At 36.9% G+C, this 116026-nt stretch overlaps 1 protein-coding gene across 22 annotated transcripts; it reads right to left on the reverse strand.

Annotated features, from left to right (window-relative positions):
* Positions 1–7109: 7109 nt before the first annotated feature.
* LOC120310095 (sarcolemma associated protein) lies at positions 7110–92678 on the reverse strand. 22 transcript variants are annotated; one of them, XM_039348101.1, is made up of 25 exons: positions 92521–92678; positions 91026–92354; positions 54768–54915; positions 51490–51562; positions 50243–50279; positions 46480–46542; positions 44663–44758; positions 44402–44473; positions 41726–41866; positions 39571–39708; positions 36631–36799; positions 36493–36543; positions 35995–36045; positions 31002–31064; positions 25893–25949; positions 21932–22012; positions 21678–21737; positions 20857–20979; positions 20220–20294; positions 17496–17816; positions 15653–15770; positions 14791–14962; positions 13750–13884; positions 10317–10406; positions 7110–8942 (listed from the first exon to the last, which is right to left on the reverse strand). In XM_039348101.1, exons 2-24 carry the CDS (start codon positions 91221–91223, stop codon positions 10323–10325), a joined length of 2526 nt encoding a protein of 841 aa, XP_039204035.1. In that variant the 5' UTR covers positions 91224–92354; positions 92521–92678; the 3' UTR covers positions 7110–8942; positions 10317–10322. The 22 variants fall into 22 exon arrangements, with proteins under 22 accessions (XP_039204035.1, XP_039204034.1, XP_039204032.1 ...); XM_039348100.1 differs by having other exon boundaries at positions 25893–25952; XM_039348098.1 differs by having other exon boundaries at positions 20857–20982; positions 25893–25952.
* Positions 92679–116026: the final 23348 nt, after the last annotated feature.

Here is a 116026-nt window from a genome sequence, read left to right on the forward strand (position 1 = left end):
AAAGTTCTTTTTAAAAAGCCTTTAAAAAAATCTAAAAGGAGGGCCAAAAACAGGGGATGGGCATAAATTAAATGTATTAACCCAGTGTGAACGATGTGAGTTCAGCTTATTTCAGTGATCCCAGTTCACTCCTGTCTGTGCCTTGGAAGTGGAGTGAGGAATATTTACAGTAACAATAATTTGGACTCTGAATGGATGATTTTGCTTTAGCAAAATGTGTTCCCTGTTGCATGGAACTCTTTCTTTGTTTCCCTGTAGGGAAAAAGCCTTCTTGGAAAACCTCTCTTTCCCTTTTGGGTTTTTCAAAACAAATAAATAAAACCCTTGGCCTTTCCCTTCATTTTCATAACTGCATCTGACAGTTTGAAAAGTAAAAACAAGGGGAGGGGGGAAGGAGGGAGCAAGAAACACAAAGCACCCTGAGAAGTAACTTTAAAAAAAAATGTTTTGTGAACTTAAAGTATAACTGAACTGCCATAAGTGTTGCTGTAGAAATGTGAACAATTGTGAACCTTACTAACAAGATCTGCACAGAATTAACGTTCTTCTACAGAGCATCATGAGTGTTATGACAAAGATAGATTGTTTCACATAAACTTTGCAAAACTACTACTTCCAAAATTAGAATGAATAAATTTATAATGCACTGAAATCATATAAGATTGCATTTTGCACATGAACCCGAGAGATTCCATGGAAAAATGGCAATACTTTATAAGATCTTCCATGAGAAAGAAGATGCTAGTTGGGTAAGGCAGGGAAAAAATATTAAAGCAATGCATTTCTTCCTGATCATGAGATTAGAAACTTGTTTTGAAATAAGCAAATAATATTGAGATTTCAGAATCTTGAGCAATTCTCACATTTCATAATAAGATTACAGATGATGACAGAAATGTAGGAAACGAACCTTCATAATTATTTAGGTCCCCAGTGTTTTATAATAAGGGTAACTGTCAGCTATTTTTTTAAAACCAAACTTAATTGTATGAATATTTGACCACATTCTTTCTCATGGAATTCTGAATTCTTCTGCATAGCAAGAACTAAGAAAAATTGAGTCAAGAGCTTTAAAAAGGGGATTTTTCAGTAAAGTTTTTCCACAAAACCATAATAGCACGTAGGTCTAAACAGGAGACATCTTTGAGCTGCTTGGGAGTCATCACAGTCTAAAGATCTGTGGATTATTCTTAATATCTTTTTGATGGATGAAAACTGATAAGGTTAAAGCTAATAGAAATAATGGTCTCTCATTTGTGTGGTCATTTTTCAAAAACCACAACTGACTCTGATAAACCCAAGAGAAAATAATTCCCCCAAAGTCATGACTTATGACTGTAAACTCTGTTGTTTTCTTTGCTTCTCATTCATCATAATTGAATTCCCCTTTGTTAATTAAAATAATTCCATGAATAATCCATTAGGAATGTTTTAAGCATTGAAAGTGAAAAGTTGTTGCTAGAAATTTGCCAGAAAGACTAAAATAAGAGATTTTGCTATCATAAACTGTGGTATTTGCTTTAGAGCATGGGGGAGGGTGGGCATTTAATTCCAATCTATTTTGTTTATCTATCTTTAACATACACAAAAAGGCATACTCATTCCTTCAGATGCCAGTAAAGCCAAAAATGAATTGGTGCTGTGTAAATGTGGATTGAAACAAAAATGAGTGGCTGGTATGAAGTATCTTGAGGTGACTTGGTCATAAGGAAAGAATGAGAGCTGCATGGGCTCTCCTGCCTCAGCCTCTGTGCACACACAGGCAGGTTCAGCATGTTGTCGGTTTGCCTCGCCTGGCTGCTCCATGTGGTGAGAATGCGCCGCTGCCTGCCGAAACAAGGCTGCGGTCTGGAAGGGAAGGAGGGACAATGGAAGGGAGGAAGGGACAAAGGGGGAGGAAGGAAGGGACAATGGGAAGGAGGGAAGGAAGGGACAAAGAGGGAGGGAAAGAAGGAAGGGCATTGGGAGGGAGGGAGGAAAGGCGCCCACGCCAGTCCCATCCCCCTCCACCCACATCCCCGCCCGCACCTCCCACAGGCACCCCACAACCTGAGTGATGAGCTGGCTACGCCCCCCCGGCCACTGACTTCACTTGTCAAAAAATTGCAAAAGGTGATCACATGACCCTGGGACACTGTGACCGTCATAAGTATGAATTAGTTGCCAAGCATCCGAATGTAAATCACATGACCCTGGGGATGTTGCAACAGTCATAAGTGTGAAAAATGGTCATAAGTCACTTTTTTCAGTGCTGTTGTAACTTTGAACAGTCACTAAGTGAATTGTTGTGAGTCGAGGACTACCTGTACTTTATATTTTTTTTTCCTCTTTTTTGGGGGGGGGGGTTACCTTGCTGGGCAACTGGTGGAACTCGGATATTGCCTTATCTTAAAAGTGGTACAATGGGTGAAAAGCCCTGTTTTAAAGTACAAGGAATTGTATATTAGAAGAAAATCCCATTTTCTTTCAAATTATATCTGATGCAGAGTTAATGGGATGTTGACCTCAGACTTAGCAAAAAGGTTTGGGTGGGACAGAGATACAGAAATTCAAGAACTATAGCCTTTGGAGACACTATTTTCTTCATGTGATTTTGACTGAGCAGAGGGAAAAAAGCAACATCTACTGGTTCTGTTCCCTGCCCATCTCCAGCGTATGCTTATAAATGGAGGGATTTCTGATCTCAGACTGAGACAATGATAGGAAAATCTCACAACCCATAGGAATTTCCATATTACATTTATAGCTGAGAGCATCTGAGTTATGATTGTGTTAACACTTCATGTTAAGCCACAAGAAGGTTGGTTTGGTTTTAGCTGTATTCTGTATTCAGTCACCTAACTACAAATTGATATACAAATGCTTTATACTCCAGCAATAAAGTGCCTTTGCTTTCAGTTCACTTTTCAAAAGTGGGCGTAATAGATGGCTTTTCTCTTCTATATCACTCTAATGGAGTGTTCACAGAGGTATGAGTGGGATACCTAGGTTAGCCCCTCTAGTTTTCTCAAGCAAGGTTTCCTAAGACCCTCCTACCACCATCCCTTCTGCATTACCTCCACATTCTTGAGAAGACCCTCTTCTGCATGCAGCCAGTCTCTTTTCTGTTGCTGAATTCCTTGGAGGAAATTCCGCCCTGCTTTCCTCCTTTCCTGTAGCTTAGCAGACAAGGAAGATGTTTGTACTAAAGTTTACATCCTTTTTGCGTGAGTGTCCCAATTCAATAACAATTCAAGTCTGTCTCTCTACCTATCTGCCTATTGGAACTACTTTTCCAACAGGCAGATAGATAGAGAGAGGCAGACTTGAATTGTTATCTGGGGCTAATAAAATCCAAAAAGAGAAATAACTATAGTGACATCTGCAGGGTTTATCTGCAGCTATTCCTCACCCACAAAAAGGGGAAAGACAATAATTAGAGCAAATAATAAATAAGTCCGAAGTTCAAACTATTTTCCATAAGAAAAAAATCAAAAAGTGATATGTTCAAAGTAATATCAGATAAGATTTTAGTTTAACTCTTTTGTGTCTGAATTTTAGGAATGAAATATTTCCATTTCCCATCAAAATTATTTGCCTGCATGAATAAATTATTTATATTTAGTTCACTGTACTGTGAACTATAGGCAAGACTTGATATAACTGAACAGAGGTTCTGTTCAGAGACCAGTAAAAAGGGGGATATACCTTATTTCCATGAAGACATCTGAGTACCAATTAAATGTCTTGGGAATGTCTGAGAGGGAATAGAGGGCCATTCATAGATAACTATTCAGAAAACTAATTACATTATGCATAAGAAACCTTTTTTTCATTAGGGTCAATCTAAATCACATGCATGGTGACTTGCAACCTATACTTAAATAAAATAATGTAGGGAGGTAATATAGCAAAGAAGAAAGTACTGTTCATCCAAATTAGCCCTAGTATACACTTAGTAGAGACCTATAAAAACTAGTTGAAATACCATTGTCAGCATTCCTTGTGGGATTGTTTTCAACATGACATGGCCACTATTGATACTGTGTTGTTCTTGTTAATGATGTCACTTGAGCCAAGTTTAATCTACCCAGAGCTTCTTAAACCTGGTTTGAAAAATGATACCATCATGACACTCTTGAAGAGTGTGTTCCCATAGTGGAGAGAAGCCAAAAGGAAGAGTTGCAGCAGACTTATTTTTAAAACTTTGTCAGGGAGAACAAAAGTCCATTAGTATTATTTTCCTTAACCCATAAGATACAATGAATGCTTGACCAAAATGGGCATTTTTTTGCCATATTTAATGTATGTTTAACATATTTTCAAGTCTTAAATTAACAAGTAAGTGAAGAAAGAAAAAATAAATAAATGAAAGATTTAATCTTGAGATACAAAACATTCTCAGAGATGCTACCATAGCAGAGATCAGTATCAACTAAGGTAAATAACTCTATGGCTTAGGAAAATGAATAATGTGTCTGCCAAAATCTACCAGCCTCTAGAACATTTTAACTCCTGTTGCCCCAAACCTCTATGTGATGCAGACCATAGTGAGTAGTGGCTACTGCTGGAGAAGTATGTTCTTTGTATATATACAGTATACAAGGAACTGTATTCACATCAATATATGGTTCACATTTTTCTAAACTTGAGTATAGAATAGGAATTCTTAACCTTTTCCGGCTGTGACCCTGAATATGTTCAGTCTCATAATCCCCGATTCATTTTTGAATCAATTTTCTCCTATTAGTTCTTTTACTGTTTTGTACAAAAGTATTACTATTACTATAATACTAAATTATAACTAATGATTAAGAAGTTAGATACTTATATAATGAGATTTTTTTATTATTATATACAAATATTTAAAGCACTTTTACTTTGTACAAGCTTAAAAAGTGTTTCAAAATGTGACTGTATTTGAAAGACTTTATTTGAATACACATATAGTGTATATTGAGGCTTACTAGGCAATGAGAAATGTGAAGCTTACATCTAAAAGTCTTCTCTAAACTTTGTATTGATATTTTGCTACATTTTGAGGGTATAAACATCCAAATTAGTAACAAAAGAAAAAAATATCCTAATGAGTTTGTTTACTACTTATACAGCTCACTCTTTTTATATCATTTTCACATACTCTGCCAGATTTTCTGCATGTCGCAGTCATAAGACAGGGAGGCAAGTCTGTTTATATTGAAATGCTGACTTTTCCCAAGCAAGGCCACTGCAAATCAGACAGGAATGAAAGGAAATCTTAAGAAAAATTAAAAATAAAAGAATAAAAATAATTTAAAAACAATTTAAAAAAAGCTCAAAGGGCAGACTCAATAGGCCACTAAATCTTTTTCTGCCATCAGTTTTCTATGTGTCTATGAAATTGTGAATTGGAGGTGAGCATTAGAGATGGCTCTCAAAGGTGTTGAAAGTCACCTATTTATTCAGTCAAACTAACACCTTCATGAAAATATATTCTCTGTCAAATTAACTCACTTCATTAAACCCCCCTGGCTTCAGCATGCTGTGCAGAAGAAAATGTTAATTATCAGCAGGACTATGGCAGCCCATAATAAAAAGGCATGGTGACCCATTTTAGGTAATGAACCACGGGAGGGCAAGAGACTTACTGCAAGGTTGCCCTGTTTTTTGTCAAGTGACACATATATCATGCTTTTTTTCTTAAAATAACCAACATAATGGTTAAGATATTAAGATGCCAAATGTTAACAAAACATCTGGCATCTTTCTTAATATCTGGACTTAACATATTACTTATATTGCCAAGAAAATGCTCTTGTGATGTCAGTTAATGCAGTGGTTTGTTTTGTGCCAGTAAAGTCTTATATTTCATTTTATTCACTATTCATCAGCCAATAAAGATAATGGATTTGATATTTTCTGGCAGGGACTTGGGGAAATCCTCAAAACTTTGGAAGCAGTTCTTTGATTTCTTAGTGGCCCATTGACAACAGGGGCTTGACATAATTGCTCCAGAGTGGGGTTTTCCATTGCACTGAACTGGCTTACTGAGCTCTGCAAAATGAAGTAGAAATAATCCCTGAAGTCCCAACAGAGGAAGAGGATTTGCTTGAGCATGGCTTTAAGTTCAGTTTAAAATCTGTATCATATTGATAAAGAAAGCTAAGTGTCATTACTTCTGAACTGGATCAAGGGGCCCAATTGGCCAAAGGTTTTGTGTGGGTAATTCCCGTCTTACTAGAGGGCAACAGGCAGCTGTCCTACTTGTGACAGTTTGCACAGCACTTTATTGATAAAGTCACTCACATTTACTATCTTCATCATGCCATTGGCTTTGATAAAGTAATAGGATGCCCTAAACATGGCTATATTTGATATTTGAAGACTTCTTCAAAGTTTCAATTGGTTCAGTATGTAGTAATTCAGGTATTGGTTAATGCTTCTCACCACAAACCCATTACCTGCTGCATCAGATCCTATACTGGCTACATGTTGCTTCTAGGAGCAGTTCTGTCCAAGTAATGTCTCCTGAAAGAAACTGTTAGGGGTCCTCCGTTTCTGTGAATTGAGAGGGGATGAAATTCACAGGAACTTCTTTTTCAATAACTGTACCTATGTTAAGAAATAGCCTTCCTCTGGAAATCAGACTTGCCCCCACATTGTTGATCTTTTAAATTGATTAAGAACTAAACTATTTGGGAGCATCTATGGAGGCTGTGATGACACCATTGAGGGGTTTATGATCCTCTTTTATTATCTTATGTATCTTGTTAAATATACATTTCAATGGATGATGTATTTATACACTTGATTATGTTACTTGTATTTTATTATTAACTATTGAGGTCTGGTAAAAATGAAATCAGATTTCATTTTCCTGCTCAGAGTCGCTTCAGACTGCGAGATGGATGGCAAATACATTTGATAATAATGATAAAAATTAATGAAGAATCGCCTATACTAAATCTCATAATCAGTAATAAACCAATATGGCAAATAAACACATAAGCAGATGTAATACAAACACTGTGATAACTTTGATTATCATACTCTGGTGTACAAAATAAAATATGTGGTGATAACTTTGATTATCATACTCTGGTGTACAAAATAAAATATGTGGTTGTCAAAGAAGATTCAAATGAGATTCATAGGGAGAGTAAAGTTATTTTATTAAATCATGCACATCACATGTGTTAGTGCAAATAGTTCAATCTGTACTCCAGAAATTCTATTGTTTTTTATATCTTTACAAAATAGATTTAAAACAATTATTTACTTTTAAAAATGTAATTCTGAAGTTAAGCATTTTCAGAATAATATTTGCAATAACCTATATACAAGAGGTACTGTATACCACTGGCATGTGTGTGTTGTGGGTGAGTTACAGTTTCCTGCAACTGAAAATAATGAAATGAACAAAAATGACATTTTCTACATTTGTGAAATAACACTCCCTTAAATCTAAATGATCCTCCCATTAACAAATTCCAAATAGCTTAAGACAGAACCTTTAAAATAAAAATGACCCTCAAAGGCAAATAATCTAAAAACTCTATTTAAATATTCAACTATATTTTGATTGCCATTAAATCCTTGAAACCAACTCAATTTTAGTTGAGAAAAATCTTCCTATGAATTTTCTATCAGTTGAATCATTTCATCTTTTAATTCTTTTTATATTATTACAGATCTTAATAAACTGAGCTAATATGTACTGAAACCGGCACAGTCAAGTGTAAGTTATGATTGCTCGTATTCATAACTCAACTAGAAACATTCATATTAAGGTCAAAAAAACTGTGATATAAAGCTTCTAATTATGGACACCACATTCTTTCAGCATAAATTGTTGCACAGAGGACCAATTAAGATATTACACCCTTCCTGAAAGCTGGCCCAATTTGATTTTCTTCCTCCTTTCCCTAATACTAAAAGCACCCAAGAACCTCACATCATGATGTTATGCCAACACAAGTACAATTAAAGAAACAAATATTTCCCCAGGTTGGTTCTGCAAATAAGTGACTGAAAAAAAATCATTTTTCTAATGTGATATGTGAGAAAATACATTGGGTTTTCATAGTGTCTATATACATGAAATTTAATAAATTACATTCAAACTAAAAATTGGATTACTGCACTATGTTCATCAGAAAATCAAGATTTTGCTCCCAGAAAAACCTTAATTCACTCAGGCACACACATGCACACAAAAACAGTCTAGACTTATGCTTTTCACTCATTTTTTTTCTAGAGCTCTTTAAGGCTGACAATGAATTATACAAGCTCCAAATCATCAATAAAATAGGGCTTTTACTGAACAAAAATATTTGTTTTTATCAGAAAATATGGAAAAAAAGAAAATTGTTCCCAATAGCTCAGTGACTCACAGCAAGTAAAAATAATGATATGTTAATGTACAAATAACATCTAACTGAAAGGCACTGAGCACACTGCATCAACTTCCAAGTATTTTTAAAGGATATTTGGCATGGATATCCAAATAAGGGAAAATGCATTGCTTTCCACTGGGCAATCAATTTTTAAAGTAAAATACCCACACACCTAACCATCATAAATAATTTGGTACCAAGAAGCCTACTTGAGGCCACCATAACAGTATTTAGGACTCCGACATATAATCTTAAGAATTACATATATGTGTAAGCAATAATATTGCTTACCATAGAATGAAATAATTATTTTATTCCCTCTTTATAACAGATACATTTTGTACAGTGTAAAGCAACGACCCTGCTGCTGCCAAACTCTGAAGGACTAAGATAAAAAAAAAAAAAAGGGTTAGGAAGAGGATGATTCTCTGATTCCCTCAATGTGTGAATGATGCCAGCTTCTAGATGGAGGATGGGGTAGGGATTCAACAACAGTTCTCATGGAGAAGCTCTGGTGAGGCCTGGGTACAGCACCATGGCTGTCACAGCTACCAAAGCTGCCATCACAGGCATCCAAGGCCATTGGCTCTGTGTAGGAAAAAAAAAGAAAAAGAAAAAAGAAAAGAATCAATCTCTCATTTGTTTTAGTTGATGTTACTTCTTTAACTTTCTTGGCAAGCCTAGAATGTTTTCCATCAGATTTAGGTTTTGGAGAAATGTTGGCTGCATTTCAATTAATTAAATATAATTTCATTTAAAAGATATTCCAGTGGGACGCAAATGTCCATGATCTAACTTTTTTTTAATTTTATTTTCATGCTTTCTGAGTTAGTGTTGATTCTTGGACCAGTGTCTTCAGTTTCCTTGGCAAGATTTTTAGAAAGAAGTTTGCCACTGCCTTCTTTCTAGGAGAGTGACTGGCCCAAGGTAACTTCACTGGCTTCATGCCTATGGAACTAGAACTCACAGTCTCCCAATTTCTAGCCTGGTACTTAACCACTAGACCAAACTGGCTGTCTCTTAACCGCATTAGCTTTATAATTTCACTATGTAACATGACTACAATTCCTTTTATTATAAATTATGCTGCCCAGGATTAATGTAAGGTATTTGAAGTATGCATACTGCCTTTTCTTATTTTAAAGTGTTTCCTATTAGTTCTTTGAGAATTTAATTCATTAACAGCATTTATGCTTTGTCCCAAATAAACCTTAGATAAGTCCCATGCCAAATTATGAATTCTTCTAAAACATCTTCAGATGTCTTGAAATAATGCATATTTAACTTTTCCTGCCTAGATTTAAAATGAGTCAGAATATTAATATGCAGTGTTAATATTACACGTATAATTGTTCATGTCCGCTCTTTACAACATTAACTATTATGATTATTTTATATAAATGGTTATGGTCTTACAGAATTCATTTTGGAAAGTAACAAAAATCACTGCAAGTTTAGAATTGGAAATGCAAATCCTCTACCTATTGCCCTCATCTTGTCCTTCCCCTCCATTTTTGTCACAGTAGTGAGAATTTTTTTAAAAAAAAAAACATTCAAATTCAGAGAGAAATGTTGGAATTAGTTGACGGTAAAAAAAAAGAATTCAAGAACCAAATTGAAGCAAGCAAACATCTGATTTGCTAAGAGTGAAATAAATAGTTAGGTTTCCTTCCAGGCCCTAACTACAGCACCTTATGTAAGACAAATGTGTATTGGAAAAGGAACAGAAAAATACGTTTACAATAGGATACTGTTAGCATTAGCACAGGGAAAACAGACAAATGTTAAATGATTAGTTTGTTTGGTTTGCCAATATTATAAATAATGGCTTATTAAATGAAGAATTGATTTGAGTTAGGTAAATAAGTACTCGCTTTTCATCATGCATTTTTTTTTTTACAAAAATGGCACAAACAGGTGATAAGGGACGAACATACATGGACTGAATAGTGCTTGTAGTACCTTTCTCTACCACAATGGGCTGTAACACCAAAACAGGAAAGCCAGGATAAGGCCGATGAATACGGCTGGGACGGGTGGAAATATGGAAGGCTAAAGGGAAGGGAAGGGATATTAAGATCATTTTGTGCTATAAAAATCAATAAGGTAAAGATGATTTAGATAGGGGGATAGTTTAAAGATCAATTCTTGTTTCAACTGAAACATAAAGACATCCAACAAGACACAACTACTTTGGCATACAAAGTTAGTATACCATTGTACAGAGTAAACATGAATAATGAAAAATGAAACATTATTTTCTTGTCACATGGAATGTGCTTCAACTGGATGGATGACTATCTCCCTTCAGATAGTCTCTACCCAGCAAGTCCAATATATTTGGAGGGGGCTAGGTAGGCAGGCTTCACTAGATGATAGTGTGTAGTACATTTTACATGTACAACATATGCCAGGGTTTCACCCATACTTAATTCAGAACTTCAAATACTGATCCAGAACTCTGTCCACAAAGTACTCTTCCTCAAACATATCTTTCTCTTCACCAATTTATCACTGTAATAAAATACAAACTCTGTAGCCGAATTATTGGTGGAGGTCACTTATACAATTTTTTCTTACATACATATCATTTCTATGAAATAAAGAGTATCTCTGAAGGAAAACAATATCCATTGTAAAGAACACGCAAACATATCTGATTTTGTATAACTATATGTATTCTTCAAAATGATGCCTCATTGTGTAACTATAATTTTTATAATACTTTTTTGTGGGCTAAACATTAAGTTATGCACAACAGGGAAAGGAATAACAAGCATATTCACAAACAATATTATTCCACTGTGTATAGTACTATCTGAATCTAAAGTGCTGCTAACATCTAAATCTGATTTTAAAATAGCAATTAATTACTCATAATAAAGGGGTTGCAGCAATGGGTGAAACAACTGGACCCCAAGATTTGCTTCTGATTCAGCAACTCTTATCATGAATCTCATTGATATAGTTTCTCATTATGTTCTCTTAAAAAAAAAAAAGCAAAGACTTTCTAAGTCAAATTCAGTTGTTGGCTGACTATAGAGACATATCCATGTATTTTTTCCTATAAATAATACAGAAGTAGTTTGCCATTGCCACCTTCTGGGATTTCTTTCTTTCTTTCTTTCTTTCTTTCTTTCTTTCTTTCTTTCTTTCTTTCTTTCTTTCTTTCTTTCCTTCCTTCCTTCCTTCCTTCCTTCCTTCCTTCCTTCCTTCCTTCCTTCCTTTCTTGTTTTCAATTTAGCCCAAATTCTGAAGGGCACCTAATACTAACTAGTACCTTACTGGTTAGATTCTTAGATTTTTTTAAGGTCAACTAAGATGATTAAAAAGTATAATGGGATATTTTGCTTTACATGAAGACAATGGGAAAAATATAGCATTCAGGCAGTGAAAAATAATCTATACTACAGTACACACAGCATTATTGTGTCGGTAATGAATAGTATATGGTCCTAAATAGAATGAGAAAAATCAGATTATGTGCACCCCAATCAAAGGTACAAAAAACGACTGTATATTTTATTTCTATGCTGTCTTTGTTTAATATGTTTAATATCAGAGGTCCAAATTCTAATCCCACATTTAGAGACTCTTATGACCTAATAACCAAATCTTGTTAAGGCATGTTAATCTATTAGTAATAGTTTCCTAAAAATGACCCATTTACATAATTGCATCCATTGCATATCAGAACAATAGGTAGGTAAATGGAAATTACGGATGATAAAATTAAAACTGTAAGACCTGTATCAGGCAGTAGATCAATTAAGAAAAAAAATACTGCCAGCAACTTAATTAGTGAAAATATTTTGGCAATAAGATATGCTTCGCACAAAAATATTTACTGAGTGAAATAAAATACACTTATGATTAGGTGTATGCAATGTTTTGGAATGGGTGCAGGCATGCACACAGCATCAATTTGGTCTCCTTAAAAATAACTGCAATTTTTTTCTGAGCTCACTGGATAGCCACTCAATCTCAGAAAAATACATATTTGAGTTAAGAAACATACCCTGTCTTTCAAACATCTACCTGCATCTTAGCTTATATAGGCATTTTGCTGTTCTTGTGAAGCTACCTTACAAGTCCAGGAAAAGATGCAACATCATGCGCAATCCAATGGAATCCCACAATACTGTTGTTTATGTTGTCTATATTTACTTAAACATGAGGCTGAAGTAATCAAACATTCTGTAAGCACAGCTGTCAAATGCTCTCAAAATTCCAACTTTCCCTCTTGCCGGAAAAAAACACTTGGTTTATGATACAATGGGCCATATAATTTTTAAATGTTTAAGTTTCAAACTATTTTGAGACTGTCTCCAATAGGAGTTAACATTTTAGTAAACAGTTATCAGTTTTAAAGAACATACAAACATGTTTGAATTTGTGATCCTTTTATCTGTTCTTTATTCACTGTTGCCTTCTTGTATAATCAGAACTTTGAAAACACTTTTTGTAGAATAAAGCTTCCCAATATATGAAGAATTTTTTCAATACTCAAAAGAGCAAATTGGTTGCTTTACCAAAAGTGCAAGCTTATTAGGGCTATACTATTGATGCTAGTATATACTAGGATCGATAGCAGGCTAGAATATGGATATTTTATTGTACTGATTAAATTATACACTGCTCAGAGCCTTCTGTGAGAGAGATGGATAATTAAGAAGTTTGACTGATAAACAAACACAAATACATAAATAAGTGTATATATTTTTCATAGTGAACTCTTCTAGGCATCACTAGAACTAAAATCTCATATACTTAACTGGGTTAATTTAAAATTATTTTAAAAATACCTTTTTTTGTAAATTCAAGGTCTGTTGCTTTTAATATTAGCAACACAGTTCAGATGCCAATTACAATATTTATACAAATAAGATGTCACCATTGGCCAAACCATTAACATAAAAAAGGACAAAAATCAGAGGCTACTTAAGCCATGATGCCTAAGAAAAAGCATATTTTTTTCAAGCCTCAGAATTAAATGTTTAGAGGGACGATAGTGAGGGTGAATGAGTGAGATCATCCTAATCAGCATCTTTATCTCTTTCTTAGTTTTTGTACCCCCATCTACTTAATTCCATCTTTATTCAACATAAAACTTTTCTTTGCACCTGTAAAATGGTTGCTCTAAGTCAGATTATATTCAGGAAAGGAAAAGTAGTGGGGGAGTAGGAAGAAAAATCAATGTTTGGAACCTTCCAACTGGATCTGAAAAAACATTCAATTTTTGGATAATTCACAAACTGTTTAAAATTACTTTCTTAATGCTCTATCGTCTATATCCAGGAAAATATGAACCAACTGCTTTCATATATATCTTATCCAAATACCTTCACAGTGGAAATTAAATACAATCTGGCATACACAATCTTTATTGACTTACATTATTTCCTTTTTCTTGAAGTAACTTCAAGTTCTCTTTACACTGTTTAAGTTCATCTGTGACTGATTGCTTTTCCTGCTCGGTGATTTCAAACTTTAATCTCAGCTCTGAAAGCATGGCCTGTGTCTTTTCATACTAAAAGAAATAAAAACAACAAAAACAAAAACATATTTAAACTTTAAAAATACATTAAAAACAACTTCTGAATAATTTTTAATTCTTTAATAAATTATTACTCTCTATTATAGGGATTTGGAATAAGAATTTAGATGTTCACATGCTTTATACAGATTTAATTGACTGATGCATCTAATATTGGCAAGAACTACAAATCTTCCTAGGAAATAGTGATCCAACAGAAACTCAGCCTCTGTAGTTTCTCCAGTGATGCCATCTTACGTTCAGAATCAGACTAAGCTACCTCATTACTAAAGCAAAAATTTAGAAAGTTCAGATTTAAATATAAAAGATCAAATAGAGATGAATGATTTTTCTCTTAATAGAACTAAAATTACCAAATTTAGTGCCTAAACCAGTTTCACATAATATCACAGTCTGCCTTAGTTGTTTAATATATTTAATGCAGATACCCATGTTTTATGCCTAACCATTTCATGTAAAATATCATTTTTTAAATGGTGCATAGTTTACTGCACTGAATAACCCAGGCACTAGCTATATTTCTCTGTTTAATGAAATATTGTTTAAAACTGAATATCGATACAAAAGTTTCAAATCTCTTGCTCAAAGAAATACTGGGAGAGAAGAGAGAGAAATCTGAGCTCGATTTCATTGAGCTACTTCGTTCAAATTCATCCAATGTTAGGAGAACAAAATAGTACCCTAATTCTAGGCCTCTTTAAAGAAATGCAAATAACCATGTAATCCAGGGGTGTCAAACTCGCAACGTCACGTGATGTGTCGTGACGTATCGCGACTTTTTTTCCATTGCCGGCAATGGGGTGGGTGCGATTTCAGCATGATGCATCCAGCCCCTGGGAGCCAGTTTGACACCCCTGATGTAATCAGGTTGAAACTTACCTCATTCTGAGCACCCTTAGCTTGATTTTCTGCCTCATTGAGAAGTGTTTTTAGAGTAGTTGCATCACGCTGATGTTCTTCTTTTAAAGAACCCATTTTATTTTCAAGTTCCTTTCGGCTTCCCTCCAGAACACTAAGATCACTGGTAAGTGCTAAACTCTGTTGCTGAGAGCTAAAAAAGGAAGTAAAAATCACAATACTTCATATTTAGAAATAAGTGTTTTAAACCAATGCATTATAAATGTATGTTCTTTGTAATCATAATATTAATTCTACTGCATAATCTTATAATTAAAGTTCTTATATATAGGCTACTGAGTACAAAAGAAGACATAATGTTCCAAACATGTATTGTACAAAAGCATAAGCAAGTATTTCCAATCAGCTCATAACACCAAAAACCAACCAAGCAGATCCCAACGTTTAAAATCTAAAGTTTATGAAATTCAATTGTTGTAACAATAAAGGCTTAAAATGTTAATTATATTGGAAGAAAACAGAAGGAAAATGAGTGAGCCCAAGAGACTTATTTTCATAATGTTAAATGAAGCAAAGCTTATATAAAATAAAATCAGCTGGGATTTGGGAAGAGGAATGATATGGGCACCTTCTATATATTTTCCAGCGTAGAAGACATATTGGTCCCACATAATTATACTTTTTTTTATTAGCTCACTGAGGTGAATAAGTAGAAACAGAATTGTAGCTAAAACAGGTCAATTGAATAAGAGGGAAGATTTAGATGAACTGTAACATTCACAATAAACAGAAACACATCTATAAGTATTAACCCCTAAGTCAGGAGACAATGTTTTGAATTTAACACCTTTGACCTTGTCCTATTTGATTCCATGGCACTTACTTATGCAGCTCTTTCTCCTGTTGCTGAAGTTCACATGCAAGCAAAGAATTCTCCTTCTTTAATGAGAGACATTCAGATTCAAGAACAGCCCACTCTTTTCTTAACTTTTCAAGCTCACCTATAAAGCAAAGAATGCTATAATATTCTTCAAGCTAGCTAAGAAATAACTATTTAAAAAGATTTACTAGCGCCCATTATATCTGAATGTACATGCCTATTTTGGGATTGAAAACTGGTTTTCACTATGACAAATCAGTATTTTGTGGGCTAAGCTTTTTAAAAAACAATTTGAAATTAGTAATACGTTAGGCTCACTGATTTGGGAATGAATGTTCTGGAGAATTCTGGAAATTTCTGTTTTCCCTTTTGGACCAAATATTCCATGGGTAGTTCAGCCCAAAATACGCCTGTTTTGTCCAGAATGCCATGTCCAAAACATATTATATTGCTTCTTTTCCAAAGAATTTGTTTCCAGAAACCAACAAACCATCTCCAGAACAGCATTGGACTAGGATAGTTCTGACATACTCCTAAGGCAGAGGTCCCCAACCTTTTGGACACCAGGGGCCAATTCCATGGAGAAAGGTTTTTCCACGGACCAGAAAGTGCATGGTTTTGCGTGCTGCCTGCATCCCATGGATGGGGCTTTGCTTGTTTGTGCAGACCGGTTGCTGGCATGCTGTGGTCCGGTACCAGTCCATGGATCGGGGGTTGGGGACCCCTGTCCTAAGGGACAATCTGGAAAATTAGTAAATTTTGTACATCCTTATTTGAAACCTTTCACACAGGTTGAAGAAGCATGACTACATTTTTAAAATTAATCACTGCTTGTTCCTCCATAATATCAATCTCAAGCTGAATGATTTTCACTCAAAACAGAAAAGATCCAGATAGGATCTTACAATGTAATAATCTTTAGAATTTCATCAATAATTTGATAGAAAGAATGGACTTTTAGAACATCATCTTAATACAATGAACACATCATTTGAAAACTAGAATTAAAAACTCCTTTTTCTATGGTTCTATAACTTTACAGGAGATAATTAAAATGTGCAGTATAGATATCCATTGCAGTGAGCTTATAGCATGATTGCTGTCAAGACATATATAAGAAATATGGGCCATTTTACTGACTGGCCTTGAGTCACCAAATAAGCTTCCAGGTCTTAAAGATAAACGTACACCTAATTTTCCCCAATTTTATTCCAATTTCTTAACCTCTACATCTTATAAATTAGGTAATGATAAATTGTCTCCAATGTGGCACAGTAAATCTAATACTCATCCATTTTGATTCCAGTAATAGTTCAATCTAACAAGCCACAGCCTGAATCACAGTATTTTATATATAATGCACTTTTAATTTGAGGTTGTTATGACAGGACCTATATAATAATTTACAATTTTGTGTATTTTTATGGGGGCAACTCCTGGAAAATATACTTGAAAAACTTTTCCTTACAAGGCATTTGAGATTTGGTTCAGATACTTTTATGGAATGGCTGTACTCATGAACTACACTGACTACTGGCCCACCAAAGATTTTAATTTTGGACCCAGCTTTCTTTCCAAAACTTGTGATATGCAGCAGTGGACAGTTGAAATCCCTCAAATTACATGTTGCATTACCATGGCAAAGAATTAAAGAAATTGATTCTTTACTATATCAAACTTTAAAGTTCATCAAGCCCACTACTATCTTTACTGCTATGATGTAATTAAAACTCAAATATTTATTCTATCTCAACTTCGGTAATTGTTAACTTAATTTTTGTTAATGAAAAGGCAATGTACCCCCAAAACCCACTTTATACAAATTATTAAGACAGTTGTGCTATACCTTGTAAATGGGTGGCTTCCTCTCTCTGCTTATTCTCATACTGCTGACATCGTAGCTGAAAACTGGCTTGCAGACTGACGATTTCTTTTTCATATTTGGAAGCCTCTTTGTGCCATCGTTCAAGCTCAGCTCTTACTTTTTGAAGCTCTTCTTGTAAAATAGTGACATCCGCGTCCCTTTCTGATGTGGCCTTTTCTGCCACATCTTGCAACAACAGGATCTCATTCTGAGCACTCAACAATTCATTCCGTGTACTGGAGATCTCATTTTCCTTTTCTTCATGAAGACGTTCAATATCTTTTTGTAATCGATGCAACTGAGCTATAAACATTTATTAGAAATTATATATCTTAAAATTGTAACTACAATACATTCATATTATTTAAATATAACTATAAAATATTATTTTGAAGTAATACTACTGTATAAGATAAAAAATGCTTGCATTACATTACAATATTGTAGCATAAATTTTACAAAGCTAAGTCCCTTATTGTTATATTTAAAATATTTAGACAAAATTAGAAAAATATCCATAAAAGAGGCACTTTTTGAGTGGATTTATGAGGTTTACCATCATATTAAGCTTATACATTTATCACAACACTCCTCTAAGTTTATATCTGTTTCTTGGAATCTATCTTCTTATAGATATATACTCTTAGACAAAAAAAAAAGATGTTGAGACTCTAGAAAGAGTACAGAGAAGAGCAACAAAGATGATCAAGGGACTGGTGGCTAAAACATATTAGGAACAGTTGCTGGAATTGGATATGTCTAGTTTAATGAAAAGAAGGGCGAGGGGTGACATGACAGCAGTGTTCCAATATCTCAGGGGCTGCCCCAAAAAAGAGGGAGTCAAACTATTCTCCAAAGTGCCTGAAGGCAGGACAAGAAGCAAAGGATGGAAACTAATCAAAGAGAGAAGCAAGGAGAAATTTCCCGGCAGTTTGAACAATTAATCCCTTCCAACTGTTATTCTGTTCTGTTCTGAGACATGTTAGTTTCTTTTCAAGTATAAGAAGCTGAAAGGTGCTTCAATTATTAAATATAGGAAAAAAGGGAGTTAATCCAGCTTCACAAAATTCTGGTAAATGGCAAGAGATAATCAGAATGTACTGGAAAGAGAGTATGGTTGAAGTCAGCTCAGGTACTGATAGTGTAACCTTGTCCTGCACTTCAAGAAAGCCATAGCAGCTGTTGCAAACCTTCCTTTTTTATAGCTATGTTTATCTATTTAAATAACACTTTTGTTTGCTTCTATAGCAACCAATCTCCTGCAGGTTATCTGTAATTATTAAAATAAATGAGCAGCTGCTACTTAAGGAGAGCAAATGCTTATATTTGTAATTTATTTTATTGTTCTTAAACTAAAATCTATTGAGACTAAACAGTTTCAATAGAGTTAGCTATTTTATTTTTTCTTCTTAAAAATGTATTGATAAAAGTGGGTATATCTGTGAAAGACTAGAGCAGTAATAGTCCCATTTATTTTTTTCTCTAATACCGAGTGGAAAGAAAGGTAATAATGAAACTCTACATCAACTCTTCCCAAAGTTTACTGACCGTGAATAGGAATACCAATACATTATCAAACCTAATTAAAAGAGAAAGTTTAAAGGTTTGCTTCAGCAGGCCTGATTTTTTTATAAGAATTACAACAAGAAAGATGTACACTCAACATTATTATGATGACAGGGCCTTAGAAATTATGAAAATAAAAAAACTTGAACAAGACCAAAAGGACCAGAACAGGCTAAGAATTATTTTTAAAATGAAAACACTGGGTTACTTTTTAATTCAAATTCAAATTCACAGCAAATATTATGAAAACCTAACGATGTTCTTATAGTGCAATATTTTTAAACAATCAGTTTCATATTTACTCTTAAATGTTCTAAAAGTGAAAAGTGCAAAACAAAATAAGCCATCAACCTATGAAGACAAATAGCTTAAATGGACTCTAGTGTCATCTGACAGGTCAATCGGCTATTTATAATGGCTTTCTCCTAGTATGCAATAAAAATTGATATCAAGCTTTGCCTTGGATAATGTCTGGGGAATTTGGGCTAATCTCAAAACAGGATTCCTGACAGTCAGTGTCACTGTGCAGGATGAGCATGATTCTTCCCCTCTGGAATATCCTCTTATCAGATATAAGAACTGTATTCTCTGTGGTAGTACTGTTTTCAGGAAGTGTTTAGAAACACAGCTTTTTAAATGTGCCCTTGAGGACTGAAGCAAAAATGAGAGAGATAACCGAGTTAGGTTGGATCTGGCTGCTTGTTTTGAATTGTTGCAATACACTATACATATTCTTTGTTTTACTGAAAAGCACTTAAGTTACAGGCCTGAACTGCCACAAAAGCATTTGCAATAAATAATCACATAATATGGAACTGTACATGTCGTGTACAGTTAATAATAGCACTGTTAGGCAGATCTCCAATAACAGCATATGCTACGCAATCATTCATTAGAATCACCCTTGAAAAGTATTCTTGTTCATTTAAATAAATGATATTTATTTATTTATATATTTATTTTGCTGCCCATCTCACCACATTTTTATGTCCCGTTACTGATAGTAGTTAATTTTACAAACCATTTTAGTAACAGACATTTCATTCTACTTAAAGAATTTTGTACGGAAAATTATAATTTCTGTTCTTTTCAATGACAACATATGTATTTTTCTATTAAATTTTTAAGATTATTTTTTACCTTGGAGAACTTGGATTTGTTTGGTGGACTCTTCAGCTTGCAATCGATATGCTTTTCTCTCTTCTTCCAACAGAGCTGTAGGTATTATGAAAATATTCAACATACCAATTTATTATGACTGCCATTATCAATTTTAAAGTATATATTAGGTATTAGTTTTTAAACAGATTACTTAGTTTAGTATGTCATTAGATTTTTGTCATAACCAATGGAAGTAAATTACCATATTTACATTATTACTGTGCTATTAGACAGTTAATAAACTGTCTAAAATTGTTTAAAATATCATGCACTTTTTAATGCATTCATGATACCATTCCACTTTGAAGAAAAAACTGACTATGAGGAAAATGACTGAGTCCATTTTAATTGCTTAAACTAAACATTTATTTAAACTTAAACCAAAAGGTACTATTATATATGTCTAGGTTCTATTAAGTTCAATGGGACTTATTCCCAATTAAGTGTGGATAAAATAGCAGTCTTTTCCCCCTTTGCTGAAAGTGTGGTATAATCATATACCATGCATCTAGATTAAAAATAAACCGATCACAGAGTTAAATGCCACCTTCAATCACTGTATTGGGGCATAATAATTTCCTGTGAATTCTACAACTCAAAGGACTCTTCATCTCACCTTGCAATTCAAAGCATTTTTGTTTACTGGTTCTAGCTAGCTCTTGGGCTTCAATCAGTTCGTGGCGCAGATGCTGAATTTCCTGTTTACTTTCAGTTTCTGATTGTGCACCCTGCAATTCATCTGCTAAAAGAACATTTTTCTTTAAAGCATCACTTGTCAGTAGCTTAATTTGTATTACTTTGTGAAATAATAGGAATCAGATAAAATTAGTTAACTATACATTATGAATTAAGGAAAGGTTAGGAGATAAATAAGACAAGTATCTATATACCCAAGCCATGCAAGAAGTTATAAAATATAAATTGGCAGGAACAGATTGTTAATTCTAACCAAAACATAATTAGCAGTGTTAAGATTTTATATACACTTTTATATTAATATATTTAAAAATAATTCTAGTACTACTGATATTTCATTTCAGATTTTTTTATAATTTATTATTCAAGAATGAAATGCTGAGTTATTGTTTTTAAAGGGGAGAAAAAGACTTGCTAATTTCTTGACATAGCTACCTTCATTTATAAGAGGTGAGAGTAACGAAACCTATTCCTCTAAGGACTTAATATATTAAAGAAAAATAATGCTTCACGTGCAAAATTAAAATTAGAGGATAAGGTACATTGAAATTAATTTGTTTTCTGTTTTGGATTATACCCACATTTCATATATAGATAAAGTACCAGTTTGTGCTTTTCATCAAAAGCAAATTACAGACAACAAAATAAAATTTTCAACCCATGTTTCCAACTAATATTAATTCAAATATTTAATTATTTGCTAATTAAAACACATTAAATATTAAGAAAATAATGATTTACCTTTTAAGAGAGCAACTTTAGCAATAGGTTCATTTAATTCATGATCATCCATTTGAGCATCTAAAAAAAAGTGAAATTATTTTAGAATTTGAGGTAATATTTTTAAATCAATTAAAAACTCAGCACAGGGCAAAAAGTATAAAAATTCAACTGAACTAGAAAATTAAGAAGCTGTTTTAAATGATTTTTTTAATTTTGCTTTTTCAAAAAAACCTTGTCACTTAAATCCAGGTTCACTGAAAGATATGCCATACCTGTAGTGTCGTCACTGCTTTTCTCTTTGCTTGGGCTCAAAGTATCTGAAAGCTCAGCTTCTTTAGCTTTTGCCTGATTTTCTGGAAAATATAAACACTAATTCCATTCAAATAAATGTGCAACTGTATGCATGTTTTCAGCATAAATTTTAACAAGTGGATTAAATTCCTGTTTGAATTGGATTAAATGGTTCCAGATCATGCATTTAATATTTTTTTTAAAAAAAAACATGCAGGATGAAATTGGTTCATGCATTGCTTAGCCTTTTGTCTGAAACTTGTTCTTTGGCCAGCTGAAACCTTCTGAGAAATTAGTTGTTTTGTTTACTAATTCTGAGTATAAATCAAGAAAGGGGGATAAAGATAAGGGATTCTAAAACAGTGTATATTTTTAACATTGAAAAGAGTTACAGTATTAGGAATAAATGCTGCTCTGTAGCACTTAAGCGGATAAAGTAACAATAAGTTGACGCATTACCTATAATACCGTAATGTTTCAAACAACACAGCAGTTAAAATGAAAGGCTTTAAAAAGACACTGATAGAAAATCTATTTCTCCATTAGTTTCTTGATGAGCTATTAACTATATCCTCTGATTCATCTACAAGTTTTCATATTTGTATAATGAGCTTTAAGGTTTAAAGAAGCCATTACAATTGACCAAAATATGACCAAAATATCTTTATAGAGAAAGAGAATTTGATTAGGAAAATATTTAATGTTCCATATAATGCTGTTTAGCAAGCTCATTTTTATTATAATTAATTCTATCACAATAACTTCACATTAGTTATATGCCAGGTTCAAACAACAAGACAGAATCAAATAACAGTGAAGTGTCTACTAATGTATTAAACCCAAAGCATTCAAAATCTACCTTCACTTTGCAGAGAATAACTATAATCTGCCATTTACAGAATAATTCTTTTTAGGCATAATGGATAAATTATCAAAGTAGCTCTTCTGCTCCTGTTTTTTCATAGCTACAAATATTTTTCCCTGAAAATCTTTTACTGTGCGAAAAATTCACCAATATATTTATTAGATTTTTATCATGCCTTTTCTATAGAAGCCCAAGGAATTGTACCTGGTACTCCCTCCTCCCATGCCTGAAATGGCTTGGGTTGAGAGGGAGATTCAGAGTGGACCGGTGAGCTTTTGTGGCTGAGACGGGATTAGAACCTAGGTTTTCCTCCTCCAAGTGAGACACCTAGACCAGTGATGGCGAACCTTTTAGAGACTGAGTGCCCAAACTGCAATCCAAAACCCACTTATGCATCGTCAGGTGCCGGGTGGGTGTGGCCCAATGGCAGACTGGGTGGGACTAAAATGTTCCAACGTTGCAAGATCTTTTTTTCCCCTGCGAGAAGTTGAAATTGACTGATTGATTGAACCTTTTTTTTTTTTTTTTTTGCACACGGCGATGGAGGCCTAAAGCGAAAAGGTTTTATAAAACTCAGCTGAAGGCCTAGGACTGGGGCGATGGTGCGCATGCCCACAGAGAGGGCTCTGCATGCCGCCTCTGGCACCCATGCCATTAGTTCGCCACCACTGACCTACATCATATTGCTGCCATCCCCTCCAAAACACATCTTAAAATTTCAAAAATGCATAAACTGATGAATACTGAAGAGAATTCTTTTGACATAGATTTGGGCAAATAAGGTAATTTGCAAATATGAAGACACTTTCCCTGTATGAGTCATATAGTCATACAAAAAGATTTTTTTTATTACAGCTAGAAGATTAATGGCCATGCTCCCAAAACAAACTATTGAAAGCATTTAGCTGTGAATAATGTTAAATACCACTTCTCTAGTATTGGGCATATGAATTCTTTTAAGCAATCCTTAGCTTTTATTTAAAGCCAAGTATTTTCTAATTTCTAACTAGTGCTTTTAAAACTCTGAATAGCTTGTACTCAGTTCTGGAAAATATAAATGGATTTTTCTATCTGCTATCTGCTGTGGGTTCATAAACCCTTCTCTTGGTTCCTTTACTTCTGGAATTAATTGGGACAATTACTACAGAGGATTTTTAATTAAGAAACTATAATTGCTTAAGTTCTTTCTTTGCACTTGCTTGACTACCTTTCAAATATTAATCCAAGTCCCTTTATATTAATGGCTTTTGAGAAGGCCCAGCCCGCAACATTACTGTTTCTCATTCATCTGATGTTTTAAATTGCTTTTACTATTTATTTTGTGTGTTTTTTTTAAATTGTACTTATTTACTTGGTTTGTTTGGGGATTGTAAACAACCTTGGGATTTTTTGCACAATAAATTATAATTAAAATGGGAGGATCTACCACTCTTAAATATCATTATCTTATGAAATTATTTTACTGCAAACAATTCAAAATAACCACAAATGCTACAAGATTCCTTGCTTGCCCATTAATTTAAAAATATTAATTTAAATGTGTTACATGTAGTTGGGTAACTGATACTTCCTTATATGGAAATAAAAGGAACAACTGGGCTCTCAGTATACACTAGTGATGAGTCATTTAATCAAAGGCATGAAAAACAGCGAAATCACACATTTTTCTTCCACATTTTCAATATCTCTTTCCAATCTTAATTTACAGGATTTACAATCCTGATTGCATATTTTTTTCTGAACGACAAAAAAAATGTACTTCAATGAAAGATAAACCTAGAAAGCAATACTGTACACACAACTAATAAATATGCTAAAAAGAGAGAGAATTATACTTGTTTAAATTATCTGAATTCTGCATCGTTAACCTAGTACAGATTTATCTTTCAAAATTTTGAGATTGATTCTAGATGTCAGTTACAACTCACAAAATATTTTATAGGAAGTTGAAGTCTATACAAGCCCAAATAAAGAGTCAAGAATGAACCCCAAAACTTAGTAAATGCTAGTGCATTATACCTTGCTAAGCCATATCAATGTGATACCTATTACTGTGGTATAAGATGATTCAGTCCTCAATTCAATTATCAATATTAAACTTAAAGAGTATAGCAACTTCTCTTACAAGGTCCGTTTGTCCAATGACCAGCACTTTTAACTTCAAGGTTTTGGATAGAGAAATTTCTCACCACTGATAATTTTCTAATTTCTTTTTCAGAAAAGAGATCTGGCATCTAATATATTTATATTTAAAAATAAATTTTGACTACTAAATCTAAAAGCAATTTCTTTTACATTTCATATATTTATTAGTTATATATATATAATAGATATAATTTAATATCTATCAAGATTTATGTTCATAATATACAGTACTTTATTCTGTTTATACTTTATATTATTCTAAGATAGTCTTATAAAATATAGGATACAAAATTTAATAATTTCATGACTGAATTATTTTCAAAGTAGAATACATTACATATTAATGCAAAACAATTCAACATTCTGCAAGCTACTAGCATGCAAGCATTAAATTACACTTGTATTTATTGTCTGCATTCTTTTCCAAATATGGCATGCTCTCTGCACTTTGCAAAAACATGAGAGCAGAAGCAGGCAGGATCTGAACTGTGATTTTCAAGAGATGAAAGGCAATAAATCTGACAATAAAATCAAAAGTTTAAAAAATGGAATATTTAATTCACAACAAGCTAATATTCAACCACAGATATTTACTGAATGGAAAATTTAAATATGAGAATGCTATGTAATTCACTACAATCTGTAATAGGCATGTGTTTTAAACTAGATTAATTCCATATTCCAAACATTTAAAAAAAACAACCCAAAGCAAAAAAAGTCTGCTTCAAACTTTTCTTCACTCAAATCTTCTAAAGCTCACATTTTAAAGTATATTTTATTTGGAAGCCCTTTAACATTACGTGATAAGTAGTTAAATATTTTGTCTATCGTAATTCTTCAAATACGTCTCCCTTACATGAAATAAATGTCCAATGTCTAGGTATGAAGATAAAATACATATTTCAAAATACAAATATTGTAATAAGTCTGACCTTTCAGTATCTTTGTTTCATCTGTTCTGGAAAGATGTCCCTCGTCCATGAGCTTGTCTGCTGAACAAAACAGGGATTACTAACGAAGCTCAAATTCTTTGTACATGTCTCTAATCTACATTCCATGCCCAAATTTAAACAGGGCAGTATTACTTCATACTTCCCTTCACAAGAACCAATGGACTTTTCCAGTTGAATAAAAGAATTGTAAAAAAAGTGTTTTTATCTACTCATAAATAAAGTTTTTATTTACTCATAAATAAAATATTAAAACACTGAATTGAAAGACAAAAATATTGTGTTAGAAGAACACAATAGGCCACCAAATCCTATCCCCAGTTCAGATAATTAAAGAATCTCTAACAGACAGTTGTCAGATTCCTGCAACACATGATAGAAGGATTACTAGCCCAGCATTCTGTTTCCATCATATCACACCACTGTAAAGATCTATGAAAAACCCTTAAGAACAAAGCATAAACGGACCTTTTCATTTGTAGATTTCTGCATCTGGCTTAAAACATACTGTCTGTAATAGTAAAGTTAATTTAGAGCTAGCAGGACTAATAGTCATTGAAAGCATTCCAATCCATGATTCATTTGCTGATATTTTATCAAAAAGAATTAAAGCAAGACAGCTAAACTTTATAATAAATTTCAGAACAGACGAGTTTAAGCCATTGTACAAAATATAATTTATACAGAAAGAAAATTCATGATAATTTTTATTCCACGTTTACTGAGTCCCTCATCCCCATGAAATGTTTATGTATCTACACATTGACTGATTCCAACCATGGAATTTTATTTAAAGATTTTATATGTTAGTACAAAAATATGGAATATTTTTATATCAACATAGTGAATATAGGTCACATTTCTTTATTAGAAGTAGTACTAATGAACTGATAGTCGATTCTTGACACTAAGAATACAGGAATAAAGACAAACAATTTTGAATTCCCACTTACAGCTCCTCCATAGACAGATAACAATTTTTATTAGCTTAGCCCTTTATATGTCACTGATTATATTGTATTCCTATAATGTTGGAATATATAGCATCTCAGCTATTGTCTCATATAACTGAAGGGACAGTATATTTATGTTCTTTTCTAATAATCTGTATTAAATTAATTGCAGAAGATAGTGTAATTTCTTGATTATTTGGAATAATGATTCCTAAAAAGGCTTATAGATGGAACCTTTAAGACAATTAGGGGGAAATGTAGCAGTTTGGTAGCTTTCTTCTTTATTTATAAAGTCGGGAAAGCACTATACAAGAGTCAGATCAAGAGACAAAAAGACAAATCAAGAGACAAATAGGAAGTATCAGTGGAGAGAACAAAGACAGAAAGTATAGTAACTTGGTAAATCAGAAAAGACAAGACATAACCATCTCGAGCATAAGACAAATGGGGCAGACAAATGCACATTTTGCAGTGTGTTGAAGGCACAACAAGCAGAAAAAGAAAATGATAAAGTGCGAGAAGTTATGGAAATAAATCTGAAGATTTACAAATACTAATGTATTTGTATTTAAATATAATTAGACCACCAAAAAACTGAAACATCATAACAAAATGTCCATATTAGTTTGCTCAACATTTATTTGGGTCAAACTCTACTGCAGAGTAATTAAATCATATGATAGATTTGTGAGATGCAAATGCTCATAAGATTTTAAATTTTAGTAGACATTAAGCAGTTCTATGTATAGTTTTGCTGTATAATATTAAGAAAAGTTTACAGCTATAAATGGATGGCCATAAAAGCCAATGCTTTTGCACAAAACTTCTTTTGAACTATTCTGGAGGTTTTTTTGTGTTTGAGAGAGATGCCCTTCTCCTTCCCCTTCTGAAAGGTCCTTGGAACACATGCAGCAGGGCTGAAGAATGAATTCAATGAATACAGATGACCAAAGAGCCATAATTACCAAAAAGATAATTCAAAGTATGACATATGAACAGGAAAAAAAAAATAAAACCATAGAAACCAGTAATTTCAGTCAGATTTACAGAATGGGCTATAAATAATGTGATAGGTGGTATCTATCAACAATTCAGCTCTAGAACTTTTTCAATGAGGGTCTACACAAATGTAGATGTGATGCACAAACTCATATGTGATGCACAAAGACCATGAAAATACTTCCAAAATAAACAAAACTATTTCAAGGTTTTAGGGCAAATAGACTAAGAAAGAACAGGCTATATTTCAATGTACAAGTCTAGTTACTGAAATAAATGCTGGCCAAAGGTGATACTTATGCTCAATTATAAAGAATTTGAATATATTACTTTATGACTCAGGTAAAACAATTCTTCTTCAATCCTAAGGGGTTTTCTTTTAAATTTTGGGAAAATGTATTACCATTTCAAGAATAGACCATCAAGGACCTCCAATATATAGCAGAACCACGAGTAGTGAATATGTAATGTGCCTTTCCTGAATAAATGCAACTGACTGTGATTGAAAAATGTCCCCATGTGCTTCTCAACTGTGTTCTTAGATGTATAAAATTATATCATTTTTACTAACAGCAAAGGTTCATAGTTCCTAGAGATTGGAAACTGGTTTTAATTTTAAATATAAATGTACCATCATACAGAACTAAATTTCTGAGGGGTAACCCCCCAATTACTAGTTTAGCTAGCCTAGTTCATTTTTTCTTCCACAAACTTATTTTTATTATCTTTTTATAATTATTATTTATTTGTAATCAAATTATCCCATTATTATTATCTGGCAACATTTAGAAATTAGAGCTATGCAGAGCATTCTAAAGAGGTGCATTGTAAAGTACATCAGTATAGCCCTGAACTGTGAAATCAGCCGTGTCTTTTGGAAAGCCCAAGCAATTGCTTTGAAGGGGTCCCCATGCTTCTCTTGGGGCTCTTAGCCTTTAAATGGAAACCACACATACTCTAGTCCTTGACCTACAATTCATTTAGTGACCATTCGAAGTTTCGACGTCCCTGAAAAAAAGTGACTTATGATCATTTTTCACACTTACGGCCATTGCAGTATCCCCATGGCAATGTGATCAAAATTTGGATGCTTGGTTTATATTTATGATGGTTGCAATGTCCTGGGGTCATGTGATCCCCTTTTGTGACTTTCTGACAAGTAAAGTCAATGGGGAAGCCAAATTCACTTAACAACCATGTTAACTTAATCCCTGCAGGATCCACTTGACAACTATGGCAAGCAAGGTTGTAAAATGGGGCAAAATTCACTTAACAACTGTCTCAGCAATAGAAATTTTGGGCTCAATTATGGTCCTAAGTCAAGGACTGCCTGTACTGTACACCTGCAAGCAGTTAGCATAGCCTTCAAAGAAGCTAGATCAGGGGTGTCAAACTACCGGCCTGCAGGCCAGCTGCATCATGCAGAGGCTGCGTCCATCCCAGCTCTGGCAATGCAAAAAAAGTTGCGATACGTCACAACACGTCACATGACGCAGCAAGTTTGACACTTGTGAGCTAGATCTTTTGGAAGTCTTATGCGCTGCTATAATATTTTGAAAGGAGATGCTTTCTTGTGCCAATACACTGTGAAGCACCTCTTTTAAATATTTTATCTGACTCCAATGGAATCTTTTCAAGATTCTATAGCTGTACAGTATCTTGCTTCTCTAAATTCTACTAAAATCTACCACTAAAATCTCTTCGCGTGGCTGAAAGTATTCCATAATTTTGCTATTGTACTTGCCTCCACTACTAAGAAATGAACACTGATTTGCTTATTTACAGAAGTTCTTGAACTCCAAGGAAAGTATTATAAATTGTAATCTTCTCTATTTTCTTTCATCTGGTTTTTGCTTAATGTACAGTAACTAAAATATATTAGATGTATATAATTATAATTACATATGTAGGTTAATAGCAGACACTTTTTAAATTCTGTTTTCATTATATTTTGGTTCATGTAATATTAAAACATTTCATCAACATTATCATCAACAATAATTCCTTAATGTAAGACAGGCATGTCAAACTCGCGATGTCATGTGACGTCGCGCGATGTATCGGAGCTTTTTCTCCATTGCCGGCAATGGGGTGGGCGTGGTTTTGGGATGACGCGTCCAGCCAGCAGTTTGACACCCCTGATGTAAGAGGTTTCATTATTGGTAGTCTGGAATCATTTTTTGCTTCTAATTATTTTGATGTTTTTCCATACATATGATGAATCTGGTTTACAACTTTTTTTTTGTTCTCTAATGTTAACTACTGGTTGTGATAGTTTTTCTTATGCCAAGAAATATCAAGGAGTTTAATTCTTCTAAGTTTAGAAAAGTGAACTGTGAATTCAATATATAAATTAGGGCCGTGTATTTCCAAATCAGCTTGTGCTGAAAGTTTTGGTGTATGTAGTACCTATCCTAAATATATGAGTGGTATTAAGATTTGAATTAGTAGAGCTCATAAGCAGATTCAACAGTCAGTTTGATATAGTAGTTATCAGGCTATGAACCTGAAGATCATGAGTTCTAGTCTTGCCTTGAGTACAAAGGCAGAGGGATGACTTTGAGCTACTTTTTCTCAGCTCTTAGAAGAAGTTAAACCATTTCTGAAAAATCTTGCCAAGAAAATTAAAGGGATTCGTTCAGGCAATTTTTGAACAGAAGAAATAAAAAGATTCAATATATATTACATTGTGGGATTTAGTATTATCGAATCTATAATATCGAACCAAAAATTTGCCAGAACAAATCCCTAATCTCTTCAAGATTTGTTTATCAAATAATAATTTATCCTTTCTTTAACCTGTATCAGGATTACTGTGTGAAGGTGGGGAAAAAAGAAAGTTTTCACATGCCTTATTGTCTTTCACTGGTATTCAATAGTTATTAATATTGCATATTTTACTCAGATTGCAGGTTATATTTCCACAGCATTACATAGCTATCATAGTTGCTCATCATTAAACATGTGAAGTAACATATTCTGTTAATTAAAGGGACCTGAGATTTTTAAACTGATGTAATCAATGTTTTTTAAAAAAGTTTGTCATTGCCTGTTTGCTTAACAAAATTATGACTATTCCCATTCTATATACACTGTAGGACAGACTTTTTAGTGAATGTGATGAATGCTGTGTACTCACTCTGACACTCTATGAATTGATGAATAAAAGTGCAGTCCCCTCCACTCTTTGAAAGAAAGTGCTCTAGTAAAGAAAGAAAAACCTTTAGGTTATATCTCCATCTTTGAGGGCTCAAAAGAAAACATACAAGCCTCAGATATGAGGAAAGATATGATGCCTCAAAAAGGCACAAACAAAAATACTTCTGCAATAAGTACAAGTGATATACCATGTATCAAATAAATGAACTGATCTGTAATATGTTTATATGATTAGAACGCATAAGCTCATAATTTAATAAATGAATTTAATAAATGTCTGCACTGGACAACTGTTCAGGGAAATCTATCAACAGGGCATCTATTTCTGAAATAAATGTTATTTACTTTTTTCCTCTTCTTTTGAAGTTTTATTATAAACGTGGTCATTTTACATACTCAAGCTGATAGCACAAATCAGCAAGGATAAAGAAAATAAAAAGAATTTTTTAAAAATCTCAAAAATTAAAAAATCTTTAAAAGGGAACTTTAAAATAGCTCATTTTACCCCTCTGTTCCATTATCCCTAGCCACTAAATCATTACATAATTATTTGTCCTTTTCTTGAAAAGTTGAAGCTGTTGTTTATATTTATTTAAACCAGTGGTTCTCAACCTGTGGGTTGGGACCCCATTTCACGGGGGTCGCCAAACAACGCAGTCCGCCATTTTTTTCCCCTTTTCCTTAGCTGTGCTACTCCCTTTTATTCTATTGGCTTTTGAAAGCCAATAGAATAGACTCTCTTGAATAGAGTCTAATTCTATTGGCTTTCAAAAGCCAATAGGAATTGTCTCTGCCCTGCTGAGCCCGCCAAAAGTCCCAGTCTGCAAACGGTGCTGCACCAGTTGAGTAGTCCTCGACTTACGACCAGTTGGGGGTTGCGGCATTAAAAAGGTTGAGAACCACTGATTTAAACAATTTCATCTATTATTTTTAACTCATCCCCTAACGCCATATTTTTTTCTTAAAATTATATTCCAAATGTCTGGACTTTCTTTGCTATGAGATTTATTTCAGATAACAGAAGTATTCCTGCTTGAATTTAGTTAAACTTTGATTAAGAATATATGCTAGTGCCATTACTGCATAATCTCCAATGTTGATCTCCCATGCTTGTATTGTAAGCAGAGCTTCACTTTTCTAATGTTGTTCCAAACTGGATATTGTTTTGTCAGCATGTACCTTAGTAGATTGCTGTCTGAAATTATACATAATAAAACATCTGTGTCTTCATTTCAAAGAGTGTAGTCTCTTCTAGCACTTCTGGTAGTGTGTTTTTTTTTAAACATAACCACCACAGGTAGTAGAATGCTCCTTCTTTATTGAGGTATGTCCAGCAGTCATTATTGTATGATTTATCCATTTTGTTTATCATCTCAAACTGTGGGTTGGAGTACATTTTGGTTTTTTCCCCATAACTCTTCCCATTGTTCCGCCGTAACTGTATCTTTGAAGTTTTGTATCCATTTAATCATACAGTTTCTAATTTGTTCTGTGGCTGCATCATATTTTAATAACAATTTATAGATGTGTCCCAACAGATGTTCTTGTTTCCATAAAAGCATTTTAAACTCATCTTTCTTAAAGTGCTTCCTTCTTTCTTGAGATCACTTTTTATTCTCCTAATAACTTCTAAATAAATTCTAAACTTCTTTAACCATGGTAAACACCCACTTTTATTAATCAATTCCTTCCATGTCTTTAATCTGTTTTCTGAATTTGGTTATGCATTTTGACATATATGATTATTTTTCTTATTGTAATTATCCTTGAAATAAAAAGCAGTTGACAATGATATTAATAGTGAAATTGCCAGATTTATCCTTATTCTCAGAAGATTCAAAATTTTTAGCAGATTTTCTCACAATAAGTTCCTTCCACTTTTTTGTATTTTGTTTCTTTATACTGTAAACATGTCTGTGAAATTGTTTTCTCCTCCTAAAATTAGTATTGTGCTATTAGGAAATTGTATCCATTCTCTTAACTATGAAAAACAAATGTTCATAGTCAAGGAATGCCTGTAACATTTTTGTTCTTCATTATATTATTGCAATATAATTTCTTGAAGTAACAACATCATTCATTCTCCATTTGAAAGCCAATTTTCTCCTTGAAATATGCATTGAACTTGGTTTCTGATCCTTATAGAAACTTCACTTCCTCAACAGTGCAAAAACCCTGGGTTTGGTATTTGAACTTTTTGTTATCCCTGATTAAGTAATGTCTAAATCACTTTCATATTAGTTGATATTAATTAACCAGAATTCATTTTATAAATGAAATTAGTCGTGGCTGATACTTAAGAAGTTTTCAATACTTCAGATTGATATTTAGTATAACTAATTAATGTCTAACAAAATAAAATGTTTTTATTGCTTATATTTCTATTCCATTGGGGTTTTTTTTTGCAAATTATGAAGTACATTTGGTCAAAAAAAGGGTGACTTGTCAAGTACTAATGAACCACAGGCTAGTTAGTATCTCTTATCCAAATCCAGTATTTGTCATTTTGCTTCAATTGATACCTATGTAATTATATTATACATTTTAACAGGTCTATCCATAATAAATACGATCAGTCACAGATTTTTCATTTACAGAGAGATAAATCTTTACATTTCAGTTTGTCTCACTTTCTCAGGTTTCTAATTTCAACTGTAAATCATCCTATTCTACATATGTTACACTGTTAGTTGCGTTCATTGTATATGTTCATGTCAAGAGTCTGTTTGGTATAGTGGTTAAAGGTCCTAGAAGGTAGCAAGGGGACTGTAAATTCTAATTCTGCCTTAATCTTGGAAACAGTTGAGTGCCTTTGGACAGTCACTTTCTCTCAACTCTAGGAAAAAGGTAATGGTAAACTACTTCTGAAATGTTGCCAAGACTTGTCCATGTACTGACTCCATCAAATTACATTATACATGCTCACGGTTTCCCCTCACATATTGTTTTTTTGCAAATAATTTACTTATAATGTGGAGTCCTAATTCTGGTGCTAAAAGCTGACCTGATAGGGAACAATAGTGCCCTGACATTCTGGTAAAACAAATCGCAGGTGATGATGAGGAAGTGGTAGAACAGAGAATGGAGTGCCTGCAGCAGAATCCAAAGGAAATCCTGTAAGATGGTCCCTTGTTAACATTATATAACAGAACCAAAATACTGGGAGTTCTGAGGCAACAACAGAGCAGAATGTGGCTCACCTCTTTAAAAATAAGGCTAAAAGATTGGCATCTGTAACTTCTACAGAAGAAAATGGGATTGGTAGTTAGGGCAGTGTTCTTAAAATAATTAAGATCCCATTTGTGGTGTTTCTTATAATCTCTAAAAGATATAAAATCCAAGATAATGAAAATGAAAAGAATGTGATAAACATTGAAAGATTTTAATAAGAAAACTGAGTGTATCAGAGCAAGAGAAAAATGTAAAGGCAGAAGATATTTTGATGAGTACCAAAGGGAGAAGGGCAACATGCAAGTCAAGTGTTGAGAAAAGTTATGAACAATGAAAGAACAGCAGACAAAGGGATGCTGATAGTATTTAACTAAAAGAATAAGAGAAACCGCCTAGTAATACTTAACGAGAAAAGATAATAATTTGTTAATAGGTTTTGAATGGAGTAAATGGAGTAAAATAGTCTGATCCTAACCCTAACGTTTTACTTAGTAAAATAAGTAAATGTATCTGCTAATAAACAAGCTAAGGATGTAAAAAGATTTCAATATGAAAGCAAACACTAGATCCTATTAACTTTAAATATATGTTACTTTAGAAATTAAAGTGACTGTCAAACTGCAAATATATGATACGAAAATAGTATTTGTGTGTTGTTATTATTAGTTATCTACATAGCTAATCTTTTACATTTTTGCTTTCTGAACAATCTAGAAACTATGTAAAATAATTACAAAGAAGAAAACTAGTTAATAGAAGCCATTATTAGTTAATTTTTAGTAACATTTATCTCTGCTTTGGCTGGGTCAGGACGTAAAAGGATCCAGATTTCAGACAGTAACTGACAGGTGTACTTTTCCATTTTTATTATTATATAGATTTAGCAGTTTTCATGCAAATTCCAATTATTCTCCCCTAAATAAGCATAATATTATATATTTATAAAGGATTACAAATTCTGGCTAAAATGAATCCAGATGCATCTTTAAACTGAATGCAGATATGCTTTTAATCAAGTCCTTTAAGTAGGTAAAAGGAAGAGTGAAGATTAGTTTGGGCTTAGATTAAAAGTTATACAATACCAAAAAGCTAAAGGAAGCATAAAGAACCTTGATTTTGGCATCTTCGTTCTTTTATTACCATACTATCACCACAGCTGACTATAAATAAGTCTTGCTACATTAGGTATAGAAGATGGCAGTAATATTATGCAGAAAGCCCAGATATCTGAAAGCTTCTATGGAATTTGGTAAGAGTAAAAATGTGTTAGCAGAAATTAAAAAAACAAATGGCAAATAAAACATCTACCCTAATCCAGAAAGACAATATAGATAGAAGTTAAAAAGCTAAAAAAACTCAGAAGATTTTATTAACAATATATGTTCCCCAAATTGTAAATAGCAATACACTATTAACAGCCAAATAAAAGATACCATCTCATACACACCTGCCTTGGAGGAAGTCCAAGTGAATTCAGTGAGGTTGACTTCTAAATAGTACATTGCAACCTCACTACAACACACTCTTTAATATAGATACAAAATTTTGCTTTTCTCTGCTGGCATTTGAAAGATGCAGGATCAGTCCCATAGTAGAATACTTAGACATTGTACATTTGATTTTACTTTAAAGTACCATGCTCATATATTTTAAAGTATTTTATAATAAAATATTCCATGCTTAATATTTTCATCTATAAAATATAGTATTTGCATTTGATTATATTTTTATGGAACAAAAGTGGTTCATAACCTAAAATGCACAGACCACTGTAAGAAAAAATACTATCGAGAATACCCTACCTTTTTCTGTGCTTCCATTAATTTTAGGAACGAAGTCATCAACTTGTATGCCTAGAATTAACAAATTGCATTAATTCTAAATATTCAGAACATATTCACTTGCACGCTTATGCCTTTCTACTTGGATGAATTACGGTGTTGAAAATTTAGCTTTCTTCTGGTGGTTCTTAAACTGTTTGACTCAACTGCAACTTTTCCTGGTCTCAAAAAATATCATTATTCCCACAAAAAACCACAGTTGCAGCCAAGGTTCTTAGCTACATCCAAAAATATTATATTCTTATTTAATATATTTTATGAAGTTTCATGAGCTAACACTATGAAAAATTAAAACCAGAGCCCTCTACTGTTAGCTGTAAAGTTATTTATCAATGCTCCAGAAGTGAAGGTATAAAGAACCAGAATATTTTTAAAATATTCCCACTGGTCAAGAATTATAACAATATGCAATTATTCTATAAAAAATTATTAAGCAAAGTACTTTAAAGTTATACCTACCTAAGCTGTTGTGTTCTTTAAGAGCTTTCTCCTGAAGATGTTCTAACCGGACTGAAAACAGAATTCCAAAATATATATATATTTCACAATTTAAAAGAAAAACGTGTAACATCAATATATTTGGACTACTGGACTCACCTTGTAAAGCAGTTAGCCGTTCATTGGTAAAGTCATTATCTGCTTGCAAAGCCTCTATTTTTGCTTGAAGTTCTTGCTCTCTTTCTTCCATCTCTTCAATTTTATGTTGCAATTCCTTTTTTTCAGCTTGCCCTTTTTGTTGGATTTCTTCTTGTCTACCTTCAGCTACCTATCAAAGCAAGAGAAAGCAATCATCTCTTAATAAAAGCTTTTATGGAACCACCTAATATTGTTTTCATTTTCTACTAGCTGAAAACAAAAATGAAATGGTGGTTCTATAAAGTATATGATGCTATACCATGAAACCATACCCTTCCCACTTTATTTATTTTAATCAAACATCAAATACCCTTCTTTATGTTTCAGGAGATTTCCATATGGCACTGTCAATATTCTCCTAACCACTAAATCAGGGGTCTCCAAAGCACGGTCCATGGATCAGTACTGGGCCACAGCCTGCCAGCAACCGGTCCTCACAAACAAGCAAAGCTCCATTTGCAGGATGCAGGCAGCACACAAAACCACACCCTCCTCCGATCCGTGGAAAAAATTCACTCCACATAACCAGTCCCTGGTGCCAAAAGGTTGTGGACCTCTGCTCTAAATAATTTTGAAGGCAATTGTGCATCCTCATCACTGCAGTGTCAGAACACAGGCAAGTTACACATTAAGTCAATGAGTCCTCTTTCCAGCTGACCAATAGGAAAGTATTAAAAAAAATAATTCATTTAATTCCCTCATCAAAGCTTCTAATTCCAAGAGCAAACACAAACATACAACAAAAGAAAAACAAAAAAGGGTCATCTTATACTATAAAAAGAAAATAATTTGCTAGCCATATTCCCAAAATACATTCTGTGTTATAAAAAAAAAATCTGAGAAACTGATGTAAAAGTTAGCTGCAGAGGTGATATGGTGATATCCATATATGGAAGTATATGGATATACTTCCTCTGTTGCATTTAAATACCCCATCATGCTATCGGTTTTGCAAAGAAACTCCATTGCAACATTGATTTTAACTATAGTTGCAAGTTACATCAGTGGCTGCAGACATGTGAAAGACATAGTGTTAGCAGACAGACTTCAGGAACACAATGCTGAAGTCTGCCCTTGGAGGAAGAGACTATTTAGAAATGACAAGAATCAAAGGAGAAAGAAAAAAAAAATGCAGTGTCCAAGAGGCATTCACTCAAAAGAAACAAAAGTTTTGCATACTGTTGTGTTGTCAAATAAATGAGAAAGCTGAACTCTTTCTCCTTTTATTTGGGTTATTGTGTGCACAATAATAGTTGCAAGGACTTGCAGTCAAAAAGCTCAAATAAGTGCAGCTGCGTTTTAAAGTGGCAGGTGGCATATATTTGTCTGCTTATAGAAAATGGAAATAAGATTCTGAGTTATATCTCTAAAGGTGATCTGTGAAGCTGTCCAGTCATCATTTCCCTTGAAGGATCTGTGAATAAAATGCTATTTCAGCTGAACTCAAAGAACACAATTCACAATCATATCTGGGAGTTTAGTTACTGAAAAATGAAATACCTCCTTTTTTACCATTTCTGACATTTTAGCTGAGCTAGAAATAAATTTATTCAGCTGCTCAGCATACTTCTCTATGTATGATTCTGCCCAAATAACTGCTTTCACTTGAGTTTGGCTCAGAATTATTTTGAATATGCTTTTTGCTAAGAAGTAACCTTAAGTTTACTTTCTGAGTAGGCTGATGGTGTCTATTGATACCTGCCTAAAAATTTCCACTCCTTTGAAACCGCCCAAACTGCCTGGCACAAAGGAATTAATGGTAACAGCATCAATGTCTGGAAGTATATGAAGCACTGGCATTAGAACAAGAAATAGTGATGATGAGGAAAGACTGCTATAGAGGAGATTATATTCCTTTTTTCTCTAAAGCATTTGGGATCTAATTTTAAACTTGACAGATGAGTTGGAGATGGTGATGTTTGGCAGTTTTATCTCTCTTTCCCTGTTTCAGTATCTTGCCTAGAAATGATTTGTGGAGGCTGACACCATTCTTCCACCATTTGTAGAGGCTGCGGCTCAAGCAATTATCTTTACAGCTTTTGCTTTCTGCATACTGCTAATCATTTCTGACAGATAGTATTTTAAATCTCAGCAATAGAGAAGGCTTCTTTTAAAGATCATAACTTTACAATTCAAGTCACTAAACCCAGAAAGAACATCTATATCAATGATGGATAGCCTTCTTTAGCCAATGACCATATTCATATTCTGTGCTGATTGAATGTTATAGAACAGACATGTCAAACATAAGGCCCGGGGGCCGGATGTGGCTCCCGAGGTGGTTTCATGTGACCCGTGAAGCCATCCTGGAAACAGTGAGGGAACAGCCCCCCACTGCCTTGGCCCTGGTCCAGGCCAGCTGGGAGCCAATGTACAATTTTGTGGTGGCCATCTATAATGAAACGCATTCAATCTTAGCTCCACAAGGCCGTCTGGAAACAGTGAGGAACCAGCCCCTGCCACATCGGCCCTGCCCCCTGGGTGCATGCTGGGGAGGTGTCACCCTTTGTGAGGAATGAAGAAATGCACCATCGCCTGGAAGTGGCTAGCAAATGGCCCTCACTACTTCACATATCCAGTTTGATGGGCTCTGGTGGAGGGGTTTCAGCAGGCAGTGAGGCTCCTCCAGTGGACCATGCCTTGGCACTTTCCCTGGTCCCACCCCCTTCTGCCAGAGACCCTCAGATCTGTCCCACTCCTGCCCAGGCCCCCATAGGCACCCTTGACGTGAACGATGTAGAGCTGGCCATGCCCACCCAATAGGCCACACCCATTCCATACCCACCCAGTAGGCCACACACCCTGCCCCCCGAGGACAACCGCAATGCTGATGCGGCCCTCAATGAAATTGAGTTTGACACCCCTGTTATAGAATAATAAAGAAAAAGTGATAATCTCTACCTTTAGTTTGTCAGCGAGATCTTTGATTTCATTTACAGCTCCATTGTATTTGTTAGCTAATTCCCGCAATTCTTCCTGAGTCCGTTCATTCATTTCTTTCAAATGAGTACATTCATCTTCCGTGTTACTTAAACTTCGCTGCAAGGAGAAAGAAACAGTACTTTAAACAGAAAAGGTATTTTGTGATCTAACTTTTGTAATCAAAGCAAGTTATATGAGAATTACAATAATTTTCTGAGAAATGCATTGGGCATCACTTAAAACATTCTTCTGCCAAGGTATACCATCCAAAATTGATGATAACTCATAGTTTTTTATTTTTTTATAGGACACGTGAATAAAATTATATCCTTTGTTTATTAAAGTAGAAACTAGGAATAACTGGTTAAGTACTAATGATGAAAGTCATCATGAACTACAACTTTAAACCAAAAAATAAGTTACATCAGGAACAGAAACATTTAAAGATTAATATCCAAAATTGATATTGCCAGATCAAACTGCAAGCAACAATTTCACCTTGCAAGAGATGTTCAAGAGATAGGCAGAGAAAAGATGGCATTTCCTATTTGCTTTTCTTTTATGGTTTAATTAGCTTCAAGTATAATTTCAAGTTTCATTAATTAGTTGTGCTAAATTTAAATCACTAATGGCCAATCTCAGAGTTAAAGACAGTGGCTACAAGAAGCACATCCTAATTTTATATCTTTGAGGCACATATTAACTGAAGAAGTATACTCTGTCTTGTTATATTGGTATAATTTTAGACTCTCTTCTAAAGCATTAAAAAATCTTCTAAAGCATTAAAAAACAGTTAATATTGTATTTACAAAGAACTCAAACAGTGAATTTAGATAACAACTAGTTAAGAATAACAGAACTTCAAATTATGTGTTTCAATAAATGACTTCAAAATCATTGACGTTTATCTTTTTATTTTTGTTTATATATGTTTATATTCCTTAAAATATCATTTAAGACACTTTCAACCAGCATTTCATCAATGCTACTACTCATATGAAACTTAAGTAAATGACATAGGTTGGATGTTTACATTTAAAAAAAGCTTATTTTACCATGTATTTGCAGTTATTAAATATCCCTGTGACAGAACAAAGAGAAGCAATGTCATACTACTAGTAGAGGATCTTCCAGGCATACAACCATAATCAGAGTTGATTATAAATGATAATCTGACGCTGGGAGGGAAAAGATCTTGCAGAGTCTATTATGGGGGAAAGAGGCTAAAATGAGCTAAGGAGTCGGCAGAAGTGAGCGGTATTACATACAGAGAGTAGGAAGGAAAAAAATGGCTAGCAAACAAAAATTAAATTAGGCAGTCTTGAGTTGCTGAAAAAAATGCAGGTCCAGGCTGATTCAACATCATTGAAAAAAGATTGCAATAGAAATAACTGTGCAAGAAGAGCAAAGCAGCAAAGATATCCACAGGGAGGAAAAGAACTGAAAGCAGAAAATATCAAAGTTAGACTAGCCAGGACAACAGTTAAGTTTCAACTGAAAACTGTGGGATAATTAGGAACATTGGTAGGCAAAGCAAGCAGACAGATAAATAATCTCAGAATAGTATAGCACTTAACGCATAAAGCAATATACATTTGTTATTTGAAGACAACAGGGAGAGGCGAACTGAAACTCTATCTTGTACATAGGGGTTAAGTACGGCTTGCATAATTATCTGACTGAAACAATCTTGCAGACAGGACAATATCTTTCTAACCTTGATGTGCTCCCCCTCCTCCCCTCCCCCCCCCAAAAACAACTTGTTCACTGGAAGGTCTTAGCATGCTGTATTCTGATCTGATCAATCCTAAGAACTAACAGCAATCCCCTGGCTATGAAAGATTAAACACATAAAAATAAATGAAAGATCTGAATGTATTTACCTAAATAGCAAAACAATTAAATCAGAGACCATATAAGCCCAACATATGGACCCAATATTTTCTGGGAACACTAACAATTGAGTGGAAAATTGTATGATAGAAAAATCTGCAAAGCATCCTAGAATTCCCAACACAAGTACAAATCAAACAATCAAAATTGTTATGAAAAGTAAATACACTAAAGATTTACTTGCGTGATCTGAACACTGAATTTATATTTAGAAATCTGGCAAAATGCAATTAGTAAATACCTCTACTTCTGAGAGTTTTCTGACCACTTCAATTTTTTCCTGAAGGACCCGCCTCAGGGATTCTTTGGCAGTTGTCTCATAATTATGCTTGTCTTCTTGTAATGCTATAAGTTCCTTTCGTAAACTATCTTCTGTTTGATTCTGAAATATAACATGGCAGAGATTTTAAGCCCATAGTTCTTATATAACCCCATATATTTCCTTATATTCTCAATGCTATAAAATATATGATCCTTTTTGGAATATCATTTAAAAGCTTTGACCAAGGAATAAAACCTTCGAATTTCCAGTATTTGCCACTTCGTGATTTCAGAACTATTTCTAATCAATCACCCCAATATGTCAGTTCATTTAACTGACTTCACCAACAAATTATTTTTTTCTTATTAAAAAAACTATGAAAACAGTGTCTCAGGCCATATAAGGATGTACACATAATGCTAACTTCTCCTTGATCATGCTTAAATATCAGGAATCAATGTTAAGATTGATTTTATGTTTTTGCTCCTTTCAAGTACATAATTTTAAACCACCTAGAGATGATTACTTACGACGAGATGGACACAGTGTGGAAATTTGACAGAAAAATAAATACTTCTTAAATCTGATTAAGGAAAATATCAACACAGACTTAACTGCTGTTAATGCTAACATTTCAATGAGCTAAAATTTGAACACAGAGTAACATGTTAGTTGTAATTTTGAATCCTAATTATAATTATTAATCCTAGTTAACTTGGATTAATTTGATTTCTAATTAATTTTTTTAATATTAATCATAATTCAAGTGTATTTTCATTTTCCTTAATTTTAAAGTGAAAAGGTTATGGATAATTAACTAGTAAAAAAGAATGAAAAAGAAGTACATATTCCCAATCTCTTAACAATGTTAGATCTGCACTAGACCATAATGTTTTCTGAAACTCAGAATCAAAACAAAGAGATTAATACTAATGTTACAGGACTCTGTGTTATAACTATCTCTCTCTCTCTCTGCACTTCTCTACCATTCTATGAGAGCCTGGAAGTTAATAATCTAATAAACACCAGAAGGCCCACAGATTCCCTGGATATATCTGAACATCAAAATAAGGCCTGATAGATAAATGACCAGTTACACTCAGATATTGTTTCTGTTCCAATTAAATGACTCAACTGATATAAGGGGTGTTTTTAACTGATTTTACTCTGATTTGTTTATAATTTTGGTTCTGATGCATAAGTCTAAATATTACTTCAAATATAGGCTGTAGAAAGGGAAAACTCCATTTAAATTAATGATAAAATCAGCAGTGCATTATTTGGTGATGTTAATTATGGTTTAAAATTTTAAAACTGCTATAATATAAACTAGTCCAGTCTTCTTTACATGCAAATATTAAAATACTATTTTAAACAATCAGAAAGTATTGAACTATGTGCATCTGGTTTCAACTTTCTATTTTATGTAGAAGATTAGTGAAGTGTTTTGAATTTTCAATATTGCTGCATAAATGTGACCTAAAATATGATCAGCTCTCCACCCAAATCCTAAAACTAGACAAAGAGAACTGAATTAAAAAAGAACATTAGACCTGGTCATTTATTAATAAGGTACCGGTAAATGATCCAAAACTACATATTTGTATGTGGGGGGGAAAGTATCTGAATCTTTAGGATTACCAGTTCATTTGAAGGGGAAATTTCTAAAAATTTCCCAAAAGAGAAAAAAGGATGTAAGAAGACTAGGGAGAGGGTAAGAGAGTTGATTGGAATCCTGGATGAGAAGCATTACCTCAGGTAAGATTGGAAATGATTTGGCTACAGCTAGAATTGTGTAAGGATGGGGTGGTTTTAACTATTTTTTTTATCTATGCATTGTGTATGTGGAAACTCAACTTCTTTGGGGATCTTTAATAAAGCTGATTTGTTTCACTCCTGGAAATAACTGGTGACCTTCTAGCACACCACTGTTTAGCTAAACTACTGATTCCCAGTGCTTTATTTGGTTTCTCTCTCTGCCATTTAGCCAGACTTAGGTAGGGCAAGGATTTCTCCTTCAGCCTTCTTCTCGTCCCCAGAAGGTTGGTGGTAATGGGAGAAAGAGGTTTGTAACACAGGGGTGGTGGGAGCGGCAGCAAGGCCTAATCTTTCAGGAGCTATTCATCACCAGGCACAAGTCACCTCAAATTGACTCTGAAGGTTTCTTCAATATTGCAACATAGCTTGAAGTGGATTACAACTAAAACAACAGAGTAAAAACAAAATACTGAAACAGTAACAGGATCCTTAAGCTCAACTTCATATTAATATTTTCGTTAGCATGGCAAGATGGTGGCTGGAAATGAGGATACTCACAGATTTAGATAGATTTAAAACTAACTATTAAATAGTTAATTGTGGAAACATCTATTAGGGAATATTAGGCATTTTTATTGATAAAGCCTCCATATTCAGAGATGTTGTGTTACTCAATAACAGTTGCTAAAGAGAAGACAACATAGTGTGGGAATATTTCATTCCCTGCATGTAAACTTTTCAGAAGCACCTACTTGGTCACTGTGGGAAAAGGGAACAGATAGATCTTTGGACTAAATTAGCAGAGGTCTTCTTGTGTTGGCCACTAAACAAATAATAAATATTTTTATATTAGTAAGTTCCCAAAAGCTAGACGTCTTAACCGAGTACGGAACTTACTTTTGAACAAGCTTGTAACTGGTTTCCCATAACCTCTAACCTTGATAGAAGTCTGTCTTCATCTATCAAAGCCTGTTAAAAAAGAAATCCAAACATGTCCTTAAATCAACACCAGTAATATAATAGAAACAATATTAACAATAGAAATTCACATAGTATCCCCACAAAGTTTAAATTAATCAGCAGAGCTCTGTAATTTTGATAAATAAGCAAGTGTGCTATTAAGTTAATGAAAAGGGAGAAGGGAAGGGGACAGAATACCTGCCAGCTTGTATCTGATGCCTCTTGTGTGACAGCTAGCAACCGCTGTAAAGTGGCCAACTTCTGTTCTAACATTTGTTCCCTATGTAAGGCCTCCTGCATTGAACAACAACAACAACAACAACAACAACTCTTTAGTTTAACAGCAGCAAATAACATTATTTAATATTTAAAATTCTGCATGGATGCTGTTTTAACTTTCCCTTTTACATATCTATGATGTTTATTTTAAGGAAAAAATTAAAAGTAACTGTTTGAAATGGGAATGTTGCCTTTTAGAACTCACTGCTCATGCCTAAAACTAATTTCTGTTGGTTTCAAATACTTCTCACATGAACACTTTTTAATATGATATGATAGTCCCCTTCTTTCCAGTAAGCAGGTAACATCATATATGGTACCTATACAGACATCCATTTTATATAATCAGTCTTATGTGACATGATATTCAGAATGATTTGTTTCCACAAAAATGCTGCAATGAAAAACTCTGCATATATCTAACTTTTTTTCAGTCTCACCATAATTATCCGCATAAGCATTACTGGAAACAGATAAGTTTTGGTAACAGCTTTTCTTTTTCTCTCTCTTTAGTATAATGATCAGAATAACTTCAATACAATAGATGCATTATTTTAATGTGATTCATAACTTCAAGATATCTTATGCATGCTAAAGTTCAAATATAATCATTGTGATTTCTAGTAGTGCAAGATAGCTGCACAGTCCTGGAAACCACCAGAGTTGGCAGTCAATAGATTTAAATTAATAAATAATAACCACCTAGGGGGGGGAAATGGCTTTCTGCAACTGATAATGGAGTTCCAGATTGCTGATATATGAGTGCTGATATATATGTACAACTTATGTTTGTGCCATTTACAAATGTTTCTGTTCCTTTTGCTGTAAACCTTTCATCATAATAATAAATATATCAGGCTATTTCTGCTACAAGGAAAACAAAGCAGTTCAGGTATCAAACACCAGCTACAGAATTCTGAAAATAATACCCATTTCCTATGAAAGGATTACTGGTCTCTTCACAAACAGCCGCTAGATGGCACCCTTCACTCTTTTCTTTTCAACAGGCCATATAGATAATACTTTGAACTTATTCTTAAATTTTTTGGAAAATTAGTAGGGTCAAGGCCAATCTAACCTTGAGGGGATGATGTTCCATGGGGCAGATGCCATGATAGAAAAAGCTCTCCTCCAGGGTCCCGCCAGATGAAATACTCTAGTAGATGGAACCCATATACCTTCTCTGCTGAGTCTGATAGGATGGCTAGATGTATCCATCAAGAAAAAGAGAGGCAGTTCCCCCAAATAAACAGGTCCCATGCTATGTATGACTTTGAATATTATAACCAGCAAGGGGGGAGACTGGAATGTTAACATTTTACCACTATGTTATTTATATTATAGCTATGTGTTTAGATGCATGTCAAACTCGCAATGTCACATGACATTGTGCAACGTATCAGGCCGGTTTTGCCATTGCTGGCAATGGGGTGGGCGCGGCTTCCACATGACGTGTCCGGCCCGTGGGCCGGCAGTTTGACACCCCTGGTTTAGATTAATATAATTAATTTGACAACCATGACTAAAGCTATGATATTATTTAGTTGTGCACCTGGGGTCTTAGATTAGCAATCTTTTACGTTTTACAGCAAGAACATATTAGCAGAACATGATTATCAAGCTTCGGCCTAATTTCTTACATAACTATCATATTAAAGCTCTTGTTTAAATTTTATAATATAGTTTTATAAGTCTGAAGTTCATAGGTTTATATAGAACTGTACATACAATATTACCTGAAGATACTGAGAAAGCTGAAACAGTTCCTGAGAGTAAATACTGGGAGTGTTAGCAGCAACCTGTAAAAATGGGAGATGAAAGCCTCTATTATTCCTCTGGTGTCAGATTTCAACTTCTTTAGGGCCTTATATTAATATTTTCATATTAAATAAATTCTGGGCTACCAGTTCTCAGCTGCAAAATTTCAGACAACCTCCAAGTAACAGCAAAAAGGAATTCAAAACAGCCTCTCTCCTCTTCTATGTGTATTAGGGCCACCCCAGAATGGGCAGCCCTAATAAAATACTACATTAAAAATTATGTTCCTTGTTTTGATTGTGTAGCTTCCTTTCTTTTAACTTTTACAAATAACATCTTCATACTATATCAAGTGGATATCTTATCATTATTGATATTCTCTCAAATTAATATGCAGGAGAAATTATTTGCAAAAAGTGTTTCAGAGCTCACTCAAGATCAAACGTAGATCCTCTGCTTTTTCTTAAAGCATGAGCCTGTATAAAAAGATGCTGCTACTTTAAACAATCCATCATTTTAAAGTAAAGATGACTCTTGAAGTAGAACTTTATTTTCAAGTTGAAAAAAATCAGGTTATTTTAATAAAAAACAAGGTGATGCTCACTTGTGCAAAGCCTGAAGCAATTCTTCAAGATACAAGAAATTGGAAAACAAAAAGATTATATTATAGAGATGTGCTATTGACCACCAAACAAGGCAGATAATCTGTATAAAGTCCTTACTGACCAGACAATGCTTCCCAGAATTTTTATGAAGGCAAAACACATAATAAGGGGAAACTTCAATTACATGGACCTCTATTAGTAGATTGATTTTGCCAAGATGGAAAGGTCCCTAAAATTGTTTTATTTCCAAGAAGAAGATACAAGGGGATTTTTTTTTTCTAGTTCACTGCATAAGCAATAAGGAAAAACATTCAAGAGGTAAAAGCAATGGCAAACTTGGGAGGAAAATGATGCTCTTTTGGGAATCAAGATACTATAGAAAGAGAAATTGAAGCATAGTAATATAGAGTTTTGCATGAGCTGAGAGAATGCATAAAATGTATAATGGCTGTAATCACTACGGAGGTACAGTACGGTATATACTATCAGTTAGGTACATTCTATTAATGGTATCCATTTTTATATTTTGAGCTCTCAGACTTGAAACAAAGTTTTTATCTTACATCATGCATTTTACACTAGAAATTATGTGACCCAAGAGTAACAAAAAAAAAAAAAAAAACTGGGTAACCCCAAATAGTGGGGGGGGGGAGCTCTGGAACAGACTATTAAATTGATTTTCTAACATTTAGGAAAAATGTATTATTTAGTGGAAACCAAAATGGAGATTTATTAAAAACAAGTAATGCCAAATCTATCTATTCTCCTTTAATTACAACATGACCAGTTTAGTTGACAATGGAAATGTGGTAAATAAACTATACTCTGATTTTAACAAAGCATTTGACAAAATCTCCCGTGAGATTGTAGTAAAGAGAATAGGAAACATATGTGAAGGAGACAGGCCATTTCAAAATTAGAAGGATAAAAGATAGATAGGTAGGTAGGTGGGTGGGTGGGTGAGTGGATGGATGGATGGATGGATGGATGGATGGACAGACGATGGATAAAAGCTGAGGAAAAAAAAGAATTAAGTGATACCCCATAGGATCCATTCTAAGCCCCATGCTGTTCAACATTTATGAATTATTTGAGGGGTTAAATATAATTATGAAAATTGCAGATGATACAAACATGGACTTGTAGCAAACAACTTATAGGCCAGTATTAAGTTTTAGGAACATTGTAATAAGCTGGAATGAAGGGCAGATATCAGTAAGATTTTCAATAGGGATAAAACAGAAAGACCCACATTTACGTAAGAAAAATCAAAGGCAAGAATATAGGATGGAAGAATGATACTGACAGAAGTATATTCACAAAGGATCTGAGTGTTTTGGCAGATCAGCCTGATACAGTTGCAAAAAAGAAAAGAAACTTGCCATGCTTCAAAAGAAATATAGTGTAAGATCAAAAAAAAGTCACTGATCCTCTATTTTCTCCATTAGTCAGACAGTCTGACTTAGACCACACCTGGAACATTGGATCCATTTTTGAGTACCATATTGTAGGAAGGGCATTGTCAAATTGTAACATATTCAGAGGAGTGTAATTAAAACAGTAAGGAGCCTAGAAGCAAAAGTTCGTAATGAATGGTTGGAAGTAGTGAGTATGCGTATGGTAAGTTATTTCCAAAGTATCTGAAGGATTGCATTATGTTCCAATAATAGAGGATACAGGTAGCTTAGTGTTGAATTGTTACATTTTTAGTTTTTAGCTTGTTATTTTCCTGTGGATGTTTCATTACCAGACTAAGTAACATCATCAAAGTTATATAAAAATGGGTAGAATTGTTCAGAATAGTACAAATAGGACTAAAGTAAAGTAATGAACATGTGTAATGGTTTTGATTCATTTAATTGAGATCTCTTTATCTAACTGTATGAAGAACAGAACATTTTAGGTCATATTTATGCAAAAATATTCAAAATTCAAAAGGTTTCTCAAAATGCTATGCACCACTGTATACATTTTGACTCAATAAGAAAAAAATCAGAAATGAATTTGAATATGTAAACATTTACAAAAAAAAATGGGGTTAGTATTGTTTGTATTCAGAATAATTTGCATGAGGCAATATAAACACAGGAGAAATCAAATGTAATAACATACGACATTCATAAAAATGAGTTTGAACATGGAATGACTTCTACATCATATACCTATCAAAATCCCTTTTTAATAATACAGAAATACAGTTTTAACAACTTTGTCCAGATATACAGACAATATAAATCTAAGAAAAGCCACACACACAACATAGTATTAAGTCTAATAAAAGAGTACAAAAAATGTAATTCCGCTTTCTCTAGGGCTCAATTTTCTTCCTTATATGGAAGAAGATAATCTAGTAAAATGCTTATTACCTTGGTAGAGTACTTAATATACAATTAGTCATTGTGCTGGAATGTTTAATGTTCAAGAAATTGTTTTTACATGGCCAACTGCAAAAGTACACAAGAATGTACCTGCACTGCAAAAGTCAACTTTCAAATCCACATTGGTATTTAACCTAGCCTCTATTAGTATGAAGATTAGACATCAAAAGAGTATTGATAATTAGATTGCTATAACTCTTGAAACTGTACATACATTCTAAATAATGTAAAACATAAGCAGTATACTATAACAACACCAAAACTTTTAGTTTCTTAGCAGATAACAAAATTCAGGAATAAAATTTAATCTTTTAATTTTAACCAAAATTAAAAAAGATTTAAATTAATCTTTTAATTAACTGATGACATGAGGATTCAAAAATTATAGTAATACAAGTATCTATTTGATATAGTAATTAAAGTCTACCCCATGTAATTTAATGTATTTTGTGCCACAGCAAGTGAAAGTTATTTAAGTGATGCTAATCTGCCTTCATTAAGTAATCTGAAATAATTAAATAAGTTTGACAATAGGCAAAAAGCACAACAAGAAGCACTGATCACCCAATATGTATTTATCTTAAACAGGAATACCACAAAAAGACATCTACATTTATACTACAGTATCATTATAGTTTGTTTAAGTTTAAAGGGTTAAGGAATTATATAAGACAATAAATCATAGCTCTGATCTGTGAGAAATATCCTGTCTCCCTTGCCCTCCTGGGGTGCCAAAGGAGAAATGTTCTAAGGCTTACCTTATCAACAGGACTTGGTAATGGAGCATGGATGACACTATAGGGGGGAAAACAAAATCTATCAATTAAAAAATCTTTCCACCATATTTAGCAAAGAGGAAATCAACCTTGAGTTCAAGTTCTCTCTCTCTCTCTCTCTCTCTCTCTCTCTTCTCTCTCTCTCTCCCCTCTTTCCTTTCTCCCCCTTTCTCTCTCTCTCTCTCTCTCTCTCTCTCTCTCACACACACACACACACACAGCATTCCAAAATCAACAAAATTCTATATGCAATAAAAATATTCTTATCGCTGCCAACACCAATGATGCCAATTATAGAGAAACCAACAAAAGCACAGACATGATGCTCTGTATGTATGTGCCCATGTATATTTGCCAGAGGTTCCCTCCCCCAAATGATAGGATTAAGAGAAAAAAAAATATTAATGAATAACTAAAATATCAGGTTAACTGATTCCTATCTGAACATATCAACCATTATCTTACATACAAATGCAGACCCTAGAAAAATAAAATTACAAAATTGCCTCCTTCCTTTTATCGAGAAACAGCAAAAAGGAAAAAGAAAAAATATAGGAAGGAAATGAAATAAATGAAAGAGGTTGCTGCATGGTTGGCGTAAAACTTTATGAAGATTAAGCAAGATGAAGAAATGACTGGATGAGAAAAGAAAAAAAGAGGCAAATGTTTATATTAATATTTCGTTATGCTAATATTCATGTTAAGACCACGCCTGCATTCATTGGAATCTTTTGCTCAATTCTTTGCTTTTAACATCTTCTTTTATTTTTTATCAAGGAATGTATGAGTACCTTCCCAATTATTAGATAATTATTTTGGGAAGTACAGTATTTGTTATCTTTTAGCATTCTAGAAATTACTATTATACTGTGCTATATTCTATAAAATTTCACAGATGCACGAAATTATGCATTATATTTGAAAAATTCAATAAAACATTTCAGAAATCTTGGTTTGTTATGCAATAATAATACTACATTGTCCAAACTGTTTATATTAAATAGATACATCATATTGAATACTCCAAACTGTTTACAATATATAAAAAATCATTTACCAAAAAAGATATAATATTCCTATTATCTCTCAAAATGGGCTATTCAAGCATGCCAGCCATAGCTCACGTATTAACATTCTTGAATAAAAAAATCAGGCTGTCCTTATATATACGGAAATTCTCTAATATCCGAATATATTGGACACTAAAATAATGTTGAAGTTGCACTTACTCTGACCGTAGCCTAGCTTCCATACCATCAGGGAGAAATAGTTTTATTGTTGAGACAATGCATCCATGAGTGACTGTAAAAAAAAAAAAAGACTTTAAGTTCTAAGTAGCCAGTTACTAAAAATTACATTATTAAAGCAATTTCTTATAATTGTTACCTAGAAGGAACAAAAGCAATACCCAGATGAAAACTGAACACTTCAGGAAAAAGAAAGATCAAATATTCTTTCTTTCCAAAAAATAAAAAGTAGTAAGCCATTTAAAAATATCAGGAAGACCCAAGTCCCATACCACTTCCCACCTTGTTCTATGGATCCAATTCATCTGGGATCAAAAAACACCCAGCAGATCATTTCACAAGCGCAGAACAAAAACAATAAAAATTGATCAATTCCCCAATGTAAAAGACTTAAAAATAGCTAAGAAAAATAGAAAAGAATAAAACTAGGAAATCCACCAGGTATATGAGGCAAACTGTTCAATAAATTTTGGAAAAAAGTGTTTGGTAACAATAATAAACAAGGCCTGGGAAAGGAACCCTATTTATTTTATTTATTACTGAATAATGGTTAGCATTTCTCCCCAGCGATCACATTGGCTATAGCAATTGGAAAATGTATGTCAATACCATTTAAACGGTGGCAGGTTCCTCAGCCTTGCTTTAAGTACCATGAAAGAATTTTAAAATGCCATGCACATTATTCTGTGGCAATACAATTATTTTTCAAATTCTGAGAAGCTCTCTAGAAAACTATCTTCCATTATCAAGTAGAGTTAAGAGTATCAATTCATGAGAATTAGTAATCTGCCTTGAAAAAGTATTGTATGCACTTTTGAATTTGTTTGAATTGAATCTGCTTCAATATGAGACAAAAAGCAAAAACCACTAACAGCAATAGCACTTAGACTTATATGTCGCTTCACAGTGCTTTACAGCCCATTCTAAGCGGTTTATAACATCAACCTATTGCTCCCAGCAATCCAGTCCTCATTTTATTGACCTCGGAAGGATGGAAGGCTGAGTCAACCTTCAGCCGGTCAGGATCGAACGTCTGCAATCGGCAGAGTTAGCCTGCAATACTGCATTCTAACCACTATGCCACTACAGCTATGAAAAAAATCACAAATGCCAGAGATTTTAGATCAGTGGTTCTCAACCTGTGGGTCGGTACCCCATTTGGGGTCAAACAATCATTTCACGGGGGTCGCCAAACAACGCAGTCCACCATTTTTTCCCCTTTTCCTTAGCTGTGCTACTCCCTTTTATTCTATTGGCTTTCAAAAGCCAATAGGAATTGTCCAGGCTGTCTCTGCCCTGCTGAGCCCGCCAAAAGTCCCATTCTGCAAACAGTGCTGTACCAGTTGAGTAGTCCTTGACTTACGACAGGTTTAGTCCTCGACTTACGACTGGTTGGGGGTGGCGGCATTAAAAAGGTTGAGAACCACTGTTTTAAATGAATACAAAGTAACGGAAAGTTGGAAAAAGCATTTTAGAGATACGTATGGGGATGACAGTGATAAAACTGATGTTATAAATGCTACTGCCCAAAAAATATACCGTATATGCCGGCGTATAAGGCGACTTCTGCGAGCGCTAAAATCGGCAGCAAAGACGGGGGTCGTCTTATACGCCGAGTTGTCTTATACGCCGGAAATACTGGTAGTTTCTGGCGTATAAGACCACATTCTAGGAATGCGGCTCGGCGATAAAGACAGGGGTCGTCTTATACGCCGGGTCGCCTTGTACACCGGCATATACGGTAGATGAAAAGGAAGTCATAATGTTGAAAAATGGTAACGCTGTAACTGAGTTGCACTTAGAAACAAGCTGGTAACCACCACAGCTTTGTAGGAGGGATATAATATAAATTTTCATTCACCAATTTTATTACTATTACATTCTAGATCGATGTAATTTTCAAAGACTTTTCAAATGTAACCTGAAAAAGAGTACATACAGTTGCATCCAATTCAGATACAATTGAGGAATATAATTTAAATATATTTATTTAAATAAACAAAAAATACATTTATTTAAATAAGTACACCAAATTTATAAGGCCACTACTTCATATATTTGAGAGGTCAAATAAATTTGATTTATAAATAAAGTTTTAGCCAAATAATTCCATAAAGAATCAGTGTGTTAGCTTAAGATGAATAAAAGTATTTCTTATTCTGTTTTTCAAGCATCCTAATACTGGTAGTCCTCAATGTACGGCCACAACTGAGCCCAAAATTTATGTTGTTAAGTGAGAAATTTGTTAAGTGTGTTTTGCCCCATTTTATGACTTTTCTTGCCACATTTGTTAAGTGAATCGCTGAAATTGTTGCAAAAGGTGATCACATGATGGGACACTGCAACCGTCATAAATATGAACCAATTGTTAAGCATCCAAACGTAAATCACGTGACCGTGGGGGGGGGGCTGCTGCAACGGTCATAAGTATGAAAAATAGTCATAAGTTACTTTTTTCAATACTGAATGAATTGTTGTAACCTATCTATATAAGCTGAATCCAGAGGTTCCTCCCCTAAGATATAAAACTGATTGCTTAAGAGGTATGTTATCTCATCCAAATTACACTGAATTCTTAGTCTAGAGACCATCTGCTTCCTACCCTACTCTGCTTTGTTGACCTATTAAACCCTATCCAGCCCATAACTGCTGCTACATACTCATTCAGAAAATTAACAGCTTCCCTGGTAATGGACAAAAAAGAGAAACATGTTTGCTTATCATGTGTAGCACACCCCAATTTCCCTAGCTTATCCCAATAATTTCATTGTAATATTCTAATCTCCAGAGGGTTGAATCTTCCAGTTTCACCTTCTGTAACTGATTTCAGAAAGAAAGGAATTAATGTAAAATCATGCCTCTCAAACCCATTCTCACCTGGCAGGCTAAAGGTAATACAGTCACAGATTAAAAGGTCTAGTTATAGTGTCCAACTATAAGCATGGCCAAATATAACCTAAGACAACCCTCATGAATTCCAAGAAGTCTATAAAGTTGCTCCAGTCAGGGTGATTTCTAAATCAGCATTGCACCTATCCCAACTAGCTCAGGTAGAATAGCCACTGGATAATGGGGAGAGCATCATCATCTGAGAAAGTGAGGTATACTTGCCTCACTTCTTGAAGAAACTCATTAAAGACAATGCTTTACAATATCAAGCTCAAACACCCATAGTCTGTATTTGTTTAAAGCTTATTTTGTGATAAAATGTACTTGATATTACAAAGGCAGAAGAGAAAAAAAGTAATCCATACTCTTACCTTTTCGTGTGTTCTCTGTTACATCTACACCAAACTGTATAATATCACCAGAGAGAATTTCACATGGTGGACTCTCTTCAGATCCTCTGCTCAATCGCTGACTATTTATAAAGGTACCATTACTGCTCTTAGTGTCTTGAAGATAGAACTGTAAGAAAAACAGAAAAATCTTGTAATTTTATCTTACGTATTGTTTAAAGTTTGACAAATTTAATATTAAAATGGCAGACAATTCACAAATGTGAAAATCAAAAGAGGAGATTTATGATAATTCAAGTACACTCAGATAATGTCTATATTATCATTACAGCAGAGTAGTAAAAGAGTTTATTTCTTACATGTCGAGAATGAAAGAATCCTACAGTTGATCTATTCATTGCATTGCATTCACTCTTATTCTGTTATCTAGAAATTTAGCCATATTAAACTTTAATAAATTATGTACTATCTGAATAATTGTCTGTCTTTCTTTTCAACTTCACTCTAACTCTCCATTACTTCCCTGAGAAACCAGTGCTGTCCCTCAGCAAAGTAGAAGTAGAAGCATTTGGAGAAGTTTGTTTTAAATAACAATATAAATATCCAGAATTCTATTCATGAGTTAGAGAGCTATGGAAAATAGTCATTCTGAATTTTCACTTCATAACAAGTATATTTAAAATTAAGGCAAAAAATGAAAGGGAACAAATTGAGAATAAAGGTGCTCTATGAGAAAGCCTTAATCCATTAATGTCCTCCACACTATTTTCTTCATTTTCATTGACAAAATAAACATTGTGAAGGAAAAGAGATTCTATAAAACATAGAATCAAAGAAAGTAAATTGTTGATTCTTTCATCCAAGAGCACCCAATATCTGTAGCAGAAGTTGGGGGGGAGACAGAACAAACTCCCACTTTCTTCTAACACCGATGATGTTACCTAGTTTGATAATGAAATGTCTGCAAGAAAATCACCAAACTCAGAGAGCACCAAGAAGCCCATACTTACACTGTTTTCAACTGCAATGTGTAATAAAGCATTTAACAGAGCAGTGCTTATACAAATATCCTGTCTGAACCATCAAAGCACTACATGTCCTCACAGTTTTAGTATGGAGCTTTAAGGGCCTCCTCACATCACATAAGCAGGCATAGATATGTGCAGATGATAGCTCCACAAGGAATGCCACTGAAACAAAATGTCAGTTGCTTCATTTTAATATCAGTTCTGGTGGAAATGTCATCTCTATGTGCACACAATGTCCAACAACATGCAGTAGAAGTGCAGCCGCACCCCTGAGAGGATGATTCTCCAATACTTCAAGCAATGAAATCAGAGTTGTAAAATTCTTGCTTAATGAAACATCCCCTTAATGATTCTCATAACTTTAATATTTAATATTTTAGACCCAATTTATTGTATTATAGAACTTCATGTATGACAATATAAAAATGTTTTAAAATGTAAATTTCAATTTAAAATTGTATGTATTTTGTTTTTCAAGCACTAAAGTAGGCTAGCAAATGAAATTATGCTCATCCTGTTTCATTCAGGCTCTCAGAACTACTGTATTTGTCCTTCCAGTTTCAGAGATGTTACACCAACATCATGATATATACCATCAAATCTAAAAAGAGCAATATAGACTGGGTTCTAGAGACAGAAATAGTATTACATGAATAACAGATTAATAGATATAACAAGAAGCAGCTTTTAATACATTTCTTTTGTTAGGTTCTTGATGCTCTTTGAGCTTTGTTAAATGTTTATGTGTTAAAAGTCTGAGGCATGTTCATCTCTAAATACTTAAACAAATACAAACACAATTTCAATTGGTAAACAAAAAATATTTTAGATCAGACTCAAAAAATGTCAGGTAATTCCTAGAAATCTGGCATTCTAACAAATCAGCCCTATCTGCATACCATTTAATTTTAATTTGATGGCATAATAGAAAACATAGAAAATAGAAAACATCCAGTGTGGGACAAATGTATAATAATTTCAGAAATACTGAGCACATTTATTTTTAATAAGTTGAGCATATGAATTGTTAGGGTATTAGAAATGTTCTGTTAAAATTTTGTTTGGGCTGTAACATTCTGCTTATCCAGAAATAAATAATATTGGCATAAACATTTTAATTAATAAATAAAATATTTTGTTAGCTTTAACTGAAGTCCGCATTAAAAACTAGTTTAGTCAAATATTTCAGGGTATAATTGTTTTTATTACTTCTGTTATTTATTAAATTTAAACAAAGCTGAAATTTTCTAAATTGAATATCATTATAATTAATTGTAATTAATGATTTTATCATATTGTAGATCACAAAAAACTGTCAAGTAATAGCATCATCTAGTTTCTATAACAAGCAACATAGATTACATTCCAATAATAAAATTATTAAAATACAATAATAATATAACAAAATATTTCCACAAGACCTGTTTTACTCTTTCTAGAGGCTCATAAGTTAAAAATGTACACACTCCTGCACTTCAAAAATCTAAACAACACAAGTTGGTCTCTGAATTTTGCCTGAATGCCATTGTAGTATACAATAAAATGTTTGTTATACGTGACTTTTATTTTACTTTTTAACTATTGTGGTGGTTTAGACCCAATCTGAGTCAACTGAACTGTTAATTAATTGAAATAGATATTGCTAGAGTGATAGAATGGCTTTTCTCAACTGTACTGCACAAAATATAGCACGAAAAACAGGTAGCTTTAAATATATATACCTCACATGGACTCAGAATTCAGAACTTTCAATGGATTTGACTCAATAAATGGTCAGAGAGATTTCATATCTATTGTCAAGATATCTAACTTGACTGAGATATGAATCCATTGAGTATCTCTTAATGAAAATTCTTTCTAGGTGAGACCCAGAACTTTGTGGTAGATGTAATCCCCTTGGAGGATATCCATACTAGATTCAACATATAGTAATACAGTAAGACATTTGATAAAGTAGACCACAACCTACTCCTTGGTAAGCTAGAAAAAGATGGAATAGACAACATCACCATCAGATGGATCTGTAGCTGGCTGGCAAACCATACTCAACGAGTAGTCCTCAGTGGCACTACATTCACATGGAGAGAAGTAAGCAGTGGGGTACCACAAGGTTCCATCTTAGGCCCAGTATTTTTCAATATCTTCATAAATGACTTAGATGGAATTGAAGGGGAACTCAGCAAATTTGCAGATGACACTAAGCTGGCAGGAGTAGCCAACATCCCAGAAGACAAACTCAGGATCCAAAAAAGATCTTGACAAACTTGAACAATGGGCCCTATCCAACAAAATGAGTTTCAATGTGGAGAAAAGCAAAGTTTTTCATTTAGGCAGGAAAAATCAAAGGTACAAGTACAGATTGGGCAAGACATGGCTCAAAAACAATAACTGTGAGAGGGACCTTGGAATCCTAGTGGACAATCACTTGACTATGAGCAAGCAGTGTGCAGCAGCAGCCAAAAAAGCTAATATAATCCTGGGTTATATAAAATGAGGCATAGAATCAAGATGGTACAGGAATGTCAAGCTCACAACATCACGTGACGTGTCACGATGTATCATGACTTTTTTTCCATTGCCAGCAATAGGGTGGGTGCAGTTTTAGCATGATGCATCCGGCCTGCAGGCCGGCAGTTTGACACCCCTGCCCTAGTAAGACCATACCTGGAATATTGCAGCCAATTCTGGTCACCATATCACAAAAAAGATGTTGAGTGTTTAGAGAAAATTCAGAGAAGAGGAACTAAGATGATTAAAGGCCTGGAGACTAAAACATACAAAGAACGGCTGCAGGACTTGGGTTTGGTTAGTCTAAAGAAAAGAAATAGGGGAGACATGATAGTATTACAGTATTTGAGGGGCTGCCACAAAAAAGAAGAGGTCACGTTATTCACCAAAGCACCAGAGGGCAGGACAAGAAACAATGGTTGGAAACTGATCAAAGAGAGAAGCAACCTGGAATTAAGGAGAAACTTCCTGACAACGAGGAAAAGTAACCAGTGGAACAGCTTGCCTCCAGAAATCACTGGAGATTTTAAAGAAGAGGCTGGACAGTCACTTGTCTGAGATGGTATAGGTCCTCCTGCTTGAGCAGGAGGCTGGACTAGAAGACCTCCAAGGTCCCTTCCATCTTTATTCTATTATGATAGAATCTTGATTTGTAATAAATCTACCTTATTATAGGTTCTAGTGTCTGGGTAAGTTATTAATTCTGCACTGTCTGTGCTATTTTCAAATCACTGCATATTGCATTGACCAGTATGAACAAAGTCTCTGAATGGTGGAAAGATAATTAATATTGACCCATGCCTAAATACTCATTGATCAAAGGCTTCTAGATTTCAGTGTATTTGTATTTATCTGTTTTGTCATCAATAAAGAAAGTATTTAGCGAATTGAGTGAGAGTGTAAAGTATGTGTGACCTAGGCTGATTATAAGTTTGATTATAACCTTGCTATAAATGTATAAATGACACCGAATTTCCCTCCCACCATTCTGTGGGAATTAACTGAACTGATTGCCAACTTAACTCTGTCCCCACAAAGTTAAACTTTTATTTTCTACTCTGTAGTAATAAAATATTTTTCAAAAATAATTTCATTGATATTTAAGAACACTGCACTTAATATTACTTAGCATATTATACATAAAGTAAAAAGTATTTAACTATATTGTTATTATATAAAATGTTATGTAAAAGGAAAAAACCTAACCTATTATATAATAATGTCTTTAAATAGGATTTTAGAAATATACTACATAACATTAAATTACCTAAAATGAAATCAGAAGAAAATGATCCTATAGAATACAGGATTCATAAAGTTTTAGTTATTAATAAGAATATTAAAAAAAGAGTGATTCTTGGGTGTATTCATTTTAAATAGCTAAAAAGCACGAGCACCAGGAAAATTATAAAACTAAAAAAGTTTTAATTCAATAAAACACCAAGCTTTCGTTGGTAGTAACACACACACAGGCAAGAGAAGTAAGGAAAATGCAGTTAATGACACGGAAACTACAACCAAGATGCAGATTGGCCGGAAAGGACCCGTCATGAGATCTAAGAGCCGGGCACAAACGGCATCTCACCTATAAAATGAACTCTCCCATCGACTGGAATGTACCCTGACGATGTTGGCAGCCGCCAACAAAAGTTTGGTGTTTTATTGAATTAAAACTTTTATAGTTTTATAATTTTCCTGGTGCTCGTGCTTTTTAGCTATTTAAAAAGTTTTAGTTATTTAACTTTATTTATTAAAAGAATAAGAATTTTAAAAGAAAACTTTTCTGTAAGTAAATCTGCATATATGTGTGCATCTAGCTAGCTAGCTAGTTATATCTTACTGCAAGACTTGTCTCCATAGCTACAAATTACTACTTAGTATCTCTTCCTTCCTAAAATTTGTCACTCTTCTCCATAAGAATTGACAAGTATCACACCAGATATTCACCACAATTACAATTTAGTTACCTTATATGCAGTTCTTTTTCAGTTTTCAGTTGCGTATCTTCACTTCAAAAAATGCTCCTTTTTTCTTCATTAGCAAATTTAGACCATGAAACTTGTTTTCTTAAATAAAATAGGCATATATCCCACAGGAATGGTGATAACTGTCTACCTTTTAACTGTCTGGATCCAATCTCTTTTCCATCTGTAGGGGCCATTAAAAATGCTTCCTCAATGGAAGGGAAGAGGCAATCTGCATAGATTCTTTACTGTATTTAAAGCCCTAAAAGCCATATTTCCTGCTCTGGAGAAAACGTTGTGTGTGTGTGTGTGAGAGAGAGGGGGGGGGGGGACTGGCTGACTGACTGGGGAACTGTATGGAAAGGAATAATAATTATAGTTTTTCTTTTCATCTACCACTAGTTAGATTTTCCAACTAGCTCAAAACAATTTGTATAGGAAGAAGTTTATCACTCTTGAGATGCTTACATTGAGCCTAAACAGAATTATTTAATAAGTGTAAACATGTGTAAAACTATAAACAATTACTTTGTCAGGATTAAAAAAAACAGGATTGCTCTCATTAACATAACATAACTGCAGGAAAATGATAGAACTCCTTCCAGGGCTTCTCCCACAGACTAGAATTTTGATCAAGAGAGACCACACTAAATTTATCCTCAATATCCTTTCAAGTGAAAGCAAAAACTTGGGTTTGGCTAATCTAAAGAAAAGAAGAAACAGGGGCAACATGATAGCAGTGTTCCAGTATTTGAGGGGCTGCCACAAAGAAGAGGGGGTAACATTATTCTCCATAGCACCAGAGGGCAGGACAAGAAACAATGGTTGGAAACTGATCAAAGAGAGAAGTAAAATCTGGAATTAAGGAGACAATTCCTGACAGTGAGGACAATTAACCAGTGGAACAGCTTGCCTTTAGAAATCGTGGGTGCTCCATCACTGGAGATTTTTAAGAAGAGGCTAGCTAGACAGTCACTTATCTGAGATTATATAGGTTCTCCTGATTGAACAGGGGGCTGGACTAGAAGATCTCCAGGGTCCTTCCAGCTCTATTCTGTTCTATCATCCAATTCACAGCCAGTATTTCTTAAAGAAATACTTAATACTCTATCTTAAAGAAAAGGTACAAAAAATAATTCCTAAGCAATTAAAAAGATGAGCTTTGGTCAAACCTCGAGTCCATGAAGGCTGCATTTATGCCTCAGAGCAGGACGGAACCCATGATACCCAGTTGATCACAAGTGAGTGCAAAAATGACAGTTTCTACTGCCTGCTCACAACAATCAGATGTCTGAAGTACATGTGTGTAATCTTCAGTTTTATCTTTCTTTCAGCAATCTGGATCTCATATCCAGCTGCCTTTTCAGCCAAAATGCCCCTGCAATCTGTACAGAACAGAGAAAACGCAGGTACTAGCTGGCCTCACCTCAATGAATGTCCATCTGGGTTTAAATTTCTTAGATCATATGAAAAGAAGAAATTTAGTTTGTCCTGAATGATAAGCCTGTTTTAATTTACATTTTAAACTTATTTAGTATTATGAAGATACAGCCATATTTTACCAAATGTCTAGGTTTTAATAAACATTATTCTAATATTAAAAATAAAACTGTTTATATAGATAAGTGTTAATTTTTAAGATTTATCTTTTACCTTATCATACTGGTTCAGAATTTATTCTACTTCTAAACTGATCTATTTAAAAATATTCCAAATAACTCATTTCTTTTACTGTCAGCAAGTCAAACCAAGAAACCTTAAAAAGTAATGCTATGTTTACATGAAGATAGGGAAAAGCTATAGATTATTTAATTAGATTTTTTATACTTGTGTGCATTCATAAAATAACCACTATAGTAGGCATCAACTATTATGTAGCTTCCCATCATTCATTCTAGATTCTACAATGTTCTCTCTTAGCTTAATTTTAATATTTTCTAGACCACAGGTCAGCAACCTGAGGCTCTGGAGCCGCATGTGGCTCTGAGCCTTCTCCTGCGGCTCCCAGCCTCCTCTGCCATTTGCAGAGAGAGAGACAGAGAGAGGCACTTGCGCTTCGCTTCTCTCTCTCTCTCTCTCTCTCTCTCTCTCTCTCTCTCTCTCTCTCTCTCTCTCTCTCTCTCTGTGTGTGTGTGTGTGTATGTGTGTGTGTGTAAAAAAAGAGTGGCCTCACCCTATTTTCCGATGAGCTGACAAGCTTATTGGGCGGGGCTCCTGCCTTGGCTGCGTCTCTACAGGAAGCAGGAAGCAGGAAGGGCAGGTGAGAGCCAGCCTGAACAGCTTGAAGCCAGCTTGCCAGGTAAGCAGAAGATCGGAGAGAAGAAGAGAGAGGGAGGGAGAGAGAGGGGGGAGAGGAAAGAGAGAGGGGGGGAAAAAGAGAAAAAGGGAGAGAGAAAAAGAGGAAGAGAGAAAGAGAAGGAGAGAGAGAAAAAGAGAGGAGAGAGGGAGAGGAGAGAAGGGGGAGAAGAAAGAGAAAGGGGGAGAAAGAGAGGGAGAGGAAAGAGAGGGAGAGAGAGAGAGAAAGAGGGGGGAGAGGAAAGAGAGAGGGAGAGAAGAGAGAGGTAGAGGAAAGAGAGGGGGGAAGGAGGGAGAGGGAGAAAGAGAACTCCTGCACAGCAGCCTCTATTTCTTTTTAATTAAACTCTTCAATCAAGCTTCTCCCCCCCCCCCTCGTGTGTGCGTGCATGCACACGCAAGTTTAGCGGCTCCCAGTGTTTTCTTTTCTCTGGGAAACGGGTCCAAGTTGCTCTTTGAGTGTTTAAGGCTGCAGACCCCTGTTCTAGACTGAAAGGTAAATTGCAAAGACTGGGCTTTATTCAATTTAATTTTACCTATCCAAAATTATATAGCCACTCAACCAACTCTGGGTGGCTAATATAAAATTAGCTTAGCGTCACCTTTGTTTTGATTTACTAAGAAATCTTGCATGCTAGAAGCTTATTTTTTAAAAAGTTAGATTTTTGTTTCTTTACAGCATTGCAAGCTTTTTGTTAATCGGTAGAGAGACCTTTTTAAATTATTTTCAAAAGATTTTAAACATCAGAAGTAACAAAACCATATTGGAAACCAAGTATGTGTGTACATAACTGTCCATAAGCAATACGCATTGAATCCCTGCTATGTTTATTAACTTCAAACATACTATAGTATGTCCTATATGTTAAGATTTTAAAAGAGATTTGTTGTTTAACTGATTTATGTAATCACTTTCCATCCTGTCTTTTGCAACTTAAGCATTCCACCAGGAATATGAGTAATTAATTGGAAACAGAGGCAACTAAAGAAGGGTGCGGCCTTTCCAATTATGCAGTTCTTAGAGCAAAAACACAACTTAGAATATCTTGAAAACGATGTGTTTAACTGAAAATTCTCCCTTCTAACCAAAACAAAAATAGCTTAGAAAACAAGAATTTACTCCTTTATTACAAATAATTCTTAAAGAGAAGAACTATAATTCCTTGACATATTTTTGCTACGCCATAAGGAAAAAAATCCCTGAAAAACTGGGTACTATGTTCATGGGCAATATTTTATAAGAACTTTATAAAGAGTTTTGTGGAATAACTACTTTCCCAATTTTTTATGCTGTTCCATAACAAATATATCTATTACCTATTTTCAGCACAAACAAATAGAGTAAAAAATGTTATATAAAAATTGGTCATATGATTCAGAAAAAACAATTATCTGTTAACATTTAAATATTTATATAATACTTAGGAGACTGGCTAATATTTTAGAAGAAAAGATGGAGAAATATAAAATTCTGCAGGTGGGATAATCAGTGAAATGAACAAGTATAGGATGGGGAGTATCAGTACTGCATAACAAATTGAACAAAAGATAGCTGTGTGATGCAGCTGATAATAAGACATATTGATACATAGAAATAGAAGAATGGAAAGTAATTCTCTACTTTGCTGGAACAGGCCCCACTTGGTATATCATTCCCAATTCTGGGCACTGCTATTTAAAAAGGATGTTAACAAATTGTATTTACAGATGTTTACAGCATCCTGTGATCACGTGACCACCCTTTACAACGTTTGCTGGAAACCTGCATTTATTTCCAGTTTCTGGCAAAAACCATAGCCAATACTGCAAAACTGGTTGTAAAATCAGGTGCAATCATATAGTGACCTGTTTAATCACCAGCATGACTTAACAATTGTAATTTTAGCCTCAATTATGATCGTAGGTTAAGGATTAGCTATAAAAAAAAGGAATATACATAAAAGTATCATAGTCAACGAAAAGACCTATTTAAAAAAAGCAAAAAACCCCAAACCTATATGGGTAGTATGGATCAGTGAGGGCAAGAGCTGCAACAGATAAGGATTCTCAAAAAATGACATTGTTAATCAATGGGACCAAAAAGTGATTTTTGATTGTTTTTCACACGACTATTGAAGCATCCCTATAGTCACGTGATCAAAATTCAGATGCTTGGCAAGTGGCTCATATTTATGACGGTTGCAATGTCTCAGGATCATGTGCTCATCTTTTGTGACTTTCTGACAAGCAAGGTAATGGGGAAGCCAGATTCATTTAACCCTGTTACTAACTTAACAACTGCAGCAATTCACCTAACAATTGTGGCAACTGTAAAATGGGCAAAACTCAACTGCCTTGCTTAGCAAAGGAAATTTTGGGCTCAATTATGATCCTAAACCAAGGATTACCTGTACACTAATCCAATAAATAGGTGATCAAGATGTGACTGTGTGAAAGGCCTTTAGAATCAGGAGCAATTGGGATACTAGATGAATTTGTACAAAGGCCCTCTTGACCATAGTTGCCACTTGCTCTTTTGAGCTGGAGCTGTGAGTACAAGAAGTCCCTAAGATTACATAAAAGTCTCAAATGGGGAAGCAAGACCCATTAAATAGCAATGATGGAATATTCCCAGAACGGGATGGTCCAAATAAGCTCAGGCATACAGTCTTGTCAGGATTGCGCCTATTTCTGCTTTTCCCAATTCAGACAAGCACAGCATCCAGATTTTGACCTCACCCAACAGTTTCATGTAGATGTTAAACAAAAAGGGAATAACAGCCAAGTGTGAATGTTTCTCTGCCGATCCACACCAAATGAAACCAGCCACTATCAGTCCTTCAAGGCAGACCATGATAGGAAACCCCCCACCCTTCATGTTTGTGTGAAGTACATGGGAGTTGTCTGGGAAGTTTACTCACTCTTGCCCATACTCAGGCCCTTTGTTCCTTTTGTCTGATTGTTATCTTGGTACTAGCTCTTCCTCCTTCTTCATTCAGGGCCATTCCCTCTTCCCTTTATGGCCACAGGGAAAAGAGAAAAACTACTGCAAAATAAATATTTAAATAAAATAGTTTCTAATTAAAAAATACTGAATTTTAAAGACTTGATTTATCACTAGATACATTAGTATCACAATGGGTAATTTTTTTACCATCTGGAAGTGGGCAGGCAATAGAATCTGTTTTCAGAAGGAAACAAAATGTCGCCCCCGAGTCAGATTACTTAATTTGGGGAGCTTGGCAACTAACACATATTTACAACTATAGGATATTAGTCCAATAACCACTGGAGGTGGCTACTGCACTAATAGCTGACCCCATCCCCACTGCACACCCTGCTCCCTCCCCAACCATCTTTTAATTCATATTGCTGTACTTTCATTATTTAATTTAATTGTTTCATTGTTTTACTAATATATTTACACTTTTTATAAATTTACACTCTACTATTGTAAGCTGCCAGAATAACCCCATGCCAGGATAAATTTAATAATAAATAAATAAAAATAGATTAAAACACAAACAATACCACTAAGAGCCAGTTTGTTGTGTTGGTTCAGAAACTGGGTTGAGGACCCTAAAAATTACATTGTCAACATATTGATAAAACCACAGCCATGCTAGAGTTCCATCAACATACTATCCCAAGTGATTGGGGGGCAAGATCTTCACAGCCTTCTGAAAGCATAATAGTAACAGGGTCGACTGTATCTCAGAGGGGATACTTGTTCTATAATACAGAAGCCATGATAGGGAAGAAATGCTTCTTGAGACCCACAAGATGCTGCTGCTTCACAAATGGGAACTAAAGCACACCCACTCTGACAGATCTAGAAGGATATACTAAAACCAGTGTGGATAAGCAGTCCACAAGTAATCTGGCCCATATAGGGTTTTAGAGATCAACAAACATCTTGAATTGTATACAGAAGCCCCTTGAAAACCAGTTCTGCTCATATAGCAGTAGTGTCATATAAGCATATTGTGGTATATCAAACCACAATACACCACTGTTTTAGACCTGTTTACACTTTTAAACGCTCATCAAGGACATTCCCACGTGATGCATGTTACAACAATTTAATCAAGAGATGACTACAGTGCAGGTGACTATGAAATGTACATCACAATTAAGGAATGAATATAATTGGCATTCAAGATGTAACTATACAAATTAGCCAATACACTTTGTGCTAGGCAAACTGAATGAACAAATTTTGCAAAAAACCTTCCTGAACACAGATACCATCTTCTCCTTGAGCAGAAGCCACAAATCCTATAGAACCCTTAAACTGTGCACCAACTCTGCCTCAGGAAATATATTTGCCCCCCAGATTTTCATAAGTTAGTGATGAAGTCTAGGGATGTTGTTCACAATGCTCTAGGGCAGCGGTTTTCAACTTGTGGGTCATGACCCCTTTGGGGGTCGAATGATTGTTTCACAGGGGTCGCCAGACCAGGGCTTTTTTTCCTCATAGAACGCTCAGAACGGCGTTCCGGCACCGTATTTTGATGGATTTTTTCAACTTTTCTATGAGCTGTGCTACTCCCTCTATTCTATTGGCTTTTGAAAGCCAATAGAATAGACTCTATTGAATAGACTCTTAATCTATTCAATAAATTAAGAGTCTATTCAATAGACTCTATTCTATTGGCTTTCGAAAGCCAATAGGAATTGTCCAGACTTGGTCATTAATGGCTGTCTTTGCACTGCTGAGCACGCCAAAAGACCCAGCCCGCAAACGTTGCACATGCAAGTTGTCTGCAGCAAAGGCAAGTTTGCAGGAACTTTTCACCCCTCCCTGCTGAGCAACTAAGCCATCTCCTACTTGTAAGTAAAAGAGGACCAGGGGTGGGAGGTGGGTAGCAGCACTTAATTCTGCCCTACCGAAAAAGCGGAGTCCATGTGCACTCCTGCCTCCTGCTTACCCGTGTCAGCCAGGCTCTCCATGTCACGCTGCAGCACAGAGAGCCTGGCACTGAAGAACGGAAAACGTGCTCGCCTGCCTCGTGCGCCATTGGTCTGCATTGAGGCTGCTGCTGTGGGAGCCACGGGGCCCACTTGACACAGCAGGGCTGCGTGGGAAAGGCGGTGGTGGAGGTGGTGCTGGTGGGGCAGCAGTGGGCGCTAGGAGCGAAGGTGGCACACGTGGGGTGCGGCAGGTGGCTGACTTTCCTTGGGCTGGGCCAGCTGGTGGCCTAGCCGGTACTGGACCTACGCCGCCGCTGCCTCACCTTGTGTGCCTACATGGCCGCCCTGGAGTGCCTGGCCTGCAACGCCTACTGCCACCTCGGCCTGCCTGCCGTCTGCACCCTCTCGCCACCCCACACTGGTGTCTGGCTCGGCAACTGCAAGCTCTGCGCCATCGGTGTGCATTGCGGCGGCTGCTGTGGGAGCCGCGGGGCCCGCTTGACACAGCAGGGCTGCGCGGGACAGGTGGTGGCGCAAGTGGTGCTGGCAGGGCAGTGGCGGGTGCTGGGTGCAAAGGTGGCACGCGTGGGGCGCGGCGGGTGGCTGACCATCCTTGGGCTGGGCCAGCTGGTGGCCTAGCTGGTGCTGGACCTGTGCCGCCACTGCCTCATCTTGTGTGCCTACATGGCCGCCCTGGAGCACCTGGCCCACGACGCTTGCCACCGCCTCTGCCTGCAGCCTGCGCCCTCCCGTCGGCCTGCACTGGCATCTGGCTCAGCAACCACAAGCTCTGCGCCATCAGTGTGGTGTGCGGCCGGTACTGTGGGAGCTGCGTGGCCCGCTCTACACAGTGGGGCTGCGCGGGGTGAGCGGCAGGGCTGGCAGGGCGGCTGCAGGCGGGGCTGGCAGGGCGGCTACAGGTGAGGGTATAGGGCAGGGGCGGCTGCACCAGTCGCTCCGGCTCTGGGGGGGCAGCCAACCACTGATGCCCCCCATGCCTCACACATCATATTCTTAGGAACCTATCTCGCTTTCAATTCCCCCTAAAATTCTTCATTCAGGCAGACTTCCAGAGTTTGGCTGGCAGGATGCAGGTAACCCCTCCCCCGTCCTGCTGCCTCCCACAGCACCGCACCGCGCCGCTCTGCATCCCGCACTTCAAGCCTCCGTGGCACAGAACCGCTGATGTGGTCTCCAATGGTCACTGACGCGCTCCCCGCCGCCAGCAACCACGCAAGCCCTGGCAATTACTCCAGCCGAAGAAGTTGGTGGCTGGGAGGCTGCCGCGGTGCCGATCTCCTGCGCCCATCAGCTGGCGACCCCCTGAATGTGCGCTTGTCAGCTGGGAAGTCTGCCGACGGAGCCAGCCGGCATGGAGGGTGATGGGAAGGTGACAGCTCAGCGGGCGGGTTCCTGCCTGCCCGCGAATGTCAGGCCCACAGGGCTCGACACAGAGTCGATGGTCCAACATAACTTCCCTCCTCAGATGAGAAAGAAGGAATCTCTCCCACCCATGTCCCTTTCCCCCCCCCTCAAGCGACAACAGGAGGTTGCAGACAACTAAGTCAGCTGGTGCAGGAAGCCCTGGAATGGCCAGTCCAGGGCGCCTGGCTGCAGTGCTGGATGTCTTTTGCTCCTCCTAGAAGCCGGTGGCAAGAGAAAGAAGTCGTTCAAACTTCAAGCTAGCTACTGGACACCTATTCACACTTTTTTTTCCTTTTTGGGGGGGGAATACTTGTCTGCCAACCCACCCCATCTGGAAAAGAAAAAGTCTTCCACCCAAGCATAACTTTTAAGGATTTTAAGGATCTTTGAGAAGAAGAGAGGGATAGAGAAATAGAGAGAGGGAGAGAAATAGGAAAAGAGAAATAGAGAGAGGGAGAGAAAGAGAGAGGAAGAGAGAGAGTGACAGGGAGAGAGAGAAAGAGAAAGGGAGATGGGAGAGAGAAAGAAAGAGAGACAGAGGGAGAGAAAGAGAGGGAGAGAGGGAGAAAGAGAAAGAGAGAGAGAAAGAGGGAGAGAGGGAGGGAGAGAAATAGAGAGGGAGAGAGAGGGAGAGAAAAAGGGAGAAAGGGAGAGAGAAATAAAAAATAAGGAAGAGGGAGGGAGAGAGGGAGAGAGAAAAAGGGAAAAAGGGGGAGAGAGAAAGAAAAATAGGGGGAGAGGAGAGAGAAAGAGAGAGGGATACAGAGAGAGAGGGAGAGAGAAAGAAAGAGGGAGAGAGAGATTAAATTAGTAACATGGTTCTTAAGTGAATCTGGTTTACCCCATTAACATTGCTTGTCAGAAGATTGCAAAAGGCAATCACATGACCCTGGAACAATGTGACCATCATAAATATGAATCAGTTGCAAAGCATCGAAATGTAAATCACATGACCTAGGGATGCTGCAACGGTCATAAGTGTGAAAAATGGTCATAAGTCACTTTTTTCAGTGCCGTTGTAACTTTGAACAGTCACTAAGCAAACTGTTGTAAGTCAAGGACTACCTGTACTTTATCACTTTTTTCCTTTCTTGGGGGGGGGGGTTCATCAAATTTTTGACACCTCGCTAGGTGACTGGTGGTACTCGAATGTTGCCATATTCTAAAAGTGGTACAATCGGTGAAAAGGTTGAAAAGCCCTGCACTAATGGCCCAATTATTTCATAACAGTAGCAAAACTACAGTTATGAAGTAGCAACGGAAATAATTTTATGGTTGGGGGTCACCACAAGATGAGGAACTGTATTAAAGGGTCGTGGCATTAGGAAGGTTGAGAACCACTGCTCTAGGGCCTAGGCATAGGTTATAGCAACAGAAGTCTGGCTGGGTGAGGATTTGATGACAGGTTAGACATGGTGTAGTGGTTAAGGCTAGAAAACTGGAAACTGGGTTCTGGTATCACAGCCAGCTAGGTGACCTTTGGCCAATTACTTTCTCAGCCCTAGAAAGGAGGCAAACAATGCATTTCTGAAAATTCATGCCAAAAAAATTCCAAGACTTGTCCAGACAGTTTCTGAGTTTCAGATTATGACTGAATAGGAGAACTAAAAAGGAAAAGTACATTTTCATACTATTAAATGCACACTTAACTAGCATGTTAATCAGAATGTCATGGAGATTTTTTTTTTCAGATGTTCTGCTGAAACAAAGAAACATTACATTATCTAGAGGTAGTCCTCAATTTATGGCCACAATTGGGAGTAGAATTTTGGTTGCTTACCGATGGGGTCATAAAATGAAATGTCCTGTGACCACATTGCTTAATGACTGCAATAGTGGCACGTCTGGGGGCCTTTGTTTAACTGTGAATCATGGGTTGTCAAGCAGAAGTCCAAGGTAAGAAGGTGGGGTGCCACAGTATTGTGAGAAGAACCCTGGGAGACCTGGTGTACGACATGCATAAATTGGGGGATGTTACAGTACAGCACTAAGGCACAGTTGCCCCTGGAAGCCAGCTCATCTCAGCTCAGTTCCCCTACCCAGCCCAGCAGTGTTTATGCCTGCAAGATGCTGCAATTCTCTCCCAGCTGCATAACTCTGACCCAACCAGTCTTTGCCTTGTTCACCACTCTGCATGGCAACACTCATTGGTAGCAATGCCACAGCTGGGGCTAAAGTAGAGGCCTGGGGCCTTAAGCAGTCTCAGTCAGCTGTCACCATACCCAGGTCTCTGCTTTAGCCCCACTTTGGTACTACTTTGGGCCAGTCACTTTCCTTAGGACCACCACACTGGCTTGTTGATGTGGATAAACAGAAAATAGAAACATTAGGTATACATGTCACTTGAATTTTAGGTGGGCTAAAAAAATCAAGTACTGGTAATAAACTATTTGAAAAATCAACTTCCTTACAGATTGATTGTTTTACAATCTGTTCTAAAATCTTCCCAGATATAAATGTTAGACTGGTTGATCTATAATCTCTGACTATTGTTTCCCCTTTTAAATAAAGTAGTTTTGTCCTCTTCCAGTCACAGAGCTCTTCAGCTAGTAGAAATTTTAGCATATTCACAGAAAAACCAGTATTCCTTTTCTTTTACCTCAAACCACAATCGTTCCCCTTGCTCTTTAAAATGACAGAACACATAAAACTTAACAAAACTATAAGGTGAGCATTTTCTTTTTTATGCATTGCTTGTAAACATTTGGCATTAACTGTAAGCATGTTTCACTGAATAGCAGGTGCACTGATTTTTCTCATCTTTAATATTAATTTTATATCCCACTTTTTGCTTTGATTTTATATTCCACTTTTTGCTTTGTTTTTTGAAAATTTAAATATAGATTATAAGCATTTTGATTAGATGTTTGTCTACTTGTAGACAATTATATATTTTAAAGACATAAGATTGTTCAAATCTTAAGCAAAAACCTTTATATAATTTAAATGTGTGAATTCAGAGAATAAAACTATATGGAATTCTTGGTGCTTTCTGGATTGTTTGCAGGCAGTTGTTGCTAAACAACTGATGATGATGGTAACTGCAATCAAGCAAACTATCAAGCACAGAGAGCACCAAGAACTCTACAATTCAACCCCGAGTTAAAGATATTCTTTTCTATTGGAACTATATGGTAAAATATACAGAAATACGCTCCTTCCCCCTTGCCATTTCAAATGTATCTAACAAATTCATTTCCTAATGTTATAAATATTTTCAATTTTTAAATGTTTCATGGGAGATAAGACAGCGTTCTCTATTTGTGGAGGAAGAAATAGCTATGGGTTGGTCCAGAAGGTCTATGATGCCTCTCCTCAAAAACATTTGATGGCATATCTTTAGGCCCATTCCTCCAACCCACACTCTTTAAATGACTTTAGCCTTATCAGGTTTTTGCAGAAAGCCATGCTTTTTGATAAAATGAAAGCAACTGCATATAAAATCATTATCTACTATGTCCTTTTGCCCTAATGACTTGTTCCAAAAGACATCATTACTTGCAATTTATTTCCTTGTTACTAATCTCATCCATCATGATTTTTGTCTTGGGGAGGGGGGTGTCACATACATATACCTAGACAAAAATGACCCAGAAGAAATATATTACATAACCTGCCTTCACTGTAATTAAAGTTTCATTCAGTTAAGTAGAGTTATTTTATATGCAAAGCATGAAAGTCTAAATAAATACAGAAGCCTTTCCGTTTATCATGTCACCAGCTCAATGAAGCAACCAACATCTAAATTGGTCAATCTAACATTCAGGGAGAAAACATGAAACCTCCAACTTATTTTTTGGATTCACATACAGCAAGAGAGCAATAACTGTAAAAGCAGCTTACTTAGTCCATCATTAGGCCAACATTTATTTATTTAGTGTATGGCAGTTAGGCTGACAAAAAAGCATGGCAAGGATCTCAAACTTGCAACCCTAGATGGGGCAAATCAAGGTAAGCATTTCCTACCACCACTGCAATAGCTCCTCCTGTTATAGAGTTAGAATAGGAAATATAGCATTCAGACAACAGAGGCTAGCCTCACACTGAAATGCCCAAGCCTGTCAACTTGCTACTCACACACGGAGCTGTACAAGAAACAGCTAAGGGGGTTGGAACAGGTCCCAGTCCTATCTGGAGGAATGGCAATGACTCTGGCTGAAGCTGTGAGATGGTCATACTCCTTTGCTCTCTAAGGGTTTTTACAGCAGAGTAGTAGTAAAATTAGTAATCCCAGCACAGGAAAACAAATTGGCGGTGGTTGCAGCAAGAGGAGACGTGAATTCATCTATCTCCACACAAGAGCCTGACCAACACATCCCCAGTCCAATGTCTATAGAAAGCCTAAATCATCACTGTGCAACTATCAATGTCATCGAACATTCTTGGCCATTCTATCACACCAGCCTCTTTATATTTTATTGAATAGCCCAACTTCTAAAGGCACAAATTCTGCCAGTATTATCCCCTCTGCTAGCGTTTGTTGATATTAGCACTGCTATTCTGAAAGCACAACATATTATTAATAAACATTGAAAAAATAAACAGAATAGTGCATTTGCACAAAACTCCAGACCATTCTTTTCTATCCTCATTATAAGTTTAAGTCAGAAATTTAATTTCTGCCATTTAAGCAATTTGTTACATAATGGATTGGTATTTGAATAAGGATTAGAGATTAAAAGTGTCAATAGCTTGGGGAAAGGAGGAGATGGAGGAGAGAAATTATTATGAAAGAAAAAAGTGGGGAGAATTTTTTTTTACAGAAATAGAAAGTGAATTCATGCCTTATATATCATAAATGGTTCCTGTTCCCAAAGAATACAGGAAATCCTTGACATATGACTGTAATTGAGCCTGGCAATTATGATTAAATCATGACAGTCATAAAATGGGTCATCATCTGACTGTCCAACTTTATGACCTTTTTTGCTATGGTTGTTAAGCAAACACCACAGTTGTTAAAGCAAGTAGCAGAGTCGTTAAGCAAATCCATTGTTCATCATGGCCCAATTTTTGCCAGAAACCAGAAGTAAACCCCGTTTTCCCAGCAAAAATATTGTAAATCACAATTACAAAGGCCTGCAGAACATGACCAAACAATTGTAAAGACTGGCCAGTTGCAGAGCATGTAAAATGTAGCCATGTGACCAGGGGGGCCACTGGAACTTTGGAACTGGGTTGTAAGTAGCTTTTGGGAGGTCCATCATAACTTGTATTATATTTGCTAGCATTACTATATGAATCACTGTTATTTATTTGATTTCTATAACTGCCTATCTCAACAAGTGGCTCAGGATAGTGTACATTAGAGCACATGAAACATTTTTAAAAATTAAAACAATAAAAAATAAATATGTATGGCACTAAGCTGTTCCTATGGGTATTAATACAACCAGGAAACGGGGCCTTTAGCACACTCGGGCTCCAGGCCCAGGCACACAACCAAATTTCCAAGACCTTACAAAAGGCCACCAGGGTTGGGGTCACCCTGATATCTGAAGAGAGAATATTCCAAAGGGCAGGGGCTATGGCAGACAAGGCACATCTCTTGGTTCCCCAGCTGACATCCCTTGCAGCATGCCAAATCTTCCTGACTGAATTGGACCCAGAGAAAGAACTGGGAGAAGACTTTTACATAAAATATCTAGCCATGAAAAGCTTTAAAGGTGATAACCAGCATCTTGAATTGCACCTGGAAACAAACTAGCAACCCATGCAGCTCGCAGAGCAGTGGTGTAATATGTGTCAAATACATGACACCCTTTACTACCCAAGCAGTGGCATTCTGCAACAGCTGCTGAATACTCTTAAAGGACAGCCCTATGTAGAGTGCATTGCAGTAATCCAGACAAGAGGTCATGGTGGTATGAATGACTGTGAACAGTACAAAAATTCAAGAGGAAAAAGTTTTACAACAGCATTGCCAAATGATATTTTGAAAAATATTAAAGCCTAGAGAAGATTCAGCAAGAGCAGCTTAATAAAAAAATCATTTTACAGAACCCTTAGTCATACGATAATGTCTTACAAAATCAATTTGTAGTTTTTATATCCTTACAAAGTTTAGAAGGAATAACCTTGTTCTCCAGGACAGCTGCATATACATTTTTATATATATTTGTATAAATAATACAAAGAAAAAGATACCTATGATGTGAATAACCCGCCAGCATTCACAACACTAGTCAACAAGTGTTTGAGACTGAATACATACCTACTCTTAGGCATGGCATTTACCATGTATATATACAAGAGATTTCATTAACTGCTCCCCTTCTTAGGTAACAGAAAAAGTTTTGATCTTTGAAAAGGCAAAACTCTGGAGATTTAAAACAAGAAGTTTTTCTCTCTGAGTTCAGAAAGCAGGAAGAATGCACCCTCTCTCCAACGGATTGATAAATGATTGGACGAGTTATCCCAAATACACAGGGTAAGTCTAGGGACAAAGGACTATATAACAGGTAGCTGCTCTAGTTAGACATTGCATTAATTCTAATTTCTACTGCTGTTTCCTTGGGCAAGTAGAACCCTCTGTTCAATTTCAGACTATTTTCCAAAAGATTTGTCTTCTTTATTAACTTAATTGTGAACTGAAAATCTAGCTTTCTATTTATATTGGACCACCACTGTCTTGTGTGCCAATACGTTAATGGCCTGTCCACTCACAAGGAGGAACTAGGGAGGTTGGAGCCCTGGCTGTAGTAGTGCCTCAATGCATAGCTGCACCTCTCTGAAGTCATAGCAAGGAGATGGAAGCAGCAATGACAGGCAGCGGCTCTTGGGATGGTTTTATGATTTAATTCTCCGAGGGAGGGAGAGGGAGGCGAGGGAGAGAGGGAGGGAGGGAGGGGGAGAGAGACAGAGAGAGAGATTTCTACAATTTTGTTTCCAGAAAAAAATGCCAAGTTACATACACACACACACATATACCTAAGTTTTCTCATTTTTCAAAAATTAACAAATGAATATTGATATCATGGTTGACATGAATAATTGCAAGCAACACTAAGGATGCAGTCATCTCAGGATTAAAATCAAATATTGTTCTGGTTAATTAAAAATGCTGCCAGCTAAATTGCCAAAATGAAATGACTTTCTTTTACAGAAAATGTGACTTCATTTATTAAATGTATGATTAATGGAGTACCTGATATTCATTTTCCTCATTTTTGACTCAGTAAGGATTTTTGTATCAACATATAAAAGGGCTTCGATGTTATTATCTTTATGCTAATGAACCAGTTCTCAAGCATCATGTGTGATATTTTGAGTTTGAAATCCTTAGATTAAAGCATTATTTTTGAACTTGCATCACTTGTTTAATTATGATTCAGAATCAAGGTCTTTCTGAGATGATGATGATGCTGCCGCTGCTGCTGCTGCTGCTGATGATGATGATGATATTCCCTCAAGAGAGATCTAACATAGGAGAAATTTTCTGATAGTTATAGTGAGAACAATTAATCAATGGAATAGCTTGCGTCCCAGAATTGTGGGTGCTCTATCATTGAAGGTTTTCAAAAATAGACTGGACAACTATTTGACCAGGATGGTATAAGGTCTCCTGCCTTGAGCAGGGGGTTGGACTAGAAGTCCTCTGAGGTCCCTTACAGTCCTATGATTGTATGTTCTTTGTTCAGCTTCAAGTGACTAACAGATAGGTTTTTCTCTGTGACTTACTTAGCCAACATTAAAGCAAAGAGTCCGACATTTACTTATCTCCAGAGGTGTCAGATGCAAAGGATCAGGACCATGTGTTAAGTTGTAGTACAGATAATTTATTCAATGTAGTGAACTAATGGTCAGCAGTAAATTGGCATTAGATAAGGATCAACAGAATGGGGGGGGGGGAATGGATTTGGATCGTTTATGGCAACTGTAAAGATGACATATTTAACTTTGCTCATCAGCTCTGCCTGCTCTTCTCCTACAAGAGACACACATTTCTTGAACCTCATCCTGAATCTATCCCAAATTGCTGTATGTTTGTGATCCTAAATGAAGTCTGTATTTCTTCTTGGATTGAGGTACTTTGGACAATTTTCAAATTTCAGTTTTTATATTCAATATGGGCAGATCCTTAATTAAACAATTCCAATGTTCATTTCCAAATCATTCTTCAGACCAGGCAAATCTTGGTTGCACCTGCATCTGAAAGCCATTACTGTATCATGAATATCTAAATATACCATTTTCCAAATAACTTCATAATGACTTAATCAACTATCATTTCTTCATTGCTGACTGATAACAGCCAGATCTGGAAACATCAAAATTTTATAACTGAAGTTGATTACTACACTACCAACTTTTGGTAAACCTTGGCTTACGGTTTACCATTATGTGCAAATAAATCATGACTGAAAGTCATATTTTAATATAATGTATGAAGCTAATCTAAGCTAATCTACAGCAATCTGTTTAATTCTGTTGACTAAAAAATTGGTTGGATTATATGCAAAGCAGCAAATCATGAACCTACTGTTCATAAACTACAATTAGGTTTAGCAGTACAATGTGTGAACCTAAACATATCACAATATAGTCGTGTGTGGTATGTAAACTCAGGGTACCAAATGTTAAATATACCAAGGTACCCTACATCAGTACTTTGATGTCACCTCTGTCCGGAAAACACTGCAGACAGTTAACATTCGAAAAGCAGCAAGCCCAGATAACATGCCTGGACGTGTCCTCAGGGAATGTGCAGAGGAACTGGCTTGTGTTCTCACAGATATTTTCAACCTCTCATTGCAGCAGGCAGTGGTCCCATCGTGTTTTAAGACGGCCATCATCTTGCCAGTGCCAAAAAAGTCCACAATTATAGGCCTCAATGATTACAGTCAGGTTGCACTGACATCCACCAATATGAAATGCTTTGAGAAGCTGATAAAGGACACTATTGTATCTAGCCTCCCGCTAGCATTTGACCCACTTCAGTTTGCCAACCGACCAAATCGCTCTATGGAGGATGCTATTTCTTCCGTTCTCCATCTGAGCTTGAAGCACTTAGAGGAAAGAAATACTCAGGTGCATTTGCTATTTGTCGACTTCAGTGTTTAACACAATCATTCCCCAGCATCTAGTACACAAACTGGTCCTTTTAGGCTTAAACACTCCTTTGTGCAACTGGATTCTTGATTTTCTTACCAATAGGCCCTAATATGTGTGAGTTGGAACAAATACCTCTAATACCATTTTCTTGAGCACAGATTCTCCTCAGGGCTGCATCTTAAATCCGCTGCTGTTCACCCTGTTGACTCATGACTATTGTGCCATCAACCATATTGTGAAGTTCGCAGATGAACTACAGTAGTGGGCCTTATTCAGGATGACAAGGTGGAAGCTTACCTCAAGGAGGTTGGGGGGTTGATGAACTGGTATAAGGAAAACAGCCTAGTTTTAAATACAGGAAAAACCAAAGAGATCATTGTTGATTTCAGAAAAGGCAGGCACAGCCACACTTCTCTGTGCATTAATGACTCACCTGTGGAGATGGCTACCAGCATCAAATTCCTGGGTGTGCAGCTAACGAGTAGGCTGACTTGGTTGCTAAACAGTGAGAAACTGGTGAAGCGGGCAAAGCAGCGCCTGCATTTTCTGCGTCGCATGAGCAAAGCACATCTTCCTTCCCCTGTCCTGACCACTATCTACAGGGGACAATCGAGAGCATCCTGTCATACAGCATCACAGTCTGGTTTGGAAGCATCACTGCTTCAGACAGGAAGGCGGTCCAGAGAGTGGTGAAAATGGCCGAAAAGATCATTGGCAGTTCCCTCCCTCCCATCCAGGACATAGCACAGAAGCGTTGCTTGAGCAGGGTCCGTAAGATTATCTGGGACACTACACATCCTCTTCACGACCTGTTTTCTTTGTTATCTTCTGGGAGGAGGCTTTGTGGTATCCGTAGCAGAATATCCAGATTCAGTCATAGTTTCATTCCATATAGCGTGAACTCTCAACTTCCTCCTTCCATTATATATTCAAGATGGACAGTATTTAATAATTATTTATTATGTATATGTAGGGGTGTGGGTCTATACATATGTTGTTCATAGTATGTTTAGGTGTGCGTCATGTATGTGTTTCACTTTGAGAGCAGATAACTAAATTTCATTTTTGATGTGTGCTGTTGTGCCCAGAGTAAAAAAAATGACAATAAAGGTTATCTTATCTTCCATGGGGCTGGGGGCAGGAGCTGAGAGGAGCAGGGCGCGATGCGATTGGCAGCACGTTAAGAAAAAGAAACAAGTACTCCAAAGACACCAGCTTTCATTAGTTTGCAGCCTGCCATCACAGAAGGTCTCTGTTGTGGGTGTGGGGCTGCAAGAGGTGAGTCACCCCCCATGAACACACACACGCACACACACAAACGTATGCAGGTCTGGGAGAGATGAGCTAAGAGGCACAGAGGCAACAGTGGGGAGGGGTCAAATGGGAAGCCTCTGCCTACCGCTGCCTGCCTGTTGCCACCTCTGCCCGGAACCTCTGGCAGCTTTAAAAAAAAAAAAAGCAGGGAAGGAAGGAAGGAAGGAAGGAAGGAAGGAAGGAAGGAAGGAAGGAAGGAAGGAAGGAAGGAAGGAAGAGTTATAATGAGAGGGAGGGAGGGTCTGAGGGAAGTCTGCCTTACATGGCCACAACCAGTCCTGCTGCCGTTTTGCTATCCCCTTTTCCCCTCCTCCTGACTCTCCTGGTGGTCTCCCATCCTATCGTTGACGATGTTTTGGTTATAAAGCCAGGTCTCCTCGCATGGGGGCCTCCCTCTGACCTACACATTTTGTCCTTTCACACAGACCATGAGCAACCTGGCCAAGCAGCAGCCTCAAGGAAAAGGTAAGCACAGCCAGGCGCCTCTTGGGGAAAGCTAGGCTGAGCTGGGCACTTCCCTCCACTGCACCGCTGGGGGTCCTCCGCGTGGCCTGAGAGCAAAGGAACCACTACCAAAGAAATTAAAACAGGTATTTTTTTCCTTTTTTTTTTACAGTTTGTAACATTTTATTAAATTATGGAATAAAATACAAAAGCAAATAGTAGGACACAGTGGGGAGGAAGAAGGGGGAAAAAAGTGAAGGGGAGAAGGGAAAAAGAAAAGGCACTGACTTCCGACTTCCTCTGTTGCAGTAGAATGAAGCATTAACATCGAACCTCAACTTTTTACTTTTCCATAATAGTATAAACTAGCTATTTCTATAACAACAAATGAATCTAATGAGTAAAACCCAAAATCCCACCCCCTTTTTTTCAGTCATCAAGATTTTGACATCTTGCTAAGCACTGGTGGTACTCGAATACTGTCATGTCCTAAAAGTGATACAATTTGTGAAAAGGCTGAAAAGCCCTACCCTATATCTAACATTAGCCAACATGCCAGTCGGAATAGAAAGGTAATTGTTTTCCTTTACTTTGTAATAAGATAAAAATACTAAAGGTGTACAAAACATTTCAAGAGTCTGAGTTCAGAACAGGCTGTTCCAACCACACGGAAGCTAATCCAGTGGTACTCCAACATTGACATAAGTACTATTTCCATCATAATTATAAGGCAGTTATATCAATCTGACTGATATAATCATACATAATATATCTTTCTTCTCTCCTGTGAATGCTTGTAGTAAAATTTGTAGTAAACTTCTACAAATTATTTTAATTATTACTGTCAGTTACTTTTCCCATTTAAATTTAATATGACCCCAACATTTTGGGTTCCCTCAATATATTCCAATATGTATACAGACATAAGCAGGAATATTTGACAACAATTTAATTACAAATGTATTTTGTTGCTTGCTGAGCTACTGTACTAAGGATGGTAGGGACAATGGTCTGAGAGATGCTCTTAGAACTTGACTGCTTGCACTGCAATTAGCACTGACAGCTTCCATAATAATCTCTTCCTGTTGCATGAGGTTAGACTGGATTAGTACGTGTGGTTCCTGTGCTTCATTTTTCTGTCACTTCCTGTTTGAACTGAGCACAGAATCTTAACGTTAGGTTATGTAAAATGTTGGATGAAATATTTTGTGATAATATTTTTTGTGTTGTTAGTATTGCTAATCAATAGTGATAACATCAATAATGTTATGTATGAATGAGAATTACAAAAACTAATAATACTGAATAGCCATAATATTCAATATTATTACCTTACTGTAATTCTTATTTGTACAAAACAATGTTTTAAATGAACAATGCGATAAGGGCATATTTAGATTTTGTATGTAAATTATACCATACAATATGAAGTAAAACAAGAGTATTAAATTTAAATTGCCTCTTATATAAACTGCTTTGAACAATTTGTGGAAAAATGGTATATAAACAAACATATTACTAACGTGATATGAAAAAAATGACCAATCTCAAAAACAATAAATTATGTATCCCTGAAACATTATCTTTATTCCACATAGCTATCACAGAGCTCATTTTAATAATAAATAATAGTAGTAAAGTTGAAAGGGACCTTGGAGGTCATCTAGTCCAACCCCCTGCTCAGGCAGGAAACCCTACACCATTTCGGACAAATGGCTGTCCAGTCTCTTCTTAAAAACTTCCAGTGTTGGAGCATGTACTGCTTCTGGAGGCAAGCTGTTCCACTGATTAAGTGTTCTCACTGTCAGGAAGTTTCTCCTTAGTTCTAGGTTGCTTCTCTCCTTGATGAGTTTCCACCCGTTGCTTCTTGTCCTGCCTTCAGGTGCTTTGGAAAATAGCTTAATTCCCTCTTCTTTATGGCAGCCCCTGAGATATTGGAACACTGCTATCATGTCCCCCCTTGTCCTTCTCTTCGTTAAACTAGACATACCCAATTCTAGCAACCGTTTCTTATATGTTTTAGCCTCCAGTCCCCTAATCATCTTTGTTGCTCTTCTCTGTGCTCTTTCTAGAGTCTCAACATCTTTTTTACTTAGTGGTGACCAAAACTGGATGCAGTATTCCAAGTGTGGCCTTACCAAGACATTGTAGAGTGGTATTAATACTTCACGTGATCTTGATTCTATCCCTCTGTTAATGCAGCCTAGCACTGTGTTGGCCTTTTTGGCAGCTGCAGCACACTGATGGCTCATATTTAGGTGATTGTCTACTAGGACTCCGAGGTCCCTCTCACAGTTACTACTATTGAGCATGGTGCCACCTATGCTGTACTTGTGCATTTGGTTTTTCTTGCCTAAATGTAGAACCTTGCTTTTTTCACTATTTTAATTCTTTTTACCTAACAGAACCAATTCCTGGTTCCACAACACAATATGCATTTACATTCTATTTCTGCATTGGAAAGTCTCATTGAATGGTCTCAAACAATGTTACAAAACTCAACTCATCATGCTTGACCATGCTGTAGTCTGAAACTAAAACAGTCTCTTCACAGGTTCTGGCATAAACTAGCAAAAGGCAGTCCACAGAATATTATGTAGAGAAAATTTCATACATATCGGTTCATAAGATATTTTTTCTTCTAGTACTAAATGGTGCAGCAGAGCTGGTACGCCCAGGGAAGGCCAGAGCACACACATTGCACATACAGCACAATTGCCCGGGGGACAAGGGGCTATAGATTAAGAAAATAATAAAACTTGAAAGAAATAAGGTTATTTGGGTATCTGCTACAACTAATCAATATCTTTTAATTATATTTTCATACTAATTTTTAATGGCTTTAAGGGACTAAACGTTATCAGTTTTACCTGTCCACCATTCACAAGAACCTTTTAGCCTTGACCAGTTATTTGAGATTATCCACTTTAATACCGCTTTATAAAACCCTAGTAAGACCACACCTGGAATACTGCAACCAATTTTAGTCACCATACTACAAAAAAGAGGTTGAGGTGACATGATAGCAGTATTCCAGTATTTGAGAAGCTGCCACAAAGAAGAGGGGGTCACATTATTCACCAAAGCACTGGAGGGCAGGATAAGAAACAATAGTTTATTTATTTTATTTTATTTTTAAAATTTATAAGCCGCCCCACTCCCAAAGGACTCTGGGCGGCTAACAATAAAAAACACATAAAACATAACAAAACAATACAAAAACAATCATCCAGGGGTAAGGTTTTATAAACCCCAGGCCTGCTGGAAAAGCCAGGTCTTAAGTAGCTTACGGAAGACCAACAGGGTGGGAGCGGTCCTAATCTCCGGGGGGAGCTGATTCCAAAGCGTGGGCGCCATCACAGAGAAGGCCCTCCTCCGCGGCCCCGCCAAATGGCACTGCTTGGCTGAAGGAGGCCCAGCCTGTGGGATCTAACCGGACGTAGGGAACTATGAGGTAGTAGGCGGTCTCGCAAATAGCCTGGCCCTGAGCCATATAGGGCTTTAAAGGTAATGACCAACACTTTGAATTGGACCCGGAGACCAATAGGCAACCAGTGCAGCTCACGGAGGATAGGTGTAACGTGGGTGTATCGAGGAGCACCCACTATCACTCGCACAGCTGCATTCTGGACCAACTGTAGTCTCCGAATACTTTTCAAGGGTAGCCCTATGTAGAGCGCATTGCAGTAGTCCAAACGTGAGGCGACAAGGGCGTGAGTGACTGTAAGGAGAGCCTCCCGGTCCAGGTAGGGTCGCAACTGGTGCAACAGGCGAACTTGTGCAAAGGTCCTCCCAGCCACAACCGTCAATTGATGTTCCAAATTCAGCTGTGGATCAAGGAGGACACCCAAGTTGCGAACCCGCTCCGAAGGGGGTATATTTTCCCCCGCAAGAGTCAACACTGGACAGTCGACATGATCCTTGGGAGGCAACATCCAAAGCCACTCGGTCTTGTCAGGATTGAGACTGAGTCTGTTAACCCCCATCCAGACCCCCTCACGGCTTCGAGGCAACGGCCCATCACATCAGCCGCTTCACTGAGAGAGCTCGGGGAGGAGATATATAACTGGGTATCATCAGCATGCTGATGAAACCTCACCCCGTGCTGTCTGATGATCTCACCCAGCGGCTTCATATAAATGTTAAATAGGAGGGGAAAGAGGACCGACCCCTTGATCAGTTGGAAACTGATCAAGGAGAGAAGCAACCTGGAATTAAGGAGAAACTTCCTAATAGTGAGGACAATTAACCAATGGAACAGCTTGCCTCCAGAAATCGTGGGCGCTCCATCATTGGAGGTTTTTAAGAAGAGACTGGACAGCCACTTGTCTGAGATGGTATAGTTTCTCCTGCTTAAGCAGGGAGGGGGGGCTAGACTAGAACAGGGCTTTTCAACCTTTTCAGAAATTGTACCACTTTTAGGATATGGCAGTCTTCGAGTACCACCAGTCACCTAGCCGGTGGATGTGGCCTGCTCGATGCCAATCACTGGACACAGGTGACTCAAGACAAGAACGGAACAAGTCGCACCAGCTAACTCAATGTGGGGACAACTCAGTGCCCCACAAACTCGCCTCCCCAAACTGCTAGCAGCCAAGCATATGCGGGTGCACACAAACACGCACACACACATTCCAGGTTTGGGGATTTTTATCCAGAGAGGAAGGAGAGGGCCTTCTCCCCAAGCCCAGGCATGATTGGTAATTTTCTAGCTCAGATGTGAACACAAGTCTCCAAGCTTGGAATGTGTGTGTGTGTGTGTGTGTAGTACATTAAAGAGATGTTCTTTTCCCAATCCCAGACATCGTTGGTGTTTCCCTGTCCGGTGCCCCCTCCCGGCAAAGCAGAAGATGGGAGACATTTGCAGGAAGCAGTTTCCTCCAAGTCCAACTTCTATCTTGACAGATCTCTGGAGAGCAAGAGGAGGTGGCAGGGGAGCAGCGCTCCCGGGTCCTGCACAAGGGAGGCTGGCCCTTCTTGAAAGGGAATTCCCATTTCCAATCATGCTTGGTAAGAATGCTGGCTTGTTGGGGCAGCCTTCCTTCACACAGTTCTCCTGCCACCCCCTCTTTTCTCCAGAGATCTGCAGGGGAGACAGTAATCTGGAGGGCAGTGTGCAGCTTCCATATTGGCCACTTCTGCCTCTCCAAGCCCTCCTCAATTAAACATACATTATATATAAATTAAACACAGCAAAAAAGAAAACATAGTTAAATCACTAATTACAGCTCTTCATATATTTTCTGGAAAAACCACCTTTATTGATGTTAGGAAGGAAGAGCAAACCTTATTAAGGAACTCTTAACAGGAAGGGAATTTAAAACCCCAAAAGGTCTCATTCTTTCTAATCTGCCTTCCCTTTGAGCCTTTAGTTCTCATTATTTTATTATTATGTATTTAAGAAGATCAAAGGCCTCCATAGCTCAGGATACTCACCTTAAAATCAGAACCCAGAAAAAATTAATTAATCCACAATACCGCCCTATGAAGAATGAAGATAATCTTTGGACCCTGAGAGCATGCAGGTGTCAAGTCAGAATATTAGTGGCACATCTGTCAGCAACTGGAAGTGCATAAGTCCATGTACTTCCCTTTCCTGTCTCACAACTCAATCGACACATCCTTTAATTTTCAGACACATCTTTTTCTCATAAGCTCCTTAAAAACCAACAAGGTGTACTGTAATTAGCAGGAAAAATGTATTTAGCACTTCTGAATTCTTTCCTCAAGGGGGACAGGAAAGTTCACAGCCTGCAGGTTGCTAGCAAAGTCATCAAAGAACGTAGTTATTGCTGCTAAAGAGAAGAATAAATGATGAATCAATTTTGCAGCTCTCTCCTGTTACTATATCCTCTTACCTCTAAAATGTGGCCTGGGATTGCACAAGGGGCTAGCTAGGCTAAAATCTGGTTGAGTAGTTTGCAGCCAGGTGTTCAGTACAGACCTTGCCAATGTGATTTTAATAGCCCAGAAAGGGATACGAAAACCTGAGGAAAATGTTGCAATCAATAAACCATAATAGACTATGCTTGTTTTGTCCTATTTTGATTCTCCTCCTTAGCAGCAGCCCATGGGTTTTAGAACTGCATGACCACAAAGATAGAGGCCTTCAGCCTCCCAATCCCTGCTTAGAGGCGGATTTGCATTTGGGAGAGAGTGAGGCCATACGCCCCCAATCAAAGGAAAAACCTGAATCCAGCGGGCCAGAAGGCAGCCCAAACACCGCACCCCTCCGGTTCCTTCTCCTCGGTCCCAGGGCACTGATGCAGTTGCAGCTCCTCGCCATAGCTGGGGTGGGATTTGCAAATACCTCTGTCTGCTTCATTCTGCAAAGCAGCACTCCCACCTGCCGCCATGCCGGCAGCCCCGACTAAAGGCCGAGTGCTCCAGCCTCACCCTGCCAAGAAAGGGGGCAGCAGCCGAGACTACAGCAGATTTGCAGCTTGTCAGGGGCGCTCAGAGGCTACTCAACTTCACTCCAGAATTTCGGAATTGGAAAGCGGAGGGGCAACGCTGTGTTTGCAGGCCTGGCGACACCTGCTGCAAAGCCACATGCTTCCCCCCTCCCCCCCGTGCAGCTACTTCCTTTGGAGCCTTCCTGGTCCCGACGGGCCTGCTGGCATACATCCGCCTGCTTCATCCTGTAAAACGTGGCTCACCCGGCACTCTCCATTCTCACACATACGTTCCTCCAATATCCTTCCCATTCACATACACGTCTCTTACCACTTCTCTGACAAAAGCCTTTTCTCTTCTGCCTCTTTCTCCGGAGTCTTTTCTTCTCTCCCTCTCCCACCAAAACTGCCTCCTTTTATAGCCTCTCCTGTCTCCACTCCCCCTCCTTTCTCTTCCGGGTGAGCCGGAAGAGCCAATCCTGGGGCCTTTGTCTCGCCCCAAACAGTCCTGCAGCTCCTGAGAACTCTCTCACAGCAGGTCTTGCACTGCGCCGCTTTGGCTTGTTCCCTCCTCCCACTACACTTGGCTTGGCTGGGCTGGGCAGGGCCACGTACCACCTGCCAGGTGCCAATGTACCACGGGTGGTACGCATACCATCGGTTGAAAAGCCCTGGACTAGAAGATCTCCAAGGTTCCTTCTAGCTCTATCCTATCCTATCCTATCCTATCCTATCCTCCAATGTCTATGTATGCATATGCAAATTAACACATGCATTTTAACAATGATCTCATATTAAAACTGATAGCCTTCTATTGCTTCCACTAATAGTTACTGTAAGTCAACAATTGAATTAACATTAACTAAAAATGCTTAATGCCCATTTTAAGTCAACACTGGAAAGCTAAAAGGTGAACTTTTGAGATATATATAAAATTTCATTAAATTGTCGAGGTTCAAGAAAACTAAAGCTGTGTGAATATACTCCAACAATTACAGTATTAGCTCTGCAGCATTGACTACATTAGTATCTCTGCAGGAAAATCCTGATCAGTAGGCAGTTAACATCTCTCAGCTGTTAATTGCTGATGTCATTTCTTTTCCAAATTCTAAAATAAAATACTGTTAATAATAAAGCTGTTTTAATATAAAAGGAACAATTTTCTCCTCTTGCAACTAATGCTTTCTCTGTAAATTACTGACTAGACACTGCTTCTGAGAACATTCAATATCTGGAAAAAGAAATGCCTTGCAACACTTAGGAACACAGATTAAATCTGACCAAAATATTGTACTTTTTATCCCAAAATAATTAGTCTGATTTTGTATTGATTGAAACTTTGATTGTTTAAGATATTGTACTACATTACGTGTTAGGTTTTCCCATAAATACTCCTAAATCAGACATATTCAACTCTTAAAATATTTAATAGTTACAGATTTTCCATTCATCAGATTTGATATAAATGTGGCAAAAGCCTGAACTCTGGTCTGATGTTAATTTACTGTGTACAAGTGTTCAGATGTAGAATATAGAATATTTAGCAATTGACAAATGATATTCTAGGGTCATTATAGTCTTGATAATGAGCAATTGACTATAAATCACAGATTACAATTGCACAAGGTACATATATATTTTCTCAGACTGCTTTCATTCTTTGACAGAATCTAAATATATAAACATAAGCATAGCAAGGATCACTTTTCTGCCAACATCTCTGCTACACAATAGAGAATACAGGTTAGACAAATCATTCTAGTGCCAGCAGTCACAAGGCCAACGGGATGGTGGGGGCCAAAGCATGCCAGAGACACCAAACAATAACATGAAATCTATCTTTTTACCCTTGTGCAACCTCAAAAATCTCAAGAATGATTCTGCTAGTTAAAACTATGGTAGCACCTAATACTCTTTATCACTATTGTGACTGCCAGATGAATAGAGTTCAAGTGTGACCACATTATCTTTCAAGGCCATCATGAAGAACAGTGATACTGCAGATACCAGTACCAACTATGAAAGCATTAAATAATGAAAGGCCTAATGTTTAAATTCAGATTAAACAGCTCTCAATCTCATTTCAACCATTACAATATTTATGTATTTCAAATTCAACTATTTACTGTACTACTGCTTATGGTGGCTCCGCTGATCTCCATTCCTATTTTCAAGAGTTCATAATATTGAATTATCTTCAAGAGGGCAAAAGTAAGGAGGATACATGTAGCACTGCTCCCTATCCACTGTGAACTAAGACAAATACTTGTGACAACCAGTAGGAAGATAGCTTCAAGTAAGTGCATCCACTTAAGTGTGAAATGAAAAGGGACAACTAAATAAACCAAGATATGCAAAATCTCCTATTTGTTCCAAGATTGTAGTAGCCATATTGAAACTCGAAATTGTACCTCAGCTGAACAATCTACCACTATGCAAAACTGTAGTATAGTTTTAAAATAATGTATAGAATTATGTCAAAGATATAGAAACATACTTGCAGAAAGTATTTCAGCATATTCAGTCTAACTAGAAAGATTGATTTTAGGACTGAAGACAGACTTTAGTGACAAATTAACCAGTACTATTTTAATACTTTGTTCCTTATTTAATGTTAATTTTCACTATTAAAAATAACTCAAAGTGGGACCTTTAAAATATTACAAGAAATGTGAATGGATTTTATATTTTGAACTGTTAATTTGCTACTCTACATTAAAGTCATATGACATTCATGTTACAACTTTTCAGTTTGTTCTGTTTTTTCTATTGCATAATGTACAAGAAAAAAAACATCCTTATCATGTCATGCCATACTGCGCCAGGTGGTAATTTTTGTTAATATATTAATTAGTAGCCTTCACCAAAATAAACCAAAAGAATAAAAGTATTTTCAAAATAAGAAATGCATACTAACACTAAAAACTTATTTTATAGTCACTGAAAAATACTACAAGTATTTTTACTTACAAATTACAACCATTCATTTAGTGACTGGTTGTAATCACTGAATGAATGTTCAAAGTTACAACAGCACTGAAAAAGTGACTTATTTTTTACACTTATGACTATTGCAGCATCTTCACAGTCACTTGATCAAAATTTGGATGCTTGGCAACTGGAATGTATTTATGACAGCTGCAGTGTCCCAGAGTCTGACAAGGAAAATCATCGGGAAGCCAGATTCACTTAACAACCATGTTACTAACTTAACAGTGATTCACTTAACAATGGCGGCAAGAAAGGCCTTAAAATGGGACAAAACTTACTTATCAACTGTCTTGCTTAGCAAGGGAAATGTTGGGCTCAATTGTAGTTATAAATTGAGGATTACCGGTACTTTAAACAAATGTAATTACTGTACAACTTGGATAGCTAAAGCATTGATTTGAACATATTGCAGCATCTGAATATGGTATTTTAGTTTCTAGTTGAGAAAAGTAGGAATTATGGCATGCTGAACATTTAAGAGTATCTGCCTTTATACCACAAAAACTTTTAATATAAGCTAAAGCTAAAATAATATATAATGCCTATGCAACCCAACATAGTCTTACCAAAAAAAGAAGTTTTTATAAGAAACCTAGACTTTTGACTGTATCTTTCAGGAAATGATTGACTTGTTTTAAATGATATTAGTGACAAGTTTGATCACAGCAAAGTCAATCAGTTAAGAATTTAGTTATGATTACTTTGTGTACCACTGATTTTTAAAAAGCTTAATTTGTATCCAACCCACTGTATACATTCCATTACAGTGCTAATGTAAACTGCAATAGCCAGTACAGGTATTTCCAAATTTTTGTGTTAACTATAGGTAGTCCTTACAACAGTTCATTTAGTGACCACTCAAAGTTACAATGGCACTGAAAAAAGTGATTTGTGACCATTTTTCATAATTATAACCTTTGCAGCATCCCCATAATCATGTGATCAAAATTCAGGTACTTGGCAACTGGTTCATATTTATGACTGCTGCTGTGTCCCAAAGTCATGTGATCAGCTTTTGTGACCTTCTGACAAGCAAAGTCAATGGGGAAACCAAATTCACTTAACAACCGGGTTACTAACTTATCAACTGCATTGATTCACTTAACAACTGTGGCAAGAAAGTTCGTAAAATGGGGCAAAACTCACTTAACAAAAGTCTCACTTAACAGAAATTTTGGGTGCCATTGTGGTCCACCTGTACTTAAAATTAAATTGTGTATTCTTAAAACTGGAATATTCTTGCTTAAATATATTTTAAAACATACAAACCAAATAAGGAAACATTGTTCAGATGTAATCAGTTATATTTTATGAAAGGTGAATATAATGATAAAATATGCATCTGTTTGCTATGTAAAGTTGGAGGTTTAAATTATAGCTTCAGAATATTTAAAAATTACTTCAGTATTGCTTTCCTCAGAATGACAAGCAAAAAACTAGCTGCATCATTAGCTGCAGCATTCAATTTTAAAAAACTGGAACATTTGTCCAATTTTAAACCATATTATAATAAAAAAAACATTTAAGCATAGATAGTGGAGATAAAAATTGATTTATTTTTTAAATTAAAAGATTTATTAAAGAAGCAATGAGTAAGGTACTTCTGATCAGGCATGGAAATATCTGCTATTCTTCAGATATCAAATTATATAGTACTAAAGCAGTGTTGGAGAAAATAAGTCAACAGTACTATTTGAGATGGATGTGTAGTATCTGCATACAAGCCATATCTCAATTTCGAGTCTATAATAGTGCAATGAGAAGATTGTTGTCAGAATAAATTCAATAATTATTTCTAACACTTTACCAGCTAATATGGCCTATTTATTGATAAATAATTTCTTAAAAACCATTACCTTGGGTAAAATGTTATAAAATCAAATCAACATTTCAATCTTCAAAGAGTTAGCAACATTAAAGTAACATGCATGATCATAACATTTTCTTGAGAAATTTAAAATGTCTTACCTTTCCAGTCTTGTGGTCAAACCAGACAAGTGCATGATTCCTAGACAGGACTTTACAGTCAAAGGTGGCATTATTTTGAGCTGGTCGACATCGAGCCACTGATCGTCCAATTTTGACAGGCTCATCCAGGTAGACATGGCGTTCTTGAAATGGATGAGAGTTCGGGCGGCAAGTAAAGATAGCCAAGGCTGAAGGCATTGAGGATAGATATGTGGTGCCACACCAACCAGGAAAGAAGAGAAACTCTTCTTGATCCAAGCCCCCCTCCACAGTTGATAAGCAAAGCTCCCACTATACTTCACATTAAAGCAGGACAAACATTACCTGCCATCAAGATCTAACAACTCATACCTCCAGTCTGTGAACTAAAGCAGGCAATAATCCAACAGAGAAGCCCCATTGTTTTCTTTAATAAGGTTTGTAGCAAGTTTAAGCAGTTCCGCTTTAATCCATCTCCCTCAATGATGTGAATAAGCATACGACCATTCCAAAGAGAAACAAAACTTGTTCAAATTAAGGTGGAGATAGTTATAAATCCAAGTGAATGACTCACACAGAAATACTTGTTTGGGATGTACGCACTCTATCCTCTTCCGTAATCACTGCCCAAGCTTTTCTTCACCAGAGAAACAATAAAAATTTCAGAGAGCGGGACTCAAGAGGTTTACAAGACAGGAGTAAGAACTGGAGAATGATCCAAGGATAGGTCTGTGGTTCGTCCGTTTCACACATCAGCAGGATCAGGAAAGGGAGGATGCCTAGCTAAAAAACAGGTTCTCCCCCTCCCTAGGCAGCATAGGCCCAGACTCCAATTTTCAAGGAGCCAACGGAAACCCCAGTGCGATCATTAAGGAAATGCAAGTATTTCCCCACACATCTTAGCGCAATACACCTGGCCACATATCTGAGCCACTGAATAACATGGTCTTCTCAAGTAGAGAGAAACGGACTGGAGACTAAACAGCCAGATGCCGACGTCTGGTGAAAGCAGGGGTATTGGGGTCCTTCCACTGAGGGTCTAAACCAACGCAGATAACTTATGGGGAAAGGGGGAGAAAAGGCATCTGGCGGCTCTCGCCGAGGAGGTCTTGGAGCAAACGGCGGCAGAATCTCCTCAGGAAACTGGGAGGGCGAAGGCCGGTGGAACCGCGGGCTACGAAGAATCGGGACTGCAGGTGGCTGAGAAGAAAAATTTCACTCCCCTCCTGAGGCGCCTTCTGCTCGCCTGCTGGAGCTCTGTCCCGCTCCCGCCCGGGGAGAGGCCTGGAGGCCGGACGCCTTACGAGCTGGGTGTCAAGCGGCCGCCGTTAACAAAAACTTTCCCTCGACCTGTAAAATCAAAACAAACCCGGTCAGCCTTCGGGGCTCAGGCGGGCCCCGGCTGGACCGCCCCTCGCGGGGCTTCTCCGTTCAGTCGAGGCGCGCAGGGCGAAAGGACAGCGGAACGCACGAGCCTCAGCGCCCTCCGCCCGCCAGCTCGCCCGCGCGCTCTTACCTTCCCAGCAGCAGCAGGAGGAGCGGCCATACTGACTAGAAACCTACCCGGTGTAGCAGCAGCCGCCGCCGCTGCCGCTGCCGCCGCGCTGCCGGGGAGGGGAAAAGGAATGAGAGGGGAGGAGCTGCTTTGCAATGGGCCTGACCAAAAGAAAGGCTGACGGCCAGCCAGGCGCTCTGCGCAGGCGCGAACTGAGGACGCGCAACAGGGAGACATGCGCACAGGGAACCACTGAAGCTCTTGATTGGCGACTGGCAAGCCGTGGTTGCCCGTAACCTGGGAATGCGCTGCTGGCGCTGTTTCCGGGTAGTAAAAAAAAAAAAGGGTTAAAAACTCACCAGAGGACTAAATGGAAAGGCCTCGGTGACCGAAGGAAATTTAAGTTCTGCAGATACGATTTTTTCCCCCCAGGAAAAGAGGTAGAGGGGAAAGCATCACGTTGAATGGTGAAGGGTGGAAAACCGGGCAGCCAAGAGCTTTACTTGAGGAAGACGGGAAATCTAAAGCAAAATTGGATATCGTTACTCCACTGAACGAGTGGGAAAACTTTTATTTCAAACCTTTGAAAATGCCAAAGAGACATAGGTCTTGCGAAATTGCTGCAGCAAGACACCGAGCCGGAAACCATGTATAGTATTCAGTTACCTGGGGATAATTCCATAAAAAATAGAGGCTTCTTAATATAGCAATAAATACTATAATATACACGTGTATATCTATGTTATAACTGTTTGTTAAGCACTTTATTCGTTCCATGAGATTTATTCCAGTATAAGTGCGGATCGATTTGCAGATAATTCTTTAGCCCTTCGTTCCCTTTCACACAAATGCCTCCTATATTTTCATCAATGATATCAGGAGGTGACATGTCAAACAAAACCGTATTTAAAATTATCTTGAACTGGAAGGTTGAGTACAAATCAAGAGCAAAACCAAGGTCAGGTTTATAAATTGTTGAGGAAACAACGGTAGAAGGGTAGGAGATAACTGGTTAGAGAACATTTAAATTAGTTGGGTTATACAGTAATCTAATTCTGCTTTGTTCATGGGGAGTAAGTCCCACTGAACTGAAAAAGCTTGCACTAATTTATGACTGTCATGCAAATATAATCACTTAGTACAATTTATCACATCAATTGTTTTTAAATTAATCTGTTTTTCATATTCAATATTCAAACCAGTTAATTAAAAAATTAAAATAAACACTGGCTCTGTTGACATGAGCACATTGAATATGGAGTATCTGTCCAGATTATATAAATTCTGCTAATGGGTAATTACATAGTACATGACCATTGAATCTAATAAGGTAACAATGGTTAAGTATGTCATTGTAAACAGACCTATTTAAATATGTATAATTTTGAAACAATGATAAAATCCTAATTGCAATTGCTCAAGTATTTTCAAATCATAATAGCCGGTTTTCAAATGTGAGCATCCTCTCTCAATCAGTCTTTCCTAAAAATCATTTCCTTGCCAACACTTTTCCTTTTTTCCATATAAATTACAATCCTAATTTGTAATTGTATTTGTAAGACATCCTTTAGCAACATGCAAAATATGCTGCTTTCTTAACTTCTCCCCTTTCTGCCATATATGTAATTCTTTACAACAACAATAGAGGTTTAATATATCTGAATCTCGAGCAAGTCCAATGTTGGATGTGGAAAAACAATTTAAAATCAGGTTGAAGATTTCACTTCCAATTTACAGAAGTCCCAAATGGTAACAATTTCAAGTTTATATGATACGTTAAGCCTCAGCTAATGACCTACATCCATGGTGGTGAATCTATGGCATGCATGCCACAGGTGGCACGCAGAGTCCTCTCTATGGGCACACGCACCATCGCCCCAGTCCTAGGCCTTCAGCTGGGTGTTATAAAACCTTTTCCCTTTAGGCCTCTGCCACTGTGTGCAAAAAAAAAAGATTCAATCAATCAATTTCAACTTCTTGCAGAAAAAAAAAAGATCTCACAAAGTTGGAATTGACTGATTGAACTTTTTAGTCCCACCCAGTCTGCCGTTACCACGGCAGCCACGCCCACCCAATGGGCCACACCCACCTGACGATACATAAGTGGGTTTTGGGTTGCAGTTTGGGCACTCGGTCTCTAAAAGGTTCGCCATCACTGACGTATATAGATTCTTAATTGCACTTGGATCCATTTCTGCGGTTTAGTGTGATCTGAATCTGTGTCTAGACTCCATTCATGTTTGTCTAGTTTCTATTCATATACAGTTATGAGTTATGGCTACAATTGGGACTGGAATTTCTAGGGCTAAGTGAGATGGTCATTAAGTGAATCACACAAGCTTTTTTGCTGTGGTGTTAGATCTTGCGGATATTAAGCAAATTCAGTTTCCTCCCCATTGACTTGGCTTTGTTTGAATCCAGCTGGCAAGGGGGCAGATGGCAGTCATGTGACTCTGGACCAATGCAACTGTCTTAAATACATCCTGGTCGCCAAGTGCCCAAATTTTGATCGTGTGACTGTGGGGATGCTGCAACAGTTGTAAGTGCAAGTACTGGCTGTAAGTCACTTTTTTCAGGGCAGTCTTAACTTTTAACAGTTGCTAAACTAATGGTCATAAGTCACTTTGGCTTAACATGTTTTCTGAATCTATAGGATCTGACATCCAAATCCAAACTATAGGTTAAATTATAGTAAAAGAAGAGCTTAATCACAATTTATAACCATGATTATTTAAAATATATATATTTTATTGGCTTTTTAAATTTTAACAAAAAGTACGTAAGACACTCCGTGTTGTTTGGGTAAACAAACATTCCAAGGTAAAAAACATACATAAACAGCTCAACTTAATACATTCAGTATCATCTCTCTATTTCTCACAGATAACATAATAAATGTAATATATTCCATTTCTAGCTTAAATTTCTATTACTACTTAACCTGTTTTAAAGGTTTATATAACCATGATTTATTGAAGGCTACTTCACTGTAGTACAGCAAGCCAACTAGACTTAGACTATTGATTTGGGAATTATGATTTGGGAATTAATTTCTTTGGAAAAAAATTGGTAGGGAAGAAAGCAATACAATCATAAACCAGAGTGGGTCTTGTACAGTAGAAGGATTTCCTCTGCCTGTGTTTTGCTGCTGCTTCCATCCCCAGGTGTACAAGGAGCTATTTTCAAAACAAAGAGGCTAGGGAGTGAAATAGCTTTGCATGGGTGTTGCCTCACTGAACTACCATGATTTGTTTGTTGCAATAATTCAAGTAAATAAAAACAAACAAACAAACAAAAATTGACTTACAAAGCCCAACAAAGTTTACTAGGTTACCAAGTGAAACAGTAAATTGTCAAAACTTGTCTGTAGTTTGCTAGGTGGGGCCCTAAATGATGATTAATGCTGAACATGCCTTGCTTTGTCACATAAACAAGCCAGATGTGTTCATACCAGCGTATTAATCTACAAACTAACTAAATGCATTACACTAGTGCTGTGCATAGCTTCAAAATAATTGTGTTGGACTTTGCTCAAACACAGCACCTTTGTATGATTTGTTAAATCACACGAGCCTTTTTTTTCCGGCTTCCATGAGAGTCTGAAAAATATGCTGCTATTTTTAAGAATTGCATTAAACATATACTGCTTTAATAATTTACTTCATTACAGAAGCAACAAAGGCATCCTGAGGATCAAGCGCTTTGATCAAAAAGTTGAAAATAACATCACACCATCACAATGCAACCTCTACCTCTTTCATGCCTGCTTGTTTATAACAGACACAGCATGCATAGAAGAGGCAGAGCTTGTGTTGCCTCACCTCAAAGCCATTTTCATCACTTGTCCCTCCTTGTAGATGCTCTTGAGCAGCAACGTCATTTTCACACTTGCACAAAAAAATTGAAAAAAAGACACTCAGGTTTTAATGAGCTGCAGAAAGGTGTTGTGCTCATTCTGGATCCAAAACACTTCTTTTTTGAATCATTTCTGAAGCATGTATAATTACATTTCAGTGTAGTGTTTTATGTAATAGTGTGTTTTGATATATAAAACCTGAAAAGTTAGTCATTGCTATAAAACAGGGCTTTTCAACCTTTTCACCCATTGTACCACTTTTAGAATATGGCAACATCCGAGTACCACCAGCAAGATGTCAAAAACTTGATGACCAAAAAAAAAGGAAAAAAGTAATAAAGTACAGTTAGTCCTCGACTTACAACAGTTTGCTTAGTGACTGTTTGAAGTTACAATGGCACTGAAAAAAGTGTCCCCCAATCCACAGCTGAGCAAGACACCTGCCTGCCCACCCAGCGGCACTCTTCCTCCTGTCCGAGGTTTTCATTGTTGTAAGCATTTCTGTTGAGGATTGGCAGTGGCGGTGAGGTGGGGGGGTGTTTGGTTTTTATTCCCCCCGTCTGCTGGGTGATTGCAGCAGGTTTTGGTCACTTCACATGACCCTGGGACACTGTGACTGTCATAAATATGAATCAGTTGCCAAGCATTTGAATGTAAATCACAAGACCCTGGAGATGCTGCAACGTTCCAGCTGATTGGTGCTTCTTCAGGGCTCAGCAGAAGCACCAGGATCAGCGCCAAGCTCCAGCTGGCTCTGATGCTGGCGCTTCCACTGAGCCCTGACAGCCCCGAAGAAGTGCTGATCCTGGCACTTCCGCTGAACCCTGATAGCCCTGCAGCTTCAGCCGTCTCTCGCTCAGGCTTGTGCGGTGCTGCCACCGGTTCAGTTCATTGCCCTCCCCCGCTATCACTTTTCTAGGATGGTCGCGTACCTCCTACCAGGTGCCAATGTACCACAGGTGGTACCTGTACCACTGATTGAAAAGCCCTGCTATAAAACACAGTTAAAATAACAATGATATGTTGGACAAAATTAGCCCCTTTAAAACATCTGACTCTAGATATGCCTCGAGTCAGATATTTTAAAGGGAAGCATAGGGAAAGGATAGGTAACTTGGCGCCCTCTAGATACCCCTACTTAGAAGGCATCAAGTTACCTATCCTTTCCCTATGCTTTATTAATCTATTTATGAAGTTTCCCTCCCATTACCCTGAGGTCTAACAGTTTCTGGCATTTTTTCATCTTCATTACCTTTTCACTCATGCTCTGTTGCTCAACTTGCAGTTTCCTTGTCTCTGACTTTACATCTTTTATTAACTCATTATAATATTTAAATCCTGCCTTACCTATAAGAAGTGCTTCCCAAACCCAGGTAAACTACCCCAAATTGGGTAAAAGTGGTTGGGGGGGGATAATGACACAAACCCATCACCAATCACAACAGGAACATTGATATACAAGGCCTTCTGCTAAGTAGTTTGGGTAATGAAGGATAATGTTTGGGAAGCATTGCTCTATAGCATTACGGGGGGCTCACAATACCAAAACACAGAAACGTAAAAATAATAAATGTAGTTGTTTTTTTAAAAAAATAAAAGGTTTAATAAAAGCAACAACAGAACTATTGTGGTGTTTTCCATGTTAAAAATGGAATCACTTTAACAACTCCCAAAAAGTTGCTTAATAGGAAGTGTCAGTGTTTCATGCTAGGTCTGGTGTGGAGGCAAAGATCACAAGAACTTCTGTAATTCTACTTTATTATTAAACGATATAATAATTTGAAAACCTGACAGCATTTCTTTTTCCTTCTTTCTTATATCCAACAGAATCAAGGCAGGGCAATTTTATTTTCTTTCTCATGCTTCCTTGTTTTCCATGACTGAGCTCATGTTCTATAAAGGTTTGAACTCATATTTTACTAACAATCTCCCCATATCTTTTCCAAGCCCCATCTTGGTGTTCCTCTGTAGGAAGTGAAAGGGAATTCTATAGGTGGCAAAATTCCTGAATCCAGACATAATTACTGGGCTCCTTCTCTTCAGGCTCAGCTTAAATGATCTCAAAGTTTGTTGGAACTTACAGGTTTTCCCCTTTGTAAGGATAAGTGTTGCAAATTGTTTGAGTCAGATTAATTTTAATACTGGGGGATGGTTGAAATTCCCTGTGAATCTGTGGGAGAGAATAAATGTTAAAAGTAATATTACTTCAAAATGTATATATGCAACTAAGTTGATTCCCATGTTAATATTTTCTAGATACTTTAAACATTGCTAAGACAGTGAGAAAATTTGTATTGGATGGATTGATACTTCTTTTTCTAAATTACACTTTTGATATGAAGATCTTTTTTATCTACAGTATATTGATTTTCAACAATATTATTGGGCTTATATATTTCTATTTCTTTCTAGAATTCATGTCCTTTATCTCAGCTATCATTTTGGACACAACTCCAGAGATATCTAGGATGGAACTAATCAAAATTCAGATTTTTTCCATTAATAAAGACCACAAGAATCGTTTGGATATGTTGTAAAAATAACTATGCTTTTGATTAATCCTGATTTGAAAATTTCAGGTAATTTATTTGGGGGGAGGCTTTTGAGCAAAAAATTATCTTACTGCTTTATATCTAATGTCGATCATTAGATCATTAAAACATTTGAAGTGCTTCAAGAAGAATTTTTTAGATTGCCTAAAATTGCTGAAAGGCAATATTCAACTAAAATACCTTATGACCAAAACTTATATTAGCATTGGAAAGAGTTTTCAGTTATACTAAACTAACTCCATATTTTGAAGTATTAAGATCAGGGCTTTTTTTGTCATAGAACACCCAGAACAGAGTTCCGGCACCTTTTTTGGATGGAACCTTGTAGGGTAGGCAAGGTGGGTGGTATGACATGTGTGAGTTCCGGCACCTTTTTTTTTTTTTTTTTTCAAAAAAAGCACTGATTAAGATAAATTGAACATCTGCAAGAAATTTGGTAGAGTTGGGATATCCTCTTTTAACAAATCAATAAATAGAATTTTAAATAAAGCTAATTGTATCTCTTCTTTATTTAATTTGTATTCCACGTTTATTATTTTTACAAATAAGGTGGAGAAGTTATCCAACACACAAAATAGACAAGCTATTCTTCAAAGCGCTTGAAGTCAGGACAAGAAGCAATGGATGGAAACCAAGCAAAGAGAGAAGCAACCTAGAACTAAGGAGAAACTTCCTGACAGAACAATTAACCAGTGGAACAACCTGCCTCCAGAAGCTGTGAACACACCAACACTGGAAGTTTTTAAGAAGAGACTGGACAACCATTTGTCTGAAATGATATAGGGTTTGCTGCCTAAGCAGGGGGTTGGATTAGATGACTTCCAAGGTCCCTTCCAACTTTATTATTATTATTATTATTATTATTGTTATCGATCATCGCACAGTCAACCAGATGTTCAGACTGGATTTGGCATTTTGTCTACCTATCGAGTCTTAACCAAGGACCTGGGATAGGCAGATGTGGATGTTTGATGGTATTACAGATATCGTCGCAGGATGGAAGCAGTTCCTAATAAGGCCGCCTTTTGCAATTGACTAATAGCGAATTTGTCAATGCCAATTGTGTTCAAGTGGTGCTCCAGTTGTTTTGGGATTGCACCCAAGGAGCCTATGACTATTGGTACTACCCTTGCTTGCTTTTGCCACAGTCTTTCTATTTCTATTTGTAGGTCTTTGTATTTTGTTATCTTCTCCAGTTCTTTCTCTTCTATTCTGCTATCTCCAAGCACTGCCACGTCCACTATCCATATTATTATTATTATTATTATTATTATTATTATTATTATTATTATTATTATTATTATTATCTTCTCCTATTTTTCTGTACAACAATAGCCCTGTGAGGTGAGTTGGGCTGAAAGAGTGACTGGCCCAAAGTCATACAGCTGGCTTTCATGGATAAGCAGGACTTGAACTCATGGTCTCCTGCTTTGTAGCCTGGTGCCTTAACCACTAGATCAAACGGCTTTCTTTATATAACTTTTAGATTAAAATAATTCAACAAATAAAGGATATTTATAAAAAACTAAATGACTTAAACTATTCAGGGAATACTAACATATATAATTTGGGCTTATTCTATAGTTGTGACATATTTCTGAAAGGTTCTTATGAATATTCATATCATGTTAGAAAGTATAACATTATACAACATTAAATTATATACTGAAAATCTAGAATTCATCAAAAATTCTGGATCTATAACACTGAGCATAGCTAAGAAGATTGTTTTATTTCAGTGCAAAGACTATTACACCCAATTTAAATGCTGGCTTGATGATATGTTATCACCCTTTATCTACCCATTTTTATAGTGATTCAATGGATAAATTGATTCATTTTTACCCTCTGGTTAAGGTTTAAACATTGGTTGTTGTTTTTTAAATATGTTTATCCATCAGTATGTTTTAATTCTTTTTAATATCTTTTCTACTTCTTTCCTTAGAGGGACAAAGCAATACATTGAAAACAGTATTAATAAAGGAACAGGTTTATACAAGAAAAAGCAATCCTTTAATACTGTATCTTGGTCCTCAGTCATTTGGAGCTTTAAAAATCAATAGGACTTTGAATTCTACCTGGGAGGAATCTGTAAACAAATGCACTATTTTCAGCAAGAGAAGCAAGTGTCTACTGCCTGCAACTCTTCTTATAGATCCCATGTGAGATTTTGACCCAGTAAACCACTTTTTTCCTTTACGTTGCAAATATTACAGCTGGCAGATTTGGGCTGCAAGGCCAGCGACTGCTAGATGGTAACAAACAGGGTTTTGTTTTTTTCATTGTCTCATAGGCATCATCCATACTAACAGATCGGTTAGTCTTGGCAAACATGCAGGTAGCTTTACTCTCCAAAGGGTGGGAATGTTTTGGATGACATCTCCATGCTACTTTATGAGCTCATATTATCATAAGAGCCAAGCTGGCACAAAGAAAAGGTCGATCCACTCAAATGTTTTACTCTCACAGTACAGAATTTGTAACTGAAAGCTCACAAGCAGAAATAAGGATATAAACAGCTCTCTACAATGCAGGTTTCATAACAAATGTTAACCAAGAGGCATTTCCTTTGAAAAATACACCCTCTTAACTTAGCCTAAAAGCCATAGGTTCCATGACTCTGCTTAATTTCCACTTCCAGGTTTGTGACTAGTACAATACCTTGCTGCATTGAGGCTTAGCTATCATAAGCTCAAAACCAGGAGTCTGGTAGCATCATTTCTATTTGTGCCTTATTAAAAGTCATAAGCTTATGTGAGCTATATGCCTGCTGATGGAACTGTCTTTTAATAAAATGTGTTAGAAAAGGTGCTACCAAACAACTTCTAATTTTTTTTGCCATCATAAACTAACATGGTTCTCCTCTTATAACAGTATAAGCTTGATGCATTTGTTTTTCTCTTTATAATTCCATAACACACATGCAGGCATGGCTAAAGACAGGCAATCTTGTCACATCGTCTGTTGTCAAAGTACAACCCCCAATATTCCTAACCAGTATGGCTAGTAGTGATGCATGTCAGAAGTGGCTGATCAGCATTATCAGTAGGATCGCAGTCTCCTGTAAACAAAGTAAATTTCCTTTCTTAAGCTCCACTCATTGATCTACAGCAGTGTTTCTCAACCTTGACAATTTTAAGGCATGTGGACTTTAATTCTCAGAATTCCACAGCCAGCATTGCTGGCTGTGGAATTCTGAGAATTAAAGTCCACATGCCTTAAAATTGTCAAGGTTGAGAAACACTGATCTACAATGTAGAGATGAGTGCTCACCTAAGGAATCCTATCAAGTGTTACAGTCTCAACCCAGTCTTCAGATACATACCACAACCGCCTATTGTACAGGTAGTCCTTGACTTACAACAGTTCATTTAGTGACTGTTTGAAGTTACAATAACATTGAAAAAAGTGACTTATGACGGTTGTTCACACTTACGATTGCTGCAGAATCTGCATGGTCACATGATCAAAATTCAGATGCTTGGCAACTGACTCCATTTATGATGGTTACAGTGAGCCGGAATATATGATCACCTTTTGTGACCTGACAAGCAAAGTCAATGGGGAAGCCGGATTCACTTAACAACGTTACTAACTTACCAACTTCTGTGACTCACTTAATAACTGTGGCAGGAAAGGTAGTAAAACTCACTGAACAAATGTCTCACTTAGCCACAGAAATGTTGGGCTCAATTGTGGTTGTAAGTTGAGGACCACATGTATTTGTTTTTCCAATATTTGAACTGTATATCTGAAATTTAACTTTTCCATTATAAATTCATTTGTAGTTTCAAAGATGTTATGTAAAAATAAATATGCATTTTTATGTGTTGGAAACTGACATCCAGTTCTGTAAGTACATTTGCAATAATTGCATAATATACTGCAGGTATAATTTCCTTATCAAAGAATCGGAAAGCTGGAAAAGAAAATTTAGGCTGTCATTTCCTACACCCTTCTCAGTTCAGGAATCCAAAGTAATTATCTGGAATACATCCAAATTTCTACCTCTAGGTTATTGCTTTGCGTACAGAATTTTTATCCTAACCTTCAATCAGGTTCTGGGAGAATAAAAAACAGGTCATGCATTCTTCCAAGGGTCACATTTTCAGGGAGTTATATTCCCACTTGGTCTCCTATTCAAAGGCTAAATATCCAATGGTACTGAAAAATTTGTGAAACTTTTTTTTTATTTCAATACTTCTATATAAATATGACCTCAAACGTGATGTATTCTCCACACAAATCCTAAAACTCTTATCTAGTAACAAATGAGTCAAAAACATGCAGGTAATCCTCAACTTACAACCACAACTGGGACCAGAATTTCCATTGTTAAGCAAGGCAGTTGTTAAATGAGTTGCACTCGATTTTATGATTTTTTTTCCCCTACAGTTGTTAAATGAATCACTTCAGTCTTTAGGCAAATCCAGCTTTCCCCATTGATTTTGCTTGGTCAGAAGCCAGCTGGGAAGGCCCCAAATACAGTCATGTGACCCCGGAACACTGCAATCATCACAAATACACTTTCAAGGATAGGAAATCAGGACTCCAGGCAGTTCAAATGAATATATAGCTTTATTGCATAGTAAAGCTACAAGAATCTGAACTATTAATGTTGAGTAGTGAAGTGGTAATAGCTAACAATCGATGGAATTGAAGGTGGGCTGGACTCAGATCTCTTGTGGGCATGAAGGACTCAAGACTAATGGTGCATTTGACCCCTCCTTTGGCTTAGCCTGGTCATCTCCTACATACGTGTTAGTTGTATTTACACCTTGACTACAATTTTGATCACATGACAGTGAAGAAATATTGAAAATTCAGAAGGGTTCATAAAGGTTTAAGCACAATAGTACATGGTTCTTTCCATCTTTCCTCATACAACTTTGTTGCACAGTGACCACAAGAATAGGATACCAATCATCAGGGTGGGATCCCACTAATGGGGAAAAGAACTGGTTTTTTTCTACTGATGATTTGGGAACGGTTCCTTTATTGCTACATGTTAAAATTGCATTTGCCTTTTTTGGCAGTCACTTCACACTGCAAATTTGTATTAAGCTAGTGATCAGACTACCCCAAGGTCTTTCTTTTTGCATATCCTGGTACATTTAATTTTTTTCTTTCTATTGGTATCTTTTAAGTTCCACTGTATTACATTCAACCTATTTCTCCAATCTGTAAATTCACTTTTAACATCTTCTAGAATATTAACTGTCCTCCCACTGTTTTGAATTGCCTGCATATCTGATAAGCATTCTTTCTATACATTCAAGTTATTAATAAAACACAAACCAGTACAGGTGGGTCTTGACTTACAAGCCTACCCATCACAGTCATAATTTATAAAAATGGGTTGACAAACCTTATTTTATGACTTCTTTTGCAGTGGTCATTTAGCAAACATTGCTGTTGTTAAGTGAGCCAATGACTTGCTCTGGGTGCGGTTTTGCCAAAAAGCGGAAGAAAATGCCAGATATTGGCAAACCATCATAAACTGCAATCATATGACCATAGGACATTGCAAACAGACATAAATAGGACCTGGTTGCTGAATGCGCAAAGTTTGGTCATGTGACCACAAGGGGAACCCAACCATTGGAACCTTGAATCCAGGTCATAAGTAGTCCCCAGGTAGGTCCATCATAATTTTGAATGTCACTAAGTGACTGATCATAAGTAAAAGACTACCTGTATTAAATCTTGGACCAAACTTTGTGGCACCTACATGATCCCTTATTCCTGCTTGATATAGATAAAGTACAGAACAGGGGTCCCCAACCTTGGCAACTTTAAGACTTTAAGTTTCCCCAGCTGGCTGGGGAATTCTGGGAGTTGAAGTCCACAGGTCTTAAATTTGCCAAGGTTGGGGGCCCCTGGTATAGAAATACACTCAGGCTCTTTGTAGGAAAACATCTTTATTATTTAAAAAGTTATCTGAAACATAATGTATGTTTTTAGTAAAATAAAAATGTTACACATGTAATTAAGGGCATTCCTAAGAATTTGGAGTCATATTCTATGATTCAAAGAAGCTAATTATGACACATGTAGAATATAATTATAATATCCAATGTGGAAAAGCAGGTAAATGTTGTTCAACAGTTTTTTATTTGCTATCCTCAGTAGCTGTTTGCTATAATTAAATAGCTAGTTCACATTCATTCAGGTGGAGCTGCCAAAACAGATAGGAAAGTTTGCCACCCATTCCAAGAATTATAAGATAAAGAGATTAACATAGTACAGTAGTCATCTCAGTAAGATAAGGAGACTCCATATATTGCATATCAAAATACAGGAAAATTTGAATGAAATTAAATTGTCTCAAACTCTCAGGATATTTAGCTAATTTTAGAAAAGATAGATATTTAGTTTGAAATTTAATATATCAGTTATTTTAATTTGGGATAAATAAGTGTCCCCAAAACCTCTCGCTTCATCGCCCCCATATCGCCCCCTTTTCGTTCCTTTGCCCCCATATCGCCCCTTTTCGTTCCATCGCCCCCCTGAAAAATGAAATCGCGCCCTGGGGGGCGATATCGCCCAGGTTAAGAACCAGTTCTGCTTACATTAATCTACTTAGACTTTGCTGCTGCCTGGCACATTGCCATTAAATTTCAGCATTTTTGCAGAGATATCTATTTTTATCCTTTCAAAAAGAAAAAAAATAGCTAGATAAGATACATACATTAAAATGGTTTAAGAGTAACACGCTGCTATAGGTTTCCAAAAAATTCTATTAGGCTGACTTATGAAAAGTAAAAAAAAAGTCCCTTTGAAATATTTTGTATATATGTGTGTGTGTGTATGTGTGTGTTTATATGTATATACGCCAAGACCTGCATATATATAATAGAAATAAAATAGTCCAAACACCAGGATAATATTAAAATAAAAAATGTTTAATACAAGAGCTAAAGCTAAGCTTTCGTCGGCCAACACTGCCGACATCATCAGAGCATAATACAAGATTACTGGGAGTCCTTTTTATATTGCCAGATGGCTCTGCACCCGGCTTCTCTGGCAATGTAAACAGGACTCCCAGTAATTTTGTATTATGCTCTGATGATGTCGGCAGTGTTGGCCGACGAAAGCTTAGTTTTAGTATTAAACAGTTTTTGTTTTAATATTATCCTGGTGCTCGGACTATTTTATTTCTATTATATGGATTTACCCAGGATTCACATTTTTAGTATAATTAGGGAATAAGGGAATTAGGAATAAGGGATCATGTAGGTGCCTGTGGCTTAAGGTCAACACAGCTGCCTAACGTGCAAGCAGCCCAGGTTCGAATCTCAGAAGGGTATGTCTGGCTAATGAGAGCTAATCAGCTTAAAATAGCTATCCCAGTCCCCCTTAATTCTTTGTTAGCAATCCAAAAATTTAGTGTATATGTATGTATGTATGTATGTATGTGTGTGTATGTGTATGTATGTATGTATGTGTATGTATGTGTATGTATGTATATATATATATATATGCAGGTCTTGGCGTATATATACATATACACACATAAATAAAATAAATAATACACGATCACCAGGAGAATTATAAGTAAAAATACTTTACTAAAAATATTTTACTAAAAAGGTTACCAAGCTTTCATTGGGGAAACTCCCCAACATCATCAGGGCTAAAAGGCCATTCTAGGAAAGATGGTTTAAATGGGTTTGGTCGACGTTTGCACACGGCTCTTCGACTGAGTAACTGGCCCCAGCTGATCAGCCGGTGTTCGGAATACATCTCTGACGTTACGTTCTTTCTTATCATTCCTTCGGGTTCCCTTATCTATCCTTCTGTTGTTGATTTTTGGATTCATTAGTAATCTTATATCTCCCTCTCCTTTGATGGTGTTCATTCCTGTCGTATCGGGGGGGGGGGTTTAGTCCAATGTTTCCCTGTATCCTGTTAAGGGGGTGGATCCTTCTTGGCTGAGGGCCAATGTTCCCTTTTTGTTGTGTGCTCTCCTCCTCCTTAATCTTATGAGTAGCTTCTATCTGGATATTATATGTTTCAACGTTCATATTTCCATCCTCCACTATAACGTTTCCTATGTCCATTTCCTTTCGTTGTCTGGTATCCAAACTAAATCCTTCCCGTTCCTGCCAAGAAGAGTTTAGTAGTACTTGGGCATGTTTTTTGCCCATGTTGCTTTCTCTTCTGCTGAGCGAACGGGTTGTCATTCTGTGCCCCCTCCCCCCTTCTTCCCGTATTAGATGTTCCTCTTCGTCATTATGGACGGTATAGGATTTAGGGATTTTACTATTGAACCCTTCAGGCATCTCAGAATTATTGTAGTTACTTCCTCTCTCCTCAAAGGGTGTGAGTTTGTCTTGATGTTGTTGGGGGGTACCTGGATCGTCTATCTGGGGAGTTTTCCCTTCTTCTGTCGGTGGGGGGTTCGCTGTCAGTGCGCTTGCATCCACGTGCTGTGGTGGAGAATTCCTCCGCTGCGTGGGCTGGCGCTGGTCACATGGTGGAGAGATGTCAATGGGATGTTGGTGGTCAGTCACGATCCCATGCAGTCGTTCCTGGCCAGGAGGAGGTGCGGTTCTTTGTCTGTATTGCTGTGGATGTTGATTCAATTGCTTGTAACATATGGGATCGTGATTTGAGTCCCATTTCCACAGTGCTTGTTGCGCCGGATGCAGGTCAATATGGCGATTAATTGAATTGTTATTCGAGAACCAAGCCTCCTTCAATATCCGGCCTCCCTTCGTGGCATCACTAGCTACGATGCAGGTGTTAGTGAAGTCAAACTGGTGACCCTGCTGTGCCATATGCATCCAGAGTTGTGAATGCTGCTTGCCCCGTTTTATGGCCAGTTTGTGTTCGTGAAGATGAGTCTTCAATCGTTTGGCCGTTTCCCCCACATAGTTGTCCTGGCAGTTCTTACAGTTAATTTTATAGACAACTGCTGATTTTTTCATAATGGGTAGGGGGTCTTTTGGGTGCCTGACCTTGGATTGTAGGGTTTGATTAGGTTTGTGAGCCACTTCTATTCCATGGGGGCCAGCAATCTGGCTGTGGCCTCCGAGATGTTATTAATGTACGGGAGGGAGACACGTGTTTTTTGTAAAGGGGGTTCTTCTCTTCGTTGGGTAGCCTGGAAGTGGGATGTCGTGCTATACCGTCTGATAAATCTTATTGGATAACCGTTATACTGGCATATACGAAAGAGGTGCTTCCTCTCTTCATTCTTATACTCATCCGTGCTGCAGTGGGAGTCAACGCGCTTAAATAATGTTTTAATGCAGCTGATTTTATGGGAAACTGGGTGGTTGCTCTGATAATGGAGGATCCTGTCCGTGTGAGTTGATTTACGGAATACTTTCGTATGTAGGGATCCATCTGGTTGGCGATGGATGGATACATCTAAGAAAGCAAGGGAATTTTGTTTTTCCTCCTCTACAGAGTAGATTGAATTCAGTATTCCCATGAATGCAGCTACATGTTGTTTTTTGACAACAGCAAACGTATCGTCCATGTACCGGACCCAAAATTTGGGTCGGTATAGGGTCATAGCCTTATGTTCAAGTTGTTGAAGGACTACCTCAGTTACAATACTGGAAATGGGGGAGCCCATCGGAGTCCCCTTTATCTGTTCATGGATGGTAGTCTGGAATGTGAAATAAGTCTTAAGACATATTTCTATCAGTTTCACGAGGTCCTCTGTCTGCAGGGAGTCCTGATGGTGCTCTCCTCCCATATAAATCAGTCGGTCTCTCAGGACTGAGATGGCTAGGTCCTGGGGGATGGAGGTGAAGAGAGAGATGACGTCAAACGACACCATCATCTCATCATCCTCCACTCTAAAGGTCTTAATTTTAGCTAGGAACTCCTCTGCAGATCTGACCATCGTGGTACTACCATCCACAAGATGGCTAATGCAGGTGCTAAGCCATTTGGCTAGTCCCGAGGTGGGGGTGCCCCTGAATGATACAATGGGGTGAAAAGGGATACCTTCCTTGTGGATTTTTGGTAATCCGTAAAACCGGGCAAGAGCCGTATCACAGGGTCGTATCCTCCTCAGGGTATCGTCTCCGATCTTCTTACTACGCTTAAAGCTGTCTAACAATGTATTGATTTTATTTCTGAGTGTTACTGAGGGGTCTTTTTCAATTACTCTATAGGCTGTCTTATCGCTCAGGAGTTCTAGTGCTTTAGTTGTATATAGTGCTCTGTCCATAATGACAGTCACCCTACCTTTGTCTGCAGGAAGTATGACGATAGTATCGTCTCTTTTAAGTTGTGTAAGAGCTTCAATTTCTTCCCTAGACAAGGTATGATGGTATCTGTGGCTAGTAAGTAGCCCTGTGATCTGTTGTCCTATGAAACTCCTGGTATCTTCATCTGTCCCCATCATATGTGTATATATATACACACATATATACACATACATACACACACACACATACACACACTATAAGCTATGGTTCTGCAATAAAATTTAATTGTCAGCAAAATGTTATTGTGTTTCAGAGTAAGAACATACGGTATGTGAAAACCCAAAGAGAAATTAGAAAATTTACTTGTGTGCATATTTATAACCTGGTTCGTATATCACAGTAACTTAAAAAGTGGTCTTGCTTTAGCTTAGCAAGTTATACAAACCTAGCCATGATGACGATAAATTATAGTTTAAGGCATTGTGCAAGCCCAGTCAATCATTAAAATTTGGACAAACAAAACAAGAATTTAAAAAGCAATCAACATACTTTTGCTTCTCACAATGACCATCGCAATAAAAGCTGCTAAATTAGGAGAAGGAGGCAAGGGTTCACTAGAACAATTTGCAGATGAGGTCATTTCATCAGATTTATTTCAAAAAATGTTTGAAGAATTTGGCAAAAAGATGACAGCAGGGGTTAAAAAAGAACTTTTGCAAGAAGGACTTGCAAAAATAAAAAAATGTTTTGAAAAAAGTTAAGAAGATTGACGAATCTGTAGTACAACTGGCTACAACCTTAAAACAAATGACTGACACAATGGAAGTTTTGGAAAGTAAGCAGAAGTTATAAACAGAGAGATGGACAATTTGGCATTACTGGAACTGACAGAAAAAGAATTTTGCTAAAAAGTTAGAGCAATTCCAAAACAATGTAAGAGGGTAACAGTTCTCTTTGGCACTAATGGATAAACAGCTAGAAAAAAGCTATTGAAGATTACCGTACTTTCCGGCGTATAAGACGACTTTCAAAAGCGTTGAAATCGGCACTGAAGTTGGGGGTCGTCTTATATGCCGGGTCGCCTTATACGCCGGAAAATACAGTATTTCAATACACAATTATTGTGACAAGATTATTATATACACAGGGAGGGGAAAATTTGACACTACTCACTTTGAAAACGTTGTTAAACATTATTTTATTTGTTTATATTTCACATTTCTGAACTGCCCATCTCCCTCAAAGCTGGACTCTGACTGGTGTACAATATAACATCAAAATATAAAACAGTATATAAAAATTAAAATGCTAGTTAAAATTTTAGAACTTAAAATTTAAAATTTTTCAAGGAGGCAAGAATAATTAAATCCTTTTAAAAATTAGTTGACAAAGGCAAAAGGAAGGATCTTATGGCAACAATCAATCCTATGAATGCTCCCCATGCAAGGTCACAGAGCCATTTTTAACCCCTTTTTGGAAGGCCAGGAGAGTAAGAGTCCGCCTCAGCTCCAGGGAGAGAATATTCCATAAGATGGGGGCAATGGCAGAGAAGCTGTCTTCCTAGACCAGTGGTTCTCAACCTGTGGGTCGGGACCCCATTTGGGGTCGAACGACCATTTCACGGGGGTCGCCAAACAATGCAGTCTGCCATTTTTCCCCCCCCTTTTCCTTAGCTGTGCTACTCCCTTTTATTCTATTGGCTTTTGAAAGCCAATAGAATAGACTCTCTGGAATAGAGTCTAATTCTATTGGCTTTCAAAAGCCAATAGGAATTGTCCAGGCTGTCTCTGCCCTGCTGAGCCCGTGAAAAGTCCCATTCTGCAAACGGTGCTGCACCAGTTGAGTAGTCCTCTACTTGCGACCGGTTGAGTAGTCCTCGAGTTACAACCGGTTGGGGGGTCGTGGCATTAAAAAGGTTGAGAACCACTGTCCTAGACCCTGCCAATCAGAACTCTTTGATTGATGGGCTCTGCAGCATATCTTCCCTGATTGATTGGGTGGGACAGGCTGATGTGATGAGTTCTATAGGTAGCCTGGCCCCTTGCCATGTAGGGCCTTATAGACCTTGAATTGGACCCAGAAGCAAATTGGCACCTAATACAGTTCATAGAACACAAATGCTACATGTGCCCTTCTTTGGGCATCCAATACAGCTCACGTGGTTGTGTTCTGTACCAGCTGAAGAGTTCAGATACTTTTCAAGGGTAGCCCCATGTAGAGAATGTTACAATAGTCCAAATGGGAGATAACATGAGTGCTGAATAGAGAGCCTCCCTAGCCAGGAAAGGCATTATGGGGGCACAACATGAAACTGAGCAAAGGCCCACATAGCCATGGCCACCACTTTTTGAAGCAGAAGCCATGAGTTCAAGAGGACCCATAAGTTATGCACCAGATCTCTCTGGAGTAGTTGAACTCCATCCAAGACCAAAGATGATAAACTCATGGATACAAAAGGGGAGGTGGGAGACTGGGTGAAAATTGTTCAGAAGGATAGGAACCAGTGATAGAGTCTTGAGTAGGAGGAGGCATATCAGTGCCTTTTTAAAAGGAGCTAGGAATATCTCCTCCAACAAAGATGAATTCATTATTTCTTGGACCCATACACACACCTCCTGGGTGGCCTTAATTAGCCAGCAAGGATATGGATTTAAAATGCAGGTGGTGGTATTTGCATTCTGCTGGACCCTATCTATTTCCTTAGATCCAACAGAATCAAAACATTTCCAGATAATTGGGTAAGTCTGCTCCCTGGGCATCTTCACAGGACTTGCACCATGCTTGATATCCAACTAGGAATGAATCTGAGCAATTTTATCTTCAGATGGCTGAAAATTCCTCCACATGGCATTGAGATGAATCTTTGAGTCACCCTTTCCAAAAAGAGTGCAGGGGACCTTAAAGAGGGCTGCTGAGTGACAGCTGTGAATGCAATAAGAGTGAAGTATTGTTGCTTCATCACTTTTACTGCCACGAGGTAAACCCTATAAGCAGCTTTAATTCGTGTTCAGTAGAATTCATTCTTTGTTTTCCTCAAGTGGTGCTCTTGGCATCTCTCGACCCTTTTCAATTCTTCAATGAACCGTGGGGAGTAAAAGGAGTGATGGGCTAGGAGAGGCCACATAGGCACAATCTTTTCTAAGGCTCCGGCCAACTCCCTATTGCAGACATTCATTGGGGCCTCCGAAGGATGATATAGCAAATCAGCACATATTTTCCCCAGCTTTCTTTGAAGCTCAGTTGGTTCCATCAGTTGCTGGGAATAAACCAATCAAATGAATCCAGCCACCCTGAGGAGTCCAGCCTCCCTACAGAGGGGGGGGGGCAGTGCAAGAGAGCCTCAAAAAAGTCACTGGGGCATGATCTGATCATGATAAGAGGAACTAAGGAAAGCTCTTCCCCCAGATCACATTGCTACTGCTCCGACAAGAAAACCAAGTCTGGGGTGAGGCCACTGTCCCAAGTCAAGCCAAGAATGACCTGGGAAAGGCCCAAAGCCATCATGGAGGCCATGAACTCCTGGGCTGCTTCAGATGTCCATCCCAGGGATGAAGTCCCTGGGATGAAGTACCTCAGAACCATAAGCCTAGGGAACATCACAGACAGCCCTGAGATGTCCTAAGGAATTTAGGCATGGAAGTTGCTATGCAGCAGAGAGGCTGGTATAGTAGCAACAATCCCAATTGCTCCCAAGAGCCTAACTTTAGGAATAGGGTCTCACAACCAGCAACTTGTGGAGCAAGGCCCCTGATGGCTACCAGAGATTCCTGGATTACAATCACTATCCTTCCTCCCCTGCCCTGGGGTCTGAGCTCCTGCCAAACCCTAAATCTAGCTGGGCATATTTCCGAGAGGGGCACCTCCCACTAGACCCAGCCAGGTCTTGTAAATACATGCCAGGTGAAAAGAACTATGGAAACAAGATGTTTCTCTTCAAGCAATTACTGATTTTGTACATAATTATTAACTCAGCTAATCTACTTTTTAGACATATCTACTGGGTAGCGTGTAGAGTCTCTAGGATTGGTTTCAGATAGAATTAACGATCCGAGATTGAAAAGTTGAGCTTTGCACAGGACTTTTATCTCAGGAGGGAGGGGATCTTTTAAAATTCAAATGGTCTGTCTGTACTGTGCGGTGATAAATACAGTACATGAGGCGTAATAAGTTTAATTGCATTTAATTACATTAAATTATCATCATTTTAAAATTTGAAAGCAAATCAAATTTTGTTAACTTTCTGACTCTTCCCACTTCTTCCCAGGCCTGTCTACGTTTTGGACTATAGTATGCCCTTAGCAACTACAATCAGTGGCACTACTCATCCTTGTTCTCCCTGTGAAAAGTGTAACAGTAATGGGTCTCAGCCATATGTTTAAAATTGTAAAGTTTTAACTTTTTTTAAAATAAATTTTATTAAGTATAAAAGGAAAAAAGAAATTAAAAAAACACTGAATGTAGTGTATCATCCTTGACATATATCTTTGTCTAATCATTCCATACTGTACATATAAGAGTAAATATTATAGATTTATATGCAGCTATATATTTCTGATAATCTTCCTCTATTTATATCCCTTCTATCGACTTCCTTTTTCCCCCCCTCCATTTGTAAAATTTATTCCAAATTAGGTAGTATTCTGTTTCCTCCTGGTTTTTTAATTCTTTAGTCATCTTATCCAATTCTGCGCAATACAAATTTTTTCTTATTAGCGCATCTCCGCTAGGCACTTCAGTTACGTAAAATTTTAACTTTTGATTGTAGGTTGCTTTTAAAGTGTCAGCTATTTAATGATTTCAGTCATTAAAATATGCAACATTATCAATGGGGAAAAAACTTGAAATAAAAGAATAGATTAAAAGATAGAAATATAAATTATTATTGCTGTAAGAATTCCTGCCTACTAAACTGCATTCCAGAAAGTCTAATAATCTGGCACAATAATAATAATATTTTTAGTAACAGTAATAGGAATTATAATGCATCATGAATGAAATTTTAAAGGATTATCATAAAACTAAAATAGCTCTGATATACAGTGGTGGGATTCAGCCGGTTCACACCAGTTTCGCAGAACCAATAGCTAATTTTTTGTTGCCTAGGCCCAGAACGGACTTCCGGAAGCGGCATCCACACAAAGAACCGGTTGTTCACATATCTGAATCCCACCACTGGTAATATACATTTCATTTTATTATACCATTAGTAGTTTTGTTTGTTCAGATTTATTTAATGCAATTTGTATGCTGGATGATAAATTTTTATAGTTTAGTCTTATAATTTTTTTTACTGGATTCACATATTACACTCTACCTTATTATGTGTTTTATGTATTCAACACTTACGGCTTAGTAAACAATCCCTGGCTTAACCTGATATCCTCATTCATCAATGGATTTCAATATTTAGAAGTCTTTGTCTTTTTATCCTCTGACACTTCACATTCATAGTAAACATTAAGCTCCATCTGGTGCCAGCAATGGGTAAGCCATTTATCTATCTGAATGGTGTCAGATGATGCAGAAACCAAAATCAGCTCTGGTTTGTTGCTGACTTGTTATTTTAGATAGTATCCCAGCACCTTTGGCCAACACTTTTTGTTTGTTTTTTAAACATTAATTTTACTTAAAAAAAAAACACCTATTGGTATCACAAAAGGGAAAGAAAACCTTTTAGACAGTACAGCACTGCAAAAAGCATTAATTGCATAAAGTGAACCCAAGTAGATCCAGTACCACTTTCATTTCAAAAATTCTAAAATTGTAGTCATTTATATGAGGAAGAAATTAATCAGTGGAACAACTTGCCTCCAGAAGTTGTGGTGCTCCGTCATTGAAGGTTTTCACGAGATTGGACAACCATTTGTCTGAAATGGTATAAGGCAGGGGTCCCCAACCCCCGGAACACAGCCCACTACCAGGCCTTGAGATGTTTGGACCTGGGCCACATAAGTAGTGAGCGCGCATGCCATCCCCACTTGTGTGAGTAGTGGGCGAGTATGTGCTGTCCCTGCTGCTTGCACAGAACTATCCCCTCTTCTCCCCCCCCCCTGCTGGGCACAAAGCCAGAAAAGTTGGGGAACTCTAGTATAGGATTTCCTGCTTGAGCAGTGGGTTGAACTATAAAATTTCCAAGGTCCCTTCCAATTTGGTTATTCTGTTATTTTGAAAGGAGCTTCATTTCCATCAATGCATGGAGGAAATTTCAAATTACCTTGCAAAAATAATTTTTCTTGAGCCAAGATACACCCACAGTGGAATCCTTGAGTGAATTCCAAGTCCCATTCATTAAAATAGGATTTCGTAAGTTCATTATGCAAAGTACACATGAAGGAAAACCATGTTTCTTACTCATAGTCACTATTATTTACAACATATTATTATAGACCACAGGCAGATTCTCTCATAGTGCTTCTATGCTGATGTAAATTATTTCCAGTTATCCCAGAATCAGTGATTTCCCTTCCCAACTATGGGATTTAGGCTGACTTTTACATGAACTTTTAATCTTAAATGACACAGATAGAAGAACTAAACCTTGAATGAGGATGCCTTCTGGAAAATTCAGCACTGAATATAGCGGCCCAACTAGGATAGCCACAAATTAGGGGAAATTGCCCTAAACATGCTCATTGCTACATCACTAAGTGATTGTGACTTGCACTAGAAAAGTGCCTCAGCCATAGAAATGAAAACTCTGAACCAGCCATTGTCTTACCCGAACCTACTGTTCAGGAATGATGTAGAAAAATAGAGGAAATAATGCTATGCACCTCTGAGCTATGACAATATGATTAATCTATGGTTCAATGTGCCACAGCAATCTAGAAAATTTAGTTTATTGAATAAACCAAGGATATCATGCAGATGGTTTTACAGCATGAGAGCTTTAACCAAATGAGTGGATTCCCTGAGCAGGTTGAGCCCCAAACATAGTTTAAGAATTG

This window comes from Crotalus tigris, unplaced genomic scaffold (genome assembly GCF_016545835.1).
Source record: "Crotalus tigris isolate CLP2741 ecotype Arizona unplaced genomic scaffold, ASM1654583v1 scf7180000018122.1127207, whole genome shotgun sequence".
In the NCBI taxonomy this organism is placed as follows: Eukaryota; Metazoa; Chordata; class Lepidosauria; order Squamata; family Viperidae; genus Crotalus; species Crotalus tigris.

Coding starts and splice junctions, on each gene's coding strand:
- LOC120310095 (XM_039348094.1), bottom strand. CDS start 91,223: ATGCCTTCAGCCTTGGCTATCTTTACTTGCCGCCCGAACTCTCATCCA. Junction 54,916..91,025: donor TTGACCACAAGACTGGAAAG/GTAAGACATTTT, acceptor TTTTTCTTACAG/TTCTATCTTCAAGACACTAA. Junction 41,867..44,401: donor AGTTACAAGCTTGTTCAAAA/GTAAGTTCCGTA, acceptor GTTATATTTCAG/AATCAAACAGAAGATAGTTT.